The sequence below is a fragment of the Protopterus annectens genome, chromosome 12.part0 (assembly GCF_019279795.1).
Source record: "Protopterus annectens isolate FY-2018-M chromosome 12.part0, PAN1.0, whole genome shotgun sequence".
Lineage (NCBI taxonomy): Eukaryota > Metazoa > Chordata > Ceratodontiformes > Protopteridae > Protopterus > Protopterus annectens.
In genome coordinates this window covers 1,022,328,440-1,022,472,618 of record NC_056746.1, presented here as the reverse complement: position 1 = coordinate 1,022,472,618, position 144,179 = coordinate 1,022,328,440, and positions in this window count along the sequence as shown.

Genomic DNA, 144,179 nt, shown 5'->3' with positions numbered 1-144,179 from the left:
ATTCCTGCTGATACCTTACTTGGGCAAAAAGGAAGTTTCTTTGTTCACCAGTGAGAGTGGGGAGCTCTGAACAGCCTACCTGCCCTTGGAGGAGTGGTTCCTGCCCAGAAATTGTAGTTTTTTTGGCCATTTTGGGCTAATTTCTATCTCTTTCATATTTCAGGTATAAAAACCTCATTTGCATGGTTTTTGTGTTTGTATAAGCTCAGCAGATCCTGCCCAGGTGTACTGCAGAGACCTACAATGCCAGAGAGACAAAAGGAGAGACTTTGGAGTGTTTAAGTACCATTTTTTTGGTTTTTCTTGCTGCTTATTGCTGTTTCCACCTAAATGCTTGTTTTCCGGTGTTTATTGCTTCTCAGAATGCTCATTTTACACAGAAATTGCATCTATTTATGCCTGCTCTTTAAAATTCATTTTTTTGTTGTAAATTGTATTTTAACTGTTACTGGCTTCCCACTCAAGTGTGACAGCCATTACTGCACTATAAACGTGTTTTTGCATTTGTTTCTACTGTTTTCTTGAAAAAAAAAAAAAAACTTGCTATTTTCCCACCTTACTAAGCTAGAAAAGTCCAGTTTCAGATACCTGCTGAGACCTGGACTGTGTTTAAGCTTCTGTGTTTGGCCATACCTTACTTCTGCAAAAAGGACGTTTCTTTGTTCACCAGTGAGAATGGGGAGCTCTGAACAGCATACCTGCCCTTGGAGGAGTGGTTTCTGCCCAGAAACTGTAGTTTTATTGGCCATTTTGGTCTTATTTCTATCTCTTTAATCTTTCTGATATAAAAAATCGCATTTGCGTGGTTTTGTGAGTCAGGCAGCTCTGGCTAGCTAGGGTTAAACTATTCCTGACTCCACAAAGTCTACTCTTCACTTTTTCCCTTGGAACTAGACAAACCTTCAACTTTAGCACTCAAACCATTCATTTTACAGCCCAGCACTTGCTTAAAACTCATAACAAGTACCAAATACCCCTAGCACTGGCCCCCCTTATACTGTCCAGAAGGACAAGGCTCTCTGTTCGTCCACACCAGTCAATCAGAAAAACGGCTCACTCTACCTATTCAGGCATGTCCAAAGGGCATTTTGTGGTGTACTCTCCAGTACAACTGGTGAATCTGGGCATTTTGAGGTAATGTTACAACTGACTCTTGTACACTGACAACCCTCTCCTCCTACCACCAAACACTAATATATGTGAGAGATGCAATTATACAGCCAGACTGGAGGCAAAGCTCTCTCAACCCCAGACTGTAACTGACTGTCAAGAGGAGAAGGGTAATACTTGCAACACACCACCAGTCTCACATAGACCTAACAAACCAACACAGGCAAATAACACACATAAATACACAAAAACATACTCGGAGGCTCTAAATAAAAATCTGCAAAAGCAACAGAGACCTCCAAAGCAGACATCCAAGCAACCTCCACAACCCATCACCAGCCATGAAACATATACTTTACATAATCAGTGTGCCATGCAATCACAGCCCTTAAGGCAAAATAACATACCCAATACACTAGTGATAGGTGACTCTATAGTCAGGCACACTGATGTCCCACTAGCTAGGCTGGACAAGGAGAAGGTTACAGTTAGCTGCCTGTCAGGTGCCAGGATCCGCCACATAACACATGCACTCAGGTATCTCCAGAAGAAGTACAGATATGACTCTGTCATTGTACATGTTGGTGTGAGTGACCTGAGATGTACCTCCCTGGACTGCATGAAAAGAGACATGGAAGAGCTCTCTGATCATGTAGCCCAGGCAGGTATGACCCTGTCCCTGAGTAGCATCCTACCCTCACCAACAATGATACCACAGTATAAAGAAAAAATGATCAACTTCAACAATTGGCTAAGTTTCTGGTGTCATTCAAAGGGGATCCAGTATCTGTGTGCCTGGGATAACATGCTCGACAAGCCATGTTGCTTCGCATGATATGGCTTGCACCTGTCACCCTTAGGCTTTCGTATACTGGCAAAGGCTCTTGCCACCCCCATAATGCCTTTTTTAGGCAAGGCTCAAAAGACAAACCTACCACCGTAAATAGCACAAGTAACCAAAAACTGAGGGTAATGCTACTCAACGCCAGAAGTGTAAACCTCAAAATGCATGCACTTGAGGCACTCCTCAGTATGGAGAACATCGATATCTGTGCAGTAACAGAAACCTGGTTTAAGGGTACAGAGAGCACCCCAACACTATCAGTCTATAAATCATACCATACCTTTCAGCCACAGAACCCGGACCGAAACACAAAAGGCGGGGGTGTTTCCATACTCATCAAGGATGCTCACACCTCCAGGTTAGTGGTGCAGCACGATGCATCAGAGATCATCCAAGTGCAACTAACAACATGCAAAACTGCAATCCAAATTGTAGCTTGCTACAGATCACCCACTAAAACCCAGGACCATCATTCTGCATTTCTGGAGACACTGGGAAATATGAAGGTCCTACCAAACACTCTAATACTGGGTGATTTCAACTACCCAAACATTAACTAGGAGAACTACTCAAGTACTAACTTCCTTGCTCAACGCTTCCTAGAATTTATAAACTCGAATGCCCTGGATCAACTGGTCAACACACCCACCAGAGGGAACAACATATTGGACCTGGTCATCACCAACATGGGCGACCGGTGTTCCATACCTGACGTCAACCCCTCGCTGATTAGATCAGACCATAGACTAATCACTCTGGAAATTCACATTCCGCCCCCAACCCCAATCAAGGAAACCACCATGAAAAACTTTTCAAAAGCAAACTTCACATTGCTTAAGACTGAGTTGGAAAGGTTCACAGCCCTCACGCCAATGGACAATGCTGTCCAAGCTGCTGAAACCTATGCAAAGGCACCCTATGATCATCTGCAGGAATGCATGGATCATGCTATCCCAAGTAAAACCAAGACTCACTCTTCCAAGAAAAGGAAACCAGTCTGGTGGACCCCTGCCATAAACAGGCTCTACAATAGAAGGAGGAAACTAGTACAGATAAGAGCAAAATCTCTAGAAGGAAAGACATCTCTGATCAGTATCAGCAAGAAACTACGATCCCTCATTAAATCATCCAAGGTTAGCTTAGAAAGAAAAATTGCCAAGAACACGAAAGATAACCACAAAGTGTTCTTTAGCTATGTCAAGAACCTAAGTGGAAACTCTCAGATTTGCTCTGAGTTGATACAGAATGGCACAAAATACACTGAACTGACTGATATTGCCAACATTTTGGCAGACAGGTTCAGTGCAAACTTCACACCCCTCTCACCCCCTAAAGGGCCCATAACCATACCAGAAGAATGTAAGGCCCTGGCAATCACCAATACACAGGTTAAAACAGCCCTATCCAAAACCAAAAACACAGCCTCAATGGGACCGGACAGTGTCCCAGGCTGTGTCTTACAAGAGCTCCAAAATGAGCTAACCCCTCACCTAAACACACTGTTCAAACTCAGCCTCTCTACAGGATATGTACCCACATAGTGGTGCACAGCAACAGTTATCCCACTCCACAAAGGTAGTGCCACAATGGACCCTGGGAACTATTGTCCTATAAGCCTGACTAGCCTGGTCTGCAAGGCTATGGAGCGCATCATCATGGAACTCATTAACAGAGACAATGGGAACCTCCAAACTTTGAACCCCACCCAGTTTGGCTTTTTTAAGGGCAGATCATGCCTCCTAAACCTGGTGGACTTCTTTGAGACAATTACCAGGCACTAGATGAGGGTAAGGAGGTTCACACAGCTTACCTAGATCTCGCAAAGGCTTTTGACACCATTCCCCATTCTGGTATTATAGATAAACTCACCAACCTGAACATTAACCACTACGTCACAAGATGGGTTGCAAATTGGGTCATGGACAAAACCCACAAATCCACACAGTGAGATTTGCAGACTCTAGGTCCGACTCTAAATCGGTCACAAGTGGCGTCCCCCAGGGCTCAGTGCTAGGACACCTCCTGTTCAGTATATACTTCTCAGAGGTACAGGCAAGCACAGGAGGACTTTGGTTGACCAGGTTCACAGACAACTGCAAACTAGGGGCCATAATTGATTCTCCAGCTGATACAGACACCCTCCAGGAGGGTCTCACTGAGATGGATACCTGGTGTCAAAATCATGGCCTCAAGCTGAATACCAAAAAGTGCACAGTCATCCCCTTTGGAAAAAACAAAGTACCCGCAAACTACCACATAGGTGGTAGTCCCCTAAATACAGAAAAAGTACTAAGGGATCTGGGGACCCAAGTAGATAGCAATCTCTCCTTTGATAACCACATTGCCAAGGTGGTTAGAAAATCCTTCTATGTGGCCCACCTAATCTCAAAAGGATTCTCATCCAGAACAAAGGAGGTTATTGTGCCTCTCTACTCATCACTTATTAGACCCATTATAGAATACAACTCCTCATTTGGGATGTACCTTACAAGACACCTGCAACAGCTAGAAAGACCACAAAAGTACCTCACCAAGGGGATTACTGGCCTCAAACAGATGACCTATGCAGCCCGACTAAAGAAACTCCAGCTGTACTCGGTTGCATACTGCTTACTCAGAGGTGATCTCTGCTTGACATACAAGGCCATGTCCAACCCAAAATTCATGGATATGCTCCACCTAAAAAAAAAAAAAAAATCCCTGAGAGCCACATGCTCTAGGGATATAAACCTTACCACTATGATAAACAGGACATGCTGGACGGATAGATACCTTACTCAGAGACTCCCCATGCTTTGGAACAAGATTCCAATATACATCAGGCAGAGCCCCTCACTAGCACTCTTCAAAAGAAACCTTGATGGGTGGATGGGAAACAGAAAATTTACTCCAGGGATCACTGCAGTTGTTCTGCTGGACAGAGGCGCAGGGAACTAATGGCCCTGCTGGTCAGAGGCACAGGGAACTAATCTAAGGGGGTGGCAAAAGCCAACACACTCTGGCTAGGCTTATAAATGCCCTTTGGCAGATAGCCCAGTACTTACCTATGAACCTATAAAATTTATTTAAAGAACTGATCTGAGATAATTTGTTAGGAAAGTAGAAAGAATGTCTCTAAAAAAAAAAAAAGCTTCAGAAATAATAGCACCAACAAAGGCAAAATAGGTATACATGTGAAGCAAAGGCAGAGATTTTGCTCGCCATGTATGTTCTTTTTGTGAAAGTAGTGTAATTAACTATATCTATTAACACACCTAGAATAAACCAAATTGATATTTCCTTCTGCCCAAAGTTTAAGCAGTAACTTATATGCAAATGTTAACTGAGTGGATAGGAATGCATACTGGAACTTATAGCAGGCTAGAGTTCGTAGTCCTAATTTTACATGCCATATATGTATGTAATAACTAATTGGCATTTTAATAAATAAAGCAAGTATTCAATAGATATTGATAATCAGAACCTCCTAACTAAAGTTTTAAAATAAATACAATACCTTCAGCTGAGCCATAAAATACAATTTGCTCTGATAGTGACACATGTGACTTTACATACAATTTTAAAAAAAGTCTGCTGAGTTTGTGTGCTACTTTATGTGAAATACTAACCTGCTAAAGCCTAGCCATAAGCTCAGTCATAGCTTTTCATTGCAAAGTTTTTCTTGCTAGGAGTATCCCAGTCCATTTGCTCTTGCTAGTCTCAGGATCACTCCGCTCCTCTACCCTACCCAAAAATTCCCATTCACCCCCATTTCAACTACATTTATACTTCACTTACCTCACCCACTTCTTTCTTCTAATCACTCACATGAAAGTACTCCCTAACATCTTCTGCTTTTACTGATTAATTATTTTATCATACTCCATACCATAAGCTTTTCCCCTACCCGCTATAGTAAACATTATTCCTGCTCTAAAATTCCTTTTCCAACTAACATCCAATACCAACTTGCTACTACTATTCCAATCAAAGCTAGACCCTCCACTACTACATTAACACACACATAGCCTGACTTAATACCTGCTGACTCTCTACTTTCTTCCCTACAAATACCTAGTGCAATACACTGCATTAACCCAACCAACACTTACTAGCCCCACAGTTTCACATCTTCAGGATGCTCTTCACACAGCCAAGACTGTTTCTGCTTTTTACGGTCTTAGCACAACTAACATCCTACTATACACAGCTGCATAAGAACCCCTACTCATCCACCAACACCCATCTCTCTACCTCCTGTTTACATCCAACATCTACTAATATATCCCCAGAACTATAAACTATATATATATATATATATATATATAATTTCTCCTTCAGGAATGGACTTACTCCTTATACTTTCATTAGTAACACAACTTAAACTTTCAAATACATATAGCCAAAATATAGCTCTCAAGGAGCAAACCACTCAGGAAAAGCAAGAAAACAGAATACGCACCAAAACAATCTCCAATAGCAGACCATGCATAGAATCAAGACTGTATTCAGAAATACATTGAAGTACACTAGCGCTTTCATGCATTCATGTTTCTAAATATATAAAAGCACCAGTGTATTTGAACTCATTCACACTTAGTCAAAGTGTAATTTCACACCTCCTGACACTTGAAGAGTTCTTGCGCAGACAGCCTTCACCTCACTAAAATTTAGAGAATGCATATTTTCAACCTAACTCTTAACACATGTATATATCTCAAAAATGATAAAAGTTAGCAAAAAAGTTAAAATACAAAAGTTATTCAGCAGACACTCCTCTTCACAATGGTTATATCAATATGTCATCTAGACATAACTATTAGTTTATATTTAACAGGTAATTGGAGAATGTGTACATTTACTTATTATAATTATACAAACAAGTATTAATATCTCTATAACCATAGCAGAGAAACCTTAACTATCAGTGTGACTAACATTTGGACAGATGTGATCTTCATTTGGCTGTAAACTACAGTTGTAGATGGCATTGCATTTTTGAGTTATTTGCACTTTCAGGCAATGGAGGGTTTCTTGTAAATACCCCCAGCTAAAGTTATTAATATAATTATGAACATGTGCATTGCACTCATAATATTTCCAGGAAAAAACATATAATATTTGTGTTACCAAGTACCTCGCTCATCTGATAAAATATTCATGGCCTCTCTGGTGACTGGGCATGTGAAATATTGACCTACAATCCATCAAAGTGCAATATGCCAGAGATATGGACAGAAATATGATAATTATGCTAATATGCGTTTCTTATTACTGAACAAGTTTGAATATCTGCTGAATGGTAATATGCAGACAGCTGCTATTAGTGACAACTTTTGCAGCATTATGTAATCTTTCATTTGATACCATGAAATACCATGTAATCACCTTATGATTTACATTATTAATATAATTATTGGCATATGCCATACAGTCATAATATTTCCTGGAAAAAAAATCATAATTGTTGTGTTACCAAGTACCCCACACATCTGATACGACATTCATGGCATCTCTCATGACTGAGCATGTGAAATACTGAACCATGATCCATCTAAGTGCAATATGCCAGAGATATGTACAGAAATATGATAATTATGCTAATATGCATTTCTTATTATTGAACAAGTTTTTCAATATCTGCTGAACAGTAGTAGGTAAACAGCTGCTATTAATGGCAACTTTTGCAGCATTATGTAATCATTCATTTGATACCATAAAACACCATGTAATCAGCTTATGATTTGTGCTAGTAACATCATTAGTGACATATGCCATATACTCATATTTCCAGGAAAAAAATATAATTTTTGTGTTGCTATGTACTCCACTCACCTGAGGAGCTATTCATGGCCCCTCTGGTGACTGGATATGAAAAATGCTGAATAATAATCCGCACAACTGCACAATGCCAGATATATGTACAGAAATATGAGTAATTATGCTAATATGCATATTTTATTACTGAACAAGTAGTCTTCCCTAACCTCACTGGTAGTTAGACTAAGAAAGATATCATTAGAACCTTAATGATAAAACTTTCTGAAAAAAATAATTTTATTTATGCCAGGGGCATAATCAGCATTAAAATGCAATATCCATTCATACTCTTTCATTTCTAACTTATTATTTAAATAACCACCCCTGGCATAAATAAAATGATTTCAATCAAATCCCATTTTAAAATGTAAGCAAATGTACTTGAGGTGATTTTTAATTGTTTTATATAGGTTTCCAAATGTTATTGGCTATGTGATATCATGTGATCACTTAGTGGTCAATATTTAAATGTGTTCCTAACTTGACTTGTTATACTGATAAAGGATTTTTTTATGAACGCTATTATCATTAAATTCTTGAGGTTTTGACTTCACGTTGGTTTATTTTAATTTTTGAGTGACTCTGCGTGTTTTCCTTTACTATGTGCTGCAGTTGCTTTTTTGATCATTAGAACCTTACCAGCTATGTTAGCACAACATGAACTCCGGAATTCAAAGCTTGGCAATGGGTGTTCAGCCAGATACAGCTGGGACTTAACACCATTTAGCACTTCTGTCTGATATTAAAAAACATTTCCAAACTGATGAAATTCACAAATTGTATGAAACATAGAAATTACAAAACCATCATGGCATACAGTCATTCTCTACGAACTGAAAGTAAGACAAGATGTGAAAATGAGCAAACAGCAAGAAGCAGGCCATTATACACTTGTCATGGCTAGTAAGAATCTAATGATAAACTATACATACATCCTATGTACCCCCATACCTGTAAAAAGAAGTAAGCAACTGATCGACCAAATGCTAAACATGAAGAGGATACTGTTATCCAATAGCAAGTTTGAAAAACACTCACCAAGAAAACAGTACATTCCAGTTGCATCTGACTACCCCCTTACTTTGCCATTTGGTCTTAGCTGCACTCCTACAATCTTCTATATAGCACTCTATGAGTCAGGGTCACATATCCTCTCTCCGCCAGTACTTAATGCATGGTAATAAAAATAGATTTGTTATTTCCCAGTTTATGAATGAACACTTCACTGATAAGCATGCAGATGACAGTACTTAGCATATTTCTATTGGTATGTCATTTAGACTAAAGGAGTGCCATCATGTAAACTGACTGTAAGTGTAATGGAGTAATCAATAACTTCCCTTTGCAAACTAAGACATACAGCATATGTAGTCTGGAAGCATAGATAACTGGCCCATGCAAAACACAAACAAAGCACCCCTCCTAGACAGCAAGTACTCTCCCTAATCAGAGGGTCTCTTCAGATAGTGAATGCTGTCTCAAGGAAGACCACTGACAGAGTGTACAAACATACACAACATATGTTAATACCTGTAATTTACAATGAGTTATTTACTATAAATATATATATATATATATATTATACACAGACATACACACAGACACAGAAACACACACACTCACATATGAACTGCCACGTTTACTGAGCCCAACTACTCACAGTATCATGTTGATGAAAGATTCCTGTCATCAATAGTGCCACAATTAACCCAACATTTTATTGACCATTTCATTGTATGTACAAGGAATCCAGGGCATAAGCATCCATTAGTCATGTCCGTGATGTGGGTCTTGGATCACTGTCTGCAGTGCATATCTACCAACAACTGAGTATATATGGATGCCAAAACATTGCTGTAAATCTTGTGAAGCACAGCTGCCATGATTAGCAATTGGTTTGTTATCTTTCGAATGTTGTACATACACTAGATAGCTCAGAGGCATGACATCAAATGTCTCTCATACATACACATCATGTAGTGTGAAGTATAACTGTACACTAATTCATGCACATAGATACCAAAACATCCTAAGTCAAGGACTGGTACTGTTTAAGTGCAGAAAAAATATGGATGCGTCAAAAAAATAAGTGTACAGATCAAGTAATCCCTCAGTAATTAGGAACATTGTAGCAAGTGGGCCATATCCACATAAACACAATACAAAGCAAGCAATAATGCCTGACAGAATGAGCTTTATTAGGGAAATAATGGACTGCCCAGGGGTATTGTGAGACCCAGTGTGGCAGGTTGTGGGACTCTTTATCTCTGGAAGATCTGTTATTAACTCTGTAATGCCCACCCAGAAGGGCAAAGTTGCACCTAGAAAATTGTCTGCCTGTTTTATTGGTTTGTATTTATTTTCCTAATATATTCATATTTTATATATTTTTGATATAAAATAGGTCTTCCCTTTAATGTTTCATAGTTGCTGTGGGAGGACATAGTTTACATCTGCCATATAGATTTAGTATTTAATATCCACACACAGACACACGCACACACACGCGCATGCGCGCACAAGCACACATGTACACACACAAAATGTTTCACATGTACATATTCTAACAGATGTATTGGCACAGAGAGAGAGCGAGAGAGACAGTCTCTCCCACATATGGAGAAATTCACAAACACACACACACACACACACACACACACACACACACACACACACACACACAAAAAGTGTCACATGTACATATTCTAACAGATGTATTGGCAGAGAGAGAGAGAAAGAGAGAGACAGACAGTCTCTCCCACATATGTAAAAATTCACACATACACACACACACACACACACACACACACACACACACACACACACACACACACACACACACACTCCCAGCAATCACAGCCACTTTCTTGATTGTTTGCACCTTGGATGTCTCATTCTAATCAAATGAATGAAGACATATAGTCAAAGAAATGCATATGCCCCATATACCTCTCATCTGATTACGAATTTGTAAAACGTCCCTGATTTTTGCCTCATACTTTTGCTTTTACTTTTGATTTTCATCCCTTTTGCTCAGAAAAAGCATATTGATATAAAACCTATTGCTTTATTGACAATTTAAGTGAATTAGGGTAATATTTAAAAAAAAAATCCGTGATTTATGGGTGTGTCACACCATTCTTGTTGGATTTTATGCAGATGCTATACGTCAACCCTTTGACCTCCAGTGGAACCATCCTCCTTGAGTTTCTTCTGCAAAAATTGTTGACCCACTTTTTAAATTTGGATCAGATGTGTACTCAGGGTTCTACCATGGCTGGCTCATTACTGTTCCCTGAATGTAAAGCTCATTATTTCTCATCAAGTTATTCAAAGTAAATTTTGTGGCACTTTCACAAATGAAGTTAGCATATATGTAGCTTTACCATGTCACAGTTTTAATGCTGAGTGTATTATTTTGTACTTTAATGGATTATTTCCCTAAGACTTAATATTTAAAATGCGTATAGTACTGAAATCATATTGAAAACAGTAAATATACATGTACCATTGCTCATCTTGTATTATCCAAATAAATGTTATTTCCTGTTTATGTTAGTATGCATTTTCTGAAAGATATGAAGTCTGAAGCTTAAATGTCATTATTTAGAGACTTCAATCCTCAGGGATTTGCCAAAAAACATAAATTTTATTAGGAATGAAACAAAAATACGATGCAAAAATCCATACAGTTGAGAGGTGAGCACTACCACTGAAATCAGAACTGTCATGCGAACAGAGGGATATTGATTATCCATTGTGTGTGTGTGTGTGTGTGTGTGTGTGTGTGTGTGTGTGTGTGTGTGTGTGTGTGTGTGTGCGCGTGTGTGTGAATGTGTGTGTGTGAGTATGCATATATGTGCATATGTATATGTGTATATGTAAATATATATCTATATCTATATCTATCTATCTATATCTATATCTATATATAGAAATGTGTGCGTGTGTGTGTGTGTGTGTGTGTGTGTGTGTGTGTGTGTGTGTGTGTGTGTGTGTGGTGTGTGGTTTTCTGTGGTCTCAAACACCATCAAGCTGAGTCATTTGCTTCAAGATCATGTAACCAATAAGATGGACTATGCCTACTTCTAAAGTTTTTATCACCTTCTTAACAGGGACTCAAATACCCAATACTATATTTACAGCATAAATAAAGTGACATTCAGCTAAATTGCTGTTATTATTCCATCAGGTATCCAAAACTGCTGTAATACTCCCACCAGTTTCTACCCACAAAGAAAACTAAACTGGGATACTATCAGAGAGTGCTTTATTACAATAATTAGGGTACCTTAGTTTTTACTTACTGCCAGTAAACAAACAGCTTTCAATCTACTGCCTCAAAATATCAGGAGCAAAGCTAAAAACAATTATGTCAGACATAAGAGACACTATACCCACTAAGGGAGCTGATGACTCTTAACTATATCAGTATAAACTCAAGGAAGAATTAGTATGTAAGTGTAATGCCTGAGTCACAAATGAAAAAATCCTGGACAGTGGAGAAATATGCCACTACTACCAAAGTCAGCAATGCACAATGAGATCTACTTGTGAAATGTATCCATCTTCTCCTTGCGTGGTTATAAAAAAATATGCACCACCTTTAGGTTCAATACTTGCATATTTACTTGTTCTCTCAGGTTATAGTTTCTGCTTTCTCGAATGGCTTCTACTTGATTAAGATTTGGAGCAAAGTAATAACAATTAGTGCAGAAATTCATTCACTGATGACATTCAACAATTAGTAACACGACAGAGAGCTGAACCATCCTAACAAAATACATTTTGTATCTTATGCATGCAAATTGCATTTCTTCACGTAAACTATTATGAGCCCACAATACAGAATAAAGCCATATGCTGTCCAGGTCCAACAATAAACTGCTAGAGGCACCAGGAGAAAAACACAATTTCCAATGAGAGATCATCTATTTTAGTACAATGATGGAGGAGGAAACTTCAGATCCCATTAAATCAAAGCATGCCTGAGGTTTATAGTGTACAACTCAAATTCCCACAAATCTACTCCATCCCCACAGGAGGAAGAAATCTGCCTGAAGTTCATGCACTTTTCTGCACCAAATACCATCTTTTATCTGTATAAAACTGTGAAGACATGCTGTATTGGTAGCATGCTGCAGTATATCTGCATGTCAAAAAGAAAGTTTTTCAGCTGTATCAGTTCCCTAAAAATGCTTACTTGTAAAGATGATCTATTGTTGCTTCAGAATGAAACACTGGAAAGAATTGAAGAAATGAAAGAGAATTAAGCCCTTGACTGCCCTGCTTTTATTTCCAGGTATTGACCTGGGCAGTGGCACAAAAGAAGAGATGTCGGATTATGCTATTAGCTGATATATAGTGATGTCAGACATCTCCCCAGGAAGGACACACCACCAGTTTTCAGTTTAGCCAACAAATACAAACACCATGGCTACATCTATATTGTAATATTTACTGTTTTGAACTATTATAAAAGTGAGAAATAGACAAATTACAACATTTTTACATTTCAGTTATGGTTGTGGCAGTGGGTGTTGACTACAAGTGGCAAAAAGGAGTGCTTATAACGTTGTCTAGTATGGTTGTGGGTCTGTGAAAAACCCTCTAAAAAAGAAGGTTTTTCACAGACTTTTCCAATGGAAAGCTAACTTTTTCCCTTTTAATTTAGGGGGTTGGGAGGGTGGCCTAATGGTTAAGGTGTTTGCCTTACAAACACAAGGTACAGGGTTGGAGTCTCACAAGGGATAATTGGCTAGGCTTAAAATGGCTCACAAGGGCAGTTAGCCTAGTACTAATCTATGAACCTATGAACCTAAAATAACTTTTCTGCATTTAGGCTTTTGTAAATTAACATAAACAGTTTAATATATGCAGAAAAGTGCAGACCATTCTGATGCAGCATGGGTGTCGGGGTAGACTACTACTTAAAGTGACAGGTTCTTTGGACACCTATAGAAAAATTGCCTAGATGGTATTTTAGGCATGAATGAGTTCATGTATTTCTAAGCAAAGTCTTGATTCTGTGCATGGCCTGCTTTCAGATATATTTTGGTGCATATACAACTTAAACATTGTGGAGACATACATCCTAACCCAGGTCCCAACAAAATTCAACAAAATTCTCCCATCTCCTCAACCACAAATTACCCTTTCCCTCCACACCCCTACCCAAGAGGATCCAACTTATTCTTAATAAATATGAATCTCAAAAGCATATTAAACAAGATTCATGATTTTCATGCCTGCTTTGAATTATACTCTCCTGATGTTGTAACAAAAATGTGGCTTAAACCAGAGATAAAAAATAACAAAATCTTACCTCCCAACTACAATATGCACAGGATGGATGGGCAAACAAAATGCAAAGGTGTCATAGAAATCTTACATAAAAACATACTGTTAATATCCCAAAATTTGACAACACAGAAATTATACTCACTAAATTTAAGATAAATTCAAACAAAGTCTATAACCATTGTAAAAATATATACATGTAGGCATAACATAATATTAGCAGAAGAAACTTTCCATCGAATATCCCTAAACCTTCAACATAAAACCATTATAATGGGTGATGTTAATATTGATTGGGAAGCCTGGAATTGAAACCCCTACCAACTTCCTAAGCATGCACATTTTCTCTCAATAAATCCAATTCCCTACCAGAACCGACCAAAAAAATTTCAATTCTAGACTGGATCTTAACAGATTAAAACTCTACCTTAAATCTCTTCAGCTGCCTCCCTGTGAGCTTAAGTGAACATCTTCCTACTTACTTACTGAGACAACATATTAATATAAGTCGGATAATAACTTTCAACAAAGCATGCAATTTAACAAAGTTCAACAAGGAAAGTTTCACTTCCTCCCTTCAGATTGGTAATTGGAATGTGCTATAACCATCTCCCCTTGAGGATGCTGTCTCTCACTTTAATAACACATTCCTTAACATCCTAAATGAAATGGCACCAGTAAGATCTAAGAGAGTAAATTCATCACCTGCCCCTTGGCTAACAAAGGATACCAGGCTGCTTTTTTTTAACAAAGGGACAATGCCTGGAAATTAGAGTACAAAATAAGACAGGATTCCTTTCAAAACTTTAGGCAACTTAGAAATCTTGCTAAGCTACAGGTCAAAAAGGATAAGCAGTCTTACTATTCTATTATCAAACTAAAACACCACAGTAATCCCAAATTATTTTGGAACTCCAATAAAAACCTTCTTCAACATGGCCATTCCACCACTCCAAATCCAAAGACCAATAATAATAATGACAGTATACCAATGCAATTCAGTGCCTACTTCATAAACTCTGTGACTTCACAAGTCAAACAAAGCACTCAGACTACCCCTGTACCACAATACCAACATCCAACAACACCAATGTTTTTTTTCTCAAAACAACTAAAGAAAAAAATCACCAGTGCAGACTGAATATCCAGATAGAAAAAGCAAATCTTCATAAAAAAAAACAGCTGGATAACCATGGCTAAATTTACTCCACTTTAATAAAAACAGTACTTTGAAAACTTATAGAACAAGTGCTTTTGCATAAAACAAATGCTTCCCCAGATCCTCATATTTAACAGAAACAGTAAATACTACATTCATAATGCAAACTAACCAATCACAATAGTAAGAAATAGAACCTAAATGACATCACCATTAGTAGGAGAATACTACATCTCAAATCATTTGTGCTTGTAATTCATTAACTTCCGTCCCTTAAGGGAGGGTTTAACACTAACATAATTGTTAAGGCCAGGAAGTCTATGTGCTTGCATCCTTAAAATCCATTTTAACTCATTCTGTGCAAGTAGTTGTTCACATCACCCCCTCTCAAAGTTTTATGTATACACTGTGACACCCTAAATGTAAATTGGTGTTTAGGGAACTCTAGCTGATGTTTGGCTAGTGCATTTTTAATGTCCTAAACACCAATTTACATTTAGGGTATTACAGTGTATACATAAAACTATGAGAGGGGGTGATGTAAAAAACTACTTGGAACAGAATGAGTTAAAATGAATTTTAAGGATGCAAGCGCATAGACTTCCTGGCCTTAACAATTATGTTAGTATTAAACCTGCCCTTAAGGGGTGGAAGTTAATGAATCACAAGCACAAATGATCTGAGATGTAATATTCTCCTACTAATGGTGATGTCATTTAGGTTATATTTCTTACTATTGTGATTGGTTAGTTTGTATTATAAATGTAGTATGTACTGTTTTTGTTAAATATGAAGATCTGAGGAAGCATTTGTTGTATGCAAAAGCGCTTGTCCTATAAGTTTTCGAAGTACTGTTTTTATTAAAGTGGAGTAAATTTAGCCGTGGTTATCCAGCTGGTCTTTTATGAAGAAAGTTTTTCTCAAAACAGTCCAAACCTCCACGATAAGAAAATTGCTCCACAATGTAAATACTACTCTCTTAGCAGATGGCAAATTACCCACTGAATACCTAAGACTAGCTGCAGATGCTATTGTTTACCCTGTATCTATCTTAATAAACTGCTCTGTAACAGAAAACTACATCCCTGACATATTGAAAATGTCCTACATCATTCCCCTATACAGAAGTAGTAACTCGATTGATTCTCTAACTACAGATGAATAACAATACTATCATCTCCATGATCCAAAATATTAGAAAAATGTATTCACAGTTCAACTCATTAACCATCTCACCAACAACAATCTCATAACCAACAGTCAACATGGTTTTCGCACTAGTCACAGTACTATTACCGCACTCCATAGCTTCACTAACTCCAGGAATTTAAATAGAAACAAAGTCAATTTGGTCTCTTAATTTGGTACCATCTCATCAAAATATCCTCACTGAACTGTCCACCTTTGGTCTTAGCCAATCATTCCTAACATTGTGCCATAACTACCAAGTCAGTTGACAGCAAGTGGTCAAATAACAACAGGAATATCACCATTCCTGCTAGTAATAGGGGGAATTCCACAGGGATTAATACTGGGGCCACTCCTATTCAACATCTTTACAAATATGTGAACCTCCTCACCATATTTTAATACTCTAATGTTTCTACAATCATCTGTCTACAAAGAACCTCTCAAGAAATAACCCTATTCTCTTCCACTGTAATAAGAACTTGGCTAAATGAATCCCACCTTCTCCTGAATCCCAAAAGAGCCCCACCTACTTCTGAATCCAAACAGAACTAAATTAATTATTTTTACTAAAACCTACTTTCCATATTACTCATCCAACAATTTCAACATAGAAACTGTCCTTCAAAACAAGTTACTAGGTATACTCATTGATGACAAAGTAAAATTTGACCAGCACATATCTCAAGTCATCTTAAAAGTATACATATGAAATTAAGTTCCCTTTATAGGGACAAACATATCTCATTGATTCCTTCAGACAATTGATTGCCCAAAACGTATCTTCTTCCTACTTAACTATATGACCCCCCCCCACTACTTACAAATGAATATAACTGATAAACTATAACCTGAAACATGCTACAATAAAAATTGTAAAATTCTCTACAGTCACACCATACAGGACTATCATCATATCATTATGAAACAACTAAACTAGCTTGAATTACCTCATTACTTAACTTTTTCCCAACTAGTCATTGGTTGTAAACTTATCTCTACATGCCAGAAAAATGCCCAGATCTCCAAAGTTTCCTTCAAGTTTACTCCAGTAATGGAGATCAAAGATCTAGCAATAAATCCCCCTGCTTATAACCAAATCTAATAATAATGTTGCTAGAGATGCATTTTACTCCAACCACTTTTCTAAACTTTGGAAGTTTATTCCACATGCAATCAGGCAAACAGAAAAACTTCATAAATTTAAAATGTATCTTAGACAGCATCTAATCAATACTTGGCTCAGCTTATACACTAATCAAGGATAAATCTGCTTTACAATTTCCATATAGTCATGTAAATTAAATTACTCTCCATACCTTCCCCCTTTTCCTATGCCCTCCCTATATGCAATTCACATAACACCCCTTCTTCCCTACCTCATCAACCAATTAATCTGCTTTACTCTTTTCATGCCTTAACCAAATTCCCAACTACAATCTCTATTTCACATTTTATTTATTCTACTTCTAACCTATCTTATAACCCTAACATTGCACAACAGTATCACACTACCAATCTTTCTGCACCCAGACATCAAGTAACTGTTTCCACAGATGTTTGTACTGCAACTGCCTATCAACATAATTTTATCATGTTCATAATCAATGTAAACATATATAGTTTGCTACTGCATTAACTGTCTCATTGCTAAAACCTGAAATGCTACTGACTAGACAGATGTCATATTAGTAGACATGTAAATTATGTTAAATATGTAAATATGTTTTTATTCCTGCACATATAAACTTTATCTAAAAATTATATAATTCTACAATCAATACAGACTTTATTTTATTATATGTTTAAGTCTTTATAATCTGTAAGAATATTTTAATTTATGTTGAATAATTTAACTTATGTGGAGATTTTTCTCCCTTAGGATCCACTGAAAATGGGATATGTGCAGTCAGACTTTCCCAGTCAACAAAAAGAAGATAGATAAATGAATAAATAATAGTATGAATTGATGGAAAAACAATTGTTGCAGCAACCTGCAAGTTGTGAATGGTAGAAAGTTTGTGACTGTTCATGTTCATGTATGTTGTGAAATACAGGACATGACACATACACAGAAGTGCCACGTTGGCCAGGATGTAAACAGAATAATGATCTGATATGCATACTAACAACTGTCTAACTATAGCAGATACGACATACATATATACAAAATGAGGCTTATGGTCAGGTTTCGGATGTGAACATGCACATAAATCAAGGTACAACTCATGTGTAGTCAGTTTCCTCACAAATACTTTGTGTGTGTGTAAAGGACAGCAAAACCACTAGCTGCAAAATGGATCCAAAGATAGGCACTGCGCGCGCGTGTGTGTGTGTGTGTGTGTGTGTGTGTGTGTGTGTGTGTGTGTGTGTGTGTGTGAGAGTGTGTGTGTGCGCGTGTGTGTGTGTGTGTGTGTGTGTGTGTGTGTGTGTGTGTGTGTGTGTGTGTGTGTGTGTGTGTGTGTGTGTGTGTGTGTGTGTGTGTATGAATGTCATTATGTATATTACTATGCATAGAATATATTTATGTGTATAACACAACTGGATAGGTAGCCCAGACAAGACTTGGGCAAAACAAAATTATATGCCAGAATTATGGTGTTAATACAGCAGCTACTGGGGAAATGTAGCAAATGTCAGGCTACAAGTATTTGAGTGTGATTCGTTTTTGGTACTATAAACAATGATATGATGTGTCCCCTTCCAGGCACATGTACAGCACCATCTATACATCAAAATGTGTATCAAGGTATACATGTGAATGCAGTATACCATGATGAAGTCAGCAATTCAATGATTAGTAATATCTGTACAGCACTACAGTGACATATGTCACACCCAGATGCAACATTAATGTGTATTACTAGGTGACCAGTTGAGAATTTACATTTCACATAAACCAGTTGAACACTAGCCAGTGACAAATGTTGTCATCCTCCTTACTTGGGTCAATAAGTGCATTACATGAATACTGACACAGCCAGCCTTCCACAGACTAGAAAAGACTGGAAAAGAAGAACAAATGATAAGAACCATCTGAGGACATTGATTACTTAATGTGCTTTGTGTTTAATGGCATGCATCTAATCCATCATTATAATGGCGACTCATAAGGAAGTACAGCAAAGACTACAATAACATCAACTGCCAAACAAAAAAATAGAAGAAAGTATCATAACACAGGCCCAGTTACCCTTTATGATGATTTTGCACCATGGTACACATTAAGAAATGATGAATAAGGCCTCATCTACTTCAAAGCCCTATATGTAAATAAAAGAATAAAATGTAAATGTAAATATTTGCATGAAGTCATGGAATACAAATCCTTACTTTTTTGTAAATAAATAATTCCTGTGGGCATTCACTGACATTCTTTGTGGTCACATCTCTCCAGGCTTGAATACCTGCTGATCTCAGAGACAGAGAGAGAGAGGTAATCAACCATTGGTGGCACAGAAAGAAGTGTATTTGATATTTCATGAAGAATGCAATTGAAGGATTACATCACTATCCTATTTAATGGGTATGGCTCCCCTAACATGGAGTGTGAGATCTAATAAAGTGTCCCTCTTACTATGCCACATCTTCAGTCTTTGGTTAATCCCACCTGTTGGTCACAGTTATCTGACAAACAGGCCTGACTATGTTCAAATCTCTACCAGTTATGGTCCACACTGAGCAGAGCTGTGTGGTGACTGAGTTTGCCACAGGAGACAATTATGGAAGGTGCCATAAAGAACACACTTCAAGGTTTGAAATAAGAAATGTTTTTGGTGTTCATTTATCCAATGCAAATTATTCTGAGGGATAAAAATAGGATATAGTAATGTTACTGTTCAAATAACTGTGACTTCCCAACATTGCTGCTGGCTGGCTAACCCATTCTCATCCATCCATATTGTTCTGCACATATACATTCCCAGATTTGTACCACTACCTAAGTAGACACATATGATAGACAAGTTATTGTTAACTGCATGTGCCACCAAAACACCCTCACCTCTGGCACACAGAACACATATTTGACTGGCATGAAATACCCAATGTGTTAAAAAGGCTTTGTCAGAAATGAATTGATGTAATTCTGTATGTGTCATGTCAGTACACTTTGATTATGTTATCCATTGCTGGAGTCGAACAACTAACTGTGTAAGTCCATAGTCTACAGAACTGTGTATTAACTACACGTCACAGCTGAAGTCTTAGCACAATTGTAAGAAAGAAAGAACACATTTTATGGAGTGACATCATCACTGTGGGGCAAAGCAGTAGTCTGAGCTAAAAGTAAGGGAAGAGCCCTCTCCCAATATAATTGTAGACATTAAAACTGGGGTGGATATAATCCATGCATAGTTGCGTGGTGATACACACACATGCATAGTATTCAATCACGGCTGCTTTTGTGCATCTACTTACACAAACTACAGGCTATTTTGTCATTTGCATGCACCACAGGAGAAGTCTTACTACAGATGTGAGACAGAGTGTATTTGAAGGCATTATATCATCTTACTGAGGAATGGTATGTGCATACCTTTAAACTGATTAAAAGGGTAGTGTGATCTATCTCTCTGTCACAAAATATTGCAGGGCAGTAGGAGTACTCATCCATATGTGTTGCATAATGCAGTCATCAAGCCAACAAGCTACAAACCATTGCATCATTTCCTCACACCACAGGAGAAAGTGTGCTACTAGGTTAAGATAAAGCACATTTCATCAAATTGCCTCGTCAGTGTTTAACAAAGCACTTCTTTATGCTAAAATGGACAGAAATTAGTGAAAGATCCCTCTGTAGTCATATATTTACACATCAGATATGTGGGTGACTCCATTCTTATCTACATATGCATTCAGACACACACACACACACACACACACACACACACACACACACACACACACACACACACACACACACACACACACACACACACACACATGCATTTATGCAATGATGGATTTGAACCACCTACCAATTGTAGTTTACACAATCAAGAATTTGAAGTATCAAATGCAAGTTCCACAGGAGAGGTCTTAATATAAGTGTGCAATAGAGTACATTTGAAAGAAGGATCTCATCAGTCTGTAGCAGAACAATTGTTTACTGGAAAATATGCAAGAAACTGTTATGGGAGCACTCTCCCCATGTAAATGATTCTCCTAAGTGGAATTGCACACATCATATTGGTTGCTGATGCCATACCTACCTAACACTAAAGATGTATACTTTACACTTACACTAGTTCAACACTGTTCGATTCGTACCAATTACCTATCTAGAGTACACATATCAACTGCAGGTGCCACAGAAGAAGTCACAGCAGGAATATTTTCTCACAGGAAAAAAGACATACAGGGTTGGGGGAACATGATGTTGTATAACAATATAATAACAGCTATGAATGAAAAATTGTGCTGTGTTGTAATTTATATAGATTTAACTCCGGCATGTGACAGGGGCATGCACAAAACACTGATCAGTAAATTAGAACAACTAGGTTTCAATGTACAGTTGATAAGATGGATAGCTGCATGGCTTACAAATAGGACATGGCAAGTATCATCCAGCAACTGGACAGGTCAAATCCTTGGTTACAGTCAGGGTGTCCCATGGGCCTCTGTCCTAGGTCCTTACTTGTTTAGATTGTATCTTTCAGACCTAACTTTTTCATCTGAGGTGTTCTACAATCTATATGCAGATGACCTGAAATTTGGTAAATTGATTACATGTGTTACAGATAAAGCATGTCTGCAAAAGAACTTGATTAAAGGGACCATATGAGCAGAGGAGAATAATATGCTGATAAATACATCAGAAACTAAGCATATAAGGTTTAGGAGACATAAACTGAAAGGTAAATATTTACTACAGCTCACAGTGATTGAAACTGTAGATTCATTTAAGGACCTGAGTATATGGGTAGATCCAGCTTTGAATTTTTCTAATGATGTCAATTAATTGGTTCATGATAGTTATAGAAATATAGGTTGTATAAAAAGATTTATAAAGTCTAGGAAATCAGAAATGATGACATCATTGTTTGTTAGTTACATTAGACCCAAACTTGAGTATGGAATAAAAATATGGAAACTTTATAAGAAAACAAGCATATGTAAATTTGAAAGAGTGCAGTAGAAATATACAAAGGGCATCCATGGATGTGAAACTTTAAGTTATTATGAAAGATTAAAATATCTAAACTTGTACAGTGTCTATTATAGATATCTAAGTGGAGATCTTATTCAGGTATATAGGGCATTTAGAGACAACTACCTCTAGGAATGTTTTGGGTTATCAAAAAGTAGTAGATAATTGTCAGACAACCTATATAGAAGATTCTTTAGGAATAAGAAGTGTACTAATTGGTTCTCTGACAGAGTAGCTGATGCATGGAACAGACTACCAAATTACTTTATTGTAAGTACTAGTAGTACTAGTTTAGATATTTGTAAGAACAGCCTGGACACTTATTATGGGAATACATGTTTTGGTATATTGGCAGGCTAGAAGGGCATTAATGCCCATGCTTGAAATATTTGTATGCATGTATGTAGGTATGAAAAAACATACATAATAGCATCAGTGCCATGTCAGATTATTTTTTTAATATATATAATCAAATATAACACATAACTCTATTAACGTATGCCACATCAATATATGATATGAAAAGGCCAATGTGTCATAAAGTACATCAATCTCAGTGCTATTTCAAATAATATTGTAACAGTTAGTTGATTATGGTATAATGGATATATGAATTCCAGGTAAATACATGCATGAACTTTTTAATGCTATGTAATATTGCAATAAATGAGGTTTTGAACAGACCAATTTGTCCTGGGACATCTTCAAGTGGGGCTAGATAAATAAAGTAGCAAGAATTAAGAGGATAAGGGGAAGATGGGATTAAATGGGATGGAGGGATGTTAAGGAGGAAATGAGGTAAGGGTAGGGAGGGGTTTAAAGAGTTTTAGGCAAGTGTAACTGCAGTAGGAGTCACATTTTTGGCATGAACTTCCTACCCTCCATCCCTTCCCTTTTTATTAGTGGGGATTGTGGTTATTTCAGCTTGGGTAGGGTGAAGAAAAGGGGCAGGCTTACCATCTTCTGTTCCCCCTCTGGTATTGGATGTTCAATTCAATAAGTTGAGAAGGAAAGTGAGTGGTTCCACTGCTTGATAAGTAAATAAGCAAGCAGAGCTGCTTATCTGGTTGGACGTGTAATTCAATAAACTGAAGGTGAGCGGTGTAATGCTGCCTTGTAAGTGCGAGGATAAGTGAGCAAATGGTGGACGCCTCTTATTCCAAGGGTGAGTGGTTATGCTGTCCTTATGGTTATTTATTTTATGTTTTCTTTTCATGGATGTTATTATCACCTGTGTCATGCTTTTCATTGAAATGAATAACTATTGGTTAACAATCATGTTTATTAAAGTTTAATAAAGGTCATCAAATGTCATTCAGCATATTGTGTTTATTGAAGGGGACCAGGACAAATAATTTCTACATATTATCCTGTAATAAACATTAATTGCTGCTGCTGGTAATTGAATCCACACACAGCTAAGGTGATTTACTCATTGCTAATAGAATGATCAAGAACTATTGCAGTGGACATGTATGTTTGATATAAAGGTTAGGTATGCCTACTCAAGCTGATATGGACTGATGACCTGACATTTGGTAACATTAACTACATTGTAGAGGTACTATAATCTTGCTTGTATTCATACCTGATCCATAACTACCCTGTGCCTCTAGGCGGTAAGATAGTCTTTCCTGGTGCACCTCTCTATTCTAGGTGATCTCTTCAGCAGGTATACAGAACAGAAAGCAGACAAAAAAGAAGCATAATGAATAACTGTATTGCCTGGCTAATCCATGGTATTGTACTGGCTGCTGATAGGTCATTATATTTATATAGCTCAGGGGTGTATGCAGTGCCAAATTTATCTCCTACTGGCTCAGGATGTCCTGCTTGCACCTCATCATGTTACTGCAATGCTGGTGAAATTGTTCCCTGGTGTGTAGAATGCTAGTTCCATCGGAGAGACTTAGCCAAGCCATTCCAAGGATTAGCTTTGTACTGAGACGCACTATAGTACCCTGTAAGAAGTATATGGCTTTAGTACTTTACAAACAGTGCCACAAAGTTCCTGGACACCTCAGGACCCCACCTTTGGGCTACACCATCACCTTTGCCTGCCATGTTTTCTAAGGGATACCTAGAACTATGTGTTTGAATTGGTACCCAGTTAAGACCTCATGTTTGCCAGCCTGTGCACAATGATGGACAATCTTACCAGCTGCATTTGTGCACACAAATGTCCTGGCTGAGAAATTGGTAATGATTACTTCAAAATACAGTGGAGGTGTGAAATACAGCAGTAAGACTTGGCCATATGTGATGCTCACCATACTTACACAAATTTCACTAAAATAACATCAAATGTTTTATGATATTGGTGATAATTATTATTGCTTAGAGGTAAAATGTTATGACTTGATCAATATTGGGTTGGTGTAACACAAAAAATACAATCTTTGAATAATACAACCTGGGAATTGAACTCAAGACTAAAAAGAGGACTAAAAATGCTACATGCTGCTTATTAACTGTCAATGCCATAAGAGAATCAATGTTTTTTTAGCTTGAAAGTTGAGGTGTAACTTTCAGGATAAGTAGAGGTGTAATTAAGACATGTCTGTATGTAGGTGACTTTAACGTGTCATGTTACAGGAGTTGCACATAGATATATATATATATATATATATATATATATATATATATATATATATATATATATATATTGTTCCCCTTTAGAATCTCGAATTGCTGAAAGCTCGAAATTCAGAAACTCGAGCCCAGAATCTCGAGTTTTCAGCAACTCAGAATTCTAAAGCAGACATGTCTTTACAATGTTTCTGCAGGGGGCAAGCCCCCCTGCACCCCTCACACACCCCCTACTTAAATATATCAACTCCAAGATCGCACAACAGGGATGATGGAAATCTCCCATTCTGTGCTGTATACAGAAGCGCACAACAGGAGAATTTCTGTTCCTCCGCTACAGTGCAGTCACCGAGCTGGTATATTTCAGCAGGGGGACTCAGCCCCCTGCATACATGTCAGTAAATTTCATTTTTTGTTTGTTGTCTCCCCTTCACAAGTTTGAGTTACTGAAACTTGAGATTCTGGGCTCCAGCTTATGAATTTCGAACTTTCAGCAATTCGAGCTTGTAAAGGGGAACTATATATATATATATATATATATATATATATATATATATATATATATATATATGTAAATAGATATGTCAGTATTTTTATGTAAATAAATTTAGTATGCATGACTGAGACCTGAGTAGAATCTGTTTGGGAAGGGCCATACATACTTTTCATGACATACCCTTTAACACACATAATAATTATAAGTGGTGAGTCATACTTTTTAAAATAAATATTGTGCAGATTACACTTATGCAAGTATAGTTTAAATTAACTATCATCATTGTTATGCTTAACATATGTTACACTGATTACAGTTGACTTATGTTGCAATCATTGCACATAGTTGTGTTGCTTAAGTAAAATCTTTAATAATCATTTTCACTTCATGTTCACTTCCTAATAAAAGTTCTGTAATATTACTTATTCTGACCCCTCAGCAAAACTGTAATCTGCACTTGAGCCCTGCATTACCTTTGCTGTTTCTCCAAAGTCACTGCATTAATGTCTTGAGCCATGTAGAAATGTAAGCTGCATGTGTATTTTCTTCAGTCAGTAAAGTACAAAGTGCTTATGGAAGCACAATAGTGCTAATCTTAGTTGCATGACTGATAGCAGTGCAAATTAAAATGTTAAGTTTTTGCCTTTAGATGTGAACTATTGTTTTTTTTTTTAACATTCTCTTTATTGATTTTTAAAGAAAAGAAAAAAATATACTTACAATTCTTAATCACAGAACGAACATACAAACTACATAAAAAAATAACTATATACAAGTCTCATCTATATCATAACAAATAAAACTCATACAAATTTCCTAATATCATGTCATAATGAAATCTAATACAGATTTCCAGAAAACCTCCTGTAAAGGTAGTTGCTTCATGGAATACCACAAATATTTGTGTGCAAGTAATTGCTTACTAGCTACTTGCTTAAAACCATCCCATGATAATAAATTTCTATTTTTCCAGTGTAATGTAATATAATATTTAATTAACATAAAAATAGGTATTAGCAGCTGTATATGTTTCTTTCTAATTCCTGGTGGGGAATATGTAGGAGTGCAAATTTCCATGATAAAGTTGTTTTTTCATATCCCATTTTTTCTAACTTAACCCTTAAAGCACACCAAAGTTTGTATGAACATTTACAATTCCAGAAGATGTGAATGATATCTACTTATTGGGTTGGGCAAAATTGGAAATTTACTGGAATGCCCTGGTACAACTTACTTAACATATGGGGTGTATAGTAATCATTATTGAGAATCACTAGTTGCGTATATCTTAGTTTATGAAGGGGAAAAAATTTAGAGAACTTTTGAATAGCCTGTACAATGTTAGTGGAGGTAATCATAGGGTCCTGTTGACTCCAAAAATTAGAGTAAATAGCTTATTTGCTGAATTTGATAGAGATGATGACTTTATATACATTTGAAATCATTTTTCTCCTCCGTTGCGACAAATCCCAAATATTTTTAGTTGTGGAAATATCTGAATCTAAGATATTACAGCCATCCCAGAATTTATTACACAACTCTTTCAGTTGTCTTAAAATAGCTGTGTATTTATGTGGGAGATTTAATTTGTCACTCATACTTACTGCGGACTCTAATTTAAAAGGAAGAAAATCTAACACAACCTTATCCCTCAGTAGTGGATAAGAATTTAGATCAATCATCCTATCATTTAATTTAAGATTGGGGTTGAGGTGAATTGGTTGAAGAGTCTTGAATGCAGAGAATAAATTCAGAGACTCAAACAGATTCTGAGTAATTGTAATTTGTTCCTTAAGATCCTTATTTACTTTATATGTCCTCCTATTTTCTTTATTTAAAAAAGGTAGAGCTCTGGGATTAAACTGTAAGGATTTAGTGTAATTATGATATAATTTCACCCAGATTGGGTACCATTTATTTGGGTGCTCCTTATATTCTGCAATGGTAATTAGTCTACTACATTTGTTAATTTCATAATATAATCTTAGATCTGGAAGTCCGACGCCTCCTTTCTCCTTAGGGTAAATTAGTTTCTGATAACTAATCCTAACAGGTTTTGGATACCATAAAAATTTCGATAAGACAGTTTGGGCATTTTTGAAGAATTTCTTTTGAATGAATGTGTTGGATGCATTAAATAAATAAAGTAACCTCGGAAGTACATTCATTTTTATAATAGCTACTTTGGATAGGAAAGGAAGCTTAAGTAGTGCCCATCTATCCAGATCTTTTTGTATGTTAGACCATAAATTACTCAAATTCTCACAATAGTATTTATGAGCATCCTGAAAGAAAGAAATTCCAAGATAGTGTAGTTGATCTTTAATTTTAATATATTGTGGGGTAAAAACACTTGGGTATTGTGAATGAATATTTAGAGGGAAGATAGTTGTTTTGTCCATATTCACTTTATAATGAGAGAATTTAGAAAATGTATCTATTGATTTTAATAATTTATTAAGCTCTGAGTTAGGAAGAGAATAATAGATATTTAAATCATCTGCATAAGCAGAAAATGGAATTTTTGTGTTAAAATTGGGATTTTATGAAAAGTTTTTTGTTTAATTAATAGAAACAAAGGCTCGATAAATATATTAAATAGAAGGGGTGAAAGGGGGCACCCTTGTCTTACCCCATTCTTAATCTCAATTCTCTTAGAACTACATTTATTTATTTGCAAAGTGGTATACGCCCTCATATGAAGGGTGTTGATATAGTGAATAAATTGTTTTGTAATGTTAAAATGCGGGAAAATTGTGGCTAAAAACTCCTTATTAATTCGATCAAAAGCTTTGGAGGCATCAATAGTTAGTGTGTATATAGGAGTTTGTTTAGCCAAAGAAAGTGAAATCATTGTCTCAAGAGTAAGTGTTTGATCCATAGTCTGCCTTTGATTAATAAGCCCTGATTGTTCCGGGGATATAATATATGTAATAACAGCTCTAAGTCTAGAAACCAGTATAGTTGCCATAATTCTCATATCCAAATTAATAATAGAAATGGGCCTATAATTATGAGGATTAGTCGAGTCCGAGTTTGGTTTAGGAAGTAAAATAGTTCTAGATGCATTTAAGTGTGGGTCCATAATACCAAACTGTGAAATATGTATAAAAAGATGCCATAATATAGTAGAAACTTTTGTAATAAAACATTTATAAAATTCAGCTGAGAAACCATCAGGGCCTGGAGCCTTATTAGATTTGAGACTGTTAATTGCTACTTTGATTTCCGCTTGAGTAAATTCAGCCGATAATAGGTCTTGTTGCTGTTCTTTAATTTTGGGGAATGTTAATTGTTTGAAAAATAAATGCAATTCCTGATCCTCATATAACAAAGGAAGGGGGTTATAAACTTTTTTATAAATTTCTTCAAAAACCTCAGTAATATCCTTTACATTTCTATAATTTTGTTTTGAAAAGTAATTTCTGAAATATTAGGTATATGATTGTAATTATTAAGTAGTCTTGCTACAAATTTGGAAGGGAGCTGGGCCCAGTGTGAATAATTGGCTATACATTTAGTCTCCTGATACGACAAGTTTTCTGCTTGCAGTGATAGGAGTTGACGTTGAAGTTGAGCTATATTATTTTCTAAGTTTGATGAGAAATTCTTTTGAAGTTCCAAGTCAAGTTTAGATATTTCTTCCTTGATATTCTTCTCTTTATTAATGGTATTTTTCTTATAGAATGAGGATTTATTAATTAAAACCCCACTAATCATTGCTTTTGTTGTAGCCCAAATTATATCTATCGGCGTTTTATCCTCTAAAATAGCAAGTATATAATTATCTAGAAGATTGTCAATTTCTTGTTTAATATCATTTTTTTTAAGTAGGTTAGGATTAAAACACCACGAAATAGACCTGGATTTGAGAGAATGATTGTTTAGCCAGTCAATAACCAAGGTGATTTTAGAATGGTCTGAAAAAAACCTAGGTCCAATACTAAATGACAGTATATAAGGGGAAAAAACATCAGAAATCATAAAGAAATCCAATCTGGACCAGCATTTATAACATTGTAAGAAAAAAGTAAACCCTTTATTAGGCCACTGTGAAGAAAAGTTAAAATATGGATCAAATAGACTGAAATCACTTTTAATTTCACTAATTGCAGCAGAGGCTTGCATATTAAATTTAGAATTCGTATTGGTTCTATCTGACTTAGGGTCTTGAATTGAATTCCAATCACCCCCCAACATGTAGTAATGATTTGGGAAGGATTTCAATAAGTTATAAATATTCATCAAAAAATTTTGTTGAAAGGAGCATGAGGCATAAATATTGACAACTAGGATTGGTTTATTTAGATGAGCAACTTTAGTTATGAAATAACACCATCTACCTTCTGGGTCTGAATCTTGCTTTATAATGTCATGTTGAAAAGAGTTTTTAATTATAATAGCAACTCCTACCTTATTAGTTTTATTTCCCGCCGCAATAATGGTTTTAATCCAGTTTTTTTCAAAGAAGGATACCATTGTTCCTTTACTAAGTGTGTTTCTTGTACCATTATCAAATCCAGATTCGCTTTAAGGACCAAATGTAAGAAAAGTTTTCTTTTATTTTCTGCTTGCAACCCCTTTACATTCCATGAAGCTAAAGACCACATAGATTAGTTAATATATGTATTCTTACAAAAGCTCTATTAGATATATTAGAAAATGAAAACCATACAGGAGGATACCATGAATGACATAAAAAAATTGGATATAGATGAGAAACTCCCCCATACACAACCCTGTGCCTACCCACTATAACTCCTAACATGGGAGAGTGAGGGATACGACTATATAAAAGAAAAATACCCATTAGGTTAAAACAGTAAACTAACTTTTCTATTTTTGTTACATTTACAATGAACCTTACTAAGTATCCCACGTCCAAAAGCCTATCATTATAGAGCATAGAAAATGAAACTATCCTTAACATCCAACTCTGTTCCACAGAGAAGCGAAAAATAAAAAAGAAAATAGTGAGAATCTCGTGACATTTAGGTATAAAAATGCTAGCCATTTTTAGGAAGAATCTGACCTATTTATACATTTAAAATATAACTTTACTATAATATGTAGCTTAAACTATTCGGATTATAGAAATTATGTCTAGGAAAACATGTAATATTCTAATTAAAGTAGTTATGCTTTACATTAAAAAAATTAAACTTTAATCATAAACATCAATGCCATGCCTCATAATTAAGTAAATTTGCAATAGCATAATATAACACAAGTAAATACATACAGCTCTATATAATAGTTTTCTGTACAGTCACCGTATAACATATTACATTTTAATAGTTTGCATAACATGACCTAACTCAGCCTATAACTAAAATGACTTTCATTTAATATGAACCAGACCATTCACGAACATGGCCATTAACTCTTGAGATTAACCTGAAATAAAACCAGTCAGATCAAGCCAAACATTCCCTCCATCCAAATTCAAACCTCCTCTACATTTTAATAACATAAGCATAGCCATGTTCGAGATATTATATGAAAAATTTCAGCATTAGAATTCCTGCTGCAAAGCAGCGCTCAATCAATAAAGTTTATAATACTAAACAAGAAAAAAGGATGCAGCATAGTTTGCGCTGTAGAAATATATCAAAAACACAACAGTATTTACAGTGTTACAGTGCACTTACTAGAAAAGACACCCATACTCACCAATACCTCTTATATAGCAAAGAGTAAGAAAAAGGGACCTAATAGAAGATTTTCGCCTGTATATATTTTAAAATAAACCTTATCATCAGACCTAAAAAAACAGTCAGTAATTTAAATCCATTGTAGAAATGCTCCCATTTCTTCGAGTGTTCGTATCTTGAGCTGCATTCTTACTCTTTAAGCAGCGTTGCCTTTAAAAACCTGGTGACGCCTGGGAAAAAGGGTCATATGTGTGTAGAGGTTGCGCAGCAGCATAGAATCCTTGGGAGCTGTAGTTTATAATCCTGGCAGTTGCTCACAAAGACGCCAAGCCCGGATAGCCCTCACCAACACCAGATCATGCCTGAGTGGAGCATCGTTGAAAGAAAACATCACGAAGGTAAGCATATTTCCGATAAAATACAGCAAAATACAATGCTACTGGCTATGCAAAAGGTGTCAAGCAGGACCAATTCATATTTTACAATTTGAGCATTTCTAGTGGCTTAAACTGGCTGAAATTTAAAAAGTTTATTAAACACTGTCGATACTTCGCTTTTGTTGTTTATTTGATATTTATTTCCTTGAAATGAAAACTGTAAGGAATTGGGGAATTTCATTTGAAACTTGATTTGTTTAATGATCAAGTAAGTACAGAAGGGGGCTAATTTTTGTCTTTCCACTTTAATTTGAGGTGGCAGGTCTTGGGAGAGACTGATTCTATAGCCATTCCATTCAATGATTTTTTTAGACTTTGCAGCAAGTAATAGCTTAGCCACATGCTGAAAGTTCAAAAGCTTCACATAGACCAGTCTAGGGTTATTTAGTACAGGAGAAGGTCTGAGTGCTCTATGAGCTCTTTCGATAGTAATTTGTTTTGCTTCCAAGTCACTTCCTAAAAACAAGGAGAATATTGTGGATATTGTTTCAAGAAGCTTGTTTTGTTCAATAGTTTCAGGGATGCCTCTTAAGACAATATTATTGCGTCTGGATCTGGCTTCGAGGTCTAAAACTTTCTTCTGCAAATCTTGTAAAGAATTTGTATTGACATCTGAGGATTTTTGTAAGTTCTCTATTTTAATATCCTGATCCATAATTTTGGACTCTATTTTATCCATCCTGGTAAGGATCTTGTCTATAGAAGCTCCAGCTGTTTGTAACTGTGTAGATAGGTTTTGAATAGCCTCCTGGATAGGCTGGAGAGCTGTTTTCAGATCTTCTAAACTGGAAGTCTCAGATTTTGCCTTTGAAGTATTTTTATTAGAATCTTGAGATTTATTTGTTCTTGCTCTTTTCGAAGTACTGTCCTTTTCCGGTGAAGCTACTGCAGAAAATTTTGATTTTGTAACTTGAGTTTCCATAGAATCCAAGTGAAAAGACATTTTATTTCTTTTCTTTTGGGAAATTACGATAGTTGTTTTTCTGTATTGTGTTTAGACTTTATCCGGCCTGGTTGTTTTCAGCAACAGAGTCTCACATGTGGCACACAGTTCACATCCAATCCTGAGTAATCTCACCACTCGGTAGAAGCCAAGATGTTTTTAAACCCCACAGGTAAGTAGATCAGATTAAATGCATCCCGAAATGTGTAAGTTTGATTGCAAATTATTGATTCTTACTATAAATAAAACAAAAATATTCTGAGAGATAGCACCTCTGTGGATCAGCACCTCCTACAGGACAGCAGCCATCTTGAACTCCAGATGTGAACTATTGTTGCATACTGCCAAGTGGTGTGCAAATGCAGAAGCCAAAGAAAAAAAAAACTAAACTAAATAAAATCAAGAAACAAAATAATACAAATAGAGGGTATCACTTACAAAGGCATTAGCATAACACATTTGTCCTTTTTAAAAAGTTTGCCACATAAGTTGCATTTCTGTAAAGCAACTTTTTAAAGTGCTTTCCACATAAGTTGCATTTCTGTGATGCAGCATCAGGCATTCAGGTAATGACAATTCTAGATAAAGGAGCCACATTAGGCTTACTTTTGACAGACCCACATACAAGTAGTCATGATATAGTTGTAAATGAAATATATCACTTTATGACTACAACTTGGGAGATATAGATAATTAAGCCATAGTATATTATAAGTATGGGCCAGATTCACAATGGCTTGCATGGAGTCTTAGAGTAGAGTAAGACTCCATGCAGCCATCATGTCCGACGAGCGATCCAGGGACAGCCTGCAGGGGCATGCAAGAGAGCTCCTAAAACGGGTCTTACACGGACAGGGCTGGGATATGCAAATTACCTCAAATGCAGGCTAAAGGCATGCAAATGAGGTAGATTTGTAATTCAGGAAACCTGAACCTGTCCGAGTAAGAGCAGTGATATTTGCAGAAATGTACTCAGTTGACAATTGAGTACCATTCTGCAAATAGCAAAACGGAGCCGTGACAGCTCCAAATAAAGGTTGCATCCAGTGCAGGAAGCATGCCAATGGCCAAATATATGGCCATTGGAAATGTTTCCTGATGCAATATTAAAATAAAAATATATTTTTTTTCTCCGATTTCCGATGTTTAAGCATAGCGCAGCGCTGCGCAAACAGGCTGTGCTCTAAAACCCAGAAAACTAAAAATTAAGACCCACAAATGTGGATCTTATTTAAATTGTTAATGTACAATGCAAGGGAATGGCAAGCTGAAGACAACATGGCCACCAAGTAGAGGTTACTAAGGGGGGAAGCTCAGTCTAAGAGATGTAACCAAGCATTAGTAGGCAATCCTATGTAAATGAGGGTTAGAATAGTGAATTGCAAGTTTACATAGCAAATGAGCACAGTCAGTGGAGTGTAGGAGTAGGATAAGGGGAGTAACAGAGTAGAAGATAGGTGACATCACGAGGGGGTTATGTATGAAAGAAGTGAAGCTCATTGGAGCAGAGTGGCATGTGTCTGCTGTCATTTACACATCATGGAAAGAGGTGTGTCAACAGGTAGGCTAGGGAAAGGCAAGAAATGGAAGGTGTATGCCGTGGATAACACCAAAGTTTCTTGCTGAGCATGCATGCGTGAGTGTGCGCGCCTGTAAACCCAAGTAAGACAGAGTGCGCACGTGTAAGCATGAGTGCACGTGTTTAATCTGGAGTAAGCATGTATAAGGCTGTTAAAAGAGTTGTAAGCGTGTTTGCACTTGTGTGCGCACGTTTTAACCCAAATAAGCAAGTTTTAGTCCATGTAAGCATGTGTGCGCGCGTGTTAGCTGCTGTGCGCGTGTTTGTGCTTGTGTGCGCGGCGCTCCCCCCTGAGGAAACAGAAAGGAAAAAGGAAGCACAACAAATAGTAGGAAGCTACCAGGGAGCACTAGCAGAGCTAGCAGGTGAAAACAATCAGAATCAGGCAATTACACAGGCAGTACACTAGCCCAGCCCAGCCCAGCACTTAAAACTCTGCAAACAACAGTCCATTATGTTTCTCACAACAGACACTGCAGTAAGCTAATAGAAGTGAAAACTGAAAAAGCTTTACTGAGACAAAGAAATGTTAGGGGCTGCCATTGCTGTTATAAGGCGACATATGTGACATGCTGAGGGTGGTGACAATGGAAATGCTGCTGGACAACCCACAGTGAGGAGACGGAGAAGAGTGTACAGGCCCAGAGTAACCTACCAATGGCTGCATGAGCTGGAGATAGTGGAGCGCTATAGAGTGGACAGAGACCTCCTGCAGAAAATTGTTGAGCTGTGCAGGCCATGCCTCACACACAGAACCAACAGAGGGGAACCCATCCCAGTGGAAACCAAGGTATGTGTTGGCCTCAGAATTTTAGCAACAGGTACCTTCCAGAGACCAACTGGTGATATGATGGGGATATCACAGGCATCAACATCCAGGGTACTGCACCAGTTCCTGGATGCCATGTCAGCACATGTCGGTGATCATGTATATTTCCCCAATTCCCGTGAGGTATTGGCCAGCAATATGCATCTCTTCCCGCAAATAGAGGAATACCCTGAGGTGGTGGGTGCAATAGACTGCATGCACATATGCATCAAAGCACCAGCCGGCGAGCAGGGTAGGGTCTACTTCAACCGCAAGGGCTTCCCCTCCATCAACTGCCAGGTCATGTGTGATGCCCAGGGCATAATACTGAAGGTGTGTGCAGGCTGCCCTGGAAACTACCATGATTCCCATATCTGGCATCTGAAGCAGCTGTACCAGACATTTGCCAATGGGGACATCCCACACGGTCAATTAGTGGGGGATGCTGGCTATGCACTGGAGCCGTGGCTGATGACACCCATCAGAAATGCACAAACACCTGAACAGGAATGCCATAATGAGGCACACGCACAAACACGTAATGTAATAGAGCGTGTGTTTTGGCTGCTGAAGTCATGGTTCCGGTGCCTGGACACATCTGGTGTAGCCTTGCAGTACTCACCAACTACATGTACCCAAATTGTCATGGTATGTGCTATGCTACATAATATGATCCTGCAAAAACAGCTGCAGCAGGACCAGCATTGGCCAAACAGCCCCCCACCATTGCCAAGGCCATCACAGGCAGAGCCCAGGCAGAGCCAACTCGGAGGAGGAACAACCTGAGCCTGCCCCAGTAGGCAGAAGGAGGCATGACCAGTATGCTTTGGCCTTGGCAAAGAGGCAATGCATAGCACATACACTGGCTCAGTAGGAACTCTGGAAATGATACCTATCTCTCTGACTCGCACATATAGTAAAAGGGATGATTAAGTTGACACTGCCTGCTTTCAAACATGTACAGGGAGTGTACTATGTGCATCCGACATAGGCAGCCCTGCAGCACCACCTAGGGCGTGATTGCCATGTGTTAAGCAATATAAAGCAGTGCTAAACAGCATTTACCACCATGTAGTATATGCAAACAAAATTGCACACACCAACTAGCACAACTGTGGTCAATGTTGAGTAATATTGGGCAACATCCAGCAATGTTGGTGAATATTGAGCAATGTCGGACAAGCCTGGTCTAAGTAGGGCATAGCTGAACAAAAGCCAACATGCTCATATTTGTTTAACTGGCCCTTAAGCAGTCTGGTCTGCTCAGTATGAAAATATAAAGCAGTGATGGGCCTCGTACCGAGGATACTGTGCACTATAGTCAAAGTACTGAACCACTAAACCATGACAGTATTGCAGTCGTTAGCTTGTATGAAGGAATGTTGATAAGTCTATGCAAAGTATCTCATGCAAACCCTGCAGGCACAGCATAATCCCTGTCGAGTTATGACACAAAGTTGAGTCCTGCAGTAAGAACAGAACCTGAATTCCAACACACACAGTATAAATGTTACTATTGGTCATGTTCACACACATCAACAAATGTTGTGGACCTCAGATAGCAACATACTGAAAGGTCACACTGGGCATGCTCACACACTTGAATAAATGAGACAAATGTCAGTCAACAAAACACGTAAAGCCTGAACTGGGCATGCTCACACACAGGCCATGTCTGAGTACAGCAGTGGGCCATGCATATCTGGCAGGTGCATGTGTTAACCCAGGAACCTGTCACTATCCAGCAATCCACCCTGTGCACACAGTTATATGACAACAGACACATCTATAATATAGTGGAACCCTGTCATAATCAAATATGTTCTGCAGATACCAAAGTTGTTCATAGAAACTGGTAAAGCAAAGACGATAAAGACCTGCAAACAGTATCAGCAATAAACATTGTGCATCCTGAGCATTAGCATAGGTTCAGAGGTCGATACTAGGCTATCTGCCATAGGGCATGTACAAGCCTAGCCAGAGTATGTTTGGCATTCGCAACCCTGTCAGATTACTACACTGTGTGTGTGAATAGTAGGTCACACAAGATAGCCCATGTACATTTAGGCTAGTGTGCCTCTGTCTAGCAGGGACACAGAAGATATCCCAGGGGTAAACATATGATCACCCATACAGTCATAAAGATGTCTCCTGCAGGTGGTCAGTGGGTGGATCTGCCTATGTGAAACTGGGATTACAATCTGGAGTGAGTGGAGGCACTGGGATAAGAATCTGTCCCTCCAGCATGTCCTATTAACATCTGTGCTGAGGTATATGTCCCTGGAGTGTATAGCTCCAAGGGAGTCGGATATCCTGAGGTGGAGCATGTCCAGTAAATCTGGGTTGGGTATATCTGTAAACAACAGGCACACATCATATCCGAGTAGGTGGTAAGCGACTGAGTAGAGCTGGAGTTACTGCATCCGAACTGTGCAGGGCATCTGTGTGAGTCCCTAGATCTGCTTGGTAAGGAACTTCTGTGGCCAGTACAGTTGCTGCAGGTGTCGGGTAAGGTACACCCCAAATGTGGCATTGTAACCAAGCATGGTTGTGATGAGTATAGGGGCACAATGACCTCACTCGATCTAGATGTGAAACCATATGGGATAAGGTGGCCCACATAGAAGGTGTGTCCAACCACTTTGGCAACGTGAATGTCAAAGGCAACAGTACGAACAAGTCATGTTCCCAAACCCCTAACAACTCCTACCGTATGTAATGGAGTACTACCTATGTGGTAATGTGTGGGCATATTGTTATTCCCAAAGGGGATGACTATGCAACTAATGGCATTTATTTGTAGGGCATGGCTCAGGCACCAGTCATCCATCTCTGTGAGACCCTGTTTGAGTATGCATGTGGCAGCTGGAGAGTTGATCATGGCACCCAGTTTGCAGTCAAGTGCAAACATGTTCAGCCATATTCCCCCTGTGGTAGCCTGTACGTCAGACAAATAAATACTGAACAAGAGAGGTCCCAGGACCGAGCCGTGTGGGATGCCACATGTAACTGGTGTATAGTCAGACATGGCACCTGCAATTCTGACCATGTGGATGCTATCCCTGATCCAGGTAGCAATCCATCGTGTGAAATATGTGTCCATATCGACGCTGGTGAGCCTATGCATAATGGCCCAGTGGGTTATTGTGTTGAAAGGTTTTGCAAGGTTCAGGTAGGCTGTGTTGGCAACCGTCCCTATGTCGATGGACCTGTTAACTGTTTAAAGAATACAAACAGGTTCAAGAGGCAAGATCTCCCCACAACAATGCTGAAATGTGTAGGGCACAGTGTATGTAGGTTCCCGATGTCTATGTGTATGAGTCCCATGACAATACGCTCCACAGCTTTGCAGAACAGGCTAGTTAGGCTTATAGGGCAATATTATCTGTGGTCTGTTGTGGCACCAACTCTGTTGAGTGGGACCACTGTCACTGTATGCCATTCCTTGGGTACATATCCTGTAGTAACTCCGATATTGAACAGTGATGTAATGTGAGGGTTACGTCTGTCATGAAGCTCGTGTAAGATGCAGGCCGGGACACCGTCTGGTTCCATTGATGCTGTGATGTACACTTTTGGGAGGGCAGCACTCACCTGTTACTGTGTGATGTCAGGGAGGTTATAGTCTGTTGGGATGGATAGTTGCTCCTTAGGGGGGATGGGGGGAGACATCTGCACTGAACCTGTTTGCCAGGATGTTGGCAATGCCAGTGGGTTCAGGGTACGTTTAGTCAGTATGCAGTAACTCACAGCATATCAGTGAGTGTCCACCCAGGTTCCTGACATAACTGAAGAAGGCCGTGTGATAGTCCTACGTGTCTGGTGCAAATATCCAGTAGAAGCAGCCCTTAGAAAAGTTCATGAGTGATCGTAGCTGTCTGCTAGTACAGATCACAGATGCCTTCCCAGTCTGGGATTGTGCTCTATCATGTAGTAGCATCCTCCTGACATTGTACAGCTTATTAATGGCTGGGGTCTACCAGACAGGTCCCCTGCCATTGGAGTAGTGAGTCCTGTTGTTATTTGGGATAGCACAATCCATGCAATCCACTAGGTGTCCATAGAATGTGTATGTAAAGAATTCAGCAGTGTGAGCCATATTTGCCATTGTCTCAGGGTCTCTGAAGGATACCACCTTGCTTTGGTGAAGTGAGACGTTGGCTCATGAGAAGTTCACCAAGATTACCCAGGATGGGTGTGTGGAGGGTATATGTATGTCCAGTGAGATACATGTATGTTCTGACCTTACCAAAGAGGGGTATATCACTGGTGTGGAACATAGAGTCCCCATGTTGGTGATGATGAGGTCCAATATGTATTCCCCCTTGTGGCTGTGCTGACTGTTTGTGCCTTAGCATATGAGTCTACAAATTGTAGCGACTGTTGGGTGAGGGTGTTGTGGCTTGAGTAGTATCCCCAGTCAGTATTTGTGTATATGAAGTCACCCAATATAATGGTGTTTGTAGAAACATTCATATTCTCCATAGTTCCCATGAAAGCCGAGTGTGGTTCCTGAGTTTGGGAGGGTGGTCTGTAGCAGGCAACAAACTGAAAGGCAGTTTTGCACAATGGTAGTTGTATATGTATGGTCTGTGATGCTTTGTGCAGTGCTACTAACCAGGAGGTGTGTGTATCTGTGATGTATATGGATACGCCCCCTAGTTGTGTTGTCTGTTCCAAGTCTTGTTGTCAGAAAGCATGGTATGAAACATAACCTGGTAGTGCTGGTGTGCATAAGTGAGCCTGAACCAGGCATCTGTTAGTGCACAGATATCGCTATCCTCCATACTGAGGAGAGTCCTGAGTGGCCGCAATATGAGGGTAACACATCTGGTGTTGAGCAGCATTACCCTTAGTTTCATTTAACCTGTAATGTCTATGGAGGTGAGTTTGTCTTTTGAGCCCTGCTTAAAAAAGGCACTATGGTGGTAGCAAGAGCCTTAGCCAGTATTCAAAAGTCTAAGGGTGACAGGTGCAAGCTGTCCATAGTGAAGCTATGTGGCATGTCGAGCATGCCACCACAGGCTGACAGACACTGTATCCCCTATGAATGAAACAAATTTGTTAGGCAGCTGTTAAACATGATATGTTTGTCTGTATACTGTGACATCATAACTGGTGGGTGTAAGATGCTAGACAAGGTCAGGGTCATACTGGCCTGGGCTACATGATCAGAGTGTTCCTCCATGTATCATGTCATGTGGTCCAGGGAGTAACGTCTGAGGTTTTACGCACCAGCATGGACAATGATGGTGCCAGTCCTGTACTTGCTTTGGAGTGACCTGACTGCCTGTGTTATGTGGCAGATCCTGGCACCTGACAGACAGCCCAAAGTGACTATTCCCTTGTTAGGGCTGGTGAGTGGTACGTCAGTGTGTCTGACAATAAGTGTTGCCTATTACAGGTGTATTAGGTGTGTTGTTTAGCCCGAGGGGCAGTGACTGTGTGGCACACTGACATTGTGAACTATGTGATATGTGGATATTGTAGTGGGGTAGCAGTTCTGTGTGTGTCTGCTTTGGAGGTCTCTACTGCTTAGGCAGAGTACATTTACAGCATCCGAGTATGTCTATGTGTGATAATGTGGTTTGAGTGCTGTCGCTAGAGGATATGTGAGACTGATATGTGGTGTGTGTGGTTACCTTCACCACCTGATAGACTGTGCCAGTCATGGGTCGAGAGAGTTCAGCACCCTGTATGTCTCTATAGGTGCATCTCACACATATATCTGAGTTTGTCGGGAGGAGGAGAGGGTTGTCTGTGTACATGAGGCAGATGTGACATTGTGTCAATATCACAATATTCACCAGCTGGACTGGAGAGTACACAGAAAACCGACCCCTGGACATGCCAGGATATTATGATGATATACTCTGTTGCCTGATCACAAAGGATCAGTAGGGTGTTAAGTGTGTAAAAGAGTATAACAGGGATTAGTGCTCATGTTCATTGGTGTTTTGTAAAGAGTAGCTGAGAAGGAGTCCAGACTGAATCATGACACCTCCTTCAGCTATGTCATAAATAGCAATGTACACCCATATATGTCCTGAGTCAGGGCCAACTGTACCTGACTGACAATGCCGACATCCTGACAGACAGGCCCATTTGTACATACCCACCTCTCACTGACAATAGGCCATATCATCATACCAGGAGATATCACATGTAGAATGGATGAGCAGCTACCCCCACTGCCAAAAGCATGGCAGCAAGTGGAATACATTGATTCCCAATATATGTCATGCAGAAACTACAGAACAAGCAGATCCTGCACCTGAACAGTCAGCTGAGCCTCACCCCCTACACAGGATGTGGAACCGTTGAATGTGTCACAGCAACATATGGCACTCCCCACAAGTGTTGGTGCACAACACACCATGGGAAGTCAAGTCCAGTACACCTATGAAGTCTGATCTGCAAGGTCATGGAGTCCATCATGGTTGCAGTCATAAACAGAGCTATTGGAAGCTGACATACACACAACCCTACCAACTGTGGTATGTTCATGTGCGGATCATGGTTCCCAAACATGCTAGACTGTTTGCAAGGCAGCCACCCAGGACATACATCAATGAACACATCTACACATGTCTCACATAGACTTTGAATAGCCCTTTATCAACATCTCAGACACATGTAGTATCCACAAAACCAACAAGCTGTGCATAAATATGTTTTGACATATGACAGAATGTCAATGTGTCCACAGATAGATCACACAAGGTAAGGATTATGAGGTCTTGTTCAAGCTGTTGACACCTGCTGACCCACATGGACCATTCCTGGAATGGCATAAAACAAAGTGTACACACATCACCATGTCCAGTCTGATGATGTCACCATCCTATAAATACAGATGGAGAAGGAAAACCACCCAATAAAGCAAGTAGCGTGCCATGTTAATGCATCGCTCTCTAGTATCATAACATAGTTAGGTAGGGGTTTGGATCCTGCAAACGCTGACTGTGGGTGTGTGGGGGGTGTGTGTGTATGTGTGCAATTGTCTTTGAAAGGACTGCCTTTTTTTGGAGACTGGGAAAACACACTAAAAGAGGTACAGTCATCTTTGGAAAGACTGATGATGTCACAATCCTACAAATACAGACGGAGAAGCGAAGCCCCACAGTAAAACAAATAGCGTGCCATGTTAATGCATCACTCTCTAGTATCATAGCATAGTTAGATAGGGGTTTGAATCCTACAAATGCTGACTGTGTGTGTTGGGGGTGTGTGTATGTGCGCAATTGTCTTTGAAAGGAGTGCCCTTTTTGCAGACTGTGAAAACACACTAAAAGAGGTACAGTCCTCTTTGGAAAGACTGATGATGTCACCATCCTACAAATACAGACGGAGAAGGGAAACCACCCAGTAAAGCAAATAGAGCGCCATGTTAATGCATCGCTCTCTAGTATTATAACATAGTTAGGTATGGGCTTGGATCCTGCTGACTGTGGGTGTGTGTGGGGGGTGTGTGTATGTGTGCAATTGTCTTTGAAAAGAGTGCCCTTTTTGGAGACTGAGAAAACACACTAAAAGAGGTACATTCCTCTTTGGAAAGACTGATGATGTCACCATCCTACAAATACAGACGGAGAAGAGAAACCACCCAGTAAAGCAAATAGTGCGCCGTTTTAATGCATTACTCTCTAGTATCATAACATTGTTAGGTAGGGATTTGCATCCTGCAAATACTGTGGGTGTGTGGGGGGTGTGTGTATGTGTGCAATTGTCTTTGAAAGGAGTGTCCTTTTTGGAGACTGGGAAAACACACTAAAAGAGGTACATTCCTCTTTGGAAAGACTGATGATGTCACCATCCTACAAATACAGGTGGAGAAGAGAAACCACCCAGTAAAGCAAACAGCGCACCGTGTTAATGCATCGCTCTCTAGTATCATAACATTGTTAAGTAGGGATTTGGATCCTGCAAATACTGTGTGTGTATTTGTGCAATTGTCTTTGAAAGGAGTGCCCTTTTTGAAGACTGGGAAAACACACTAAAAGAGGTACAGTCCTCTTTGGAAAGACTGATGATGTCACCATCCTACAAATACAGACGGAGAAGGGAAACCACTCCGTAAAGCAAATAGCGTGCCATGTTAATGCATTTCTCTCTAGTATCATAACATAGTTAGGTAGGGGTTTGAATCCTGCAAATGCTGACTGTCTGTCAATGTGGTGTGGGTTTTGCTTTTACTATGGTATGACATATTATGATTACAACAGTAAGTGCATTGCACACATCAGATATCTGCGTGGCAAATATATATATGTACATGTCCCCTCAAACAGTACATAGGTGTGAAGCCTGCATACCACATGAATACATTTGTTTCCATTGACAGGTTGTGCCGCTGCTTCTCAGATCATAGGTCACATATGTATGTATGTGACAAGGCCATCCACTGTCGTGTTCTGTGGCCAAGGTCATCTCTGCCACACACACCCATGACAGTTACTTAAGAGTAGTGTGAGTGAGGGTATATGCCTGGGGTATATGTCAGACATGTTCATACACAACAATGACTGCCAATAATGGACAGTCTTTATAGGTGTACAACTGCCTTGTGGATATGCATTCAGGCCTCTAATGTCTTATGTGGTACACCTTGGGACTCCACATTACCTATGGATATGTGGATACCAAGGGACACATGACATAACGTGAGGCTGTATGTACACATTGGTACCCAACATACATGTTGAGGGCTACCACCTGTGTGGTACTGACAGGATAGTATGTACAGTACATGAGGATGACTATGCCATAGTCGGCTTACTGCTATACAGCATGTATCAGACAACAGGTATCTGTCTGTATGATACCCTTGTGTAGGATATGCGTCCCATCCAGGGAATGCATTGTAGGCCAATGCATGCATTTCCAGATTTGGATGGACACATCCCTAGTGTGTTTGCATGTACCTAAGGGGGCTATATGCCAAACAGGTGTGGTCACAGGAATGGGTGGCGGTCATGACCACTGGTTAGTGTTATAGTGTAGCACCGGAAGGATCCAGTTTTTACTGAATTCCCTACGACTGTGTGTCATTTGTCAGGACATCATCCAATGATTGCTTATAGTCATGCTGTTGAGGTTGTGTATACTACCAAACCGCAAATCATTGACAGATATTAACAGTATCACCCACAGCATAGTGTCAACCAATGTCATACACACATGTCTACCCATGTTAGTACATAACTGTAGTAGAATGCATACTGGCCACTTGAAAGATACTATGAGATGTTAACAATGTGTACGACAGGATATGCCACACGTCCCATGGGTCCACTATGCACATACATGCAGACAGTGCGCACCCACCATGTTCACAGATGTACACTTGCTAATCTGTACTGCACACATCACACATGTACTGTTCACTCACTAACACATGCTGGCAACACATTACACTTCAGCCAAGTGGCACATGGGTGGACAATACATACTCAAACCTAACAGTGGTGTAAACAATGCTACATTGACAATCAGAGCTGTTAGGTATGTCTGTGGCCTTTCCACTTGCTGTAGTTGTCATGTGAGGTACATACCACATGGGACATTGTGATGAGTAGAGGGGAACACCGACCTATATTTCCCTAGATGACACACCTTTTGTGATGACACGTACCACATAGACAGATTATATGACTACTGTGGCACTGTGATTATCAAAGGGGAGCCTACTGTCCACCTGTATCCCGTGTTCCCTTCTGACACCTTCAGTGTTAGGCAGGCTATCACCTATGTGGCAGTTACTGCGTAAGGTGTTTTGGAATGGGGTATGGCACTGCAGTATCAACACTGGTGTTCAGTCCATGCCTTGGACAACAGGCACCTGTTGCAGTACATATGACCCCGTGTCTCCCTCTCTCTCACTCTCTACAGATATATATATATATATATATATATATATATATATATATATATATATATATATATATATATATATATATATATATATATATATACATACATATATACATATCTATATGCATATATATACATATCCATATCTATACATATCTATCCATATATATCCATATCTATACATATCCATACATATCCATACATATCTATATATATCTATATATACCTATATATATCCATATATATCCATATATATATCTATATATATCCATATATATCGATATATATCTATATTTATCCATATATACCCATATATATCAATATATATCCATACATATATCTATATATATCTACATATATCTATCTTTATATGTATATATGTATATATCTATAAATAGATCTATATATCTATAATTCTATATAACTATATATCTATCTATATATATATATATATATATATATATATATATATATATCTATATCTAATCTATATATATGTATATATATATATATATTTATATATATATATATATATATATATATATATATATACACACATATATATATATATATAAATATATATATCTATATATATATATATATATATATATATATATATATATATATATACATGTATATATACACATACATCTAAACATCCATTGCTGTACATATAGCTGCACATATAGGCACATATACTGCCCACCTTTCATGGTGGGGATGTCAATTATGCAACAGTTGTGAGACATACGGTTATGTAATACTATTGCACAGTGTTGTGAAGAATGCATTCTGCTGTCCTCAGGCTGTATAGCTGTAGCAGGCCTCACTGCCTGTAGCTCAGTCCTGCAGCGTTTAATCACCAGATGACATATACCGGCACTGCTTGCTGTCTGCAATGCCACACACTACAACCTACATACATATGTGCACATAGCAGCCTTCAACAACATAAATATGTCCAGCCTTCACTAACAGTTGCAGTATGACCCTTGCCCTATGCAAATGTGCATGTACATATAGATACGGACTGCTGCCACATATGGATGATTCACAGTATGTAGGGTGCCCTTTAGACACATCTTTCGGATGTCAGCAAATACATATCTGTTACATACCTTACCTTTGTATTCCTCACCTCCGTCTGTTGCAATTGTTGTATTTTTTTTTTTTTTCGTTTCCTCTGTGTGTTGCTGTTTGTTTTCAGTGTCTGTCTCCTACTGCCTGTTTGTATCCGTCTGTCTGTCTGTCTCTGTCTGTCTCTCTCGCTCGTGCTCTCTCTCTCTCTCTCTCCCAGTTGGTGCAATGATATTATTGCATGTGTGGACAGCAGATACAGGCTGCTTTTCTAGGTATCTGCACATGTGCATGTGATGGCCTCTGCACCAATTGGTGCCCACCATTTAATAATTGCATGCAGCCTGCTGTGTGGTAATTGCAGTTCTCAATGTGATTTCAGGACACTGATATAAAACGATAGGTTAGGTAGGCGTAGCCCTTTCAGTTTTGCAAGGTGGGGACCATGCTTGTTTGCTGTGGACACTGTTGTCTCAGTCAGAAGGTTGGTATATGTCTCATATCTGGATTCTGAGCATATGTATTACTACACCTTTTCTGACGTGCAAGCAGTGTCTACTCTCACTTATTGACATTTATCATTAAGTGGGATTCCCCACCTTTCTGCCTACTGTTACTACATTTCACAGGGAGTCTGAGGAGCACAGCTAACATTTGTTTGCAAATCAAGGATATCCCTGTAAACCTGTCACAGTTGGGAGGTCTGGCCTCTGACCTATTCAAATATGCCAGTGTTTATCCTGCTCTGATACTGTGCGGGGTTTGTAAGGTGCTATTGTAACATTATTCCCTACTAGCATGGCTGGTTCTCTTTTCACAGTCATGTCATGCAATTCCACAACACTTGCTGGTTAAGGGCCAGAGAACATGATTTGTGTTATGCCATTCCTATTCTCCCTTTACATTAACTCATTGTAATGCATGATATATTTCTTTCAGCACCAAGTTATTGTATATTTGTTGTGGTGTAGTGGTACTTCATGCAGACTAGTGAGTCCAAGATCTGGGGTTCGAGACTGACAGGTGTATTTTATTTTGCTGCTGAGCAATACAAGGGCCCTGTCATACAGAGTGACTAAGGCACTTTTAAGCAGGTTTGCGCGGGTTTGTGTGACGCTTAGCTAAGTGCACACAAGCTCACACTCGCGCACCCCCGCTAACTACTGCTTAAAAGTGTTTACTCCCACTACCCCGCGCTAATTTCTTTGAAAGAAAAGAAAATGGGGAGATAGGAAAGTCGTGAAAAAGGGGGCACAAAGAGGGAAAGACAGTAGGGAAACCAGCCGGGATGTGCAGGAAGGGTGTAGGGAAGGCCCATAGCTGCCCATTTCTGTATCAGCAACAGCTGTGCATATGTTCGTAATTTGGTGTGAAATTTGCAATCTTCCACCCCTAAGAGAGGGGTGAGGACAACAGAGTATGTTGTAGTGCCAATTATAATTATCAGTTTACATGTCTGGTGGACATGTGTGCGAAATGGGCAGCTATGTATGGGGCGTAATTTTTTTGTGGGAGCAGATTGCCCTTTTTTTAATTTTTTTTTAGGTGAGAGTGGAATGTGAGGTAGGGGATGTCGGTATATTTGGGGAGGTAGGTTGGGGAGGTAAACAGACAAGACAAACAAGATGCATACCGAGGTGGAATTTGACACATGGGGTGGGTGAACACAATTAACGGGGAAGGTTGTTTGCAAATCGCAAGCCCATGAGCCCACAGATGGTAACAGTGGAACTGAGATCCCCACCCATGGGCAGTCACCACTGTACCTTCACAGCCCGAGGATGGCTGTGCTGGGGGCTGTGTAGGACAGGCAGGCTCACCTGTGAGATGCGCCACTCTCACCTCAAGCTGGCATAGGGGTTCAGTGACTGAACGCTGGATCTCCCTATGCACCACAACCCAGACCCTTCGAAGGGTGACAGGTGGCCCTTCTCCGCCCACGCTTGCATGGGGGGATGAGCCCCATCCCCTGCAGAGCTTCCACCCAAAGGTGGCACAGGACCAACGGAGGAGGGGAGCCCAGGCTGGGGACCAGACCTGCTGGTGCCAGGTGCACTCGCCGGCTGAGGAGGGACAGGTGGGTCCACTGGGACCGGCTTTCCCATACATTCTGTGATTAGGTGTGTTTAATTACAACTTAAGCAAAACAGCATTCCAGATTAGTTGTAACAGCATGCAACAATATTCCCATTAACCCAACACACCAAGGGTACAACAGTTGAACAGCATGCATAACGCATGCATATATTGAACCACAGTGGTTATTCCAACAGCATGCAGAGATGTTTGGTAGCAACAGGCCACCATGATTGTGGTGTTCAAACAGGGCACATGCATCAACGTGAATGCAAATATTTATAGAACAATAGGACATATGTCCCAACAAATATTTAAGATTACACATACCCATTGATGTGTGGAATTGCATGGTTTATGCACATACAGTAGGGTGTAGAAAATACCTCTGTTAACATCTTTTAATGACCTTTTCATCTACACTACATTCCTAGTGACTGCAAGTGTATATCCCCTACATGTATTATTACACTTGCCACCATACATTAGGTTGTGTAATGGGTTTGGCTAGTTCAATATATGCCTGACCTATATCTGACAAACTAACTGTCCAGGATGCAGATGTTACTGCTACATATTTCTTGATTGCATTTATATTTCTTTATCTACATATCTGGGATGTTTTCACATGACATTTTCACTTTGATTTTTACAGAACCCTGCATTTCTTGACACACACTCACATTTTTGGGGAAAATATAACATGCTACACATGTGCCAGTTTTATTTATTCATGCCAGCCAGTAACTGACTGTTGTGGACTGTATATATGTTTCACAGCTACTAGCACTTCCATCACCCACTTTATATGGGACTGCACAACTCTGGGTTGCCAGTTCCTTTTCAAACAGTACTGTTCGTATAATGCAAGGGTACAACAACATTTCAGACTCTGTGACACAGACACACTCTGGGTTTTAGACCTTTATTAATGACATTACACACTTTTCCACAGGCTCACTCCTTTATTTGTTTTAACGGTGTATACGGCAGACATGTTCAAGACATATTATACCTTTATTAATAGGTTAGCACACTCTTTTTCAGGCTCACTCACTTATTTTATATGACAGTGCCTGCAGAGATATTATTCCAGACATATGTTACCTTTCTTAATGGGTTTCTACACTCTTTTTCTTCCTCTCTGACATTTTTATCTGACAGTACATGCAGAGGACTTATTCAGGCAATTTTATGGCTGTATTATTAGACTACAACACTTTCTTTCATGCTCTCTCCCATATTTTATATAACAATACATGCAGAATAATCACTAACCTGCCTGGTGGCGCAGCCTTAGCAGCCTATCAGCATAGGCTTGCTGATTCATAGCATGGTCACCTGCAGCTGTAAAGTAAATGAGGAGATATTGAGACATACCTATCCATTATACATACTCCATTATCAATTCTTACATACTGCATTCCATGGCTACATACTCAGTTGTGGGGCATTCCGCATCCCACGGGCTTCCTGTATCCACTGGTTCAAGCGGTCCTGCTTTCGTCTCTTCAGGTCTGCATGGTGGTGACGGACCTGCTTACCAGTCTGAGGAATGCCTGTGGCACTGGTGAGGTCACGAGCTAACAGGTTCCATGCCTCTGCCTTGTACTCAATCCCTTGGAACTGGCCCTGCAGGAGTCTTGACTCGTGATGGTGGACAAAGAGCCAAACCATGTATTTGGACTCCTCGATGCCCCAACGTTGCGCTCGGAAGTGTGTTCCCTCTCCAACACCAGACATTCTAACTGCAGATGTGAGCTACAATCAGTTATGGTGTGTATTCCTGCCTGTGGGGCTTAAATATGCCGCATTTCCCACACTTTTTTGTGATAGGCCATTTTGTAAAAGTCTCGGCTGACTGCAGACCTGCTTAGTAATGGTTAAACTATCATTCATAAGTATCTGAATGTTAACAGTGGATGCTTCTCCTATGTTGTCATGGCTTAGTGGTTCTGTACTTTGCTTCTGATGCACAGAGTCCTGGGTTCGAACCTTGTCATTCATTTTATTTTCATACTGTCCAGACAGGCTAGGGGGTGTGGCTGCATTTAAGCAACTTTGCTCTATGTTGCTCCTCGGTGCCCTGGTTGGCGCGGCGCGCATGTCCACGCAAACACATTGCGCTAGGTAAAGTGCTTTTAAACTTTGGGCAATTCTATTGCGCTGAGTAAAGCGCTATTAAACTATGGGCAACTCTGTTTAGCTCGGTTAAGCGCTATTAAACTATGAGCACCTCTGCTTAGCTGGGTAAAGCGCTATTAAACTATGGGCACCTCTGTTAAGCTGCGTATAGCGCTGCTTAACAGCAGGCTATTATATATCTGGATCCTTTAAAAATATATATTTTGTTCACTGATACATTGGTCATTTCACTGCTTTTAATAATATTTTAATCATATATGTCTGGTATTATTTCAAATACTGATTTAAAACATAAATAAGAAGGGGAGTGGTGGGACTCGAACCATGAATGCCTCCTCTTTGTGCATACGCTCTACCATTACGCTATTGCAATTTGGTGTGATTTGCATAAACATTCTTTCTTATGCTGTTCCATGTCGGAATTGCTAACTATAGCTAAGCAATGGGCACACCCGCGCACACATGCGCAAATACGGGCAGCTATATCGTGGATTTAAAAAAATATATATATATACTTTACTTTGTATAACTGTGATGGGGGTTTACAGTGTCAGGGTGTGTGGTGTTGGGTGCAAGTACATTTGAGCGAACTCGCTCTTGTGTGTTGACATTTTGCTTTTACTACACTTGTAGGGCCGTGGACATTTAGACCGCTCGGCAGTCGGACACGCCCCCTGCTTTCATACTCGGTCCATGTAGGAGTTACGGTTGAGTCAGTGTGCCCTCATGAATATTCATGGCACGCTGATGTCATACCATTCAACTGCAGCCTCCGAATAAGACTTATTAAGTCTTACATGGAGGATTCGTGAATTCGGGGGTATATCAATATGTATCATGTTACTCATTTTCTGTTCTCAGACTTTAATAAATGACATTTTTACATCATTCATATCAAAACTTGCTATTACTACTAAGAATAGTTAATTTTCCAACAAGAAGACATTCGTGGTACTGTGAATAGCACCTTGAGTTTATCAAAATCTGGAATCAAATTCTACATTGTTTCTGCTGTTACACAAATGTTTACTGCATTAACATGTTAAGCTACAGAGAAAGCTACATAATGACTGCATTTTTGCCACTCAGCAAGCATTTCTAGCATTATACAGAGGAAAGTTTCATTTTAATGAAATATGCTTAACATCAGTTCACATAGAGTATAGGGAGTGTATTTAGCATTTAGTAGACAGAGTTGGGTAGTTCCATTCATAATAAAAATTACATGGCACTACTTATTATGACCCCCCCCCAAGAAAAACTATCTTAAGTCTGGATTTGAACATGGCATTTCCTCTACTCTTTCTCCAAATGTAATGCATTAATACTTTAAGCCACAGGGAAAGATCATCAATAGGTGTAGCACCTTGAGTTTATCAAAATCTGGAATCAAATTCTGCATTATTACTGCTGTTACACAAATGTTTACTACATTAACATGTTGAGCCACAGTGAAAGCTACATAATCACTGTATTTTGCCATTCAGTAAGTATTTCTAGCATTTTACAGAGGAAAGTTTCACTTTAATGAAATATGCTTAGCATCAATTCACACTGAGTATAGGTAGCGCATTTATCATTCATTAGACAGAGTTGGGTTGTTCCAGTCATAATAAAAATGATGCGGTACTACTTAGTATGACTCACTCAGGAAAAACTATCTTTAGTCTGGATTTGAACCTGGCATTTCCTCTACTATTTTTCCAAACTTAAGGCATTAATACCGTAAGCCATAGGGAAAGATCATCAATAGGTGTATTTTCTTCACTCAATACTGCCCAGACTCCTGACTGAAGTGCATCAGTTTTCTTTGTGCTACTCATGGCATTCCAAATCCAGCTTTGAGTTTTTGCCTTGGGAAGTGAACCATCATACCCTGCTAGTGATTGTTGACAGACACCAATGCCAAATGCAGGATGAAGCTAAAAAAATGCGAAAATGGGTCTCAGTTCTCTGATCTTATCCCAAGAAAATGTGGACATCAAAGATCCCTAGTTTCAAATAGAAAACACTGTCTCTATATATGAATGTTGAAATCATAACACTGAGAAGACTAACGGTATGTGCCACCTACAGAGAGGTGTTTATAGGCAGAGAAAGTGGAGAACAAGTATTCAAGCTTTACATTTATGGAGCAATACACCCATTTTATCAAAGTTGTCCTTTGTCATTTCTCTGCTAATATCTGGAAGATTGTGATATTTGCAACAGGTAACATAAATTGGTGTACTGAGTCAATTTCAATATTCTTAGAAAAAAAGTTTAGACCTTTACTGGATAGAATTCCAGTGGTTCTGAGATATTCAAAAAGTGTTTTTGATTGACTTATATACATTTTTAGAGGCAAAATAGAAACAAGAAATTTGATTTTAGTCATATTAGATGTTCAATCATTATTTACAAGGATATCTAATGAGAGGGGGATTTTGATGCTGCAATACCTGGTTAAATATAATGAGCATGATAGTAAATCAATAGACTTGTTTTGCCTCCTTATAGAGGTTGTGTTAGAAAACAGTGTATTTATCTTTGACCAAGAAATTTATATTCAGAGGAATGGTGTAACTATGGGCACTTCATGTGCAAATAGTTACGCCAAACTTGTTATGGCAACTTGTGAAGATGAAGTTATTTTAAATGGACGATATGCAATGCACAAAAGTTTATACTGATATTTTCTTGACGTCTTGCTTATGGTATGGGAAGGTATTCAAAGTGAATTGCAAATTTTTATGATTTTATTAACAGCACAACTTCATTTTTAAATTTTACAATGGAGTTTTCCCATAAAGAATTAGTTTATTTGGATATATATGTGTCAAAGTATATAGAAGAGGAAATTAATACCAGGGTATATAGAAAAAAGTGCTATAGGAACCATCTATTGCAGAGGAGTAGCATGCACCCCACACATATTTTTGACAACATAATGAAAGGTCAGGGGATGAGAATATCAAGATTGTGTGCAAATGAGGAAACCTTTCAAAGTGAGATTGATGAACTTGGGAATAGATTTGTAGAAAGGGGTTATAATATACACAAAGTAAATAGTATTTTAACAGAAGTAAAGTAGATGAGAGACACACAGGCTAAGCCGTATTATTCTGAAACAAAAGAAACAGCAAAAAGTGAAGAGGTCATCAGATGACCTAAAAGTTTAGTAGTAATGCTTGTGTATTCCTCCAACAATGTAAGACAAGTACTAGAGGTGTATAGGAAATATTGGTCAATTCTGGTTGCAGATGAAAAAATTGAAGTGGTAGTGGGGTTTACTCCGAGTTTTGTATATAAAAATATGAAGTCTTAAAAAGAATGTTGTATTACCCCAAAAATAAAGAGAATAGTAGGGATATAGGGGCTAAATTAACAACTAAACCATGTATGAAATGCAACTTTTGTAGTTATATAGATGTTTCAGGACAATTTGTTCATCCTGACCTGAACAAAGTTTTTGTCTTTAGACCAGAAGCTAACTTTAAAACCATGCACATGATTTATTTAGCACATTGCATGGAATGTCACTCATTTTATGTAGACAAAACAGATCGTAGATTGAGGGACAGAATAAGGGGGCATCAGTATAACATTGATAATAGAATAACTACAAATGCGTTGGCCAAGCATATTGTGAGTAATGGAGATACACATTATTTCAAGTTCCTAGTTATAGATAAACCTAGAATAGATGGTAGAATGGGTGATGTTAGAAAAAGGACCAAAGTAAATGAAGTTAGATGGCTAATTAGACTGAAAGTGGATAGTGGCAGGGGTCTCAATGATTAAGCCCCCATAAGACCAATTTTAAAGGCAAGACCCCTACAATGGTAGAGCATGGATTTCCCCTTTACAATACATGTATATAAGCTTTTATTTATTTTATATATCTATATCTATCCATTTTATTTTATTTAACATTAAAACCTTGCAATACATGTATCAATGTAAGGTTTTATTTTAGATTCAGTATATATATATATATTCCTATTTTGCCATGAACTGTTTGCAGTGCATTCACATTTGTAAGTCAAATTTGCAAGTTAAGTGGTATTGGTTCTTTAAATAACTATTTGATATTGCCTTGATCACAATTACGTCACATCCTTGTATTTTAAAAAGAGTATTTAAATAAAGTGCATGTATGTTTTATTTTAATGTCTGATGAAGTAGTTAAAGTTACTGTGAAAGTGCTTACATGTTTGTTATTTCTCACATAAAATAGCTTGCAGACTACATTGAATTCTGAGCCATCATTTTATCCAACTCATTCAATATTCATTGGAACATAAGAAATCATGTCCCAGTAAGAACAAATGCATGTGATGCAAGAGTGTGTTCTCTTTCTTTAATGAGCAGTACTGTCTTTTGATGCATTTTTTATAGTGATGGCATTATTCTTTACATATATTTACATAAATCTGCATTGTATGTTTCTTTTTTCATTTGTACTTCACATTTCTTAATAATTTGTAATGACAGGCAGGTTTACTTCTTAAGGATATATTCCTAATGTGTTTTAACGTTTTATCTCCTAAGTAGGTCAATGTAATCTCGCCCTTCTTTTGTAACTTTATTCTCCCTGACACACCCTCTGTAAATATATTTGAAAGTGCCAGGAATGCTAAACATTCAATTATTCATTCACTACTGCTTAATGAGTCACACTTGCAAACCCTTAGCAAGACCCATTTCTCAATACCTAGTCTTGTATTGTTAGGATATGTCCACGGCAATATGTAGGTCCTCACATGGTGTTTACTTGCCCAGCAATTTGAGCAGATTGTATGACTTGTGAATGATAATGAATTCATACCTGATTTACATATTAACAGTGCCCAAAGGGGCTAACCTCGACTATAAAAGCACAAGCTGGTGATAAGGCATTTGTAACGTAGTATGGGAGACTGCTTGAATTCACTAACTTCAGATACTGCTTTTTGAGTGATGCAGTTGCATAAATTTTCTGACTTTCAAACAAATCCTGTGAAGGTATGTGAATTCTCTTTACCATTTAATATGTACGGTTGTGCTGGCTTACCTTTCAGATAACATTGCCATATGTTTACACTTTGTCCTTTTGTGTTGGTATAGGAGGTATAACTATTGTTAGTTGAAGTATCCTTATTTACTGTTACATGGCTTTATAGTAACATTTCTCTGAGTAAGTAAACACATGTTAGTACACCTTATATGAGTATTAGTAATGTGAAGGTTACATTTTAGACCAAAAACTGTGTTAAGACTGTTGTATATACCTGGCATCAAAAACGCTCTCAAATGGTTACATTTTTTTATTCATACACTTGATTCATTGTTAATGCTGCTATCTATTCCGGAGTTACACATTTCTTCATCATTGCCGTTGCTTGTCATTGCATTGTTTAATGGGGGGGGACTTATGTATTACGTTTGTAGTCATATGGATTATTTTGTTTATTTCAGTTAACGATGCCTTCCAAAATGCATATTTCTTTTGCTGAATAAATATCACGAGAGACAGATAATCTCTCAACTAAGCTTTGCGGTACAAGTGAAGCTCGACTCGAACAAGTAAGATATAAATTTTAATCACACTCCAAGCTCATAAAAAACGGTCAAGTGCTTTCATCTGCATATTACAGACTTCTTCAGAACCATTATACTAACAGCTGATAACAAATTTAAAAACTTTTTGGCGCCATTTCATTCAAGCGCTATACCTCTAAACAAAATTTAAAGTGCTACTGCAGTATTATAAAAACAAATATCATCCTAACACATTTATATATATACCTACAATAAATACACTTATAATCAACATACATATACTATATTATAATATTAAAATATAAAGCTTAAAACATCAATTTATCTAACAATATCATTGCACTATAATAACTCTAAAAAAGGTTTTATAGAAATAAAATCATTTATGCCAGGAAATTTTGTTGCATTAGTTAACATTTGCCACTGACTTTCTTTTCTACCTAAATAGGCTTTATAATTACCACCACATTGTGATATATTTATATAATCTATGATACCAAATATAAAATTACGTATATCACCTTTGTCCATTACATGTCTGGACAATGCATTTTTGGTATCTTTCACCTTGATCTTATACCTATGTTCATATATACGTTTTCTAAACTGTCTTTCTGTTTTCCCTATATAGAAAGCAGTGCATACTGTACATTTAGCGAGATAGACTATATTCCTACTATTGCAGTTTATAGGGGTAGTTATAGATAGGTGGGTTAAGCACATTTATGACAATACATCACACTTAGTTAAAGATTCCTGGATGTTCCTCTCCCAATTAACACATAATAGATGGAAAAGGAGCTTAATATTTATAAACATTGATGTTATAGATCTTTTTTCTTCCATACCTAGAAATGAAGGGTTGGATTATTTTTGTGATAGTTTAAGAAAATACTCAAATTTAAGTTGGGATCGTATTAATCTAATCACAGATATGATGGGTTTAGTGTTGGAGCATAACTATATATATTTTGAAGGCGAGTTTTATAAACAGACACAGGGAGTTGGCATGGGTGCCTCGTGTGCACCAATTTTCTCCAATTTAGTTATGCTTCAATGGGAAATTAAGTATCTCTTCACTAGTATGTATTACAAATACGTTGTATATTATACAAGATTTCTGGACGATATGTTTCTGCTTTGGGATGGACCTATAGAACTTATAGAAAAGTTTGTAGATTATCTAAACACGACAAGTACTTTTCTGAAATTTACATATAATATCAATACAGAAGGTATAGCATATTTGGATACGTACATTAAACATGTTGATACAGGTTTTCAATCTGAATTATATAGAAAGGAAATGTTCTCTAATGGTTATCTTGATTACACAAGTAACCATCCTAAACATATCTTTAGAAATATTTTTAAGGGACAATGTATAAGGGTAGCAAGTATGACGTCTGATTGCGACACAATGGTTAGAGAAATTAATAATATAAGAAATATGTTCCTTAATAGGGGCTACCCCTTAACATTATTAAATGATATATCGACATATGTTGTTACAGAGTGGGGTAATAAGTATACCCCCATTTTAGGTATTGGTATAGAAAAAATTATTAGGAAGAATAAAGGTAATGATGAATTTCATAGAGTATGTGTATTGACTTATACACCTTATGTTAATTATATCAGAGAAATCTTGGAAAAATATTGGAATAAATTAGTAGGAGATGAAGAAGCTAAATACGTAGTAGGAGAAAAACCTTGTATTGTATATAAAATGGGTAGAAATATAAAACATTTATTGAATGGATTGAACTCTCAAAAATGTGTAAAAATACACACACTAAGAAATGTGGAACGTAAACAGTGTTCTGTTATAAATGAAGCAATTGGATGCAGATTAAATGATGTCAACAGTACTTATATAAAGTTTAAAAGAAACTGCAATAGTAGGAATATAGTCTATCTCGCTAAATGTACAGTATGCACTGCTTTCTATATAGGGAAAACAGAAAGACAGTTTAGAAAACGTATATATGAACATAGGTATAAGATCAAGGTGAAAGATACCAAAAATGCATTGTCCAGACATATAATGGACAAAGGTGATATACATAATTTTATATTTGGTATCATAGATTATATAAATATATCACAATGTGGTGGTAATTATAAAGCCTATTTAGGTAGAAAAGAAAGTCAGTGGCAAATGTTAACTAATGCAACAAAATTTCCTGGCATAAATGATTTTATTTCTTTAAAACCTTTTTTAGAGTTATTATAGTGCAATGATATTGTTAGATAAATTGATGTTTTAAGCTTTATATTTTAATATTATAATATAGTATATGTATGTTGATTATAAGTGTATTTATTGTAGGTATATATATAAATGTGTTAGGATGATATTTGTTTTTATAATACTGCAGTAGCACTTTAAATTTTGTTTAGAGGTATAGCGCTTGAATGAAATGGCGCCAAAAAGTTTTTAAATTTGTTATCAGCTGTTAGTATAATGGTCCTGAAGAAGTCTGTAATATGCAGATGAAAGCGCTTGACCATTTTTTATGAGCTTGGAGTGTGATTAAAATTTATATCTTACTTGTTCGAGTCGAGCTTCACTTGTACCGCAAAGCTTAGTTGAGAGATTATCTGTCTCTCGTGATATTTATTCAGTTGTTGGTTGTGCGTTGTGGTATTATTTGGTGCGAACTATGGACGGTACTATGGAAGTGACAGAGACTCTATTGGACAAGGAAGAACTGCTTCGTATTAGATCCGAAATGGTTTCGTTAAAAAAAAATGTTCTTCGGTTGACTGATGTTGTTAGTCAACTGCAAAAATCCCTTATGTGTATGAGGAACGAAAAAAAAACAGCTGATAAAAACATTTCTACACTAAATAGTAACATGTCTACTCAGGTAGACATACCTAATGGACAGGGTGAGAGCAACGGACAGGGTGAATGTATCGGTTCGATTGTGGATATGCGGCAAACTGGGGTGTTATCTGATGTAAACTACATCCATGATACTAGCCAGATGACAGAACAGGATATCACCTTTGATTTTTCTTTATTTCAAGTAGATGAAGATATCGAATGCTTAGGAGCTCGTCCGAAGCGTTTGTTACCTGTTAAAACGTATGCAGCAACGGCAAAAACAAAAACAGATGACATTAAAGGTCCTGTTTTAAACACATCAAGCCCTAGAGGCATTAATGTAGTTGGTTCACGACAACATAAAAAAACTGGTACTTTGAATCAACTTGATAATTTTTTGACAAATGATTATGTCTTTAAAGAAAATGAAAACGGACATTTTAATGATGTTAGATTTAATAGGAATGTATCTAACATTAACAATGGTAGTTCGTTAAAGGATATGATATATAGCTTAGGGAAATTATTATTTACTGTAAAATGTATAAAGATTGACAATGCATATCTTACAAAATGTATTGCATTATGTGTGGTCCCTATGGGTTTAAGATTTTTTAAAATGTCAATGGGTGTGAATTTAAATCATGACACTAGAATGGAATTTAATGAGTTATTTAATGAATTTGGTATGAGTTTTATGAAGTTATTAGTCAGGAAAAATCATGAGAAATTAAGTAGTATAGTTAGTGATATAGATAAATTAAACAATGAAATTGTGACAGATTTACTGTTCCCACAATGGAAAGAATTATATGAAAAACAGTATAAATTAGCAGATTTTAAAGCTAGCAAAATATTTGAGAGAAAACAAAAGAAAATACAACGTGATTTGGAACAATATCAAGATAATAGGGCGTATATATGGAAACAGGAACGTGGATATAATTATAGAACGAATATGAGTGCAAATAGGAATGGTTATAATGATATAGGAACAAATTTTCAAGGGGGGCGATATTACATACCAGTAAAGAAAGTAAATTACTATCAAAGGGACAACAAAAGATAGACAGTAATTCTTATGTTCAAAATACATTGTTTTCAAAGGATGCAGTATCGGATGTTACCAGTAACAATGATAATATTAATATGTCACTTACTCGTGATGTGGAACATATAGCAGTGATACATAATGATATAAAGATATTCAATTATACTACTATGAATGTTAAGGAAGAATATTTTTCACTGTTTGAAAAAGGTATGAAATATATACCTACTGTGAAATTTCATCTTGTAGATGTTTTAACAGATATTAAATTATTCTGTCGTAGATTAAATTTAGCATTTATGTTTCAGAAAGAAAACAAAAATAAAATTATGTTACCAAATCAATTAAAAAAGAAAAGTACTTTTATTCCTGCCCCACATAAGAATGTTGCAAATTATGAGGAATGTGTATGTCAAGATATTTAAGAAATTAATAAATTGATTAATAAGAATGAATTTATAGATAATTTAAATGCAAATGAAAGGAAATGTCTGGTTGAATTAATAAATAATAATGAAATAAGAGTTATGAAGCCAGACAAGGGAGCGGGAATAGTACTTTATAACAAAATAGATTATATTAATAAGGTACAAAGTATATTAATTGATACTGGCAATTATGATATTATTTCACAAAATGAAATTAATATAGGATATCGTAAAATAGACTTAGCACTGGACGAGTATCTGATGGACAATAGAATTACTCAGGATACACACAAATTTATAAAAGTAGAATTTCCAGTATTAGCTACAATAGTTGGCATCCCGAAAATACACAAAGATATTGCTAACCCCCCATTTAGACCTATTATTTCAGGAAGTAGATCAAAGACATTCAATATAGGGGTAGTTATAGATAGGTGGGTTAAGCACATTTATGACAATACATCACACTTAGTTAAAGATTCCTGGATGTTCCTCTCCCAATTAACACATAATAGATGGAAAAGGAGCTTAATATTTATAACCATTGATGTTATAGATCTTTTTTCTTCCATACCTAGAAATGAAGGGTTGGATTATTTTTGTGATAGTTTAAGAAAATACTCAAATTTAAGTTGGGATCGTATTAATCTAATCACAGATATGATGGGTTTAGTGTTGGAGCATAACTATATATATTTTGAAGGCGAGTTTTATAAACAGACACGGGGAGTTGCCATGGGTGCCTCATGTGCACCAATTTTCGCCAATTTAGTTATGCTTCAATGGGAAATTAAGTATCTCTTCACTAGTATGTATTACAAATACGTTGTATATTATACAAGATTTCTGGACGATATGTTTCTGCTTTGGAATGGACCTATAGAACTTATAGAAAAGTTCGTAGATTATCTAAACACGACAAGTACTTTTCTGAAATTTACATATAATATCAATACAGAAGGTATAGCATATTTGGATATGTACATTAAACATGTTGATACAGGTTTTCAATCTGAATTATATAGAAAGGAAACGTTCTCTAATGGTTATCTTGATTACACAAGTAACCATCCTAAACATATCTTAAGAAATATTTTTAAGGGACAATGTATAAGGGTAGCAAGGATGATGTCTGATTACGACACAATGGTTAGAGAAATTAATAATATAAGAAATATGTTCCTTAATAGGGGCTACCCCTTAACATTATTAAATGATATATCGACATATGTTGTTACAGAGTGGGGTAATAAGTATACCCCCATTTTAGGTATTGGTATAGAAAAAATTATTAGGAAGAATAAAGGTAATGATGAATTTCATAGAGTGTTCTGTTATAAATGAAGCAATTGGATGCAGATTAAATGATATCAACAGTACTTATATAAAGTTTAAAAAGGGAAACTGCAATAGTAGGAATATAGTCTATCTCGCTAAATGTACAGTATGCACTGCTTTCTATATAGGGAAAACAGAAAGACAGTTTAGAAAACATATATATGAACATAGGTATAAGATCAAGGTGAAAGATACCAAAAATGCATTGTCCAGACATATAATAGACAAAGGTGATATACATAATTTTATATTTGGTATCATAGATTATATAAATATATCACAATGTGGTGGTAATTATAAAGCCTATTTAGGTAGAAAAGAAAGTCAGTGGCAAATGTTAACTAATGCAACAAAATTTCCTGGCATAAATGATTTTATTTCTATAAAACCTTTTTTTAGAGTTATTATAGTGCAATGATATTGTTAGATAAACTGATGTTTTAAGCTTTATATTTTAATATTATAATATAGTATATGTATGTTGATTATAAGTGTATTTATTGTAGGTATATATATAAATGTGTTAGGATGATATTTGTTTTTATAATACTGCAGTAGCACTTTAAATTTTGTTTAGAGGTATAGCGCTTGAATGAAATGGCGCCAAAAAGTTTTTAAATTTGTTATCAGCTGTTAGTATAATGGTTCTGAAGAAGTCTGTAATATGCAGATGAAAGCGCTTGACTGTTTTTTATGAGCTTGGAGTGTGATTAAAATTTATATCTTACTTGTTCGAGTCGAGCTTCACTTGTACCGCAAAACTTAGTTGAGAGATTATCTGTCTCTCGTGATATTTATTCAGTTGTTGGTTGTGCGTTGTGGTAATATTTCTTTTGCTGCCATTTACTTTGCTTCTTTACTGATACATATCTATTTTTTTGTGTTTTATTAAATCATATACAGGGCTGATAAGGCTCTCAAAATATCTGGACAACATAAACCTGTATTCTCAGATGCACAGAATTAAGTAATAGTTCAGGCACTCCAACAACATGGATCACACCTCTTACTGAAGGTTGTAACTTACAAGTCCTTCCATGAAAATATCTGACAACAGGTGGTTGATGATGTTAATGCTGTGGGTGGTCATTGCTGTGACAATCCCACCATCGGAAATCAGGCCAGTGGCATGATCACCAAGGGCAAGAAAAGAGCAAGTGCTATAGCATGGGAATGGATGGCTACTGATGGTGTCTGAACCATTACTCAGTGAGACAGAGGAGTTCATGTCTCAGGATCCAGGCAGCTCATCAAGGATGCCCAGTATAGTGCTTGATATAAGTACAGCGGTAGAGGATGACCAAAGGCTGTCTACTGGTGAGGCTTCAGGTATTCCAGCAAGCATCTTTTATTTCTTTATATGCATTTATGTGTGTGTGTGTGTGTGTGTGTGTGTGTGTGTGTGTGTGTGTGTGTGTGTGTGTGTGTGTGTGTGTGTGTACTTACAACAATAAATGGGTTTGGATTTTACAGCACGCTGTCCTTTTTTGTTCTTTATCTTAATTGAAATGCTTATCATCCAAATTTCCATCCCCATTTTGTCTTTTTAGCCACATCTAGTACTGAGGTTCCATAAAACCCTGCAAATGGTATGTCTATTACTCTTTTGGTTGTATTACTGTATAGAATGTCTCTTTAAGTCTAACATAATTCCTTTTTTAATTGCATTTGCATCTAATATTACTTAACTCAGGTTTACTTACCATAAGTGAAGAACTAAAACAAATCTGACCACCACTGCTTTATAAAACACATAAAATATATGATATTTATTCATCAAAACAGCAACAGAAAAAGGGTTAGCACTTTCACAGCACATAGCTGCTTCATCAGACCTAAAAAAACAAGTGTACAATTGGTCTTAAAACAACAAAACAGTCCAATCAAGTTAAAGTCTCAAACTCACATGAGAAGTCATTCATAAAACCATAATGTACAAGCCCCAAAAAACTGACCAATCAGATCAATGAATCAAACTTCTTCTCTTTTGTATTGGTTTGAGTGACACTCTCATTAAGAGCAGGAAAATGATCCATCTCAGCTCTGCACATTCTGTTGTATTTATTATATCCCCAATTTTAAGATTTAACTTATAAAATACCAAACTCAAAATGTGTGATTCGCACCATCTTCAGAAACATGTGTAGCTAAAGCATTAGTCAGTTTATATTTCCTAATATCGCCAACTGTGTTCTAATACTCTACTTTTAAACTGTGGTTCCTCTTGCCTACATAATAGCACTCTCAGGCAAAACAACCAGCACAATAAATCACATTACGTGTATTGCAGTCTGCATAAAAAATAACATGCATTCTATCAATGGACTTAACATAAATACTAGCAGTGTTAGAAATACATCTACAAGATGAATATGCACGAAAGGAAAATCTCCCATGTTTCTCAGTCATTATACATGGCTTTAGATAACTATTTTTATAACATAAGTGCCGTTTCAGCAAACAGTTGTTCTTGAAAGAAAATCTTGGCACAGATCCTACTACAGTCACTATTTCATTATCTGCCATAAGAACAGACAATGTTTCCTTATCATATCACAGACACTACTTGTATTACTTGAGAAAGTAAAAGACATTCTTGAATACTGCTCATTATGAAGACATGGACCTATCTTATTATGTTCTGCAAAATCAGGGCAGGCAGTAGTGTTCCTTAGAGAGTGAACATAGTCAGCAGTTTCACATATCTCAGTATCAGAATAACCCCTATCAGCAAAGTCTTTGGCAATTTCATCTAACGCTTCACATGCTGCACTGTCATCCCCATGCAAATGCATATTTCTAAAAAATTGTCCTCTCAAAACATTTTCAGATACATGCCAAAGATATATGCTCAACTTGTGTAATAAAGTATTACATTTGCAAGGTTTCTTAAAGATGGCAGTGCTGAAGTTATTTAACTCGTTCATCTGGACTGAGATATCTAAGAATTTTACAACAGACCATGAAAATTGACAGCTAAACTTAAGAAAAGTAGTGGTAGTATGAGGTAATTAACAAAATTATGCAACCATTCTTCAGAACCTCTCCACACCATAAAAAGATCATCAACAAAACATCTATAATAACAGATGTTATCACTAAATGGATAGTTATTATGCACATTATCAAATTCCTATTGTACTGATACAAGATTAGCATAAGGATTAGCACAGACAGTACCCATTGCAACTCTCTACATCTGTAGAAAAATCTCATCACGAAAAATGAATACATTATTCTCAACAGTGTGTTCTAATAATCTGAACTTCTCTCTCATACCCAGAAGGCATTTAACACAGTCGAATAATGGTTCACACAGCGTTGCCTTCTTTGGAACCCCAAAAAAACTAAACTCCTCCTCTTTAATCTGACTCATAAGTCCCCACCGTTTGATTTCTTAGTTACATCCACCAATGGTACCATTATATCACCAGACCCAACCACCAAACTACTGGGTATCACCATTGATAACAATCTGAACTTTGACATCCATATCAACAATACTATAAAAACTGTCAACAAAATACTTGGCTCCCTCTATAGGATTAAACCTTACATTTCCCCCACAGCTAGAAGAACCATAGCTCACACTCATCTAATCTCTACACTCCTCTATGCCTCACCTATTTTTACTAAACTTTCTAAAAATAACCTCAGCAAACTAGAAACTTCCTACAATAACATTGCTAGATTTGCAACAGGAAACCCTTACAGAACCCACCATTGCATAATTATAAAGCAGCTTGGATGGCTGGAACTACAAAACATGATTAAATTCCATCAACTAACCATCACCCATAAAACACTTTATAAACCTTCCTGTACTCCTATTCTATCTACCCTCATCACTCCATATACAAATCTGAAATCCCTACGTTCCAAACACAAAAATCTTCTACACACCACTAAACCTAACAACAAGGCTTGTGAATCTCTCTTCTCTAATGCTGTTGGAAAAACCTGGAATCTTCTCCCCAGTGACCTTTCCTCTCTTCCCTCTCTATCACTCTTCATAAATAGACTACAACTCTACCTTAGAACACACTGGTTGTGCCCCTGTACTAAACCTGACTAGGCATCTATCCATCTGATTAAACTTAGCTCTGCCCATCCCAGACTACTCATGAACTAGTATATATTCCTTTTACCTATAAATACAGATTCCCTCCAAACTACACTATGTCCAGTCTCAGCAAATACTTCCTACTGAAGAATTTCTTTATTTTTATATAATTAACCTGTCTTCTCTTTTGACTTTAGTCCTTCTGTTTATGTTATTATACCTGCATATTGTATAGTATAAGCATTCTTGCACTATAAGTACTTCATTTTTGTCCGCACAGAATTTTCTGTTGTAACCTGTAAGATGCATTGTATATAATGAATGTTGCTATTTAGTCTTTTTTTTTCTGTTGTACCTGGAATCTGCATTGTTTATTATGAATATTTTTATTTAGTCATTTTTTGTTTATTGATTACTAAGTTTTTCATTTATCTGTCTTGAAGCTTATCTCCCTGGGCCTCTACTGAAAATGGACATATATCCAGTTAGACTAGCCCGGTCAACAAATGTAAAATAAAATAAATAAATAATAATGAGCAGTTCAAAAATACTTTACTGTTAGACATGGAGCCATGCATAGTCAAAAAGCTCCTAATGTATCCAACACCCAAGTCATTGGGGATAACAGTAAGAATGGAGGCAATGTCCATCGTCACCGAAAGTAGGCCAGATTTATCAGCCACATTTTTGTACCAACCAAACAGACCACTTAAAAATGATTTAGCATGCTTTAGAACACCTGGTACCTTGTCTAAAATAGGTAGAAGCATTTTCTCTACAAATATTGAAAGAGGTTCAGTGGCCCAACACCTGATAGAAGCAATCAGGCACATCGGAGGATCTCTACTATCTTTGTGCATCTTTAGCAACCCATACAAAAAAGGAACCAAGGGATGCTCAACACAAAAATAGTCATACAAATCTTCATTAATAACCCCAGTCACCAAAAGGTCATGTAATAAAAATTCCACTTTTTTAACCGGGCCATCTACCTGGAATCTGTGTATCGGCATGTATATCATTCTATCAGATAACATCTCAGCCATTTTAGATAAGTAGTGTTCTCTGTCCATATTGATGATCCCACCCCCTTTATCAGTGGGTCTGATCTGAATAGAAGCACATTCACTTAATTCCTTAAGTGCAGATTGCTCACCTGGCATAAGATTAAAAAATGCAGCCTGAGGAAAATCATGCAACAACCTTCTCAATTCATGTTCACAAAGTGTAACAATAGCATTAACAGTAGGGTGTATCTCAGGTATGAAGGTGCTCCATTTTTTAAACAGATTCACAGAGGCATGAGTAGACTGCGTCAACATTAACTGCAAGGTGATGTTACCAGCAAACATTTTAAGGTCATTTATCACATCAGTTAAATTGGACTTACAAGCAGTAATAAATGACAGTCCTTTATTTAGGAGGCTAATATGATCAAGAGAGGGTCTATGGGAAGAAATGTTAAAAATTAAGTCACCACATTCCTGTTGCATGTGGTTCTGTTGTTCCTGGTTGTAGATCTCATCCATCCTTTCTTGATGGATCTGCTTCTCGACCATCCTTTCTGAAAATACTTTTGAATGGGAAGAGGTTCTGTGAGCGAAACCGTAGTGGCCATAACCACAGGATTAGAAACATCTGTATGCATCAAAGATGTAGTTTCAATACTCTCCAGTGGAATTGTATATATATCTGTTTAAGAGGTGAAGCTTCATGACAATTGGAAAATCATACAATTTTCAGCCTTTACCTAACTGGTAACATTTTTGTTGTTGTTTACTTAGCATAAGTTGGATCATTTTTCTTGTATTTATCCATTTGCTGTGTTTTATTAATGTTATCACAGGTAAGCCTGCTGTCAGCACTGTGGAACTCCTATTGACTGATGTCAGAGTATCATGGGTCTCTGATGATGATGATGGGGGTGATGAAGAGGCACAGTCTGGGGATGTAGAGGGTCAGTCTGACACTGGGGTTATGGCTCCCACATCTCCTGCCCAGAGTTTGGACGCAATTAGTATACATATGGGTACTCATAACACAGAGCCATAACAGACAGGACAGGTTGAGGGTGACACCAGTAATCAGAGTTGTGTGATTATGGGAATTACAGAGCTGTGAGAGTCTCCTTCTAGCCATTGTGAGGGTAAAGTACCACACAGGGGTGTTGGTAGAGTTGCTTGGAGGAAGCCTGCTTTCTACCTTCTCCTTGATGTTGGACAGTCAGTATGTGCCATACAGCATATGTGTAGGGCCAACATGGAAGCGCAGGCACATTCCACCAAAGCCTCAGAAGAGATAGTCAAAGTACAATGTTTAGTGCATTCTGACATGTGAGACTACCATGTGGCTGATTCCTTCAACCAGATGAATGACACATAGGATAGTGTAGTGTCTGCCATAGTGTTAGCTGATGTGGCTGTGCAAGATTCCACTCCATTAGCGGCACTAATTGCAGTGATCCATCTGTGATTGAAGTGTCTTTACCCAGAAGTGGTAGGGCACAAGGTCATAGTGATATATGTATCATGATGAGAGCTTCTCCAACAGACATCATTCACATTCAGGTACCACCCCCACTTCAAGCCATGGCCAAGCAACCAGCAATGCAACTCCTGGCGGAGGTAGTTCCCATGGTCTGGGATGTCAACAGTGAACTGAATCCTATACCATGCATGTCTCATACATATCCAGAAGGCCCTGGCATAGTGCTAGAATAAGTGTTTTGACGATTTCAGCAGATCCACCCACATTAAAACTTTTCTTGGCCACACCACTTCACAAACGTACACACACACACACACACACACACACACACACACACACACACACACACACACACATCACACACACACACACACACACACACACACACACACACACACACACACACACACACACACACACACACACACTCACTTCTTTGGTGTCATTCTTTATGTCTTGTTACCCAAATTCTTTATGTCTTGTTACCCAAACCACTGTCTGCAAGTGATAATGACTGTACCCTGTACTTTGCACATTTCTTTGTTACTTAGGGTTGCCTATGCCTGATGCACAGAGTAGATGGCAAATACTTGCTTAGGCAGATTCTTTCTTTAGTCAAAAGTATATACACATTTTTTTCCCTGATAATCAATTTCTGGGTTCTCATTGCCTTTGTATTGTATTCTTAATTATGCAGCCCTACAACTTAGTAATTATTATTTGCTCAAACACTTGGGTAAATGAGGCTAAAATTATCCTGGTTACTATTGGGGTGTATACATTGGACAGGTTTAATCCATGTTGCACAGTATTGGACAGATTAATATTTGTGTTGCATATATCAGTCATGAGTTACTGCTGGCATTCATGTACAGTTGAGGCATGTTTTACTTTACTGATGTACACTACCTGCATGCAAGCATAGTTATTTCTTTCTCTTCTCTACAGGTTCATCACGTATCCTGGTTAATGCTGCTGGTACAAGTTGTGTCTTCTGGGACTGACTCTGTCTGATGCTCACAGAAAACAACCACTAAATGGATAAGTAAAGGTTGGTGATTTTGCATGCATCGGTGTTACTGTTCGGATGTGGCTAGCTTTTTAAGATTTCATTTATGTATTGAGTGTGTGTGCACTATCCTCTGCCTGTTAGCCAAAGCCATAGCATATTCTGCTCACTTACATTTGCCAGGATCATCTACTGCTGCTGGTTCTTCCTCAGGCTCCTCCTTTGTGTATGCTGGCCCTGCTTGTGTTGCTGAGGACTGTGGTACTTGGGCAAGCAGACACAGATGAGGAGTCTGAGGAAGAACAAGCAGCCATAGGTGATCCTGGTTGCTGGATCTTCCTCATACTTCTCGTTGGTCTCTGCTTCCCGTGCTTGTCCTGTCTGTAGTGCTGGAACTGAGGTGCTTGTCCTTTTACAGTTGTTTGCTGAGAATCATATTGTACAACATGTCACAGACAGTGAGTATTTTGGCCAAGGTGGCTGGGTCATACTGCAGGGAACAATAATAAGTGTCTAGACATCAGAACTTTGATTTGAGAAAGATAAGTACATGCTCAACAATGTCCCTGGTCTGATTATGGGCATCATTGTATCCTTGCTCAGTGAGGTTGTGTGGGTTTCTCATGGGTGTCAAGAGCCAGGGTTCTGGTGAATAACGAACATCCCCTCAAGATACCCTTGTAGAAAGTGACCCCAGAAAACCTTAAATAGAGGTCACAAGGGTGCCATATGTGTGAGACATGAAAACTGCCAAGGTTACCTGCCCACTCATTGTAAAGGATCCCTTAGGCATTACACACTACCTGACAGTTGATAGAGTGATATCCTTTCCTGTTGATGTACCTGTTTCCCTGTTCCCCTGTTGGGACTTTTATTACAATGTGTGTGCAGTGTATGGCCCCAAGAACCTTATGATAGTGTGGGATGGCATAGAAACTTTGTGTGGTTGTAGCTCTCTTCTCTGTAGAGTGTGGAAACCAGATATGCTCCCTAACATGCTCTGCAATTGCATTAAAACATTGATGCAATATTCTGGAGGCTGAGACCTGTGACCATCTAAAATATCACCTGCGGGTCTCTGAAGGGTGCCTATAGCTAGTATGAGTAATGCTACACATATCTTTGTTTTCACAGGGGATGGTTTCACCATGATTTCCCCATGGCCTCAGTTAAGTGTGGCAGAGGTTGCATATTTCCTCTACAGTATTCCTGTCCACCCTATAGTGTTCTGCAATTTCTGTATCATGAAGTCCCTGATAAGTCATATGTGGCCTGAGCACTTTCCATTTTAGGCTGAGATGTGGTAGCAGCAGCAGCACCTTGCATTAAAGCTTTTTGCACATACAGACTAATCATAGAAGCAAGCCCTAACCTTTTCTTTTAAGTGTGTTTGTGGCTATATTCCAAAGAGTATTATAAATGAGGCCAAAAGGAGTGTGTCATTTATATACACCTTTTATAAGTTCCTGAACGACTCTACCATGTTGAATTGCTTAATTAGCATGTATTTTACCTACTTATTCCCTCATTAGCATATTCTGCTGCTTATCCTTGTCTTGAAGGTTGGCATGGTGTACAGAGCTGTTTAATGAAAGCCATTTAGCAAGATTACTACCATGCAACGCACACTTAGCACAAAGTGTAGGCCTTCAAGAATCTGAGTAACTGTTTTATATCTTGACATGTGACTGCACCTTCAAACCCTAACCATGCATATTGTCTAACCTTTATAGAAAGCAGTGAAGGTTTTCTGCTTTCATTTGTTTTTTCTACTGCACCACACTGCATGTAGATTATTAGTCAATACAACCGCAGAACATTACCTAAAGTTACACAATGGCAGTATTTTTCCAAATTTTGTCACTGTCTAAAACTACTAAAATTACCAAGAATTCATCATTTGAGCCACACAGCTACGCACTCCCCGTACCAAGATCACTAGTGTGAATATAGCTGAGTGTGACAATGCAGTTTCATTTTCTGTTGAATGTTAGATAATCTCCCTTTCCACAAAGCACACCAATCTCTGATTGATGAAGGGGGTGATACCCACTCCATGGGGTGTGATAGCTTTCAGCCTGAAGGCATACAGTTTGTATTCCAATTTAAACTAATTTTCTAGTTCAAGCAGAATTCAGACTACTGCTTCTCAAATACCCAACAGAAAACCATTGAAAATTACATACTGCAAATTCTGGCTGCTATTGTAAATGATGGGAAATATGAAATGTGCTCTCTATAAATTGTATACACACACACACACACACACACACACATATATATATATATATATATATATATATATATATATATATATATATATATATGTATATATATATATACTAGGCTAACAACCACCAGGGCTTTTATAAGGCTGATTGTGACATAGGTAAACAAAGCTTGAAGAATAGTGCCAGCACCTGTTGGAACTGGAGTGGGCAAGGAAGGCAATGATGAGGCTATACCTGTAAAGCCAGTGAATGGACCATACTTTATAGCACTGGAGAAGGCCAGGGGCCAGAACAGTCACTGGACTGGGTGTTACTGTCTCATGGTCTGAGCAGATGTGTTTCTCTAGGCTACACCTCATTGCTTACCAAACCTACAAACAGCAATGCCAGCACACAGGAATGAAGAACCACTGAAACAAACAATTCTACTTTCACTGGCAGCAGTAAAAGATTCCAAGCCCACCTACCTCACACAGGAGACTCACTGTTGCTGAAAAAGAGGAGCATTAGTGATCCTGACCTAGACCATTAAACACCAGATGAAACTACATATATGTGTGCAGTCAGGTGTGGAAAAGACCTTATGGGAATCATGCTTAGGGAGGGTATAAGTAGATGCAAAAAACGCCTACAAAACAGACTATAATCGGAGTATAATAGGGGGAGCCAAATGGCTCCCACTCCTGTACCCCATTAACCCATTTGTTCCTACTTTGATGTGAGACTCGTCCAACCCATTTATTTTCATGTAGAGACAATAATCAGGTGTTAATGAGTGGGCTAGTTTGCTGATCCTGCAATCTGTCCTATTCTTACCCACTGAGCAGCTTGTGATCTCCATGATAGCTGCTGTCAGGAGGTATATGCATGCTGCCAATCATTCCTAACTTCCTAGCAAAGTGGCTCACCAATGTTCTTTGTGGACATGTTAGGCTCTGTCCTACAAATGACACACCTGCACTGCTGTAGATGTCAATGCCGTGAACTGACCTACTCATAGGATGTCTGAGCTGGCATCAATTGCTCACTTCTCTCCTTGCCTTCCCAATCCCTCCTGAGTCTTTGCCATTAATTAATCAAAAGATGCCTGGTGAGCAGTCTGGACTTTATTCCTCTCTGGTAGGAAGTTTAAAAAAGGTTCTGTTGAATGCAGGGTGGAATCTGTTTCACCTTCGGTGCAGCAACATCAGATTTAATTATGTTAACTAAGAGGACAAGCCCCCTCCAATGATGATGATCATGATGATGATGTAGGGAACATCATCAGCATGTAAAAGATGAGTGTGAATCATGCTTGAAATTCATTTTCTTAAATTCAAGAAGCAATCAAACTGGTGACTCTAATGGCAGAAAAGGAGGCAGTCACACAGAACCTGGGTTATTTTTTCTCTGAATGTTTTTTATCACAAGTGTTACACTAATCAGTCTGTTGTATAACTGCAGACTATGAGCTGCTATGGACAAAAAGGGGTTATTAATATGGCCCCTTAATGCTGTCTGTACTTACAACTGTGTATGAATTACTCTATAGTTTTTGAATTTTGGTTTCTATTGTATTGTGGGCTGTTGAATGATTTAGACTGCCAGCATCCTCAATTAACCTTTCTACATACCATTTTCTATATAAACTGCACTATTAACCTGAACGTCATGCATTCTGTTGTTAGAAAAGTGACTACTAATGTATGCTAAAATGTGTTAAAATATATATCTAATGGTATTTGTCTAGAGTCTTGCAAGAAAACAGCACATAATCTCTGTGGGATCTACCCAGTCAAAAAAAAAAACGGAAAGAAATCAGTAAGCTTTCCTCCTTTTAGTTATGATACCTCCTTAACCTATCCTGCTGTACTTAATGTCTTATGTAAGTCAACATTTGGCACTGATAAACGCTTTTGTGTTTTTATGTATAAACTGAACAAACAGGCTTGCTTGCATGGATATTTTTTCATACATGATTGATCACACAAGGCAGTGTGATGAAGGAAGTAGAAACAGGGGTAAAACAGTAAAATATTCTGAGCAGTCTCATGAGAAAACTGTTGAAATAATAAAAGGTGTATTTCCTAAATGGGATAAAAAACAAATGCTCCTATATTTAGAATTTGACCTCAAGGCTAACCATAATAACGTTTGTAAAGAATGCTTTGTTCCACTTGTTTGCATTACATTAACATTGTGTATTTTGTTCTGTAGAAGAAATATTTTGTGGACTGGATGAATTAACATTATAAATATTTGATTTTTTTTTCACTAAACTGTGAATTATACCTTCAGCTTCCAGGTTACTGATATCTCTCTTGCATTCCTTTACAGGATGTATTCTATCAGAATGACTTCACCAACTAGGCAATGTTTTCCTCACAATAACATGATTAACATCTAACCTTTTCTTTTGTCTTCATAACATGACAGCATACCAAATTGGAATGAAAAAGTCAGTGATAATTACTGGAAATGTCATGGTGCTGATTCTTTCAATAGGACTTTCCAATTAAACTTTCAAAGAATACACATCTGCCTTGATGCAGCTACTATTTGGAAGTCTAATCTACAAAGTAAATTATATATTTATTTTTTATAAGTGTTTTTATTTGTTTAAAGAAAAGTATTTTACAGTATGACAGATGAGGCTTTGCAAAGAGAACACAGTACATTGTGCACTGGTATCCTATTCTTAGTGCCTCCTTTCTATAGCACAATAGCAGTCAGTTTCAAATGCTGGAAACTCTGTTAATGGCTCCACTCTTAATTGTACACCTGGATACATAGTGTGATTGTTTATGATGTCACTGTATTTTATTGCTGGAAAAATTATTTTTCATGGAAAATCTAAAGCTACAGAAATTTTGTTAAACAAAAGAAGGATAAACTGTTGCTGTTTGCTGATGTTGAATCAATCTAAAATATTGAACTATTCAAATTCAGTCATTTGCCATACACTGTCTGGGAATCACATTTCAAAATGCAAGGCTACAACATTTTCATCCCATTTCTCCTTATGCTGTCCTGGCCTATACATATTAAAATTACGAAGGACACTGACAAACCACTGTCCATGTGATTAGTGGTCCTTGCAGTAGTATTAACTGGTCATCCACTGAGTGGCATAGTCTATGAGTACATGTGGCCCACAAGAAGAAGCAGTACATTAGAAAAGCCAAGTGCAAGCGACCTGCCCACTTATTTTTCCTAAATATAATCTTGATGAGACCACAGGGTATGCATACAGCATAATCATCTCAATGTGCCCATTTTGAGTCTAGTCTCATGACATGTGATGAACAGTTGCAGGACCTTCTGATCTGAATGGACCATTTTAGTGGTATATGTCACCTATTCACTGTATGCATATTTGTATTTCAGCTGTTTTCTTAAGGATTGGTCATTCACGTTTCAAGTCTTCCTCTAGTATGAATGTAAACACACAAATATACACGTGCACACATACACACTCACAGACACTTATCCTTGTGCAGAAAAAAGCTGAAAAAAACCCTGAAAAAATAAAAGTACACAATGCAATGACAGTATGAGACCTATGTATTTCTTGTTGAATTATTGAAGAAATGATGGCAAATTAATAATGCTACTTAGCTATAGTCTAGTAAATCATGTGAAGAGTATATTTCCTGATAACAGAAGAGAACAGCTTTGATTTACATTTATGAATGACAGCAATATAAAAGGTGGACCCCTAATTTTCAGTTTAATTTCAAGTTGAATTGGAAAGTATGGGAGGACTGCTGAATAATGTTTAAATGTCTAGATGTCAGTGAAGCATAGCATATAAATCAGTATGGATTCCCCACATGAAAACCATATCAAAGGAATGTAGCAGAGGTCCATGGCAGCTAAAGCAAGTGCATGGATGTCTTCATGTTAAAGTATGTGATGCAGCCCCACATGAACATCAGTGAACAAAACAGAAAGACCTAGAATTGTTGCTTGAGTGATAGGATCAGTAAATATTAGCTTAATAATAGGATACAGAGTGCCATGGTGAAGGAATTGCCTCAGATTAAAGGGTTATGACAAGCAGTTAACCAGATGAGTCAGAATTGGATTATGACCTTTCCAGTGTTGCTATAAGTTTTATGATAGAAGAGGAAGTGTCTTTTTTTTTTTTTTTTTTTGCTGATGACAACAGCTATAAAATATGGTGATACACAAAAAAGGTGCAGGAATTCTGAAAGTATTCTTGATAATCAAGGAAAATGTCTAAAAGATGTCAGCTTAAAGTCAATGCTAAAATTCCAGGATAATCCATTTGGGGAGCAAAAACACAGGGAAGGATTATAGAGTTGGAGTGGAAGGTACAGTAACAGCACATAAAGGTAAAGACCAGAGGTGGTTGTGTCAACTGAGCACAAGCTATGCAAGCAGTGTTAAGACTGTGACCAGGAGGAGCAGTTAAACACCTGACTACGTATGTATAGTGCATAATCACCAGAAAATGAGAAGTTATTTTCTCAAAATATAAGCAGTTATTAACACTTAGTCACTAGTATATTGCACAGTTATTGAGATGTAGTCAACTTACGGGCATAGAAAAGAGACATGTCTGAAGTGGAAAACAAAATGGTGCAAGATATGTACCAGGCAGCTACAGAAGTTGAACATGTTTAGTCCTGATGACAGAAAAAAACTCTGATGGAGAAGCATTACAGAATCTTTATGCTTCAAGGCAAATCACAGAGTACACATCAATGAAAATGAGGATATGTATTATAAAGAAATGCCATTTTTCCTCTAGCCTGTCTACACATTATTGATTCAAAGACTGAAGTGCGAAAAGGCCTGTATCATGAAATGTATCCCATAGCTATCTCACATTTTTTTTTGATTTCTTGTTTTTTTTATTTTTTTTTAGACTTTCTTTCCCCATTTGTGTCCTACAAGAAAATTTGCCATAAAGCTGGGAGCCGTGCTCCAGAATATCAAGTTGCACCTTTCTCTGAATGGAATTGCTTAGAAACCAGAAAAGGTAAAGTCTAAACTATTTCAACACATGCAGGAATGAAGAATCCAAGCACGTGGTTAATACTTTTAATCTTAACAAAAAAAGGACAGAGTGGTAGTTGCAGAGATATTTAGAGTGTTCTGAATCAAAGAAAATTCTGCCTTTTATAAGAAGTTTATTCTTTACTAGAGATCAATGTTTACAGGAAGCCATTGTTGATCATGTGAATGAGTTTAAAAACAAATTTGGTGTACTGTATGACTGATTATTCAGAAGAAAAGATATAAAAAGACCATATGAAAGGAGACTGGAGAAATAAGCAGATCTGACTCTAGATAGGGGCACTTGATATGTGAAAAGTGAATGAATACATTTGTGAATATGAAGTTAATAGTAATGGTGAAATTATTTAACATTATAATTATGGTTAAAATGTCAGAATGAAACAGATTGCACAATAATACAATAATAATGGCAGAGATGTGAGTCACTCAAGAAAAGTGACCAAGAAGCATTATACAATTGAAATACATAATGTCATTTAAACTGATAGTTGATGTAGAGGGTTAAGATTGTGAACTATAACTTCTGGGTATTCAGTTTGATTCCCTCAGCCATCATCTGCTTATCTTGAGCAAGTCACATAACCAGATATAGCTCCTGGGGTGCCTCTGAAAAGGGACTGTATGTCTAGGGGCCTACCTGTTTAACAAATGGGTATTATTAAGTTAAAATTGTTTACAGTAGACATGATTATAACCATAAAAGACAGAAAGAAAGAAACGTTTTGTCCTTAATCAGATATATAGGAATTGCGGTGGCAGTGATCATTTCACTAGAGTAAGATCCAAAACCAAGAACGTTTCATAGAACTTACATGTTATGGAACCCAAAAAATGAAAAAGTAACCATGAAGCTTGTTGGAACAATGAATTGCAGAAACAGGACATAGGAGAAACTGAGACAATTCATTATTTTCACATTGAAGGTGGTTACTGGATTAATGAGTTCATTATTCATGGTGAAAAGGTTGAATTTATACAAAACAATAAAACGTGTGTAATATTTTGATGAACTCTACATTTAAAGTTTAAAAACAAGACACAGTAAACCAGATGGCTTGTACTTTAATTAAATTGTTTGGGCAGATACTACTGTCATGGGAATACAGGTGAAAGCCAAGGAACCTTGTTGGCTAGGCTTACTTAGGCCCTTGGGCCGATAGCCTAGTACCTACCTATGAACCTATGAACCTATATAACTTTATCTCAAGTCTTATCATTAGAACAGGCTGTGAGTTAATGACATATAAAGGTCAACTTAATATGTGAGAAAAAGAACATGGTAAATTAAATACATAATAAATGCATACAGAAACAATCACACTTTCTTTCTTAAGCAGACAGTAAGAAGAATGCTGTGCAGACAGACAGTATAAATATTGTTTTAAGTTATGTGTAAAACAGTATGCTTGTGCCAGTCATTGCAGTTCAGGCAGTGCATGCATTATTCTATGTACTAACAGTGTACTAGCAGTAATAATTAAATGCATAAACAAATAATATCAAAAATTGCAGTGACAGACTCATCAGATAATATTTTGTAGAAATATGCAGAGATATTCACAGGACCAGGCTGATCACCTGGAAACTAGTCCAGTACTCTTTGTGTCTAGAATTTTATCAATAGCTCTAACAGGAAGAATAAAGCAAGACCTTAAAAGAATGGGAAGTATGTGTCTGATTATAAAGCAACCCAAATCTACTCAATATTTTATCAACATGGTCACTGTAGTGAAACAAGACAAAGGCATAATCTATATAGATTTAACTAACTAGAATGAAGCACTATTGTCCACAGTTAGAGTAATAAAAAACAGGAGTCAGATTAGCACTTTCATTCCTTTGCTTCCGGATCTATTTTCTGAAGAAGTTCCGGAAGTAAAGGAATGAAAGCAATAATCTGACTCCTGTTTTTTTATTACTCTAACTGTGGAAATAGTGCTTTGTTCAAGTTAGTTATGTTTATTTTTATTTTGTGGTGTATTTTTAAATAATCTATATCGATCTTTAAGGTTTGAATAAAGTTATCAAGAAAGAACATTTCTATTGTTAGCAATTAAGGAAGCTGTGTCTACCATGCCTTATACAACAGACTTTTCTAAGCTTGATGATAACCAATTTTTCTGGCAGATAAAGATAGCTAAGGAACACTCAAAGCTTTGCAAACTTAACAAACTGCTGGGAAGACATATATTTATCTGGATATTCTTTTCTTTCAAAGCCAGAATTGTTCTAAACAGTCCTGGTACAACTTGAAGATGGCCTGAAACATTTTTGATGATTTGCTGCTGTAGGATTGAACATTGATATAAAACTGGTCAAGATACTTAATATATAAAGATGCAATAATCTGAGGTTAAATAAAAGTAAGTCTCACATTTGTGTAACCCGCCTTGGTATATGGGACATATTCTAACCTCAGAAAGTCTAAAAACAGCCATTGAAAACTTGTCAGCTTCAGAGTAAATGCCTAAATGAGATGATAAGCAAGCTCAGATGACATTTCTGGAAATGTTACAGTAGTTACCACCAGTATTTATATCAAATGTTTCAGATACTACAATGCTTTTGAGAAAACTTTTAAAACAGAGTGCAGAATGGAAATGGTCACTGTGACAACACAATAATTTTGAAATATAAAATAATTTTGTAATCATGGCTGTGATGATGTGAGGTATTGCCAACTATGCCAGGAGAAGTAAGACAGTGCATGTGTAACATATGCAAGCATAGCTAGCTGGAGTTTTGTAAAGAATTATATTCAACTTGTATATCAAACTGATTTGTAAAGGTGCTTGCATTGAAAATGTATTGGTAAAGTTGCTTGTGTCAAGACTGTAACAACAGCGGGTCCTGGTGGACAGAAAAGAAATACACCTGTATGTCGGACTGTATTGTAACTGTTGAAATGAATATACTGTAACATAGGATACTTGAAGAGACGAGGTTAATCTCAGTTGAGCTAACTTTGAAAAATAGTCTGAAATTAAATTACCTGGTTTAGGCAATTACAATTGTATCTTACAGTTCTTATTGCAACCAGAGACAAAATGTCTGTGAAAACCAGGACAATGAATCCTATGTTATTGTCCTTAGGGGTGAAATAATCCTTACTCTAGGAGGGTGAAAGTTTTTGAAATGGTTTTATAGCTTCCAGATGTTATAACGCATCTTAGCAAAGCTGCATGTGTGTGTGTGTGTGTGTGTGTGTGTGTGTGTGTGTGTGTGTGTGTGTGTGTGTGTGTGTGTGTGTGTGTGTGTGTGGTAAGACATATGTGCAATATTCTGGCTCAGTATCTAGTAAACAGGGTAGTGTGGGAACCAGAAGTCAGATGACAAGATATTTGTGATGTCATTCTGTAAGCCAGCACTGAAATGATGTGTTAATACTAGGTGAGACAGAAGTCTCAAGGCAGTCTGTTTTTGAAACATGACAAAGAAGGATAACTCACCCACTTCCTCTTCTGTTGCTCCAGTAAGTAAACTAGGGAAGAGTACTTCTTTAGATCAGTCAGGAAAATTTAGTGAGATTAGTTAAGTTTTGTTTTTCTGTATCTGCGTGAACCTTTCAATCTGTGTTATTTTTAATATTTCTTGTGATGAAACTCCGGTATTTATTGTAAATAGATATTTAGCATTTTCATGTTATTTTATTACTTATCATTGAATATATTTACACTTTTCATTGTAGCTGGTCTTTTAGAGAATATTTTAACCTTTGAGAGCACGTATATTTATTTGATGACATTGTGGCCACTCCTGAAAGCCTTGCTGCATTGGTCAAACAATACAATTTGCATTAGTATTAATTTTACTCAGTATGATTGGGTACCCTTGTAAGAGCCTTAGAGTAGCTGGCTTTGGAGTGTTCTGGTGGCAGCATCTATCTTGTAGTCTGGGCAGAGGGGCCATTGCTGTTAAATCTATGCTGGCCTTTCCCAGGTGTGTATGTGTGTGTGTGTGTGTGTGTGTGTGTGTGTGTGTGTGTGTGTGTGTGTGTGTGTGTGTGTGTGTGTGTGTGTGTGTGTGTGTGTGTGTGTGTGTGTGTGTGTGTGTGTGTGTGTGTGTGCGTGTGTGTGTGTGTGTGTGTGTGTCAGCTACTTGGAACAGGGACACAGAGCACTGGTTTCACAGAGATGATGGTGGAGGACTTGGCTTGGAACACTCAGCTGAGGACTCAACTCTATAATTGTGGTCAGTATGGAGTCTAATCTGGGACCTGGTAAGAGAGAGCAAAACCGATCGTTAGGATGGGAATGTATACCCTGAGGGCTCTTAAGGGAAATTGTGCTTGGTGCAGAGAGCTGCATCTGGAAATAATGTGTGTATCTATTTTTGTTCTAAGTGAATGTCCTTCACTTGTGGTTAGGATTGAGGCTTCATGATTACTGGCTCAGAGGAAGGCTGTAATAGAGGCATCATCAGGAAATATTGCAACATTACTAAACCTGTTGTGTTACAAGTAACTGATAATCAGTTTGGTATTGGAAGAGTACTTGTGCAGAGTAAACCCATGGCAGATGGAGTAAAAGCATTCACTGATGCACAGAGCAAGTGTACACTGACTGACAAATAAACACTAGCCATTATGTATGGGTTTCAGCATAATTTATAAGTGCATGCATGGAAGACAGGTGCTTTTTAAAACTAATCATAAGCCAGATCTCACCCTGTGGCACAGGGCAATAAAGCCCTTACTGTGACAGAGACTACCTTGTGCGATGGATGGACTGGACTGAAGCAGAAGCATTAAGAGCCCAGAAAACATCATACTGAAAACGGCATATGGCTTCAATATGACATTGTTCATGTATGAAAATTTGCACATTCTGTAGTGAGTTATTGTAGAGCTCACAATGTTGCTACAGGGTAGAAGGAGTAGAAGGGTTTAGGCACTGCACCATCCTTGAGAGAGGGGTTGTAACAAAAAAAGACTGATCATAGTTCATTTTCAAAAGGATCACAATTAATATCTCTCCATGACATCAAAGGATGCTACTTAATTTACAGACATATGATATCACAGGCTAGATAAATAGATAAATGTTGCAGATATGCTAAGAAAAGCCTATCTAAACAGCAAACAGAAGATCTGTTGAATTAGAACAAGCAATATTTGTATATTTATTTTGATTTATCTATTTGTTTGTTTATTTATTTTGTATTTGCTCTCTTTGATTTGGTTACCTAGTAAGTAATTAGCCCCATGTAAGTAACTCAACCCACTCATTTCCAAAGCACAGAGGAAAAGAGTCACCCAGCAGAGGCCATAATTAAGGCAGCCATTACAGATGGATGCAGGGTTTTTAATTTTTATGGCCCAAATTCCCTGCGCACATTCTTCTAAGTAGCCAAAGGGGGGCATGCAATGAAGTGACTGTACTGTTCATCCCATTTCTGCAAGGGATGTTGCCATTAAGCAGTACCACTGTATTTCCTGAAGCATAGGAAGTTATTTTGTGTGTCGTCACTACATAGGTTCATAGGTGTGTACTAAGCTAATGGCCTATAGGAGTACCCTGGCATTGTGCCATACAACCTTAGGTCTCAGCGCCTTTGTCAAGTAGAGCCACTGGACTGATCCCCAGGGTGATTTTTCTATTTTCCAACCACTCATCAAGATTTGCTCTGTTTGAAATGTATGGGAAGTCTATTCCATAGCATGGGCAGTCTCTGGTTATGAACCTGTCCCTCCAGCATGTTCTGTTGATCGTGGTAATGAGGTTGAGGTCGCTGGAGCATGTGGTGTGGAGGGATTGGGATTTTTTTAGATGTAGCATTTCTTACAGAGTTGGGTCAGACATGGCTTTGTAAGTCAAGCAGATGTTGCCTCTAAGTAGGTGATATGAGACAGAAAATAGTTAGAGTGTTTTGAGCCTATCCATATAGGACAGATGTTTAAGGCCTAGGATCATCTTAGTGAGGTACTTTTGCACCCTCTCCAGTTGTTGCAGGTGTCTAGTGAGGTACATGCCAGGCATTGTACTCGATGACTGGCTTAATGAGGGAAGAGTAGAGGGAGACAATGACCTCTTTCTTCTTGGATGCAAAACCCTTAGTAATGAGATGTGCCACATAGAAGGACTTTCTGACCACAGTGGCAATGTGGTGATAAAAAGAGAGGTTACTGTCAACCTGTGTTCCCAGATCTCTTATAACGCCTTCTGTGTTCAGTAGACTACCATCAATGTGGTAATTCATGGGAACTGGGTTTTTCCCAAAGGGGATGATGACACATTTTTTGGCATTGAACTTAAGGCCATGGTTCTGACACCAGTTGTTGGTCTTAATGAGGCCTTTCTGTAGGATGTCAACATCACTTGGGGAGTTAATAATAGCTATCAACTTGCAATCATCTGCAAAGTTTGTCAGCCAGGATCCCTTCGTGTTGGCTTGGACTTCAGAGAAGTAGATAACAAACAGGAGAGGAGCCAGGACTGAACCCTGTGGCACTCCACTCATGACTGGTTGGCAGTCTGACTTGGAGTCAGCTACTTTCACACTACGGGTTCTATCTGTGAGGCAGTTTGCAACCCACCTAGTGATATAGGGGTTGATGCCTAGCTTAGTGAGTTTTGCTATGATCCTGAGTGGGGAATGGTATCAAAGGCCTTGGCCAGATCAAAGTAGGCTGTATGAACCATCTTGCCTTCATCCACAGCTCTAGTGACTGACTCAAAGAAGTCAACCAGGTAGAGCAGGCATGATCTACTATTCACAAAACCAAACTGTGTGGGATCCAGAGTTTGGAGATTCCCTATATCCATGCTTATTAGGTCCATGATTATGTGTTCTATAGCTTTGCATATCAGAGTTGTCAGAGTCTGTAGTTGCTCCTTCTTTGTGGATAGAGATGACTGTAACAGTGCGCCATTTGGTAGGGACAAAACCTGAGGTGAGGCTGTGATTAAACAGGACACACAGGTGAGGTACCAGTTCACTCTGTAGTTCATGTAGAACCCAGCCAGGGATATTGTCAGGTCCCATAGAAGCTGTATTCTTTGCCTTGGACACTGCTGTTTTAACCTGTGCAGCAGTAATACTGGGTGCCTGGCAATCTACTGGTATAATGATTGGTCCTTTATGGGGGAGATAGGAGTAATGATGGCACTGAATCTGTTGGCCACTATATTAGCAATATCTGTTGGCTCAGTATAGGAGGTACCATTGTGCAGTAGCTCAGAGCAAATCTGGGTATTGCCATGGAAATTCTTTACATAACTATAGAATAGCTTGTGGTTGCCTTTACTATCTGCTGCAATTCTGTTTTCATAGCTAGCTTTAGAGGATTTGATGAGGGATCTCAACATTTTGTTGAGACTGATAAGGAAGTTTTTCCATTCTTGGGACTTCACCTTATTCCGCATCAGTTTCCTCCTTCTGTTGTAGAGTTTGTTTATGGCAGGGGCCACCATATTGGCTTCCTTTTTTTTGGAGAAGAGTGTCTTGGTTCTATTGGGTATGGCAGGATCCATGCATGTGTGTACATGTTCGTACAGTGCATTGGTGTATGATTCAGTGGTCATGCACCTATTCTCCATTTGCATAAGTGCCATGAAGACAAACACCTCTGTTTTTAGGAGCCCACAGTTAGCTTTGGAGAAGTTTTTCATGGTGGTTACCTTTGCAGGGGTGGGGGGTTGGATGTGGGTTTCCAAGGTGATTCGTTTCTGGTCGGATCTATCCAGGGAGGAGTTGAGTACTGGAGTAGAGCAATGGTCGTCGATGTTAGTAATGACCAGGTCAAGGATGTGTCTACCTCTAGTGGGGGTAAGAGCAAGCTGCTCCAGGGCATTGGAATTAATGAATTCCAGGAAACGTTGGGCAAGTGTATTGGTACATGAGTAGTTTCCCCAGTTAAAGGAGGGGTAGTTGAAGTTGCCCTGTATGAGAGTGTTAAGTTGTTCCCTAATATTCTCCAGGGTGCTTAAGAACATGGAGTGTGAGTCTTGGGACATGGTTGGAACCTAGGGCATTCTATGACCTGAATTGCTGTCTTACCCAATGTTAGCTGCACCTGAAGTATCTCTGATGGGTTATGATGGCCTACCAGTCTGGAGGTGTGAACATTCTTTATGAATATGGAAACACCACTGCCTTTGGAGCTTCGGTCCAAGTTCTGGGGCTGAAAGGTGCGGAATGAATTATAACCTGGTAATCCAGGGGTGTTTCTGCTGCCTTGAACCAGGTCTCTGTTACAGCACAAATGTTGATGTTCTCAATTTTAAGGAGTGCTTTGAGCAAGTGCTTTTGAGATTTAGATGTCTAGCATTGAGCAACATGACCCTCAGATTGCATTTGTTTGTAGCTGTTACGATGGTAATTTGTTTGGAATAATGCCGAAAAAAGGCACTCTTGGGGTGGCAAAAGCCTTGGCAAATATCTGGAAGCCAAGGGGTGACATATCTGGCAAAGCATCGAGGTCTGTCAATCATGCCATCCCAGGCAGACATACTGTATCCCCTTAAAATTACACCAGAAACTTAGTCAACTATTGAAATCAATAATTTTCTGCTTGTACTGTGGTATCATTCTTGGTGATGGTAGAATGCTGATCAGATCTAGGGTAATACCTGCCTGGGCTACATAATCTGAGAGCTCCTCCATGTCTCTTTTCATATAGTCCAGGGAGGTACATCTCAGTTCATTCACACCCACATGTACAATGACAGAGTCATATTTGTACCTGTTGTTGAGGGACCTGAGTGTGTGTGTTATGTGGCAGATCCTGGCACCTGACAGGCAGCTGACTGTTACTTTCTTCTTTTGCAACCTAGTGGTTGAGACTTCAGTGTGCCTCACTATTGCATCACCCATGACTAGTGTGTTGGGCATGCTGTTTTTCCTTAGGGGCACACTGTTTAGGAGAGTTATGTGTCTTGCGTTTAGTGTTGTGTTGTGATGGTTGAGAGTGTTTTTGTCTTGGAGATCTCTGCTGTTTGGGTAGTTTTTTTTGGGAGTCTGCGAAGGTGGGTATGTGGTTTGTATTTTTATGTGAAGGCAGTGCTGGTGCGTGTTCTGGAGGGCTATGTGTTCCATGTAGTGTGGTGCAAGTGTTGACCTTCTCCTGTTGACCAGCTATTCCGGTCATGGCTGACTACAGATATGGACCTAACCTATGTGTTCCCTGAATGCCGGAACTCTCCTCACTCCTATCTCTGTCTCTATTTCTCTCTACAAGAAATACTAGCAGACCATGACTCTTCACTTCTCTCCATTTCTGCATGGCTTCTTCCATGCCAGAGGTGTTAATCATACCACACTCACCTGGGTCACCATCAGTGGTCCATCCGTTCTGTGCCACAGAGCCATTCTCGGACATAGTCATATGGTTGACAAAGTCAAAAAGTTTTAAAAAGTTAAAGGAACTGATAAAGATACAATTTGTTAGGAAGATCAGTATGAAAAAGTTCCAAGTTCGGTTATCAGCTACTTATGCAGGGACAGAAAAAGACTTATGCTAATCAAATAAAATATTCATAAAAATTCGCTTACAAAGAGACATAATGCTTGACCAAATGCATAGATCTCATCTGGGAATAGTGAACTGTAAAGAGATTAAATATGGGATGATGCATTAAACAAAATGTTGGATCAAGTCAAGAAGGTAGTACAAATATGTATAGTTTGCATCAAAAGCAAAATCTTGGAAAAGGGGATTTATTTCATGAGATTCCTAACCTAGCAAGGAGCAAAGCTTGGGAAATTTTAAACCAGTTCCAGGAAGGTCAAGAAGTCATATGTTCCGATCATTATTCAAAGTATCTAGAAGTAACTAAATAAGAAATACAACAGTTTTCATGTTTACATAATGGCCTATAATTTGCCATTAAAATTGAAAAAGTTATAGAATACATGGAAGTTTAAGCCTAAGGTTCTCACATTTAGTCAGAGGAATGGCCATGTGGAAAGAACAATTTAATAAAGACTCAGATGAAGAATACTGGCTCTAAAAAAATGAGACTGCAACTTGTCTACATTACAATATAGGAAGGTCTTTGAGTATGACCTTCATAGTTACTGATGACCAGACGGCTGAGTAGTAGACTTCCCATCTTTATAACACTGCAGTTGCCAATGCATCAAAGCAACGTTGTTTAGATGGTGGAATTAAATAAAACCAAACTAAAGATTTGCTATGACAAACATGATAAACCAGTATCACTGAATAAAAAAGGGAGACAGAGTTACAATCCATATTCCAAAAAAATCTACAAAAAGGGCAAAAAGAAGCTGCCACCATAAGAAAAGTACAGGAACCAAGATCATGCTCTGTGATAGGAACAGACTCACAGATTTTCAGAATGAACAAGAAAAATTAGTTCAAAACCAAACCAAATTTACATTATTCTAGTAATGGAATAAAAGATATAAATATCTTTACACCACATCATAGTATGTACCAGGAATGTATCCTGAAACTGAGTTGAAGATACTGGAATCAAGCTGAGCGAGGTCTTTAGTGCAATCTAGTGTGCTCAGAACTGAGACAGACATTTGGCTTGAGAATATGTATCAAAGAGTGCATGACTCTTTACCAAGGCAGAGACTGCATCAAATTTTATAAACCTGTCCAGGTGTACAAGGTGGCACAGTGGATAGTGTTGTTGCCTCCCACGCAGAGGTTCTCTGGTTCAGTTCTTGGCTGGTGTGGCTTAAATGTGTAATCTGCATGTTCTCCCTGTATTCAGGTAATATTAAATTATATGTTAGATTCCTGGATAATATTTTTATTTATTTTGCATTTGTTTACTGGAGAAGTCCAACTGGGATAAGACCCATTTTTAGTGGAGGCCCTTGAAGAAAAGCTCCACAAATAGAGATTATACAAAACTTATACAAAAAAATATACGAACAATATACAAGACGTACAGTACATGAGAAATTACATTCTGTTTTATAGCTAACATTTGTATTATGCAATCATCTGATATAATTCCTTATTGTAGTGTAGACATTGTAGTTTCTCAAAGTAAGCTGTGGAAGGGTTTGTAGGGGGAAATTGGATAGAAAAAAATCAGGTTAGAGATTATCTAGATAAGAGAGAGAGCATAGATTATGAGGTAGTCAGGGAAGAAGAAAAAGTCTGACCAGAAGCTGTTAAAAATGCATCTATATCATAACATCGACAGCTTAGGTTGTCGAATCCAAAATCATCAACACCTAAGTGTCAAAAGCTAAAAACAACGAACGGCCAAATCATCAAATTCTTTCCTAGGGAAAGAATTCACTTGGCTGTCTGCAAACAAAATAAACAAATACACCCAAACATAGTGGGGGAGCTTTGCCCCCCCCACACCCCCTTAACTAAGTATACCAACTCTGAGACTGCTCTACATTGGTGAAAGGGTAAATCCCTGAGAATGGCTACACAAATTATTTCCCGATGAAAGAATTTGATGATGTGGCCGTTCACTATTTTAAGCGTTCGATGCTTAGGTGTCAATGAATACGCATTTGACAACCTAAGCTGTTGACAAATTAATAGAGAACCATTAAAAACTAGTTAGCCTTGAGGAGTACAGGAACAATGCCAGGTGTATTTAAGATAATTTTTAAGAATCTTTTTGAATTGGTTGGTATTTGATGCTGTGAGGTAGTGAATTCCACCTTATTGCTACATGATGAGAAAATAGTGAGTCACCTGCCATATTAGCGTATTTGGACACTTGTAGTAGAGATTTATTTGTTGAGCAAAGACTTTGATTTGTGTATGAGGCTGGAGAATATTTAGAAGGGCAGGTTTTTTTTTCCGGTTGATATACTAGTTTATGTGCTAAGGTTAACTGTTTATAGGATAGAAGTTGTTGGAGTTCTAACCAAGAGGGTTTTTTTAAGGAGTGACTGTGGTGGGTATGATGCAGTCAGTTGCAAATTTAGCTATTTTATTGTAGCATGTTTCAAGTTTAATTAAATCTGTCTTTTTAAGGTTGGTGAGAAATGGGGAGGCATACAGTAGTGTTGATAGAAGATGGGTTCTAGCAATGTCAACCTTAAGTGTATTAGTTAGATACTTTTTATTTCTGTAAAGAGTACTCAATTTCGTGTGAACCATCTTAATTGTGCTATATGTAGGTGAAATCTTAGGTTGTTATCTATTATTATTCCTAGTAGATTTGTTTATGAATCGGCATTAATTTTAGTATTATTCTTAGCTGTAATGTAGAAGGTGCTGGGGGAGGGGTGGAGGGAGAGGATCTTGTGGGTTGGGAGATCATGAGTTTTGTTTTATTGGGGTTGAGTATGAGCTGATGGTTAAGGAGCCATAGTCCGGTGTCTGAGAATGATTTTGGGGTTATATCATGGAGATGTTCCAGGTTATTACCGGCACATATAAGTGTTGTGTCATCTGCATGTTGAATAGTTGAAGCCAATGGGGCAGCACTATGGATGTTGTTTGCAAAACTAGTGAAGAGTAGTGAGGAAACATTTTTGAATTTGTTAAATATCTTAACATTTCTTTGAATTTTTTGAAATTTACTTTTAACTTCAGTCTTAACCAAATAAGGTATATGGATACATTACAAAAACACCAGAAAAACAAAAATAAATAAAGCACACATCCACCAGCACTTCATCAGAATATCTTTTTCCTTTTATTTCATGGTACCTCGGCCTTTCGCCTTCATGGATCACAAGGCTTACATTTTGTTTTCAGCTTAAATACTCATTCAATTTAATTAATTACACTTAATTAACACAGGCAACTTGCACTTAAACAATAAATCAATTCCAAAATTTAAAGTAATATAGTGCAAATACCATACATAAATTCACTATTCTATCCCTTTAAAATTAATACAAAATTATTAAAAACATATTATTCCTAATACTTAATATATGAATGCTGGATATTATAACTATTATTTTATATGGCTATTTCTTGATTTAAACCAAAAGGTTTCAAGGTTTTAAATTTTATTATCATTCTAGTTTCCAATTCAAGTAGTTTATTAATGAAATCACCACCTCTATTCAAAAAGGGCTTCCCCAATACACAGAATTTTAAACTATTAGGTGAACCTCCATGTCTAATAAGGAAATGTTGGGCAACAGGGCTAACTTCACTCTGATTTTTTATGTCTTTTATATGTTCTAATATTCGTATCCTAACCATATGTTTAGTTTGACCTATATACCAAATATTAACACAGGAGCAACCCAGAATATACACTACCCCCACTGATCGACAATTATAATATAGTCTAGGAGTAAATGTTATCCCATTGATATTATTCAAATTTTTAACTCTATCAGAAATACTACAACAACCACAAGGAAATGTACCAGAAATTGAAGTATTAATATAATTACTAACAACAAAATTATTTAGTCTTTCTTCTTTTCAGATTTTTCCCTTAAAGGAGGAAGGAAGGTTTTTTTTTTTACCATATATTTATATTTTCTTCCATATAATATTTATAGTATTTTTTTCTTTTTTACTTAATTAATTCCCTTAGTAAAAAAATGAAAATCTAAAAAATAAAAAAAGTCATCTCTCTCCTCTCTACATTTGGTCTTCATTTTCCTTTTTTCATTTTAGTCAAGTAAAAGTAGAGTCAAGTAATCAAAAATCAAAATCAAATCATCAAATAACCCATCACAAATAAATGGTTTGTATCATAACTCTCCTCTCCTTATCATAATCATGTCTAAATAACACTTCCCCTTCATTCCTTTTCATTCACATTTTGTGTATGGTTGTAAATTCTTTCACCCAAGGGTATGGGTTTTTTAATAGATGACCAGGATACATGCTGGTAGCATGCAAAACTGAAAATATGTCACTGAAGCTTCCTGAATGATGGCCTTCCAATAATTTTTAATACATCAAAAATTATCATCAAATTAAAAATTATAATTTTTCTCTAATTTTTTCAATAAATCAATCCATGTTCATTTTTTCAAGGTCAAAAAAAAAACAAAAAACTCATTCAAATCACAAACAAACAAAAAAACCGTCATCTACAAAATTCCTTAATAGCAAAACATTCTTCCTAAAAAAAAAAAAGGATAAATATATTTTATTTCAAAAGCATATAATCCAATTAAATATATAAGCAAAGGCAAAGAAGCCAAAAGCAGCCCCCATAGAACTTCCTTTAAAAACAAGCTAAAACTCAGAAAATTCAAAACTCAAACAACTCGAAACTAAGTCCATCACCTTTCCATGATAGATACCATTCCAACATTAAATTTATGATCCATCATGATAATGATTTCCTAATATAATATACCAATAATAATGTAGCCATGTTAATTGGGATAAAATCTTGTCAACCATGTAATTGGGATAAATTCATTCAACAACTCCTTAGTATTTTAGTATGTGCCAATTGTCCTTCTTTATCTTTAAGTGTGCTTTTAACTGAAAGATTTTAACATTATATTCATTGTATAAAATAACCCAATCAAAATGTTTTTTAGGTGATAAACAAATTCTTGGGAAAGTTTAAAGCAATATATAATTTATATATATCTTTGTCTATAAGAAATATAATATATATATTTCTATCTAGTACAAAAATAAAAATATTAAAAAAATTTCTCCTCTTTCACAAATCAATTCATCAAGCATATTTAATTATTCTTCCCAGAAATGATTTTATATTCATCACTATATTTTATATTTAAATTAATATAATTTTCATTAATTCACTTTCACTTTAATTAAAAATTTTTTTCCCCCATCCATCTAAGAGCTAACCATTCATTCTTAGTTTAGTTGTAACATAGTTTTTAGATTTCAAGAAGTTAAGTCAGTTAACAGTAAACTTTTTTTTCAGAAGCAAGAAGTTTAGAAGAAAAATAGTTTAACATTAAAATAAAAAAAATGTTTAGATAAACAAGGTAATGTTATTTTTAATATTTGTTTTTTTAAATTTTATCAATAAACAAATGAGGTAATGTTAATTTTCCATAACCTGTATTGAAACAACTAGAATTGTCATCAGAAGAATCTTCTGAACTCAAAAATTCATCATTATGTTTTCCATACATTGATATTCATAAAAAGTCATCATAAAACTTTTTTTCAAATTTCACATTTTTTGTCACAATTTTTTATTGTCATTTTTTTGAAAAAAATCAAAGATGTAATTTCCCTTAAATTTATGTTTTATTTACCCAACAACCTTATAACAAACAGATGTATGTGAATAAGACATTTTCTACCTTAAAGACATCAACCTTCATTCAACATATTTTCACGATGTAAATTGTTTTCACATTTCAACATGTCATTATCTTTCTTCTTCGGCCAGATTTATTGTTCTTCCTTTTCTTTCTTTTTTGTCATTTATTCTCCACATCAGAGCCTCCAGTCTATAAATTCAAGAGGCTGTTTGTCAGGTCAGTATTAGTTTTTAGAAAGCATATATACGGCAGTAGTTTTCCAAAAGTTACATATTTAGAAAGCTTATCCTGCAGTTTGACTCTCACCTTCTACCTCCTTCCGCCTCTGTGACGAGGTTCACATTCTTAGAAAATGTGGTCTTCCGCCCAGTCTTCAATTCCTTCCGAAAACATTTATTCCTTCAATTCCATTTGGATCTATTCATTAATTTTTTTTAATTTTTTTAATATTGAGATAGTATTCCAACCTCCAATTTTGATTTTTTGCAATCTGCTGTCCACTCTCCTTTAACTCTCCCCTCCACCACCTCTCACCCAAATCCTCTTTAATAGTTCATTTAAAAGTTCATCTGTTCCTCCTTTTTTCCATTCAACCTTAAAAATTTAGTTCTTCAAAGATGAATCTTTCTCCATTTATCACCTCCTTCTTCTTCTTCTCTCAGAAGCTTCTAAAATTCAGTAACATCTTTCCAATACTGAGTGTCAAAAAAGAAAGCCTCACTTTGCCTTTATATCTTTTGCGCGTTGAGTGTCAACATTCGCCCTCATTCCTGCTGAAATTTACTCCAAAAGGATCGTGATCCAAACCTTTTTCTCTTCATTATTCAGCTTAAATACTCATTCAATTTAATTAATTACACTTAATTAACACAGGCAACTTGCATTTAAACAATAAATCAATTCCAAAATTTAAAGTAATATAGTGCAAATACCATACATAAATTCACTATTCTATCCCTTTAAAATTAATACAAAATTATTAAACACATATTATTCCTAATACTTAATATATGGATGCTGGATATTATAACTATTGTTTTATTGTTTTTTTTTTTTTTTTTTTTGTGATCCATGAAGGCGAAAGGCCGAGGTACCAGATCGCTTACGAAATAAAAGGAAAAAGATATTCTGGTGAAGTGCTGGTGGATGTGTGCTTTATATATGGAGACATTAACCTCCCACACTGACCATGGATTTAAATCATTGACTTATAGGAAACCTACTTTTAGTAATTCTTATCTAGAATTTACAAGTAGACATCCATTGAGTCAAAAAGATGTTTAGTTAAAAGCCAGTGCATTAGAATTGCCAGAACGATATCACATGGGGAAAATTTGAATCAAGAACTTGATATTGTAGCTAATATGATTTTAGTGAGAGGGTGTCTACCACCGTTGGTTAATAATATAAGAAATTACATCCAATCACAATGGGGAACTAAATACAAACCTTTATTAGGGATGGAGATGGAAAATAACACTCCCCCAGGTTCTGGGAATAATTAAGAAAAAGCTTTTGTTGTGCAATACAGCCCCCAAGTAGAAAAAGTTAAAGTGATAATAAAAAGAAATTGCAATATTTTCAGGATAAATCCAAATTTGTATCAGTTGTTAGGGTCTGAACCATTGTTTATGTAGAAGACAGGAAAGAACCTGAAGGGATGGATTGAATGGGGGCAGTATAGTGTAGGCCAACCAATGTTGCAATGAAAAGGGACTACAAAATGTTGGACTTGCCCACAATGTTCATACATTTTAGAAGGAGAATCTTTAACACTGGAAAATAATATTCATTCACACATGATTTTCAGAAAGGAAATTATTTCTCCAAATTTGTTGTTTATCTTGCAAAGTGTTCAGAATGTCCAATGTGCTTTATGTGGGCAAAACAGAGAGACACCTCTGTAAAAGAATTTATGAACATAATTCGTATATAGCAAAAGGTATTGAGAACAATGCCCTATATAAACATTCAAGGACTTGCTGTTCTTACAAAAAGTTTTTATTTGCAATATTAGAACATGTTCATGTCAACCCAAGGGGTAGTGATTACAAAATATTATTAGAATCCAAGGAGGTTAAATGGCAACTAAAGTTAAATGTCACATAGCACCCAGGTATAAATGAAAATATTTCCATCCACCCCTTACTAATAAATTATAAAATACACTATGATATATCTCTGATGGTGATGTGGTGTAAACTTTATGAAAGAAAGCCACAATTTATCACATTTTATATACATTTTTATGCACTTTTTAATCATAAAGACATGTTTTTTGATTAATTTATTTATGCGGTTTTAATTGAACATCAGTATTATTTTAATAATTTGTATTTCTCAAGGTCTTTCAGGTTTTGGCCCTTTAAATGTATGTACCCTTCGCTTCCAACTTAATGATTTGTTTAGTTGTTAAACTGTTTTTTTTTTTTAATTATTCTAATGATATTTTACTAGTATAAAAGGAGTGTGTTATTTTTTTAAGTTGAATCTGATGAAGATCTGATGAATTTTGGATGAAAGTGCTTAATCTGTATCTAAAACTCTATACATTAATTGTTTTAACAGAGTCAAGTTGTGGATTTTGATACTTGCAGCTAGCATAACATTTTGATGAGTCTTCAGCTGAAAAAAACATTAACCTCCTCTTATTCATATCTTTAACCTCTTTCAGACCCCAAGCACTGTCCCACCAGCATTCAAGTGCATGGTTATAGTCTCTCTACTTAATGTCATATCTCCTAATGGGGTGAAGCATTATAGACCTATCTCTACTCTGTGACGTATTACTAAATTATTTTAAAAACATTTATACAAGCAGCTACTTAAGCTCATTAACAGCTGTGACCTGTTTATGTGCTGCACAACATGGCTTTAGCAATGCTTTCAGTACCTTTACTGTCCTGGTAATAGCCACTGATACCATTTATTACAACCTGAATGAGGGACTTATTACTGCAAGTCTCTTTGTTGACATTACAAGGGCTTTTGGAATGGCCAACCATACCCTTTTTCTCAACAAACTCAAAGGGTTCAGCTTTAGAGATAACACGTGTCTATATCACGCTATCAAAATCTTACTACATCGAATCACTAAAGTCAACCTCTAGTGATCAATGTAATAAAGCATCGAATAACTTAAAACAAAAAAAAACAAAAAATAAAAATAAAAGCTAACCCCACCCCCCTACCTAAATATTCCAACCAACTCTCGCAACCGCGATTACATTGAGAATCTCCCCCCTACAGAGATTTTCGTTTACCTGCACAATGTTCTGCACTTTCGATGTTGTGGTGCCGACAATATCCGCTTCGATATTGTCGGCTTTTGACATTATGATGTAGACCCAATAACACTATTTGCTTGTTTCTTAGTAATTTAAAAAACAGAATGTTCCAAGTCCATAGCAATGTCTCATCCTCTAGTGGTGGTAATCTTAAAGTGATTTGGTCATCAAAAATTATTTTTCTTTTTACTGCACAAACTAATGCATGAAGTGCCAAACAATATTTCCTCATCATTATGAGAGGTGTCTGGAAGTTGCATTTCATGGTGGAAAGGATTTTTATATCATGGTGTTCCTTACAATCATACTACTGAACTGAAAAGTCAACTTTAACCTCAGTGATATCATGGTAGTGAAAACATGGAGTTTGACCAGAGAGTTTAATGGGCACACTGACACACATGTGCAGAGGTGGACCCATTACAGTCTATGGACATGGAGCTTGCTGAGCTTACAGTGATGTTAGGATGGACCACAATAGATTTATTTAGACCATGGATTAATAAAATGTTTACAATCTTTTTATTAAAAAATAGGCCAAATGAATACTAAATTACAACACGGATGCATCGTAGCACTTAACTCACTAGATGGTGTGAAGCAACTCTGATCATGACCAAATCACTTTAATACAGATGTACCACAAGGGTCTGTGCTAGTTCCTCTTCTTTTCTCTCTGTTTGTTAATAATCCCTGCCAAGAATTACCCAAACTTAAATTAATAATGTATGTAGATGATATTCTGCTTTACAATCCAGTACTCACCACTCTGACCTGCAAACCAAGTTACAAGACAACTTCTTTCAGCTATTCACCTGGTCCTTTACTAACAGACTACTAATTAACTCTAAGAAAACCAATGTCATAGTCTTTGCCTCAGCCAAACAATGACCATCTATTTCTCCTATTCTTTTAACAGACCTTAACTGGAATATAATATCTAATGTCACTCAACAGAGGTACCTAGAGCTAATACTTGACCCTGGCCTTTCCTTTGCCACACGAACACAGATTTTATAACTAATAAAGTCCTTGTTCAGGTAAATCTATGTTACAAGGTCATTCACCTTCTTTCATCTGCTGCTCACAGGCCATTGTTAAAAATATTTTAATATCCAGATTTGAATATAACCTTCCTTTTCTCATTATGCATTCAGCCCACAATATACACAGAATACAGACTGCTAAGAATAAAATCTGCAGATTCATTCTATTAGCAGATCCCCAAATAGTCAAGTGCAATATGCTAAAACATTCAAAATGGCTTTCAGTGCCTAATAGACCCACTTTTTGTCTAAGTACTTTTATTTGTAAGGTGCTAAACTACAGTCATTGCCATCCTTTAAGAATGAAACTACCTTTGCAGGACAACTCTTATGGACTTAGAAGTACAAAGGACAACATTTTCTCTCCCATTGGTATTCCCTCCATTTAAAACTTCTGTAGATAAGAGAGTCTTCTGGGACATGCTGCCTGGAATGAGCTGCATACAGATGTCAAAACTCTAGAAACCATTAAAAGCTTCAAAGATGCACTTAAAGAGCATCTCTTTACTGAATTGACCAGCAACTGCTTCCATGACAATGGTTAAGTAACTTACCATCCCATATCATGAAAAGTAGAATGCATTTAATAAACTTTTCTCAGCTTCTTAATGTAGCCTCTTATATAGGTTCATAGGTGTGTACTATGCTAATGACCCTGGAGCCTTTACAAGCCTAGCCCATACGATTACCCTGGCATCATGCCACCTGACCATAGTTCTCAGTGCCAGTGTTGAGTAGAGCCACTGGACTGATCCCTGGAGTGAATTTTCTATTTCCCATCAACTCATTAAGATTTCTCTTGAAGAGAGCCAGTGAGGTGCTCTGTTTGACATGTATGGGAAGTCTATTCCATAGCATGGGCAGTCTCTGGGTTATGAACCTGTCCCTTCAGCATGTTCTGTTGATTGTGGTAATTAGGTTGAAGTCTCTGGAGTGTGTGGTGCTGAGGGATTGGGATTTCTTTAGATGTAGCATTTCTAAAAGAGCTGGTTCAGACATGGCTTTGCAAGTCAAGCAGAGATCACCTCTAAGTAGGCGGTATGAGACAGAGAATAGTTGGAGGTTTTTGAGTCTGTCCATATAGGACAAGTGTTTAAAGCCTAGGATCCTCTTAGTGAGGTACTTTTGTGGCCTCTCCAGTTGTTGGAGGTGTATAGTGAGGTACATGCAAAATGGGGCATTGTACTCGATGGTTGGCCTAATGAGGGAAGAGTAGAGGGAGATAGTGACCTCTTTCTTCCTTGATGCAAAACCCTTAGTAATGAGATGTGCTACATAGAAGGACTTTCTGACCACAGTGGCAATGTAGTGATAAAAAGAGAGGTTACTGTCAACCTGTGTTCCCAGATCTCTTATAACACCTTTTGTGTTCAGTAGACTACCATCAATGTGGTAATTCATGGGAACTGGGTTTTTCCCAAAGGGGATGACAACACATTTTTGGCATTAAGCTTAAGGCCATGGTTCTGACACAGGTTGTTGGTCTCAGTGAGGACTTCCTGTAGGATGTTAACATCACTTGGAGAGTTAATAATGGCTCCCAACTTGCAATCATCTGCAAACTTTGTCAACCAGAGTCTGTTCATATTGGCCTGGACTTCTGAGAAGTAGATACCAAACAAGAGAGAACCCAGGACTGATCCCTGTGGGACTCCACTTATGACTGGTTGGCAGTCTGACTTGGACTAAGCTACTTTCACACTGTGGGTTCTATCTGTGAGCCAGTTGTCAAACCACCTAGTGATATAGGGTTTTATGCCTAGCTTAGTGAGTTTTTCTATGATTCCTTAGTGGGGAATGGTATCAAAGGCCTTGTCCAGAGCAAGATAGGATGTATGAACCACCTTGCCTTCATCCACAGCTCTGGTGACTGATGCAAAGAAGTTTACCAAGTTGAACAGGCATGATCTACCCTTCACAAAACCAAACTTTGTTAGATCCAGAGTTTGGAGATTCCCTATATCCTTGTTTATTAGGTCCATGGTGATGTGTTCCATAGCATTCCATATCAGACTTGTCAGGCTAATGGGGCAATAGATCCCAGGGTCTATAGTTGCTCCTTCTTTGTGGAGAGGGATGACTGTAGCAGTGCGCCATTTGATAGGGACAAAGCCTGAGGTGAGACTGTGACTGAACAGGGCACACAGGTGAGGTGCCAGTTCTCTCAGTAGTTCTTGTAGAACACAGCCAGGGATATTGTCAGGTCCCAGGGAATCTGTATTCTTGGCCTTGGACAGTGCTGTTTTAACCTGTGCAGCAGTAATACTGAGTGCCTGGCAATCTACTAGTATTATGATTGGTACTTTGGGGGGGAGGGGTAAAGTTGGCACTGAATATGTCAGCCAGTATATTGGCAATATCTGTTGGCTCAGTATAGGAGGTACATTTGTGCAGTAGCTCAGAGCAAATCTGGGTATTGTTGTGGAGATTCTTTAGATAGTTATATAGAAGGCCTTGTGGTTGTCTTTACTATCTGCTGCAATTCTGTTTATATAGCTAGCTTTAGAGGATTTGATGATGGATCTCAACTTTTTGTTGAGGCTGATAAAGGAGTTTTTACAGTCTTGGGACTTCACCTTATTCAGCATCAGTTTCCTCCTTCTGTTGTAGAGTTTGTTTATTGCAGGTGATCACCAGATTGGTTTCCCGTTTTGGGAGGAGAGTGTCTTGGTTCTATTGGGTATGGTGAGATCCATGCATTTGTGTGTGTGTTTGTACAGTGCATTGGTGGATTATATGGCGGTCATGCAACTATTCTCCATTTGAATGGGTGCTGTGAAGTTAGCCATCTCTGTTTTAAGGAGCCCAAAGTTAGCTTTGGAGAAGCTTTTCATGGTGGTTACCTTTGCGGGGGTGGGAGGGATGTGGATTTCCAAGGTGATTAGTTTGTGGTTGGATCTAACCAGGGAAAAGTTGACTATTAGTGAAGAGCAATGGTCACCCATGTTAGTAATGACCAGGTCAAGGATATTGCTACCTCTAGTGGGGGTAAGAACGATCTGGTCTAGTGCATTGGAATTAATGAATTCCAGGAAACGTTGGACAAGTGTATTGGTACATGAGTAGTTTTCCCAGTTAATGGAGGGGTAGTTGAAGTCACCCAGTATGAGTGTTAGGTTGGACCCTAATATTCTCCAGGGTGCTTAGGAATGTGGAGTGTGGGTCTTAGAACATGGCTGGGGACCTATAACAGGCTACATCCTGAATCGCTGCCTTACCCAATGTTAGCTGCACCTGAAGTATCTCTGATGCATTATGTTGGGCTACCAGTCTGGAGGTGTGTGCATCCTTTATGAATATGGAAACACCACTGCCTTTCGAACTTCAGTCCAAGTTCTGGAGCTGGAAGGTGTGGAATGAGTTATAGCCTGGTAGTGCAGGGGTGCTTTCAGCTGCCTTGAGCCAGGTCTCTGTTACAGCACAAATGTCAGTGTTCTCCATTTTAAGGAGTGCATCGAGTGAGTGCATTTTGAGATTTAGACTAGTAGCGCTGAGCAGCATGACCCTCAGATTGCATTTGTTTGTAGCTGTTATGGTGGTAATTTGGTCTTTGGCACACCACCTAAGAAAGACATTATAGGGGTGGCAAGAGCTTTGGGCAGTATCTGGAAGCCTAGGGGTGACAAATGCAGGCCATATCTGGCAAAGCATTGAGGTCTGTCAATCATGTCATCCCAAGCAGACAGATACTGGATCCCTTTAGAATGACACCAGAAACTTAGCCAATTGTTGAAGTCAATTATTTTCTGCTTGTACTGTGGAATCATTCTGGGTGTTGGTAGGATGCTGCCCAGGGCTAGGGTCATACCCGCCTGGGCTAAATAATCTGACAGCTCCTGCATGTCTCTTTTCATGTAGTCCAGGGAGGTATGTCTCAGGTCATTCACACCCACATGTACAATGACAGAGTGATATTTGTACCTGTTGTTGAGGGACCTGACTGCATGCGTTATGTGGCCAATCCTGGCACCTGATAGACAGCTGACTGTTGCTTTCTCCTTATTCAACTTAGTGAGTGGGACATCAGTGTGCCTCACTATTGAGTCACCTATGACTAGAGTGCTGGGCATGCTGTTTTTCCTTAGAGGCATTGGTTGAGTGGTGCACTGTTTAGGAGAGTTATGTGTCTCATGATTAGTGTTGAGTTATGGTGGTTGAGTGGGTTTCTGCCTTGGAGGTCTCTGCTGTTTGGGTAGACTGTGAAGGTGGGTGTGTGGTTTGTGTTTTTAGGTAAAGGCATTGCTGGTGTGTGTTCTGGAGGGCTATGTGTTCCTTGTGGTGTGGTGCTAGTGTTGACATTCTTCTCTTGACCAGCTATTCCAGTCTTGGCTGGAGAGTGCGTAGCCTCCAGTTTGGATATATAAGGGCATCTCTTGGAAGTCTGAGTGTTGGGAGGTAAGAGGAGTGTGTTGTCTGTGTACATGAGGCAGTTGCTACATTGTTTCAGGATGCCCGAGCTCACCAGGTTAATAGGAGAAAGCACAGGGAACTGACCTTTAGACATGCCTGGAGGAGTGGGCATTAATAATAAGTACTGTAGTTGTTTCCTTGTAGAATGTTTAGTGCTGGTAGCACTTTTGTGAACTACAATAATTACTACAACAAGTCTGGTATGTTAAAGTGCTAGACTAATAAGCTAGTAAAAGTGCAGGAGAGGAGAAAACTAGCAGATCTAAGGGAAAATTGAAGACCAAACTTTGGCACCTCTCAGAAGCTTACAAACAATCCTGGATACAGCAAATCTGTATCTGGACTAGACTAGTTACAGGAAAGGTGGGAAACAAGTGCAAATGTGAGCTTTTAAACCAGGAAGTTGAAAGAGATGGAAAAACTGCCCAAATGGCCAATAAACTACAATTTATGGGCCAGAAACCACTCCTCTTGTAGCAGATAGGCTACCTACTAATTACCACTCCCACTGATAAGCTAGAAGGCTTCCCTCTGACACAGAAAGGCTTGAGGGACTCAGAAGCTTACATATAGTCCTGGATACAGAAAATCTTTATCTCGACTAAACTAGTTACAGGAAAGGCCAGATAAGAGCAAATGCGGGCTTTTAGGCCAGAAAGTTAAAAGAGATGGAAAATATTGCCCAAATATCAAATAAACTACAATTTCTGGGCCAGAAACCACTCCTCTTGTGGTATATAGGTGTGCCACTCCCACTGACAATCTAGAAGGCTTCCCATCCTACACAGAAAGGCTTGGGGGGCTCAGAAGCTTACAAGCAGTCCTGGATACAGCAAATCTGTATCTAGACTAGACTACTTATAGGAAAGGTGACAAACAGTCCTGGATACAGCAAATCTGTATCTGGACTAAACTAGTTATAGTAAAGGTGGGAAACAAGTGCAAATGCAGGCTTTTAAACCAGAAAGTTGAAAACTGCCCAAATGGACAATAAACTACAATTTCTGGGCAGAAGCCATACCTCTTGTGGTAGATAAGCTACATAGTGCTTACCACTCCCACTGATAAGCTAGAAGGCTTCCCTCAACACAGAAAGGCTTGGGTGACTCAGAAGCTTACAAACAGTCCTGGATACAGCAAAATTATATCCGGACTAGACTAGCTCGAGGAAAGGTGGGAAACAAGTGCAAATGCAGGCTTTTAGATGAGAAAGTTGAAAGAGATGGAAACACTGCTCAAACGGCCAATAAACTACAATTTCTGGGCCAGAAACCACTCTTGTGGTAGGTAGGCTACCTACTGCTTTCCACTCCCACTGATAAGCTAGAAGGCTTCCCTCAACACAGAAAGGCTTGGGGGGTTCAGAAGCTTACAAACAGTCCTGGATACAGCAAATCTGTATCTGGACTAGACTAGTTACAGGAAAGGCAGGAAACAAGCTTAGAATGTTTTTTTTTTATTTCACATGTATGCTAAAGTTTATGCATTATATGTATGGTTGCAATGTATTTTATGCATATCTTTGCTTGCATTCTGTACATATTTTTCTCAATGCACTCTGAATCACTTAATGCAACCTTATCCACATTCGGGTTACTATCAGCATTTTGAATGATGAAAATGGCGAATTTAATTTAATCAAACTGAAATGTTTGAAATCTCAGAAGAGTGAACTGATGGAACATCGATTTCTTTCCCAGGGAAAGAAATCGGTGGGCCATTATCGGAGTTTGCAGTTTCCTCCACTGTGGTGCATTCTCGGAGTTGGTATATTTAAGCAGGGGGGTGTTGGAGGCACAGCCCCCTATGTTGGGGGTGTGAGGGGTGAAGCCCACCACTTCTGTCAGTGTTTAAAGTATTGAAAAAATGTTTTTTTTGCACGCAACACCAATTTCATTCCCTGGGAAAGAAATCGGTGTTCCATCAGTTCGCTGTTTCGAGATTTCGAACATTTCAGTTCGCTTAAATTGTATTAGGTGTTTTCAGCATTCAATATGCTGATATAGACACTGCATTCAGTCTGTGATGACATTGGGAAGTTATACATGTTCCTGGTTAATGGCACTTGCTATTTTACCCAGTGATGAAGCTTCAGCAAAACCAGTATGGTTGTGTTTGAAGCTACTTTTTTAATCCCTGCAGCCTGTGGTGACTGGCCCCTTGCTGTTTGATATATATATATATAGATATATATATATATATATATATATATATATATATATATATATATATATATATATATATATATATATATATATAAACGAGAGAGAGAAAGAAAGACGTAGAGAGAGAGATAGAGAGATACACTTAAATAAACATAAATGTTTGTGTTTGGGTGTGTAATGTATGATTTCTATCTGATAAATCTTGCATTATATATTTACGAAATGAGTTCCATGATAACTGCCTCATTGAGACATTTTCCTGCTTTGCCTCCTGATCACATAACTCACCTTGTTCCTCCTCCTCTCACCCAGCCTGTCCTATTCCCTTCCTCCAGCTTTAACCTGCAACTCTCACTTGATGTACCTGTTAGGCCTTTTGTTTAGTCTGTCTTTCCTGTAATGTCCTGTTCATTTACATACGAAAACTGCAAAAATCTTGACATTCCAGAATTTAGCAGAATGTCTAGATTTTTGTCAATTATATTCAGTCTGTTCCTCATCAAATTTGTTGTTCTGTAGCAACTCATTGAGGACTGCAGTCACTAAATAATGCCAGACTTATGAGCTTCAAATTTCATATCTTTCAGAATATGCATGCTAAAGCAAAATCTGTTATTTTAGCTACTTTCTAGGTTTATAGCAGTGATATTCAAAACTGAAAACTGATATTAGATATTTGACCCACCCCCCATCCATCAGTTTGCTTTGTTCAGAATTTGTGTGCTAAGAAGCTGAGAGTTATGAAAATATGTTACCTATTGTCTTCTATTATTTGATCCATCTGTGCTGGCCTGTATGTCCTTTTTTCATATTCCATCCTCCTCTCTGTGTTGGTGCTACTCTCTCTCTCTCTCTTCATATGTGTGTGTGTATGTGTGTATATATATATATATATATATATATATATATATATATATATATTTATATATATGTGTGTGTGTGTGTGTGTGTGTGTGTGTGTGTGTGTGTGTGTGTGTGTGTACTGTTTGGTTTTGTTCCTAACCATGCAAATGCATGGCATTAATCCTGATGCTGCTGTTACCTCTTCTACTCTCACACTCTGTATTCCTCTACTCCTGCTCACTTACTGCTGTCTTCAGGCTGATCTGCAGAACCTTCTAGATAAAAGACAGCTTCATTATGGGTGGAGTTTACTTACTGGCCACATCCTGCACCTTTTTCCTGCCATTTGTTCTTTGCTGATCATGCCCTTATATTTCCCACTATTGGATCATCACTTGATAAGGACTATGATGACGACTAGGGTGAAGGCAAGCACTAGAACTAGGTTTAGATTAGGACAAGTATAATACCTAAGACTATATGGTAGTTAGGACTTGTATGACATCTGAGATGATGGTAATGAATAAGACTAGGATTAGATAATGATGAAGCCTATGTTTAGGACTGGATGGTTACAAGGACAGTAATGAGGGTGATGACTATGATTAGGACTGAATGACTACAAGTACAATGATTGGAAGGACACTGTGGACGATAATAACAGATTGTGCAATGACTGCATGATAACTAGACCTCATGCTATGACTATGGTGATGACTTTGTTTAGGCCTAGATGACATCTGAGACAGTGACCAGGATGGAAGATATGACTTTATAATAATTAGAGTTTGTACATTGACTAGGATGACAAGATGATAACTAGAGTTTATATGAAGGCTAGGATGATAGCTTGCACTAGGCCTGGATTATGACTAAGAAGATACCTATGGATGTGTGATAGTTAGCAGCTGTATGATATGAGGCTCCAGAGACCACCCCTGCACGAACAGGCTATAACTCATACCACACATTTGGCCATGTAACCAGGACCAGAACACCAAAGGTGGAGGTGTATCCATATTCATTAAGGATATCCACACCTCCAGGCAAGTTGCTCAGCATAATGCAGCCGAGGTTCTCCAAGTGCAACTAACTCTGGGCAAGACTGCAATCCAAATTGTAGCTTGCTACAGATCACCCACCATGCCCCAGGATTCCCACTCCTCTTTTCTTGATGTACTGGAAAATATTAGGGTTCAACCAAACACCCTAATAATGGGTGATTTCAACTACCCCACAATTAACTGGGAAAACTACTCATGTACCAACTCCTTCACTCAATGCTTTCTGGAATTCATAAACTCCAGTGCCCCGGATCAACTTATCCACACCCCCACTAGGGGCAACAATATCCTAGATCTAGTCATTACCAATACGAGTGACTGGTGTTCCACACCCTGAAGTCAATGCCTCATTGGTCCGATCCGACCATAAGCTAATTACCCTAAATATCCACATCCTGCCTCCACCCCCCATTAAGGAAACCATAATAAAAAATTTCTCCAAAGCCAACTTCATGCTTCTTAAGACAGAAGTGGTGAACTTCATGACACCAATGCAGATGGACAATACAGTTATGACTACTGAATCCTACACAATTGCACTTTATAAGCACTTACACGAGTGCATGGATCATGCTATCCCCAACAGAACCAAGACTCTATCCTCCAAAAAAAGGAAGCCAATCTGGTGGTCCCCTGCCATAAACAAACTGTACAACAGAAGGAAGAAACTCTTGCAAAAGAGAGTAAAATCCCGCGAGTGGAGGAGCTCCCTGGTCATCCTCAGTAAGAAGCTGCGATCCCTGATAAAATCCTCCAAAGCTTGTTACGAAAACAAAATCGCCACTGATTCTAAAGACAACCACAAAGCATTCCATAGCTATATCAAGAATCTGAATGGTAACACTCAGATCTGCTCTGAGTTACAGCACAATGGCACTAAATATACAGACACAACTGATATTGCCAACATCCTGGCAGATAGGTTCAGTGCTAACTTTACCCCCCTCTCAGCCCATCTCTATACCGGAAGAATGCAAAGTTCCTGTAATCATGGCTGCACAGGTAAAAACCACACTCTCCAAAGCCAAGAACACAGCATCCATGGGACTAGACAACATCTCAGGCTGCGTTCTACACGAACTACAGAATGAACTGGCACCCCACCTAAGTACCATGTTCAATCATAGCCTCACCTCAGGCTTTGTGACTGCTGAATGGTGCACAGCAATGGTTATCCCACTCCACAAGGGGGGAGCCACCATGGACCCTGGGAACTACCGCCCCATTAGCCTGACGAGCCTGGTCTGCAAGGCCATGGAACATATCATCATGGAACTTATAAACAAAGACATTGGTAATCTCCAAACTCTGGATCCCACCCAGTTTGGATTTGTAAAAGGCAGATCATGTCTCCTAAACCTGATAGACTTCTTTGAAGCAGTCAACAAAGCCGTAGACAAGGGTAAGATGGTTCAGACAGCCTATCTAGATCTTGCCAAGGCTTTTGACACCATCCCCCACTCTGGAATTATAGTTAAACTCACTAAACTAGGTATAAATCCCTATGTCATAAGATGGGTTGCCAGCTGGCTCACTGATAGAACCCACACTGTGAAAGTAGCAGACTCCAAATCAGATTTCAGACCAGTGACAAGTGGAGTACCACAGGGTTCAGTCCTGGGTCCTCTCCTGTTTGGTATCTACTTCTCTGAAGTGCAGGCTAACACAGAAGGTCTTTGGCTAACGAAGTTCACAGATGACTGCAAACTAGGAGCCATAATCGAAACTCCTAATGATGTGGACATCCTACAAAAGGGCCTCACTGAAACAGATGTCTGGTGTCAAAGCCATGGCCTCAAGCTCAATACCAAAAAGTGCATTGTCATCCCCTTTGGTAAAAACTCTGCACCCATGAACTACAACATAGGCGGTAGTATACTTAACACTGAAAGTGTGATAAGAGTCCTTGGGACACAGGTGGACAGTAGTCTCTCCTTTGATAATCACATTGCCACAGTAGTCAGGAAATCCTTCTACGTGGCACACCTCATCACAAAAGGTTTCTCATCCAGAAAAAAAGAGGTCATTGTTCCCCTCTACTCATCACTCATTAGACCCATTATAGAGTACAATGCCCCTTTTGGTATGTACCTCACAGGACATCTCCAACAACTGGAAAGGCCGCAGAAATACCTCACAAAGAGGATTACCAGCCTCAAACAGATGCCCTACGCTGACCATCTCAAAAAACTCCAGCTTTACTCCATTGCATATTGCCTACTCAGAGGTGATCTCTGCCTAACATACAATGCTATGTCAAACCCAGAGCTGTTGGACATGCTCCACTTAAAGAAATCCCAATCCCTCTGAACTACACACTCTAGGGACCTAAACCTTGTCACCACAATAAACAGAACATGCCGGAGGGATAGATTCCTGTCCCAGAGACTTCCCATACTCTGGAATAAACTACCTATCTATATCAAACAAAGATCCTCATTAGCACTCTTCAAGAAAAATCTTGATGATTGGATGGGAAATAGGAAATTCACCCCGGGGATCACCTCTGTGGCTCTGCTCGACAGTGGCACAGGAAAATAATTTTCTTGGGTGGCAAAAGCCAGGGTACCTTTTTGGCTGTGCTTGTATAGGCCCCAGGGCCAATAGCCTAGTACCTACATATGAACCTATGATGATGACAAGGAGTAAGACTAGGATTGGTTGTTGACATGGATCAAGATTAGGAACAGATAAGATGTCTAGCACAGTAATTAGGATGATGACTATAATTAGGACTAAAAACCTAGGATGGAGAGGATGAATGTATGATAATTAGAGTTTGTACAATGACTATGGTTTTGCCTTGCTGATATCTAAGACAATGGCTAGGATGGAGACTATGAATGTATGATAACTAGAGTTTGCACAATGACTATGGTTTTGCCTTGCTGACATCTAAGACAATGGCTAGGATGGAGACGATGAATGTATGATAACTAGAGTTTGTACAATGACTATGGTTAGGCCTAGCTGACATCTAAGATAATGGCTAAGATGGAGACTATGATGTGTATGAACTAGAGTTTGTACAATGACTTGCTGGCATCTAAGACAATGGCTAGGATGGAGACGATGAATGTATGATAACTAGAGTTTGTACAATGACTATGGTTTTGCCTTGCTGACATCTAAGACAATGGCCTGGATGGAGACTATGAATGTATGATAACTAGAGTTTGTACAATGACTATGGTTAGTCCTAGCTGACATCTAAGATAATGGCTAAGATGGAGATGATGAATGTATGATAATTAGAGTTTGCACAATGACAATGGTTAGGCCTCGCTCACATCTAAGACAATGGCTATTATGCAGATGATGTATATATGATAAGATAACTAGAGTTTGTACAATGACTATGACAGGATAGTTATTATGAGTATGACTATGAGTAAGGCAAAATCTCTGTATTAAATAAAGTGATAGTCCTTTAAAGTATAATTTTAGTAGGTATTTTATATAAAAGACAGAAAAGGACATGGCTTGCTAGGTGATTTCATGTTGCCATTAAAATCTAGTTTATATTTTTGAATTATATTTCTTTTTTTCCTGTTCAGAAAGTTTAAAACTCAAAAATCTCCACTTTTATTTCTGGCAGTTTAACTAACACATTGACCTTTGTCAGTACATTCCTTCAGTACCACAAGCACTTTTCACCAAGCCTTACGACATTATCAAATTCTGCCTACTCCCAAGAAATTAAAACCTGCTTAGTCAAGTAAGGTTTTTTGAAAGCTAGTGCATGATTATGTTAGGAAGAGTTTATCTGTGGTTGCTATTTTGAGACAAACATGCTATGTATTAGATGCAAACAATCTAATGAAAATGCAGTCTAATTTAAAAAGGCTACCCAAAAAGGGTAGCAACATTAACATTAGCATTTAAGTAGTTTAAGGGAAATGGCAGCAAACTGACTCACTTCTTAAGATTTCTGCTTCAAAGCTCAAGAGCCTATAGTGTCAACTTATCCTCAGGCAATTATTGTGTATGTCATGCATATGTTTATGTTCTTTTTGTGTGTGTGTGTGTGTGTGTGTGTGTGTGTGTGTGTGTGTGTGTGTGTGTGTGTGTGTGTGTGTGTGAGGAAGAGAGAGACAAACTGAAGCTAAAAGGAGTTTAAGAAAGCCATATCACTTAAATGTATTAATTTAAAAGAACTAACATAGAACACAAAATAAGAAATAAAATAAATGACTCATACGGTCTAAATATATGGCATTTTCATTGCTAATGTGTTATTTGTCTGTCTGTAATTCATTTTTTAAAATTATTTTCATATATTAAAACTGACATATGCACCTAATATACAGTTTCCTGCCATTCAAACCTCTGTTTCAGGGTTCCTCATCAATAATTGCTAATATGCTCAGCATTTTAACTGCAATGTGACTCATAACTGTTATTCCAGTTTGCTTGTTATTTATATGGAAGTCAAGCCACTTTCTGTTTTGGATTTATCTAGAAGCTATTCATGTCAAAGCAAAATATAGATTGTCTTCATGCAAACAGTTGAGTTTAGTCAGGCAACATAACTTACACTCATTACAACTAATGCCTGCTAGCTAGGTGGAAACTTAATTATACCTTTCACATGGGCACATTAGCAAATTTTCAGGTACTGGCCTTCAGTGAGAAAATGAAACTGTATTGTTTCTTGTCACATAAATGGCTAGGCTATAAAATTGCCAGTAATTTGTACATTGTCATTCTGACTATTCTCTCTGTCCTGGAAGTGAGCCGTAACTTATTAGAGGGCAGTACTACTGCTTACGTAAATTCAGAAATATTTGTTCAGCTAATTAACCGTTTTGTCTAAAATGTGAAGCAGTTCATTTATTTATCTTTCTCAGCCTCACACAACAAAAACAAATTTTGACTTTGTGCCTGATATTAAGCAGTATCAAGTGCTTGACACTTAGAGACAGAAAACCTTTTGTTTTCAGTTACAAAATACTAACATAGACAAAGAAGCACAACCAGTCTTCAGTGCTGATTCCCTGCAACTTTGCAGAAGTAATCTCAGCGTTTATTTTAATCACCTATTTCTAACAGTCTTTTATTTTACTTAACTCTTTATCTTGCATATGCTATGATGACCTTGACTTTCACTTAGACCTGGTATGGTCTGCAGTTGTATCCAAACAGGCACCTTCAGCTCAACTTCGCATCAGGTTTGCTCTTTCAGATATACCATACTCTGTTGTTAAAGTAATTAATACACTTATTTAATGTTAAATACTGCAGCATATTAAGGTAATTGCTGTTTATGTATGGGGCAATTACACTCTTTTAATATGAAATTTACATTTTAATATGCAATTTACAAAGTGATATGCTTTGTTTCCTTTTGTAAGCTTTGTGGTTCTTTGGATGCTTCATTTACCTTCCTGCTGTCAATACTATCCCTAATTTTGTAGGATGGCCATGATTTTGCCTTATATTTTTTATTCTCTTTTAAATTACTCAGGATTACAGAAACTCAATAATCCTGGCACTTAGAATACCATATTTATTGTTATTCTGAAAATGCATGATGATAAAAATCAGCTATACTTGTAAGCTTAACAGAATTATAGTAAAATTATAAAAAAATGCCCCTTGTTTGGTAGATTTCTTCTCACATTATTTTTCAAAAGAAGTTGAGAAATATGCCTTCCTGTATACCTTTTGGTATACTCTCTCTCGCCTTTATATTGTGACCTTCCTGAACACATTCCATTTAGAAAATTGCTTGTATAAAGAGAGCTTTCACAAGGGTCTTGCAATGTGTTTCTTTCCTCCATCATTTTATCATACACCCTGTTGGCAACTCTCATTTCAAAAACACAAGCTTTGATTTTTCTTTTTGATTTCCTTAACTTGCCTCACTATTTCTATTCCACTGGGCAGCTGCATGATTTAGCATACAAGTAAGAGATGCATGCTTAGGTAGACAGACATATCATAGAGTCATATGCATTGAAGGTAGTGTTTCTCCAAGGGTGGAATTACTGCTTGTCTCAGAGGTGTGATTATATAGATCTGCCATCTGTTGTTTTTTATCACTAAGTTTGTGATGTTTAATATTCTTTATTCCCTTATGAGTGATGATGTCATCATATATCTCTCTATAGATAAACATGTTTTATCCTTATTTAAATCCAATGATTTCATACTCAGCAGATAGATTTATTAATCATTAATGCCTACTGATTAAGGTGCATAAAGCTAAGAATCATTAAAGGAAAACTTAAAACGTATGAAATGCATATCTTTTATCATACATTGATATTCTGTGTATTACTAATGTACCAAATGCTTTAACTCATACAAGCCTATAGTGCCCTTCTGTATTCTTCTAGTTAACACTCCCAGCTCCTTATGGTGTCTGCATGATTTTTGGGTATGACTTCTGTAATTAAGTGACTTACAATATAATAACGGGTAGTATTATAAAGCGCAGGTAATATTACGAAAATGACAATAAGAGTGTTAATCTATGATGGCCAGTAGTAGAGAAATTAATCAAAGTCTGACAGTTATTTTTCATATTTTCATTTATGTTCATATTTTAACTGTGAGATATACATGCTATTTAGTGGTATGGCATGAAATGCCTTGGTGGGAGACAGGAAAATTCATCGTTACTGTCCATTTATATGATACTATACCGGAGACACTGCTAGATGTTTTTTAGTAATTATGAAAATAATATTTCTGTGTACTTAGTACTTCAAAAATCAAGTGACTTACAAACTATTGCATGGCAACAGGTGAAACCTTAGATGTTGTTGTAGAAAACTTTGCAATGATATTTGGACTGTAATTCACATACCTTGAAAGATATTCACTGCTATTTATATTGTTAATTTTACAAGTAAGAGTGAGTTTTCATACTTCTGTAAAAATCTCAGTAAACATGCATTCAGAAAGGATTTTCATTTGCTATCATACAAAAGCTTATGTCCAGTTAACAAAAGTGCTCCAAAAATATATGTCTAATTCATGTAATTTCAAAGATATGACTATTTGTTTGCAAAATGTTAGCAAAAAAATAATTCTGGATTTGTGTGCATTATAATATATTATAGTATTTATGGAAAGACTGTCAATGCACTGACTAGTATCACTGTAAATATTACTTTTCACTGGTAGCATTGCAATTTGTATACTTTTAATAGCTTTTATTGTTCACACAATCTTTAGTTGTATTTATCTTGTGTTTTTAAGTTGATTTCTCAGAAAATGCCCTGAAATGGAAGTATGTGAGCAACCAGCTAGAGGTATGATGTTCCACACCATGTAGGTATTAATGAGTTAAATGCTTCTAAATAGGTTTCTTAAACCCAAAAATGGCTGTCATGGAGACTGTTACAGGGACATAATTTTGTTTTCGAGTTCCTTTGTGTTTGTCTCAGAACTCGTTTATGTTTCAATAATATTACATGATGTCAAGATAAATATGTTTTTCTCCCACATTTAAATACAGTGACAGTTCTGCAAATAAATAAGCCATAAAAATTGTGTTGGTGTTTCTTTTAACTGGATTACTAATATACATGTTTATTATTAAAGTCACACATCATCAATTTATTCTTCAATCCAAATGGTAAAAAAAGCAGGACTTGATTAGTGTTCAAAACATCAGCCCTTAAAAAAGTTCCAGACACTCCCATTTTACAATAGTACTAGTTAGTTGTCAGCTCTACTTCAAAAAAACAGTATGATAAAAGATAGCTGCCTATATTTCTGATGCTCTGCTTAGTTTTATAGGTAAGCATTTGTATGTAGTGTTGCAGTGCTTAATCCTACACCATGGCAGTTAGCATGCAGGATTAAGGCTATGAACAATTAACAAGCTGCGTCCTGTGGTCTAGGGTATGGGTTCTTCATCTGTAAAGGTCTACTATGTAACTTTGTCCACTTAACTTGAGAGTGCTCTCATGTGGGTTAGTGCTCTTCTCTAGTTAACAAATGCAAATATAATATGATAAAATATAATATAATATAATATAATAGATCTATGTCAGATTATTGAAGTTTTGAAATGTCATAATCCATATTGCCGAGACCATATATTTGAAGTTTCAGAACTTCAAACACTGAACCCCCCCCCCAAAAAAAAATTAAATTTTTAACATTTGTGCAGGGGGGCAAGTCCCCCTGTACCCTCCACAACCCCTGCTAATTAAATATACCCACTCTGAGATCACACTAAATTGCGGAAAAGGGTACATTTCCCTTTCCATGCTGTACCGCAATCTCCATTCATTATTGTTTGAAGTTTCAGAATTTCGATCATATGGTCCAGATGATATGACTTTCAATGTTTTGAAACTTTAATAATCTGATAAGGACCCAATGTAATATAATATAATATAATATAATATAATATAATATAATATAATATAATATAATATAATATAAAATAATACCAGAAAAGTATAACTCATCCTTATTCTTCATATAAGTATCTTTTCAACAATTAACGCTTAGGAAATGTTTTATTTTATCTGTTTATAATATTTTGCTGGCCATAAAAAGGCAGTTTCAAAAAGTGAAATCAACATAATCTATGGCAAAAAATAGATGTCAATTAAAAAAAAAAAGAAAAAAGAAAGATACTGAAGGTTTTCTGAACAGTAAACAACATCAAGATGATATTCTAGGGAGAAACATAACTCTGAGATGATATTTAATACGTTAGAAGATGGAAGTTTCTTTACAGCAATAAATAAAGAGATGCTTGCAAGAAGAATAAAGTTATGGTTCTTTGAATAGATTATGATAACTATCTGAAAAAAATAGTATTTAAGGAACCACTAAAATGAGACCCTGAGTTTTTTATATCCAAATCAGGGAAAATTACTGATTCCACAAGATAGCTGCCATACAGACAAATGAGAACATACCTGATGTAACAAATGTTATGCATAGCATTAAATGCTATTTGAATATCATATGATATACATTCCTTTAGAGGAAGTCACTGTGGTTAAACTCATAATGAAGACTAGAAGCTCGTTCTCAGTGTCTGTGTCCTGCATTGACCAATCTGATGAGCATGTAGAAGTTGCATATTGCAGAAATAGAGCACATTGTTTACATATTCACTACACCAAGAGAAAGCCCTTTTATTAAGTTACTACATCTTCTTCTTCTTCTTTCAACTGCTCCCATTAGGAGCCACCACAGCCAATCATCTGTTTCCATTTCTTCCTGTCCTCTGCATCTTGCCCTGACACACCAGCCACCTGCATGTCCTCTCTCACCACATCCATAAACCTTATCTTAGGCCTTCCTCTTATCCTGTTACCTGGCAGCTTCATCCTTAGCATCTTTTTCCCAATGTACTCTGCATCCCTCCTCAGCACATGTCCAGACCAATGTAATCTTGCCTCTCTGGCTTTGTCTCCAAACCTTCCAACCTGGGCTGACCCTCTAATATACTTATTCCTAATCCTGTCCACCCTTGTCACACCCAGTACAAATCTTAACATCTTTAACTCTGCCACATCCAGCTCTGACTCCTGCCTTTTTGTCAATGCCACTGTCTCCAACCCATATAACATAGCTAGTCTCACTACCCTCTTGTAGACCTTCCCTTTCACTCTTACTGGTACTCGTCTGTCACAAATTACTCCTGACACTCTTCTCCACCCACTCCATCCTGCCTGTACTCTCTTCTTCACCTCTCTTCCACACTCACCATTACCCTGAACTGTTGATCCCAAGTATTTAAACTCATCCACCTTCACTACCTCTACCCCCTGCATCCTCACCATTCCTCTATCCTCCCTCTCATTCACACACATATATTCTGTCTTAGTCCTGCTGACCTTCATTCCTCTTCTCTCTAGAGCATATCTCCACATCTCCAGGGTCTCTTCCACCATTTCCCTATTCTCATTACAGATCGCAATGTCATCTGCAAACATCATAGTCCACGGGGACTCGTGTCTGATCTCATCTGTCAACCTGTCTATCACCATTGCAAATAAGAAAGGGCTCAGAGCTGATCCTTGATGTAATCCCACCTCTACCTTAAATGCATCCGTCACTCCCACTGTACATATCCTGTACCACTCTTACATACTCTTACATACTTCTCTGACACTCCCGACTTCCTCATACAATACCACAACTCCTCTCTAGGCACCCTGTCATATGCTTTCTCTAAGTGCGCAAAGACACAATGCAACTGCTTCTGACCTTCTCAGTACTTCTCCATCAACACTCTCAGAACAAACATCGCATCTGTAGTGCTCTTTCCTGGCATGAAACCATTCTGCTGATTGCTAATCATCACCTCCCTTCTTAACCTAGCTTTCACTACTCTTTCCCATAACTTCATGGTGTGACTGATCAATTTAATCCCTCTGTAGTTACTACAGCTCTGCACATCACCCTTATTCTTAAAAATCGGTACCAAAACATTTTTTCTCCATTCCTCAGGCATCCTCTCACTTTCCAAGATTTCGTTAAAGAATCTAGTTAAAAACTCCACTGCCATTTCACCTAAACACCTCCATGCTTCCACAGGTATGTCATCTGGACCAACAGCCTTTCCATTCTTCATCCTCTTCATAGCTACCCTTACTTCCTCCTTGATAATACACTGCAGTTCATGATTCACTATCTGCACATCATCCAATCTTCTCTCCCTTTCATTCTCTTTATTCATCAGCCTCTCAAAGTACTCTTTCCATCTGCTCAACACACTCTCCTCGCTGGTGAGTATGTTTCCCTCATTATCCTTTATCACCCTTACCTGCTGCACATTTTTACTAACTTGGTCCCTCTGTCTAGTTAAGTTAATACATATAAATACAAAAGAAGTGTAAGTTCTTGTTTCAAACTACGACATATAAAGAATTGAAGAATTCTAATAAAAGAGGTTAATTCAGCTATTAAAAGAAAATATAGAGATTTTTAGTTGATTCTTCAGTTACCAATGACAAAAGAAAAAGGTTAAAGCATTCTTGTGGTATACACTTGCTGAGAAATAGAGCTATTGAAAGAAGTTGCAATGAAAGATTTTACTAAGCAAAAATCAATACTAACAAAATAAATATTTTTCTTTTAGGGAAGGAGTAGATAGCATGCATTCAGAGTTGACAAAATTATAGTTACCTGTCAGATGAAAAGACAAATGGTTGAGAGAATATGTTTATCATATCTGCGAATAGGGCATTGCAAGCAAAAACAATAATCATAAAATAAAAGAATACGGGATGCAATGTATTGGCCATGACTAACCACTTAACTAGAATAAACAATACTTGGTTGTACCACATGTATGTCATAAGAATAGTACAAGGAAAGAGATACTAGCATATGCAGTTCTAGGTTATCCATGAGAAAATCTGTGCATCAATTTGAACTGGTTCAAGTAAACTTTGCATCTTATGTGAACAGATTATTATTCTAAGTTCCCACATAACGGAATAGATTCAGGAGGTGTGATTTGCGAATTAAAGTATATTTCCCAAAACAAGGGATACCAAATGTTACTATATCTGACAATGGCCTACAGCTTAAAAGGAATTCAGAAGATTAACTCATGAGTGGGAAATAACACCCAGTCCACACTATCTGCAGTTGATTAGACATGTGAAGAGAGAGAAATATCCAGAGTAAAAAAATAAAAAATCTTAGTAGATAGAGCAGTCGCAATAGCTGTAAGTATTTTAAGTCGTACAGCTCAGAAATACTGGAACATTTCATTTTCTCATCAGTTCAGCTGCTAATGGATAGAGTGACAAAAAAATTAACTACCTACTTCAGCTACTTTACTGGTTCTTGAAAATCAACAAAATCCAACAAACTGCAAGAAAGATGTCAGCAAAGGTAGAAACACTATGATAGAAACCACAGAAGGCTACAGGTCAGGAATATAGGAGAATACAAAAGCCATGCAACCAGACTCTGAAAGTGTAGAACAACCAGTTGAGTCAAGAAGTTGCTCAGGAGGAAGACAGAAAGTTGTAGATTAGGAATTACAGACATTGAACATTGGCTGTAGGTGATGGTTCTAACTGATGTGACACCCTGAGCCCATATGTAAAATGGAGACATAGGGAGTTGATGACAATGGCAAATATGAGATCAATATGTCAAATTTGAATAAAAAATCACAAAATGAATTATGGCAACCAAGTAGTGTAGCAAGTTTAAAAGTGCAAAAATTATGATAGTGAAGACAATTTAAGAACATCTGCAGTTTGCTTTTAATAATCAACAAGCTGACAGTTGTCATTCCTACAGTTTTCAAATATGGTACACACAGGCTCTTCTCATCATAACAGAGAAATGAAAAGAATAGTCAGTGATGAGTGCACAGAGACATATACTACAAAAACCTTAGTCTTTGAAGGAGTCAGTTGAAATCAACTATATTAGATACATGATTGTGTTGCCTCCAGGCAGTCATCTACAGTAGTAGATACAGAGGTATTCACCAGAGAATAAGAGAGGTATAAGGTGAGGTCATCAGCATAGCACTGATATTGAGTAACTCTCAGCTTTATGATATCTCATTAAAGGTAGCAAATATACTGTAACTTATAAAGGCACGAGAACCAAGCCTTACAGTACCCTACACAAACAGATGGGTAGCTAATGGATGAATAAACTCCTGGAACCACCGAGTATGGCCTAAGAGGTAAAAGGCAAACCTTTTGAGTTAAATGCTTCTAAATATGTTTCTTAAACCCAAAAATGGCTGTCATGGAGATTGTCACAGGGACATAATTTTGTTTTCCAGTTAACTTGTGTTTGTCACAGAACTCGTTTAGGCTTCAGTAATATTACATGATGCCGACAAGATAAATATGTTTTTCTCCCACATTTAGATACAGTGACAGTGCTTTGAATAAATAAGCCATAAAAACTGTGCCAGTGTTTCTTTTAACTGGATTACTAAGATGCATGTTTATTATTAAAGTCACATATCATCAATTTATTCTTCAATCCAAATGATAAAAATAGCAGGACTTGATTAGTGTTCAAAACGTCAGCCCTTAAAAAAGTTCCAGACACTCCCATTTTACAATAGTACTAGTTAGTTGTCAGCTCCACTTCAAAAAAACAGTATGATAAATTATAGCTACCTATACTTTTGATGCTCTGCTTAATTTTATAGGTAAGCATTCAAAGGCAAATAAAAAAAAAAGAATATTTAGCCCTTTTTATGTAGCGTTGCAGCTGGTAGAGGTAACATCACAGAAAGACAGCAGTAAGTTAATCAGAATGTTATGATGCATGGTATCAGAAGCTGAAGAAATACCAAGGAAAACCAAGATCAGATTTTACCATTTGATCTCTCACCATCAGGATGTGATTTGCCACACTAATGAAAGCAATCTTAGTGTTAGGACAAGATTAAATACCAGACTGATAGGGATCTAAGATATAGGGAGATGCCAAACATAAAAGAAAGAGCACATAACTTATTTTCTCAGTAACAATGTTGACATTACTAAACTATTAATAAGAAGGCAATCTTCCTTGCCCTATCATAATACGTCATTCATTCCATCCCCTTACCATCCTAGTTGCCTTCCTCTGTATCTGCCATAGCATTGTGGTCACTTTCTCTTTCTCTGCTACTGCTATAGAACTGTATGCAGTACTCAGTTATGGTCTTATCAGTGCCTGAGAGTGAAAGACCAGACCTTATTTTCTATCTCTAGATTTCATACCTCCTAGATACTCACCCCAACACTTAGTTTATTTTTGCCTTTGTTCTCTTATTCTACACCTGTTCTGTTAGGATTTATGTAATTAGCTTAATGTCATTCTCTTGCTGTTAATTCTTTAGAAGTTTGCATCAGCTGTGTACCTGTCTTTGGGTTGTCACACTACACCTGCAAGAGCTAATATGAAGTGGCTATATTTGATTGTGCTACTGTTCTTATTATGTCCTTTCTAGGCTATACCTCAGCCAGTTTTAAATGTATTCTGTAAAACAATGGTGTCAGCATCAGCATGGATACTGATGTTTTCCATGCCATGTGTGAAGCCAGGGACAGTTGTACCAAGCCTTGTGAGACAATACCTGTCACCTTTTTAACATCTGAGAACTCCATCCCTCAGCACTATTCTCTCCTCTGTTTCCATCTGCACATTTTACTTCTTGTTCCTGCCTCTCATATATTTTGCATGGATTTTGCTGTCTGTGACTGTATCAAATGCTTGGCTAAAGTCCAGAAAGATCACATCCACAGGTTTGCATCTGTTCACCTTTCTGGTGACCTGGAGATGAAACTAGATAAAGGTTAGTCTGACATGAACTATCTGCTGTCAATTGATGTAGGAATTCACTGAGCAGCCAGCTTTACTCTGGCAGCCTAGCAAGCCTTGTCCTCAGAACTGTTTCCATCATTTTGCTCACTACCAAAGTTAGGTTATGCATCTGTAGTACTCTGTGCTGTTTCATGCTCCATTTTTGCATAGATATGCCAGTACTCCTCTATGGGCTGGTACCTGTACGTGTGACTTCACTACTAGCTTCCAAAACCCTAGACCTACCTCATACTGGAGCACATCTCTAAACTACTTAGAGCAAGAAATCTAGACAAAGCCATATATAAAAGTGGAGCAAAGGCCCCAACAAAGGGAACATTTTCAAATATTGCTCCTACAAACTTAGAAAGTTGATAGAATAGCAGGTTTTGCATTAGCATGAATTTTCTGAAGGGTATGAAGTCTGAAACTCAAATGTCTGTCACTATTTTCTAACTTCAGTGATTTGCCACTAATTTGCTAGAAAACCACGATGTTATTAAAAATGGACCAAAATATGAAACAAACATCTAGACATTCTGCAAAAATCTGTACAGTTGAAAGGTATGTACTGGAGACTCTTGTGGAAGAGCTCAGTGTGAGTTTTAATCAGAATCTAGAGAACACTTTTTATGATCTAAGGCAGGATCCCATCTGGTCTATGCCCTTGCTATCCTTCAGTACCCAGAATGCTCTTGTTGATTTCTCAGTCATTAACTCCTCATCGGAAAATAATAATGTAGTCTGCTAGATTGTTTAACACTAACCATCCCCTACCAATCCTGTTAGAAACCAACATGATTTCTAGAAAGACTGAAGTATTATCATAGTACCTTGGATATTGACAAATGACATTTATCTGAGCATTGACAAAGGTTAACTTACTGGAACAGTAGTTTTAGAGCACAGAAATACATAGGAGATTGTTGACCACTCCCTTCTAAATGCAAACTCTTGGTATGTGGACTTACTCCCAAAGCCACCGACTAGTTTCAATTCTATCTCTCTCTCACAGATCCTTCCCTATAAAATCACTTCTTCTCTTTTCAGTCTGGCAACACTTAGAAAAGGGTACCCAAAGGCTTAGGTTTTGACCCTTGTCTATAAACATAGAATGTCCTTTCCTCCTTTGGTAAATTATGCATGTAACATGACAATATACAGCTCATGCTCCTTCTCATAACATCATCAAAAAGCAGTTGACTGGCTAAAAATGATGCATTAACTCCTCAACATATCAAAAAGCAAATTAAGAATTAGTCACTGTTCTCATACATAAGCATATATTTGACTACAACCTCTTGCTCCTGGAAAAAAGAAAGTCTTTCAAATATCTAGTTCTCTGGTTTGACCATAATCTAAACTTCCAATTTCACAAAGAACTCACTAAATCAAAGATTCACAAATTCAGTCTCGGAAACCATTATTTATCATTTACTAACAGCAAGAGAGGTTGTAGGAAAGGAATCCTCTAGGACCAGTGAGACGGCACACTGTACACACAGCCAGTAATAGCTGCTGTTTTTAAAAAGAAGCTGAACTCACTTCAAACAAAGTTAAAATAGATTTGTTACCCTCATTCCCCTATAGGGAACATTACTATGCAGTCTTAACAATGAATTACTGGGCTACCAAGAAAGGGTGGCCTTTATTGGCCTCTCTTTTGTTCAAATTTCTAAAACTAATTTCCTTCTTCCATTTATTATGTATGCTGAATCTCACAAAGAAAAAGTCTTTATTGACATCCTACTGCAAACACCTATTACAAACTCCAAAGAAGTGACCATGACTTCTCTGTAGAGTGAGAGAAGCATTGAGTGTTGCTTCCAATCTCTCATATAAATTAAAATGAAAAAGCTCACCTCCTTAAAAAGACATTAAAATTAAAAGCTTATATCCCTAATTAGGCATCAGTCCCATCTGCTTTATAAATTAAAATTAAAAGCTCACCTCCTTAATTAGAAATTACAATTAAAAGCTCATCCTTAGAGAGAGTGGCATTATACAGAATAAACACCTAAGCATCCTAAGCAACAGGTGTTCTATGCTTTATTTAAAAACATTGCATCTAACGCAGTGCTTGGAATTACTATGTACCCTTCTCATTAACTCTCTATACTTTTATTTTATTTTATTTTATTTATTTTCCATTTGTTAACCGGGCTAGTCTAGCTGGATACATGTCCATTTTCAGTAGAGGCCCGGGGAGAAAAGCTCCACACATAATTTAATACAAAGAGAGATATCAAAAAAAAAAAAAAATGTAAGCACACTAAGTATATACATTTAGTAATAAGTACAACAAAAAACCTAGGGCACTTATGAAAGTTTTACTAGGTAGTAGAAGCAAAATTGTAGAAATTGTACTAGGTCATTAGAAGTGAACATTAAAAAGCTAAAGATTAGCTATTAGTTTTCAAAAAATTGTCAAAGAGAAAGATGTAAAGCAGGAGATGTAAAGGAATTAATGTAGTAATACAAGAGAGGGAAAGAGTGAGAAAACAGTAGTCAAGTAAAGAGATGAGGTAGGGAGATGGTAGAGAGGGTGGTGGAGAGAAAGTAGGAGTGAGTCAGAGCATTAGAGGAGAACAACAGGGCAAGACAAAAGAAATAGTAAGTATAGGTATTAATCAATGAATAAAGTTATGGTTGAGTAGGGGGAGTGCGGAAGGTTAGTCAGGAGTCCTGCAGGAACAAAGCCAGTGGTTTTGGAAGTACTGCTTGATTTTTTGTTTGAAGAGTGGTAAGGAGGAGGTTAGAGTGATATCAGTGGGTAGCAGATTCCATGTCCTACCTACAGTATTAGTAAACAGAGAGTCACCAGCTAAGTTGTGGGATTTTACAGATTTGGTCATGAGTTTAGAAGAAGATCGAAGGGAGGTAAGATTGTTATAAGGGACTAACAGTTGAGATAGTATTGGGGTGTTTTCTGGTTGGTAAAGTATCTTGTGGGCAATAGTAAGTTGTGAGATCATAAGACAGTTTTGAAGCTCTAGTATAATATAATAATAAGCTCTTGTATAATATAACTAAGATTATGTCCATGTGCCACATATAATCATGGGTACCACTAAAATATACATAGTCTTTATTGCTACCTACCTAACATTTTCTAATGTCTCTATTCTACTTTCCACTGACACCCTTCCTGGATCTGACAGTATATACCCTGGTTCATATGTAACTGCAGAGAGCATTGATGTTTTCCTCTCAATCATATATATATATATATATATATATATATATATATATATATATATATATATATATAAAAGCTATGTCTCACACAAAACATCATGCTACAGATTTGGAAAATTGCTCTAATTAAACCTCTTCTAAAGGAAATCATGCCAAAAGATTCCCCTCACTCATGGCCAATATCCATCCTCTAGTTTGGGGCAAATGTCTTGAAAACATAGTCTACACCCAGCTCTCCCTCTATATCCAGCAGTAACACCTACTTTCCTCCAAACTACATGGATACAGATCAGGATGATGTACTATGACAGCACTTTGGTCCTCAAACTGATGGCATCCTGCTACACTCTTACAGTGACCTCCTTATTGGTGCCTATTTATAGACCTGACAAAGGCATTTGACCTCATCAATCACTATCTTCTCCAAAACAAACTAACTAAAATTGATATCAGTCCAGATGCCACTCCCTGGTTTAATAACTTCCTCACTGAGAGACACTTCAGAGTTGAAATGGGATCCTTCCAATCAGCATTTACACCTTTTACCAAAGGTATACAAGGATCCATTCTTGCTGCCCTCCTCTTCTCCATGTTCATTTACAAATTTCCGTGTGACCTATCACATCTCACACTTATCCTCTATGCTGATGACCTGGTCTTTTTCCGATCAGTTCACTCTCACACTAACGTCCAATGCTAACTCCAGTCAGACTTAAGTGAGCTCCACCAATGGCTCATAAACAATAAACAAACTCTCAGTCCCACCAAAACTAAAACTATGCTTTTTGGAATTCCTCAGAAAGTTCACCAAGTACCGAGTCTTTAACTATCTTTGACCTACACAACCATTCCAGAGAGAAAAGCTCTATCTTCAAATACCTAGGACCATGGCTTCATCAGTCAATAAACTTTCATTTCAACATAGACAAAGTCAGAGAAAAAACAAACTCCTCCTTTTATGGGCCAAAAAGATCTTTTTTCTTCTATCCCAACCAGCCAGAGCAGCCATTGGCAAAGGAGCTCTCCTTTCTCAACTTGAATATGGACTACAAATTTATTCTTTTGCTTCCAAGAAAAACATTGCCACACTATAGACTATCTCTAACAGTGTCTGTCAATTCAATATAAATTCACTTCTCTGTGAGCATCAAGCAGCACCCTAGGAAAAATCCACATGGCTACCCATAAAACAAAGCTCTAACCCATGTTTGGCATCCCAACGACTACAACTCCACACAGCTACCCCCCTTGCAGCTAGACATCACAAAGAAAACTCCTCATACAACCTGAGACATTATTCACAAGCCACACCAACTCTCATTACCCCTAGAACCAAACTCCACAGCATTGCACATGCTTTCGATTCTCAGGCACCTACTCTTTGGAAAGCTGCCCCTGTCAACCTTAAGGAAATTGAGACGTATTCCAAATTCAAATTGCAACACAAACAGCACTTCTTTATCCAAGCCAAATGTTCCTGCTTCAACATAGGACATATCACCTAACCCATCTTCATCCTGAGTTTCTTCTACTTCTCTTTTTAGATGCTCTGAAGATTGACCCAGTTTAGAAACTAGTGTATATGCAACACCTGCAACAGCTGGAAAGATCACAGAAGTACCTCACCAAGAGGATCACTGACCTCAAAAACAGATGGCTTATGCAGCTTGACTGAAGAAACTCCAGCTGTACTCGGTTGCATACCGCCTACTCAGAGGTGATCTCTGCCTGACATACAAGATCATGTCCAACCCAGAATTGATGGACATGCTCCACCTAAAGAAAACCTTATCCCCTCGAGCCACACGCTCTAGGGATCTAAACCTCACCACAACAAAAAATAGGATGTGCTGGAGGGATAGGTTCCTGTCCCAAAGACATCCCATGCTTTGGAACAAGATTCCAATCTTCATTAGGCAGAGCTCCTCGCTAACACTCTTCAAAAGAAACCTTGAAAAGTGGATGGGAAACAGAGAGTTTACCCCAGGAATCACTTCAGTGGATCTGCTGGACAGAGTCACAGGGAACTAATCTAAGGGGACGGCAAAAGCCAACACATTCTGGCTAGGCTTATAAATGCCTTCGGGCAGATAGCCTAGTACCTACCTATGAACCTATGAACTTATATGTTGCACATTACACCCTGCTTGATTGTACATTGCACTTTTCTTGTTCACTAAAATGTAAATACACAGTTTTTTTATCTATGTAATTACTCTGAACTAGTCTGTTATTGCTTGCAATTCTGCATTTTTTGCTTATGAAATGTTTTGTATTTCAAACAGCCTGAACATAAAATTGGACAATATTGATCAGAGCACTACCCTAGTAAACAAATATAAATAAATAATATTTAAATAAATAACATTATATTGTTGTAACAAAGTATTTTATTCTAATTTGTATAGCAATATGATTAATTGCATATCCTGCTATTCATGTACCTTCCACAGCTAGCGATATATTTACTTATTCTTTTGCATTGTGTTCTATTGAAATCTTTGCCATCAGATTTGTACTGCTTATCTTTATGTGTGGCTTTATTTTTCTTATATTCTGAGTTCACCTGTTCCCTTGCGACCTTTTTCGTTTCTATCACAAGTGAAAACACTTCTCTTAATATATCTTGATGCCTTTTTCCAGCTCCTCCTTTTAATCCCTTAATTCAGTTGTGCTGCCTCTATTCTGGTGTGCACATCTATAAAATGAGCATTCTGAGCATTAGGAAATATTAAATGTTTAGTTGTTGATTTTACTATACTAAGACAAGCAAAGCAAAACATATACCTGTGTGTATTGATTTTCCCCTTGTCTCTCCATTTTCCATAATTTCTTATGCTTTTGTTCCTCTCACTAGTGAAATAGACTGTTTTCCCCTTATGTCTTAGCAGCTGTTGTTGACTTTTTTAATTCTTCTCCACATCACTTCCTTTTTAAAGGTAATTTATAGCTAGTCTGCTACTTTCGTCTCCTTTACAGCTCTTGTTTGTCACTTCCTTGTCATTCCATGGATCAGATGTCTTATAATTTCATCTTGGTAACTTCCATCATGACTTTTTCCATAGCTAGTGCTAGTCACACAGTTTGGTGGGCATTGCTTGACAATTTAGTCCAGATGGGTAGAGTTTTCTTCTCATTCCTTCTGTACAGAATAAGATTGGGGATTTGACTTTCTGGCTTAAAACTGTTGTGTTTTTCTTAAACCTTTCCAAGTCACATACTGCAGTCAATCAGTTTTGCTTCTTCACATTGAATAAGAGAAGTATCCAGTATACAGCAGATCAGGGTCTCCTTTCCTCATCTTCCTCTTTTTCCTGTGCATCCCTTGATTTTCTTCCTAACTCATATTTATATCATATTTGTACTGCATTACCTTCAGTGTCTCACCATAACAGTTTTGCACTTTTTCACCTAGCAAATTTATTTGCCCTAGTTACTTTATTCAAATGTCCTAAATTATTTATTATTTCATCAATATGTTATTACAATCTTAAACAGTCATGTGATAATGAATTTAATGCAAAATAAATATTCCTTATAAATATGTTTCACATGCACAAATTCTTGAGTATTAACAATTTTCCATGTTCAACGTTCACTTTCTTTTATATCTTCTTAGTATACATTGCTTTAATGTTAACACATAATATGTATTCAACAAGATTTTACATATTTCATTTTATTTCCATTGAACAGACCTCGTCCATGTTTGTTCAAATATTCTGCGAAAGAAGCTAACTTTTATTTCAAAGTACATACCATTTCAAAAAGAATCCCCAGGATTCACGAATCCTCCGTGTAAGACTACTTAGTCTTACATGGAAACGCCAGTGTAAGAGTAAGACGGCAGCGCTCCATGCATATTAATGATGGCGCGCTGCCTCAACTCTAAGTCTAACACGGAGCATGCACGAGTGCAGGGCGCATGTCGGACTGCTGAGCAGTCCAAAACACCACGCCCCTGCAAGTCTCTCAATCGGGAAATGTCAACTGACTTGAGCGAGTCCGCTCAAATGTGTACATACCCAACACTGCACTCCCCCACATTCTAAACCCCAGTACAATAATAAAATGTAAAACTTTATTTTTTTTTTTATTATTCCCGATATAGCTGCCTGTATTTGCGCGTGTTTGCCCATTGCTTAACTACAGTTAGCAGTCAAGACATCGAAGAGGATAATAAGAAACTTATATGCAAATTAAGCAAAATAGCAATAGTGTAGTGGTAGAACCTTCATACTAAGAGGAGGCATTCCCAGTTCGAGTCTCACCACTCCCCTTTTTATTTTCTGTTGGAAATCTGTATATGAAAAGAATTCCTGACATTTACCACTGAAATTTTAGTAAAAAGCATTGAAATGGTCTATGTAGTAGTGAACGAATTTTATATATATATATAAGAAAGTGAAATGGTTATGCATACTGATGCATGCATAAGTAATGTATCTTAAGCAATGTGAAGCACTGCTAAGCAAAGTTTACCAGTATTAAGCACACCTCAGTATAATTTCTCATAGCTTAGCACTGCTTTAACTAGCGCAATAGCATTGCATGGAGCTGCGCATCGCACCAACTAGCACAAACAGAACATGTTTGCGCATAGCTGTGCATCGCACTAACCAGTGCAATGTTGGGCAATGTTGGGCAATGTAGAGCAACATAGAGCAACATCGGGCAACGTAGAGCAACGTAGATCAACACCGGGCAACGTAGAGCAACGTCGGGCAAAGTTGAGCAAAGTTGGTAAAACATAGCCACACCACCTAGCCGGTCTGGCCAGTAGTGAAATAAAAAGCAATGACAGGCCTCGAACCGGGGTTACTGTGCACCATAATCACAGTACTGAACCACTAGGCCATGACAGCTTTACATAAGTATGCACTTTCAACACACACATACATGTCAATGTACATTTACCCATTGCTAAGCAGGTGTACCTTCAGCTGTGTTTTTTCAGAACTGGACAATCACAAATAAGTGTGGGAAATGATGTATATTTAAGCTCCATAGGTGGGAATACTAGCCATAACTGGTTGTAACTCCCATCTGCAGGCAGCAATGGCAGGTGCTGGAGAGGGCTCTCATTTTTGAGCGCAACATTGGGGCAATGAGGAGTCAAAAGTAATGGTTTGGCTCCTTGTCCACAATCATGAGGATAGACTCCTGCAGGGCCAGTACCAGGGCACCCAATACAAAGCGGAAGCCTGGGACAGTCTAGCTCATGAACTCACCAGTGCCATAGGTGTCCCTCGGACTGGTGAGCAGGTCAGACACCACCACGCAGACCTGAAAAGACGTAAGGCAGATCAACTGGACCAGTGGATCCAGGAGGCCCATGGGATGGCAAATGCCCCACTACTGAGTAAGTAGCCATGGAATTAAGTATGTATGAATTGCTATTCTAGTGTATACTATGGGTAGGTATGTCTCAATATCACTTCAAATATTTCACAGCTGCAGGTGTCCGTGCTGCGAATCAGCAAGCCTATGCAGATAGGCTGCTAAGGCTGCGCCACCAGGCAGGTTAGTAAGTATTCTGCTTGTACTGTTATGTAAAATAAATGAGAGAGCCTGAAAAAAGTGTTTAAACACAATAAATGAAGGTATAATAATTCTCTAATAATTATTCTGCATGTACTGTCATATAAAATAAATGAGAGAGCCTCTAGAAAAGTGTTTTAAGTCTCTAATAAAGGTATAGTTCCTGGAGTGTGCCTGTGTCATTTTCTTTGATATGTTGTTGTACCCTTGCATTATAGAAATAGTACTGTTGTATTAAGCGCTGTTAAGACACAGTTGGGTAGGCCCATATAAAGTGGATGAAGGGAGTGCCAGCAGCTTTTAAGCATATTCACAGTCCTCAACTGTTGGTTCATGCCCAGCATGTACAGGTTAACGTGGCACATGGGTAGCTTGGTATTGTGTTCCCCAGAAATGTCATTGTGATGGCAGAAATGTAGGGAGCTGTTAACATATAACTGAAAATTTCACCTAAACATATCTAGATAAGTATATGAAAGTAGAGCTGTCAGTGTACCATCTCAGCAGTAGTGTGTCTGAGCAACTCACAAAATATGTAGCAGTATCATCTGCATCCCTGACAGTTTGTATGTCAGATACAGCCCATGTATATAAAGATTTAGCAAAACCCATTTCATGATCTAAGGACAATTGTGTAGTGTAATAATACATGTAGGGGACCTATAACGGCAGTCAATAGGAATGCAGTGTAAACTAGAAGGATATATAAGTTGGTAATGGAGCTATCATTTTCCACCCTATGTATGTGCATAAAAAATGCAATTCCAAACCTCAATGGGTATGTGTAATCTCAAAACATTTGTTGCGACATATGTCCTATTGGTTTATAAATATCTGCATTTATTTCAGTGCATGTGCCCTGTTCAAATACCACAATATTGGTGGCCTGTTGCCATCAATTAAACCTGCATGTTGTTGTAATGTCCACTGTTGTCCCATATATGCATGTGTCATGCTTGCTGTTCAACTGTTGGAACTCTGGTGTGTTGGGTTAATGGGAATACTTCTGCATGCTGTTATAATTAATTGGGAATGCTGTTGACTGTTACTAACCCATATTTTCATTAAATCCTCCTAAACACAGAATGTATGGGAAGGCCGGTCCCAGAGGACCCACCTGTCCCACCTCAACTGGCGATGGCACCTGGCACCAGCAGGTCCGGTGCCCAGCCTGGGACCTCCTCCTCCATTGGCCCTGTGCCACCTTCAGGTGGAAGTGCTGGAGGGGATGGGGCGTGTCCCCCCCGTGCAAGCGTGGGCGGAGGAGGGCCACCTATCACCCTCCGAATGGTCTGGGCTGTGGTGCGTAGGGAGATCGAGCGTTCTGTCGCTGATCCTCTACGCCAGCTTGAGGCACGGGTGGCGCAACTCACAGGTGAGCATGCCCCTCCTATGCAGCCCCCAGCACAGCCACCCTCTGGGCTGTGAAGGTGCAGTGGTGACTGCCCATGGGTGGGGATCTCAGTTCCACTGTTGCCATCTGTGGGCTCATGGGCTTGCGATTTCCAAACATTCTTCCCCACCACATGTGTCATATTCTGCCCCTGTATGCATCTTGTTTGTCTTGTCTGTTAACCTCCCCAACCTACCTCCCCAAATATACCTACTTCCCCTACCCCACATTCCACTCTCACCTGAAAAAAAAGAAAAAAGGGAAATCTGCTCCCAGAAATAAATTACGCCCCCATACATAGCTGCACATTTTGCACACATGTCTGCTGGACACATAAACTGATATTAAATTGGCAGTACAACATACTTTTTTGCCCTCACCCCTCTCACAGGGGTTGAAGGTTTCATATTTCCCTCCAAATCTACTGCATATGCACAGCTGTTGCTGTTAAAGAAATGGGCAGCTATGGGCCTTCCCTACACCCGTCCTGCACATCCCAAGCTGTTTTCCCTACTGTCTTCCCCTCTTTGTGCCCCGTTTTCACCACTTTCCTATCTCCCCATTTTCTTTTCTTTCAAAGAAATGAGCGCAGGCGTTAGCAGGAATAAGCACTTTTAAGCAGTGGTTAGCAGGTTTGCGCGAGTGTGTGCCTGTGTGCGCTTGTGTGCGCTTAGCTAAGCATCGCGCAAACCCACGCAAACCTGCTTACAACTGCTTAAAAGTGCCTTAGTCATTCTGTATGTCAGGGCCCTTGTTCTGCTCAGCAGCAAAATAAAACACCTGTGTTAGCCTCGAACCCCGGACCTTGTACACACTAGACTGCATGAAGTACCACTAAGCCATGATAAACATACAACAAATTGGTGCTGAAATAAATATATCATGCATCAGAATGAGTGAATGTAAAGGACAAATAGGAATGCCATAACACAAATCCTCTTCTGTGGATCTTTATCAGCAGTTCTTGTGGAATTTCATTACATGACTGTGAAAAGAGAACCAGCCATTCTAGCAGGAAATAATGTTACAGCAGCACTTTACAACCCCAACACAGTTTCATAGCAGGACAAACACTAGCATATCTGATTAGGGCAGAGGCCATACTTCCCAACTGTGACTAATTTTCAGGCATGTGCCTGATTTTGAGACAGGTTTTAGCTGTGTCCCTCTGAAACCCTCTGAAAGGTACTGACGTTAGGCAGAAAGGTGGGGAATTACACTTAATGAATAATGACAATAATTAAGAGTTAGACACCACTTGTACTTCAGGAAATGTGTATTAATCCATATGCTCTGGTTCTCTCAAAGTCTCAACTTAATGTCTCTAATATTGTAAAGGTGTACCTCACTTCTACCTACTTTTCCCTGAGTCTGTTCAAATATGTATCTGAGTGTTTGAGAGGCCTGGCAGAGGCAGAAACACACAGGCATATCAGCTATCCTGCTGTTACACACTGTGCAAATAGCTTTGGAAGGAGTTCCAGAAGTATACCCTTATGTAGGAGTACAACACTGAAATACCAAGTGATGTAGCCATGTACTGGTAGCAACCAACTGTGACAATGCCATTGTTCCAGTGCTGAAAATACCGGTGTGGTGCACAGACAAAGAATAACAGGCTAACCTCTGGCTACCATCTGGATAGGTCCCCAATTGGGAGCTACACAGATAAGACTACTTGCCTTGGTAAACTAACAGGTACACAGCAACCCTTTAAGTCCAGCTAGATAAAGTTCACACATTAATACATAATGCTCTCTAACCTTCTGCACCCCTACCCAAATGTACAATATACCTGTGTGTTCAGGGTCCACCAAGGATGTAGGTAGGCATACTCAGTACTGGAATTTGTCAAGTTTCCTTGAGCAGCCTATGCTAATGTCAACACTAAAAAAGCACAAACTGCTCAAAAGTGAGTAAATTAATATTCACAGTATAGCAGTTCACAAACAGTTCATGTGCCAAATGAATACATCTCAATAACTACTTCTGCATGGCAGTTAATTGTATAAGTAGAAAAGAAACTACATACTCCCATGTATCTCGTATTAGCATTTGTAGGGGTGAGTACAATTCTACACTGACAACTGTGTAGTGGAAGTGGCAACATTCAGGTCTGAGTACAACATTTAAATCATTGACTACACCCCTAGCTTCAGATATAAGAACTATACCAACCTTCTGACTTACACAACGGTGTCCACAGCAAACAAGCATGAGCCCCACTTTGGAAAGCTGAATGGGCTACGCCTACCTGACATAGCAATTTATAACATTGGGTTGCTATGACAGTGAGTACTGCAATTAGCACACAGCAGGCTGCATGCAGTTACCAAATGGTGGCCACCAACTGGTGCAGAGGCCATGACATGCACATATGCAGATACTTATAAAAGCAGGCTGTACTTGCTGGCCACACATGCAATCATCCCATTGCAGATGCTGAGAGAGAGAGAGAGACAGAGACAGAGACAGAGACATACACCCCCACCCACACCAGGGGAAAAAAAAAGCCAAAGACACACCAAAATGAAAACGACAAACACATACAAAGGAAAGGTATGTAACAGATATGTATTTACTGGCATGTAGTAGATGTATTTGAAGACTACACTACATACTTTGAAACATCAATATGTGGCAGCAGTATGTATCTATGCACAGATGCCCTTCATAACTACTGCCATGGACAAATCAGTGTGTAGCTGTGTGCAGTGGGACATAACTGTGATATATGTAGCTCAGCATTAAATGTCAAACATCTGAACCATGTTATCTGTGGTCTGTACAGTAGTGTGGACAATGGCTGTTTGGGGGAGTAACGCGTACAGCTATATAACCATGGATGTGACAGAGTAACACATGCATGATAGTCATATCAATGTGTAGCTTAGCGATGGCAACTGCTGTACCAGGCTAGTATTCTAATCTAGCATTTGCAGCTATGTATACGCCCTCTAATTTTACTGTGTGCTCACACGTGACACCTCTTCATGTTGCAGCAAGGCCCAACAGGTCAGCCATGAGGTCCTGGGACTTACAACAGTGTGGACCTTGTGTGTGTATGGCACACACATACGGAGAGATATATCTTTGTCACATATATTAGCATCTGTACATGTAAATAGAGTGAGGGACATACTGCAACTGTTTCTGAAGAGAGGTCATATATTTGTTGGTGAAGGTTGTTATGTGCATATATGTATGTAGGTAGTAGTGTGTGGGAAACAAGACAGCATACAGTGCTGGTATATGACATGCAGTGGTTAAACGCTGTGGGTGTGATTTGTTAGGTTTGCAGTGTTGCAGCCAGTAAGGCCTGCTAAAGCCACATGGGCTGAGAACACCGTCAATCCATTTGGCACAAGACTGTGCAATATCATTACATAACTGTATACCTCACATACTTCGCATAATTGATATTCCCACCATGAAAGGTGTACTGTATATGTGCGTATATGTATATCTATATGCACACCAATGGATGTTTATATGTATGTGTGTGTGTGTGTGTATATATATATATATATATATATATATATATATATATATATATATATAGATATATATATAGATATATATATATATATAGAGATATATATATATATAGAGAGAGAGACAGGGTCATATTTACTGCGACAGATGCCTGGTGACAAAGCCATGACCTCAAGCTCAATGTCGGAAAATCATTGGCATCCCTTTTGCTAAAAACTCAGTACCCATGAACTATCACATAGGTGGTAGTCGACTTAACACCGAAAGTGTGATAAGAGACCATGGGACACAGGTGGACAGTAGTCTCCCCCTTGATAATCACAGTGCCACACTAGTCATGTAATCTGTCTACATGGCACACCTCATCACAAAAGCTGTGTCATCCAGGGAAAAAGAGGTCAGTGTTCCTCTCTACTCCTCACTCACAAAACCCATTATAGAGTACAATGTCCCTTCTGGTATGTACCTCACAAGACATCTACAGCAACTGGAAAGGCCACAAACATACCTCACAAAGAGTAATACTGTCCTCAAACAGATGCCCTATGCAGACCGTCTCACAAAACCACAGCTAGACTGTGTCGCATACCGCCAACCCAGAGGTGACCTCTGCCTAACATACAAAGCTATGTCAAACCCAGAGCTGTTGGACATGCTCCACGTAAACAGATCACAATCCCTATGAGCTACACACTCTAGGGACCTAAACCTTGTCACCTCAATAAACAGAACATGCTGGAGGGATAGATTCCTATCTCAGAGACATCCCACACTCTGGAACAAACTACCTATCAATAGCAAACAAAGCTCCTCAGTAGCACTCATCATGAATAGTCTTGATGATTTGATGGGAGATAGGAAACACACCCCAGGAATCACCTCTGTGGCTCTGCTTGACAGGGACACATGAAATTAAATTACTTGGGTGTCAAAGGCCCAGGTAACATCTGGCTAGGCTTCTATAGGCCCTAGGGCCAATAGCCTATTACCTACCTATGAACCAATACACACCCACATGTACTTGTTGCAATAATTGATATGTGAGGTTGACTGAGTGTGATGGTGAATGTGTTGGTGAATGTGCCACAGTTGTGTATATGTGGGATAGCTTAGTGGGAAACTATTTCTGTCATGGTATTATATGTCCTAGCTATGATCCCAGCAAATGATGCATATGCTATTGCTAGCCAGAAAAAGCAGTATGGCATACAGTCTGACGTAGTCCCTTTGTGTTAACTAGGGTGTGCCATTGGAGGATAAAGCAGTACATGTATGCTCATTGATTGGTACTGCTGGTGAATCAAACCACTGTATGAACTGTAGTATTACCTGAAGCTGTAGGCCTAAACAGCACAGTATGGTGTATGTCCACATTGCTTGTAAACACTGTTCTGTGTGTTCCCTGTAGTGCTGACAGATTGCATGCCTCAGCCATAAGGGTTTGTAAGTACTGACACACAGTACTGTATGGTACACACGTAAAGCTCATCTGTGTTGCCATACCTCTGTGTCCTGTATGTATGTCTGATGTGTGTGTGTGTATGCCTGTAACATGCCCTCGGTCATATGTGTGTTATAGGATATAAGTGCGTAACTAGCAACATGTATAGTCTAGTACAGCAATATGCCACCTATATTCACGAATGTGCATATATTGTAGGCAGGGATTTTCCATCAACAACTAGTGTGGTATACTGGTAATACTGTAACTGGACTTTACAATCACTGGAACGGATTACATATTTCGTTATGCATTAGCTTGATATATACCTCCTGTGGCTAGGTGGTGCATTGTGTAGCATACAGTGTGCCATGTACTGTTGCATAGTCTTACATAGTGGTTTCTCTTTGTTGCTGTGCAGAAAATGTTTTAATATATAGAGTGTGTTAGACACTGTCAGGCAGTTGTGGGTTGAGCACTGATATGTGGTATTTAAAGTGTGTATCCTCTGACAGACAAGAGTTTGCTATTTATGGCAGTTCAGTGATATCTGTACTGTAGAATGTTAAATGTGCCACATGACTTGCTCACACATATTGTTTCATTGTCTTCCAAGGTCATGGCCCACCATCGCAATCCTGCCTATAGTCGTGCAGAGGATGAGATATTAACCACCTGTCTCATCCAACACTACACCCTGCTATTTTCAAGAACCAAAAACACACGAACACAGTTGAGTAAAAAGCAGAACACCTTTATCCAACACAAAGCTTTCGGGACAACTCCCTTTTTCAATGATTAACACAAGGTGCAGTTACATTCACATTTAAATACACCCACCACACATCACATGACCTGCAGCCAAGGTCATATGATCAACTACATCAGTATTTAATATATCTACTGGCATTTTTACTAAATAATATAAAATTCAAACTCTTATATATATACATATAAATACATCTATTCTTATATATAAAAAAAGTATGATATATTTCAACACTCAGAAACTCATTTACTCAACACTCACATCTTACTTAATGTACATAAAATTATAAAAACAGTTATTTATTCAGTGCTATAAAATTCCTACAGCAAAAAAAATGACTAAATCCATGTTACCTAAACATTAATCATTTCAAAGAATTGTGCTGCAACTTTACTAAAATTGGTTTTATTGACACAGCTGCATTTAAACCAGGTTCAGTGTCTGCTGACAATCGCACTATCCACTCATATTCCCTTACTTCTAGTTGATTGCATATATCACCCCCTCTTAAAGTTTTAGATAGCATATCTATAACTCTAAATTTAAACATATGTCCAATACCACTTTCTTTTATATGTTTATATAAAGCATTTGTCTCACATTGCCTCCTAATGCTGGACTTGTGTTCAATTATACGATCCCTCAACCTTCTCGTTGTCATCCCCACGTAAAAAGATGAACATGCTACACAAGTTGCTATATATACAACATAGCAAGAGGTACATGTTGCCAATCCATTAAAGTTGTAACGTTTATTAGTAACAGGATGTTGAAATATACTGTTATTTAATAAACTACCATCTTGGGTTGGCATTATATCAATGCAACAACTACAATTGTAGCAACATATAGTGCCCTAGTTCTTCCCTCAGGTTGTGAGGTGGAAGGATGTGAAAAATCCTTATAACATAAGAATGACTTCAAAGACCTTTTATTCCTATAGGCAAATGAAGGTGTAATTCCTACAACTGCTTTTACATCATCCTGTGCTAGGAGTATTTTCCAGTATTTATTTATAACTCTTCTAACTATATGTGTTTTCATATTATATGACGTTATAAACCTCAGTTTACCATCATCTCTCTTTCTCTCCAACTCATTGCTAACACTATTATCAGGTAGACATATAGGTTTGTAGGTTGTCGTTCTATTATTCTTAACTAAATCTCTCATACTATCTACTAACTTCTGTGGGTATCCACTGGCTATAAAGTCACTACATGTCTCATCTAATTGTTTTACAAAATTCTCTTCAGTGTTGTTAAGTCTACTAATTCTTATCAACTGGCCCTTCACTATGCCCTTAAAACATGGGGCATGCATACTTGATGCTTCTAAATAGCGCCCAGATGAAATCTCTTTTTTATACACAGAGGTAACAAATTTGTTATCATTCATTTTCAAATTTATATCCAGAAAATTCACACTACTTTGTGAACATTCCATTTTGAATTTGAAAAAGGATGTTGTGTTATTTATATAGGCATTAAAATTTAACAAATCCATATGGGTACCTTTCCAAATAAGAAAGCAGTCATCCACAAACCTTTGATAAAATTGGACACCATCATTTATGAAGCCACTGTCATTAAACAAGTATGTCCTTTCCCACTGGTATAGGACTATGTTAGCAAACGTGTTGGCTATGGGAGTACCCATAGCCACACCTGTTAGTTGCACATAATGTTGTTCATTAAAAATAAATACATTGTTCCTTAGCACTACATCTAATAACATGCAGATATTATCAGAATGTCTAGATGTAAAGCCTGAGTGCTGTGTAAGGAAGTCACGTACAGACTCTACACCATAATCAATGGGAATCACAGTAAACAAAGAGGCTATATCCAGCACAGCCATATACATACTCCCATTTTCCCAGAGTGTATCTTTCATGTCAACTTGCCATCTATTTAGTTTCATTAAGAAATCTGTTGTATCCTTAATAACAGTAGTGCAAATAGATAACAGGGGTTGCAGTTGCTTTTGCAAATACAAAGAGATGGGCTCCGTGACCCATCCTTTGCCCGAAACAATTGGTCTCATTGGTGGATTCTCCCTGTTTTTATGCACCTTGGGAATCCCATATAATTGTGGTATTATGGGACTAGTCACAGTAAAAAAATGGAATAAATCCAATGTAATATCACCTGCTAACTGTATGTCGTATATACACATGTTAACATAGGATACATATTTCTTGACATCTAGACTAGAAATAAGTTTAAAGGCTGTCTCATCCCCAAGCAAAAGTAGGACAGATTCTATATACTTAGTTCTATCCATAATCACCACAGAACCCCCCCTTATCTGCTTGTTTTATGATTATGCTAGGTTCTTTCCTTAATTCTTTAAGAGATATATGCTCTGTATACGTAAGGTTAAAAATACTATTGCCTCTTGATTTCATATCATATGTATTTCTAAGTTCTGACTCACACAAGTCATGAAAGGCTACTAATATTGGTATAGTATTTGGAATGAAAGTGCTACGCCTTTTGCAACCCTTTTCATTTACTACTTCATTACCAAAAATGAGCTTTAAGGATACACTCCTCACAAACATTTTTAAATCCGTTAGTACATTTACAATGTCATCAGGACTTGTAGGAATAAATCCCATACCTCTACGAAGTACTGAGCAATGTCCACTCTCAATGTTAAAAGATGATAAATTCAAAACATCTGCCTTTACTTTCTGGCTATTTTCAGTTGTTTTGGGGAAATGGATAATTTCCGTTTGTTATCTATTATCGCCACCTCTTTCACCGCCAACCTACCCCTCGAGGCAGATCTGGATGCTGCCCTCTGCTCGGCAACTCTTTCTGGCTGTTGTAGCTGAAACGGTTTATTAAAAAAATTATGTATAGGTTGTGTAGTCCTTTTAGTCGTATTTAGCGGCTCATCCGTTGATCTTGGTGCCAAGAGAGATCCACATGGTAATCGCACACTTTCGGCTTCACTACTAGCACCATAAGGTGCTTCAGCTACCATCGTCATCTTCACGCTGCTCGCCTGATGCTGTGACGACAGTGGGGGCATGTTCACATGCTCCGTTGGTATGCTTGCAGTTTCAAAGACATCTAGTGTGTCTAGGGACAAAGCAACTCTTTTTGCTGATTCCGATGTGGACTTACTATGCATTTTAAAGTTTGCTTTCTTTATCTCTCCAGCCCTGTCAGTCCTGGGCCAAGAGAATATGTTGCCAGTTTGGAAATCGCCAATGTCTCTGAGGAGCTTGCGCTTCTTAGTTGCCTCAAGTCTATTATCTAATGCTGATAGTCTATCCATCATATCTTGATGAATGGATAAACCTTCCTTCCAGCATGGCATTTTAAACAAGTTATCCTCCATTTCTATTACTTCCTTTTTAAGACCATTTTCTATGTCGAAGTATCCATTAGGCTGTTTTTATAATTTTATGTACATTAAGTAAGATGTGAGTGTTGAGTAAATGAGTTTCTGAGTGTTGAAATATGTTATACTTTTTTTATATATAAGAATAGATGTATTTATATGTATATATATAAGAGTTTGAATTTTATATTATTTAGTAAAAATGCCAGTAGATATATTAAATACTGATGTAGTTGATCATATGACCTTGGCTGCAGGTCATGTGATGTGTGGTGGGTGTATTTAAATGTGAATGTAACTGCACCTTGTGTTAATCATTGAAAAAGGGAGTTGTCCCGAAAGCTTTGTGTTGGATAAAGGTGTTCTACTTTTTACTCAACTGTGTTCGTGTGTTTTTGATCTTCAGTTCTTCAGTCAGCAATTTGTCAATAATAACTACGTTTGTGTACCTGTGCTGAATAGTTGGGTTACATCAAGCCTGTTTTTGCAGCCTAACGGATACTTCGAATCGCTTAAAAGGGTGGTTTGAAAGGGAAGTAAACCCCCTACTGCATGTTACTACTGAGACATTACTTATACATGAAAATGAACCTAATACACCGGTGGTGAATATTCAGGAGTTTGAACATTTACTTTATAGTCTTGAAAGGAAAATGGGGGCGTATAAGTGTATGCAGTGGCAACGCTACAGCTTTGCAGCATATATGGAGAAAGGGATTGTGCCTAGAGGCTTAAGAATTCTAAAGATGCCCTCCTATGGGAACACCTACCCTGATTTACTGAAAAAATGGCAATGTCTGAATCTCAAATTAAGCCATGACTATATGGCGTTAATGAATGATTTTTTCTTGGACATAGAAAATGGTCTTAAAAAGGAAGTAATAGAAATGGAGGATAACTTGTTTAAAATGCCATGCTGGAAGGAAGGTTTATCCATTCATCAAGCTATGATGGATAGACTATCAGCGTTAGATAATAGACTTGAGGCAACTAAGAAGCGCAAGCTCCTCAGAGATATTGGCGATTTCCAAACTGGCAACATATTCTCTTGGCCCAGGACTGACAGGGCTGGAGAGATAAAGAAAACAAACTTTAAAATACATAGTAAGTCCACATCGGAATCAGCAAAAAGAGTTGCTTTGTCCCTAGACACATTGGATGTCTTTGAAACTTCTAGCATACCAACGGAGCATGTAAACACGCCCCCACTGTCGTCACAGCATCATGCGAGCAGCGTGAAGATGACGACGGTAGCTGAAGCACCTTATGGTGCTAGTAGTGAAGCCGAAAGTGTGCGATTACCATGTGGATCTCTCTTGGCATCAAGATCAACGGATGAGCCGCTAAATACGACTAAAAGGACTACACAACCTATACATAATTTTTTTAATAAACCGTTTCAGTTACAACAGCCAGAAAGAGTTGTCGAGCAGAGGGCACCATCCAGATCTGCCTCGAGGGGTAGGTTGGCGGTGAAAGAAGTGGCGACAATAGATAGCAAACGGAAATTATCCATTTCCCCAAAACAACTGAAAATAGCCAGAAAGTAAAGGCAGATGTTTTGAATTTATCATCTTTTAACATTGAGAGTGGACATTGCTCAGTACTGTAGAGGTATGGGATTTATTCCTACAAGTCCTGATGACATTGTAAATGTACTAACGGATTTAAAAATGTTTGTGAGGAGTGTATCCTTAAAGCTCATTTTTGGTAATGAAGTAGTAAATGAAAAGGGTTGCAAAAGGCGTAGCACTTTCATTCCAAATACTATACCAATATTAGTAGCCTTTCATGACTTGTGTGAGTCGGAACTTAGAAATACATATGATATGAAATCAAGAGGCAATAGTATTTTTAACCTTACGTATACAGAGCATATATCTCTTAAAGAATTAAGGAACGAACCTAGCATAATCATAAAACAAGCAGATAAGGGGGGTTCTGTGGTGATTATGGATAGAACTAAGTATATAGAATCTGTCCTACTTTTGCTTGGGGATGAGACAGCCTTTAAACTTATTTCTAGTCTAGATGTTAAGAAATATGTATCCTATGTTAACATGTGTATATACGACATACAGTTAGCAGGTGATATTACATTGGATTTATTCCATTTTTTTACTGTGACTAGTCCCATAATACCACAATTATATGGGATTCCCAAGGTGCATAAAAACAGGGAGAATCCACCAATGAGACCAATTGTTTCAGGCAAAGGATGGGTCACGGAGCCTATCTCTTTGTATTTGCAAAAGCAACTGCAACCCCTGTTATCTATTTGCACTACTGTTATTAAGGATACAACAGATTTCTTAATGAAACTAAACAGATGGCAAGTTGACATGAAAGATACACTCTGGGAAAATGGGAATATGTATATGGCTGTGCTGGATATAGCCTCTTTGTTTACTGTGATTCCCATTGATTATGGTGTAGAGTCTGTACGTGACTTCCTTACACAGCATTCAGGCTTTACATCTAGACATTCTGATAATATCTGCATGTTATTAGATGTAGTGCTAAGGAACAATGTGTTTATTTTTAATGAACAACATTATGTGCAACTAACAGGTGTGGCTATGGGTACTCCCATAGCCAACACGTTTGCTAACATAGTCCTATACCAGTGGGAAAGGACATACTTGTTTAATGACAGTGGCTTCATAAATGATGGGGTCCAATTTTATCAAAGGTTTGTGGATGACTGCTTTCTTATTTGGAAAGGTACCCATATGGATTTGTTAAATTTTAATGCCTATATAAATAACACAACATCCTTTTTCAATTTCAAAATGGAATGTTCACAAAGTAGTGTGAATTTTCTGGATATAAATTTGAAAATGAATGATAACAAATTTGTTACCTCTGTGTATAAAAAAGAGATTTCATCTGGGCGCTATTTAGAAGCATCAAGTATGCATGCCCCCCATGTTTTTAAGGGCATAGTGAAGGGCCAGTTGATAAGAATTAGTAGACTTAACAACACTGAAGAGAATTTTGTAAAACAATTAGATGAGACATGTAGTGACTTTATAGCCAGTGGATACCCACAGAAGTTAGTAGATAGTATGAGAGATTTAGTTAAGAATAATAGAACGACGACCTACAAACCTATATGTCTACCTGATAATAGTGTTAGCAATGAGTTGGAGAGAAAGAGAGATGATGGTAAACTGAGGTTTATAACGTCATATAATATGAAAACACATATAGTTAGAAGAGTTATAAATAAATACTGGAAAATACTCCTAGCACAGGATGATGTAAGAGCAGTTGTAGGAATTACACCTTCATTTGCCTATAGGAATAAAAGGTCTTTGAAGTCATTCTTATGTTATAAGGATTTTTCACATCCTTCCACCTCACAACCTGAGGGAAGAACTAGGGGCACTATATGTTGCTACAATTGTAGTTGTTGCATTGATATAATGCCAACCCAAGATGGTAGTTTATTAAATAACAGTATATTTCAACATCCTGTTACTAATAAACGTTACAACTTTAATGGACTGGCAACATGTACCTCTTGCTATGTTGTATATATAGCAACTTGTGTAGCATGTTCATCTTTTACGGGGATGACAACGAGAAGGTTGAGGGATCGTATAATTGAACACAAGTCCAGCATTAGGAGGCAATGTGAGACAAATGCTTTATATAAACATATGAAAGAAAGTGGTATTGGACATATGTTTAAATTTAGAGTTATAGATATGCTATCTAAAACTTTAAGAGGGGGTGATATATGCAATCAACTAGAAGTAAGGGAATATGAGTGGATAGTGCGATTGTCAGCAGACACTGAACCTGGTTTAAATGCAGCTGTGTCAATAAAACCAATTTTAGTAAAGTTGCAGCACAATTCTTTGAAATGATTAATGTTTAGGTAACATGGATTTAGTCATGTTTTTTTGCTGTAGGAATTTTATAGCACTGAATAAATAACTGTTTTTATAATTTTATGTACATTAAGTAAGATGTGAGTGTTGAGTAAATGAGTTTCTGAGTGTTGAAATATATCATACTTTTTTTATATATAAGAATAGATGTATTTATATGTATATATATAAGAGTTTGAATTTTATATTATTTAGTAAAAATGCCAGTAGATATATTAAATACTGATGTAGTTGATCATATGACCTTGGCTGCAGGTCATGTGATGTGTGGTGGGTGTATTTAAATGTGAATGTAACTGCACCTTGTGTTAATCATTGAAAAAGGGAGTTGTCCAGAAAGCTTTGTGTTGGATAAAGGTGTTCTGCTTTTTACTCAACTGTGTTCGTGTGTTTTTGATTTTCAAGAACCAGCCAGGACCAGCATGAGTGGACTGTGCTGTGGCAAGATGTTGTCCATAGGATAAATGACATAGGCATGCATAACCGGACATATGAGCAGGTACGACATCACTGCAGTGATTTACTTAGACATGTCCAGCAGCATGCGTCTGATGTCTGTAGGCAACAGCTTGCCACAGGTGGTGGGGTTGCCACCCACCCCCCCCTCACCAGAGTGGAGGAGCTGCTCCTGAGCCTGGGGGCTCCCAGCCAACAACAACAACAGCACACATGTATCATCATGGAGGCCGGAGCCCCCAGCAAGTTTACATGGAGCGTGCAGGTAAAATGGCATATCTGTAGACTACTGTTACCTCTATTGTTAGATCATGCATATGTGAGATGTGTACTGTGTAGTTAGAAGATGTGGAGCCTGGTGTTGTTCAATACTGATAATTTGGAACATGATGTGTAGGTCTGTGACTGTCAACCATTGTGCTACTGTAAGATTGCAAACCCACAGTAGCAATGCCACAGTTGTTGCCACTGACAAACTGTTTCATATCCTTGTAGGTCCCTCTGGTGTGACAGCAAGGCAGCAGACCCATGCTGGTGAGTGTGTTCTACATTTAATATTGCAAATAAAATGTGCATGTCATAGGTGAGGTGTAGGCCATGTACACATGTAACACACCTACGCATAATACATGCTGTGCATGTTTGCTGTGAGACTATGCACATCTCAGTAACGTGAGTGGCTGCCTCAAACACATGCAATACACAGAGCATCTGAAACAATTGTGGCTACACTATAGTGGACATTGGATATGCAGTCATTACACATGCACATGACATACACAACTCTGTCATATGCTGCACATGGTGTATTCAGACACACACTGCAAGGTCACACTCTAGTATCCCAAATGTCATCCACTCAGCACACATAATATACCTGAGGGGTAGAGGCCTATCATGGGGCAGTGCAACACTCTTCAACACACAACACATTCATGTTAGGCAATGCTCCCGATTGGGCACCTTACAAACCCATGTAACAATTGGCTGTGAAATGGTGAATGTAGCTATGGTACTGCGGTTCAGATACAGCATGATAGGTGCTGGTCTGGCACCCATAAGTAGCCTTGAGTGACCACATGATGCTGCATGATGATGGATCATGGTACAACACACCATCCAGTTAAAGTAATCACGGTACTACACATAGCATTCATTGCTATACACCTCAATGTTGTGTGTGTGCAAACATATGCACCTATACACAATATGCATAGCAATCACCATTTGCACAAAGTGACACATATATGTCTTGTAATGCTATTGAGTGTATAGGTCACATGACACACATTGGGTATGTGTGATGTTTAATGTTGCAGTTGTATTGTAGCATGCCATGTCATGGCTGGCACTGGCATGTCCACAATATGTTCTACACTCACCATTACTACTGTACAATGGCTATGTTGAGCAATGGTATTCCATCAGTTATACACGCACCACTCATCCTGTGTGTATACATAGCATGCATGAGCTAAACCTGTGTCCACAATTATCTGCTAAAGACACAGACGCTCTAATCAGTAACAAATATCTGTGTGACACACAAATAAACATCCAGCCATGGTATGTATACCTGTGAGTGATGGTGCACAGCACATTGAAGAGCTTGTAATACTTGCACAGCATTGTTGTGTTCATGTACACATTGCGTTCCAGGGTGAGGCCAACCACTGAACAACAACACACATGCATCAAAGCCATGTATACTGTTATTAGCAAGGACTGTCCACACTCACACTGCATGCTGTTGAGCAACACACGTCCTGCATGTTGACACGTGTGATATTACTGTTTGTCTTGTGATACTGTACCCCACCATCAACCACTACTGGGTATGTTCTGGATTGCTGGTGGTGTGTGTGTGTGTGTGTGTGTGTGTGTGTGTGTGTGTGTGTGTGTGTGTGTGTGTGTGTGTGTGTGTGTGTGTGTGTGTGTGTCTCTGCTTTATTGATGAGTGTAGTTGTGTGCATGTGTTCATGTGTTCATGTGTTCATGTGTTCATGTGTTCATGTGTGCACGTGTGCACATGTGCATGTATGCATGTGTGCATTTGTTCATGTGTTCTGACATCATGTACAGGTCATAAAGTGTGTTTCCTGTCTTCCTCTCACAGGTGCTGAGGTTGGCCTGGTTCACTGCAGCAGGGAACTTGATGTCACTGACACAAATAGTGATAATGAGGATAGGTGTGTT